The 134,675-nt window shown below is 47.9% G+C and overlaps 1 protein-coding gene across 1 annotated transcript; it reads left to right on the forward strand.

The window, feature by feature from the left end:
• The first annotated feature begins 28,138 nt into the window (after positions 1-28,138).
• Positions 28,139-120,894, forward strand: PDIA5 (protein disulfide isomerase family A member 5). Its single transcript, XM_068974376.1, has 17 exons — positions 28,139-28,265; positions 47,532-47,658; positions 50,775-50,862; positions 60,081-60,164; positions 60,648-60,693; positions 64,053-64,145; positions 67,908-67,968; positions 73,459-73,526; positions 80,824-80,915; positions 81,003-81,074; positions 87,342-87,478; positions 103,592-103,662; positions 104,190-104,350; positions 108,077-108,207; positions 114,196-114,266; positions 120,147-120,281; positions 120,683-120,894. The coding sequence occupies exons 1-17, from the start codon at positions 28,218-28,220 to the stop codon at positions 120,761-120,763; spliced, it is 1,566 nt and encodes a 521-aa protein (XP_068830477.1). The 5' UTR covers positions 28,139-28,217; the 3' UTR covers positions 120,764-120,894.
• The last annotated feature ends 13,781 nt before the right edge of the window (positions 120,895-134,675 follow it).

Below are 134,675 nucleotides of genomic sequence, written 5' to 3' on the forward strand. Positions count from 1 at the left end.
ACTGATCCTGATTGGGTGAATGGGGGAAGTCTTATCTTTGAATTAATATTAAAGTGCTAATAGAATTAACATTCTATTACCTAATTTAAGGTTGTCTTTGCATCTTAAAGTGATCAGAGGCTGTTTTATTATTTTAAAGTGAGTAAAATTTGTACATTCCATCACAGGAAGTAGATTTCCATCACTAAGGAAGTTTAATGAGACATGGGAAGCAGAAAAAAAATTGTTTCATCATTACAGCTGATGAATCCCGTTTGCTGATTGTGCCTTGTTTTCTAGCAGTGCTCAGCTAATGCTGTGGTTGACTGCATTTGCCTATCCTCTTTCCAGCCCCTTCCAGTAGCAGCACCCTGATTTCTCTGTGGGGACTGACTCCTTTCCCATGCTAAATTTTTAACAGACATGTTAATCAAGGTGCCCACTTCCTCTGCCTAAGAATGGAATGTATCCAAGCTAAGCCAATTGGACTTTCCAGATTCTTGGACCTTGAGAACAGACCTGCCATGCTGAAGTTAATTTATCCCAGCAACTGTGATTAGCTCCTCTATCCCGATCTCTGGAACTCCCCTTGATTCTATGAGCTTCCCCATGTCTGTCAAATAAATTCCTTTCCACATAAATTAGCCATTGCCAGTTTCCGCTGCTTGCAATGGAAAAAACCCTGAGTGTCAAATTGGAGGGAAACCACATGTGCCAGAACAGAGCTGGTGATGTGACAGGAGTCATCTTATGAAGGGTTCCCAAGTTCCTCTAATGAACGTGTCACAGAGCGTGTCTCAGCTGTGCTGGAATGTGGACAGTTATAAAAGGTGGCAGGCAGGTGGGTAGGTAGGTATGTAGATAGCCAGGCATATAAGTAGATATTGATAAACTTTTTATTGATGATTTTGTGTATCATATAGTCATCCTGTCTTTGCCCATTGTCTACTGACATGGCGAATGGATTTGAATGAGCCAGTGTGGTTGATGGAGTCAAGTGTTTTCTGAGAGGCTGCTTTAGCATTTCAAAATGAGACACAGAATTAGAAGGCTATACCAAATTAATGAAAAGTAATCAATTTGTCGTGAAGCTGTAGACCAATTTTGTGGCTTTTCCAAGGAACTCTTTTCAGAATTCTGTCTCTCTTGAGCAGTTTTATAGTGTTTCTGAAACCAGTTTATTGTGTAAGCCTTAGTGATCTCTCTCCCAGTAGGTGTCAGTGAATCAAATGTCCTGGGATTTAACAGATTAAAGCCAAGAAACGTGTGTTGACCCCTCTAGTAGGCAGTGTTGGTGTCCTGACCAATAGCCATCCCTTTACCTCCACTTTGGTTTAGATATCAGGCAGTCATGTATTTTAGGGATAGGTCACCTAACCCCAGCCCAGAGACAGCCTTAGTCATTCAGAATGATTCTGTGTATTTGCTAGTGTCTGACTCTGAAAAGGACACGTGACTGAATTTCTGTCCAGTGAGATGTTTGTATCTATTTGCTGAGTAGAATATTCCAAGAGAAATTTCTTAGTCTTACACAGAGGCACAAGAAAGAAGTTGCCCCTTTCTGCCTCCGAAGGGCAGTGTATAACGTTGTGATGCCTGGAGAGAGTGCAGCTATCTTGTAACCACGAGGAAAGATAACTAGTATACTTTAGGATAGCAGAAAGGAAAGATGGAATTTGGATCATCAATGATGTTAAGCCAAGTAACTGACCAACCCTGAAACTACCTTACCTCTAGCCTTCTTGTTAAACCTCTTATGTTTCAATCATTTTGAGTTGTTTTCTGTTTTTCAAAAGCTTCTTATTTGGGGAATTTGACATATCTTTTTTTAAATGTCACAGACTGGATCTTTTAAATATATGGCAAAGATTGCTCGCAAAGGTATTTTTCCTGACTGGTACCATTAAAAAATAGAATTCAACCATGTAAATTTTTTCTAATTTGCTTTATTCAGTGATTCATGAAGCAGGCAGCATCCCATCTAGCAAATAGAAAAAAAGTTCCAAAGAGCTACAGAAAAGGAAAAGTTTTTAATGTAAGAGAGGAGGTGGGACAAGGAAGTCATAAATTAAGAAAAGGATTATTTCAGGCAAAAAATTTTAATTGAATTTATACAAATAACTGTTGCCATGAAAAAAAATACTTCAAAGTTTTTGAATTTTGGAGAGATCACTAAGGGAAGAGTAGTAAATGTTTTATCATTATTCATAAAGATATAGCTTATCAAACTGCTGCTAAACTTAAAGAGCAAAAGGTTTCCTTAAATCTGGAAAAATAAAACTGAAAAAAATCAGCAATGTTTCAAGCAAAACTTGTGATCATTAAAAATTATGATCATCCCCCTCAGTTTATTCAATCCCATGGTATTAATTATTGTTCTGCTTGAATCCATTTTTCCCATCAGTTCTGGAAATTTCTACCCAGCTCTGTTTTATGATCTTAAATTTATCAGAAACTTGTACTTGTCAAAAGTCCTTTCCTTGAATTTCCATGAAGTACTTTTGAAGGAATGCGTTTGAAAAGGCATCAGACTAAAACAATAACTATCTGCAAATGACAAAAGGCTTTTAAAAATGTTCATTGTTAAAGATCTAATGAGAGCTTATTATAATGGAATTGATGAAATTTGATTGTTCCTCTAACACTTTAAGATGGTAACTGGACTTATGATGATAACATCATACCAGGTCATATCAGACTTTTGGAATTTTATATAATGTCGGGAACATCCATAACATATATCTACATACATACAACATAAAGAAGGCTTAGTATTACATCTTATTTGACAATACTTCCAATGTAATTTAACAGATTAAAAAAGCTCAATTCAAATTGTCGAATAAGTTTAGCATCTCCTTCCTTATAAGGAAAGAAACAAATCTTTTGAGATGTTTTGGGGCTCTCTGGGGTCTTCCCAGGTAGCACTGATGGTAAAGACTCTGCCTGCCAGTGCAGGAGATGTGAGAGTCTAGGGTTCAGTCCCTGGGTTGGGAAGATTTCCTGGAGGAGGGCATGGCAACCCACTCCAGTATTGGTGCCTGGAGAATCCCATGAAGAGAGGGGCCTGTCAGGCTACAGTCCAGAGAATCGTAAAGAATCAGACTTAGCACTCATGCACACTCTGGGGCCCTCTAGAAAACCCCTAAGTTAGTTGAGGTCAAAAAAGATTTCACTTAGAATTTGACTTGGGGAAGTTTGTCAAAAATATTGAAAGCTTTAAAATGCTTGGTCAAATAAGATCACAGGTCACTATGAGACAGTATTTAGTTATTCGTTTAATCATAGAGACAAAGACTTCAAAGGCAAATGCAGACAAATAGTTGTTGTTATTGTTTTGAAAAGAACAACTTAACTCTTTTAATTTAGACGACTCAGCTTTCTTTTCAAAGACCTGATGATAAAGACACAGGAACTTATTTTGACAAGACACAAAATCTTGTTTTCTAGGTAGATTACTTAGAAGATAGAGAAAAATCTTTTACAATCACTTTTTTAAGAGCACCCCAATAGTTTAAGAAAACTTTGTTTTTTTACAAGAGAGAAAATCAAATTTAACTTTGTACCAGCTTTCTTTTGATTTTAAGATTATTTAATTAAACTCATTTAATCTTACCCAGATTGACCAGATTAAAAATTTCTTTCCAAAGATTTCTTTCTCCACAAAGCTTTTATAATTTTGAATGATTGTGAACTCTTATACTAGCTTTCTGTGGATTGGAATACTTGTAAATACTTTCTATGATTTCTAAAATGCATGCTTTCTCATAGTAAATTTTTCAGTGTAGCACAAAACATGTTTATTAATAGAGCAAAATATGTCTTAGTTTCTCTGTAAAAGGGAGCAAAAAATGCATAAACTTGGTTCAGTAACAAATGTTTGAATATTTCATCTTATCTGGAAATTATCTAGGTATTGAATTATCATCTATCGTTTAATTTACCAAAATTTTAAGGTCTCAGGTTACCCAAATGATTAGGGAAACTGTTTAAAAATCCCACCTAAAAACTTTTTATACTACTTACACCTATTTAATTTAGTTGTTTTGAACGATTATGTTTCAACTACCCACCAAAAAGTTCATTAGATATTAGGACAATGTCAGTCATCATCCCAAGTCATTTTTCTTGCTGACAAATTTTGTAAGAGATAACATGAACTCAGTTGATCTTTGATAAGCCCAAGTAGAATAAAAGTATTATATTTAATGTCAATAACTCTAAAGATTGCCTTTTAAAAAAATTAAACTAAGAGGTGTCTGGCGTGCTGCAGTCCGTAGAGTTGCAGAGTCATGACTTAGTGACTGAAGGACAACCACAAACTTAAGCTTTAATATTTCCCAGATCACATAAACCTGAAATGGTTTCTATTTCTGAAAATTTAACTTACATAAGTTCTTAATTCTTTTAAGCCCTTAAATAGAGCTCTTTTACAAATTAATTTTGGCAATACCATTTAAAGCTAGAAAATACCATACATGCATTGGAGAAGGAAACGGCAGCCCACTCCAGTGTTCTTGCCTGGAGAATCCCAGGGATGGGGGAGCCTGGTGGGCTGCAGTCCATGGGGTCGCGAAGAGTTGGACACGACTGAGCGACTTCACTTTCACTTTTCACTTTCATGCACTGGAGAAGGAATGGCAACCCACTCCAGTGTTCTTGCCTGGAGAATCCCAGGGATGGGGGAGCCTGGTGGGCTGCCTTGCCTGGAGAATCCCAGGGATGGGGGAGCCTGGTGGGCTGCCGTCTGTGGGGTCGCACAGAGTCGGACACGACTGAAGCGACTTAGCAGCAGCAGCAGCAGCACAACACATACATATAGACACATATGAACATACAGTCTGATGCAAACAGAAACCGTATAGTTCTTATTTTATTAATTACAAAATAAGTTGTTAGTTACAATCTAAGTTGTTTGCCTGGTAGTGGAATAAGTTAAGGCTACCAGCTCAGATAACTAAAACTAAGTTTCAAATAACCACTCCCTTTTTAAAAATAAGAGTTACCTTCTGAAACGTGTGCTTTAATATTTACATCTCAGAGGTACAGGAAAGAGTGAAAGTTACAAGCCTTCAAAGATAAATAGGGGAGGTTGGGAACTGCTGACGAAGAACAGGTGAACTTTGGATTGCTTCTAGAGCTGTATTTCTATTTTGTAAATATTTGTAAGGTAACAACTGTTGCTTTCAATTCCTCCAGGATTTGTAACTTAAATGACATCATAAGAAGATCCATTCATAAATCTTTTTACAAGGGCTTTAAAAGGTTTTTCTTTTCCTATAAGTACATAGTTTCATTTTACCTTAGTGGAGGAGGCCTTTAAAAAAAAATCTTACCAGACTCTCAATATCAGCCTCTGACTACAGAGCTACTTAAAAATCTTTTAGATATCTTTTCAGTTTTCACCCGGGATAAACAGTAAGTATTTCTAGCAGTATTAAATAACCCCTTGGACTACCAAGGCATCCCCAAAGAGGGTGCAGAAGAGATTTTATTTTTCTCTTTATCAGTTATTTTCTTTAGCAGGTTGTGCAGACAGTGTTTCAGGAGAGCTGACTCTGTTCAGAATTCTTATCCTTAGCCAACTTCTGCCACTTCTTTCAGGATCCTATCTATACACTGGGAGTGGGGTTTAAGTGGAAAGTGCAGCTATGGTGTTCCTATGTGGATCTTGGGGGCAGAATTAAGGGCTGGGGTTTCTACTCAAAAACCCGGAAACTGTGGTCCAAAATAAAGGGAAGAGTATAGGCTTTGGGTACAACTGTCTACCAGCTCAAGCTGACCTATTCTGCAAAGGAAAACCAGTTAGATCAGGAGCTCAATGCAAAGAGTAGAGCTCAGACCCAAGAGGAACTTAACCCTGGCTCTCCGAAATGGCAGAAAAGACAGGGACCTCAAAAAGAAGCTCAAGGGCATCCTGCCTGTGTTTCTCCTTATTTCTAAATGCTGTCAGGTGTTCACTTTGCTGGTGCCAAATTTTGTTTAAAAAACTCAACGGAGTAAATTTTAAAATTTTAATTGTCTTTACTCTGTGATTCATGAATCAGCAGCAGCCCACCTGGAAATACAAAGGAGCTCCAAAAAGCTATAGAAAAGGAAAAGATTTTAAAGGTAGAGAGGGGGTGGGACAAGGAAGTCACAAACAAAAGAAGAACTATTTCAAGCAATGTCACGTTTCTCTAGGGACAGAAGGATCTGTTAGGTGCATTGCCTCACTGGTGCTGACGGGGAAATTCCAGGAAATTCCTGGGAAAGGGTGAAACTGTGATTAGATTAGGTATTGTCCTGATTTGGCGATGGGCTTCCTTTGTGGCTCAGCTGGTAAAGAATCTGCCTGCAATGCAGGGTAAGGAAGATCCCCCTGGAGAAGGGAAAGGCTACCCACTCCAGTATTCTGGCCTGGAGAATTCCATGGACTGTATAGTCCATGGGGTCACAAAGAGTCGGACATGACTGAGCGACCTTCACTGATTTCGTGACAAGGGCTTAGCCCAAGGGCCTCCATTTTGGACCTGTTTCTTTTCTTTTTTTTACAGTACTAACATCCTTCTGAAGCTTGATAAGCTTACTTGAGAACCACAGAACTCCCTAGGTAAGTAAAGCTATTTTATTACTAGATAATTATAAAATGCTCCCTGAGGTTATTGTCTGATATTTTTACTGACTTTCTACCCTTCCTGTCACCCTCTCCCCGCCCATGTTACTTCCCTGATCTGACCTATGGACCAGGGGGATGTTATGAATATGAAGTACTATTAAAAAATAAATGTCATCAGCAAGCTGCTCTAACTTGGAGGCACTATAGAGGATTTCTTCAGCCTTGTGACAATATTAAAGATATGGCTTTCATATTGCTTGTGCCTAAGAGTCTGTTGAAAGTCAAACATTAAAAAGAACTTGAGGAAATTGAGATCAGTGGCATATTTGGAGAAAAGTATCACCTGATGAAGAGGAGGATGATAATAGTGATGTTTTGAATAAATTGGTGTCTAAGCACTTCTGCACCATCTCTTGGCAATGGCGAAAGATAATCAATCTTCCTTCACATCCAATCACAGAGCTCCCACATGTGAGGAAGGCACTGTGGGTCCCAGTCTGACTGATGATGGTAGAAATGCAGAAATAACCGATACAGTTACCATGCTGCAGCAGGGTTAAAAGACACAATGGCCACAGTGAAGAAGAAAAAGCTATTTTAGAGGCCTGAGCAATTGCTGGGGAGAAGGCAGCTCTGACCTTTGATTTGCTAATTAATTTTGCAGAAAAACAACTTGCAGTATGTTGCCCCCAAGAGCAGGCTGGATACAACCTGCACCTAGCTAGGTTTATGAGAGAGAAACAAATAGCCGAAAAGCAAGCTGACTTTGTGGCCTTTCCAAGAGAGCACTCTGCAGGGCGTTTCCCGGGGTCAGTGACCATTCATCTCTATGGGCCATCCTGTCTGCCACAAATACCTCCTTGCAAACTGATGGCTGTGGTTTGGGAGGCTGACAAGAGATCGAGTGGCATGTAGGGATGCCCAGGCTTTGAAGGCATCCAGCTCCCACCACCCCTGCCTCCAGTCTCCACCTCTCCCTAGCTGTGTGGCCTTGGGCAAATTCCATATCTTTTATCAACATTAATTTTTTCACTTAAAAAGTACAGATAACAGGCTCATCCACCTTAAAGCTATTGGAAAGATTAATGGAAATAATGCAAATGTGCTTATTGTTTGTGGATCCTACTCCTTTATCTGGGGATCCCTGCAACTCCACCTAGAAAGTTTCCAGGGTAGTTATCCTATGGGTCTGAGACACACACCAACCAAACTGGACCAACTGGAGTCCTATCCCCAGGAGTTTAGGAACTGAATCAACCAAAGCAAGCAGGGCTATTTTCTTTCTGAAACTGAAGACCTATAAACTCGAAGATGAAAGCCCTGTTCTGCAGAGCAGAAAACGATGGTCATCAGTGAGAGAGAACAAGAAAGCAGAAGCCCAAAGATAAGCAGAGAGAAGAAGGAAATTTCCCTGGGCCTCCCGATCCCCCAGGGCTCCAGCTTAGTCTCAGTGATTGCCTAGTACCCAGACTCCAATTAGAGACCGCATAAATTCACCTGATCACTTCCATTTTTTTGCTGAGCTTAGCAAGAGTCATTTTCTGATACTTATGACCAATAGAGTTCCTCATAATATAGCATATTATACAGCAAGGGGTTCTTACTCATTCAACAAATATGTCTTGAGTGCGTGCTCTGGGCTAGGCATGTTCTACATGGTCTAGTGGGAAATACAGGCATTCACAAATAATCACCCCAAAAGTATATAATTCCTGGTTCCATTTCCTTGTGTTGTTAGAAAAAGGCTAAAGTATGTTCTGCACAGACAATTAAGAAGATGGAGAAGCATCTTAATGGAGTTAAAAGTCAATCCTGGCTCTTGGACAGTTAAATGTCAGTCATGTGGAAAATGTACTAATCCCAAGAGCGGATTCCCTCCTGCCACATGAGTCAAGCCTTGATGTGTATCCATGGGCCTCACGTTTCCCATCATCACCTTTATTGCTCTCTTTAAATCCTGGGGTTTCAATTTCCCTTCCCATCAGAAAGATTCTGCTTTTAACAACCCCAGACCTTTCCCCCTGTTATTCCGTAGCCCCAGGCTGGTGCATCCACATCATAGGAGAGGTGTCTCTTCCAAGCAGAGGGCTTCGCGACCCCAGGGAGCTGTGTTGTCGTGATTTATGGCTCTCTGTCCTTTGCCTGTTGAGGAAAATCACTTTATCAAGATGAAAAGTCAGGGGTGGGGGTGGAACAGGGCTTCCTGTTTGGCTCCACGAGCTCTCCTGTGTATTCCAGAGGCGCTTACATTTACAAGTCATCAGGGCTCCATGTGAACGATGTGGAGAAAAATCACCAAATACTGAAAAGCAGTGTGTGATTTGCCTTTCATTTATTCAGTTATGCTTTCAGGATTTTAATATGAGGCAGGGAAGGGGAGCAATTCTGCATGTGGAAACAAGGAACAAAGGCAGCCTGCCTGCAGACCTTTTAAGGAGATACTTTTCTACCTCTTAATCTGCCATTTAATGCTATTGAATGCACTTAGGGTTCATTAGCATTGTCTTAATGGTCATCAATATCATGATCATCACATTTCAGAACCGAAAGTTTCTGAGCATCCTTCTAGTTGAGTCTGTTGTTTCACAGATGAGGAAACTGAGCTTCAGAAAGGAGGAATGATGTGCTCAAGATCAAACTATGAAACTGGAGCAAGAGCTAAAAATAAGATCCTCTGATTTCTTTTCCACAATTATCATACTTTTGTGTTGGGTGAATCACTGGATGTTGGCCTCAGCATGGTAGGTGGAGTTTCAGACAGACATGAATAAATACATAAGGCAGAATTCTCTGGCTATTTGTTTCTGTCTAAGTAGCAATTGTTTCTGTCTAAGTAGCAATGTCTGAGAAGGCAATGGCAACCCACTCCAGTACTCTTGCCTGGAAAATCTCATGGATGAAGGAGCCTGGTAGGCTGCAGTCCATGGGGTCACTAAGAGTTGGGCAAGACTGAGTGACTCCACTTTCACTTTTCACTTTCATGCATTGGAGAAGAAAATGGCAACCCACTCCAGTGTTCTTGCCTGGAGAATCCCAGGGACGGTGGAGCCTGGTGGGCTGCCGTCTATGGGGTCACACGGAGTCGGACACTACTGAAGCGACTTAGCAGCAGCAGCAGCAGCAATGTAACCATACTGTAAAAACTTGGAAAGTAGGGAAAATTATTCCCATCATCCTAACGCAGTCTATGCTAACATTTTGTTCTTTTCTAATTTTTTCTTTTACATTTAGTTTTCTCTGCATGGGATCAAAGTGTATCCACACACTTATATCCTGTGTTTTCATTTAACATTACAGTACGAGCACTTTCCAAGTTACTGCTCTGTCTTCTTAGCCATAATTTTAATGATTATTTAATAGTCTAGCAGATAATTGTACCACAATTAACTTACCCATAACCGTACACTGGACATTTAGGTTTCTACAGTTTTCCATTAATATAAATAATGCGGCAATGAACATCTTATGCATATAGCTTCCCCCTATATTTATGTTATTTCTCTAGGATGGATTCCAAAAGTGGAATAAGTATGCCAATGATTTTTAACAGTTTTATGGTTTCTGATATGTATTGCCAAATTGCCTGCTGAAAGCTTCTTAACCAATTTACATAAGCAATTTTGAATGAATCAAAACAGTGATCAAAGGAAAACTTAGCAGGAAATGAAGAACCACTTCCTGTATACATCATAAATACATGCTGGATAAATGCATTCTAGGCTGATGGTGTGGGATAATCCTAATCTCACAGGGTTGAAACAAGAGGAAGAAAGTAAAGGCCCTCATGTTTGTTGTGCAGTGTTTATCTCCAGACTTCTGGGATGTAGTTTTTGTGGCTGCACAGTGGAATCACCCAAAACAGTTATCAAACTGAATGTCCTGGGCCAGTCCTCAGAGATTCTAGTTGAATTGACCTGGGGCGTGATTCAGCTCGGAGACTGTATTAGGTGATTCTAATAGGAGAGAGAACTTTCTTTCTTGGACCCAGAGATAGGCAGGGAGGCTGAAGAGGTCAACAGAGGCAATGACCCTGAGTGATGTCTCCAGACCTACTTCCTTCTCTGCTTCCTGTGCCCCCAGGGAGACCTCAACCCACGGGTGCCGATAAGTCTCTCACTGCTCCTCCCATCCTGCGGCCGGATATGCCTGGCTGCATTCGGCTTCCACAAGCCCTGACTTTGGAGGCCCAGGAATTCCAATGAGGAGGAAACTCAGAGGAGCACAATGTTAGGGACAATTGTAGAGTCTTCATCAGCCAACTTGAAGTACCTTAAATGGATGGGAATCCTGAATGTCTAACTTTAAGGGATCGGTAAACACATTGTATAGTGTGGAGTATCATGCAACCATTAAAGAGTATATTCATGCTAAATACAAAGATCTTCAAAATACTAAAGGAAAAAAGCCAGGTACAGAAGACATGTACTATATGTTCTGATTTGGAGATAAAAAGAACCCGTTGCCTGCATATTCACTTGCATGTGCCCCCAGGTGTCTAAGATACATAAGAAATGAATAGGAGTAGTGGTCGGAGCAGGGTGAGATTGGGGCCTTGTGGTAGGGAGAATGAGGGCAACTTGAACTATTTACCTTAGGCCCTTCTCTACTGCTTGTATTGTGTGCCTCAAGAATGTATTGTTTTTAATTTTATTTTTAAAAATATTATAAGGTTTTCCAATGGCAAAGAGGCACAAAAGAGAAACAATAATAGGAAGAATAATTATCTCGTACATTCCTCACAGCCCATGACACTTTTAAAAGTGCTACCACTATCCATTTTGGGATGAGTTGGGTCAGTATTATTCCCATTTTATAGAAAAGGAAACTGAAGCTCACCAAAGGAAAGAGATAGCCAAAGCATCAGGACCTGTCAAGAAGTGGACTGATGTCCAGGGCTCCGGACTGCAAGACTCTAACCCCAGTAACCTTTTTCCATTTCCACACTTCAGAATTAAATCCCGGAGGAGCAGGATTCTGATGTCCCAGAAACCACTAATTTCCCCTGGCCGTGGCTTCCCCTGCTCCCACCCTGTACGTAGTGGAGCCCAGAGTAGGGGCCTCAGTGCCCTGGAACCCAGCTCCCTGAGGAGACGGGAGATCAAGAAGAGCTGGCGAGCTCACGTGCCAGGAGACCAATGGCAGAGATGAGGCCAAAGAGGCGGCCAGGGTCCTCTCCTGGAGTCTCACTGTTACAGTTCTTCTGCCTCCCTGGGTGTGGGTTGAGCAGAGGAGACAGGCAGTCTAAGGGTGAACTTGCTGGAAGTGTTTGTGGGGAAAGAAGGAAATAGAGTCACTGAGAACTGAAAATGCGACATGCACCATGGAGCTTACAGGTAGCACTTTAGGGAGCCACAAGCAGTCCAAGTCCATCCAAGCACCAGCTGAGTCTGGGCCTTGATTCCAGGGGAATCAAGAGGGAGAGAGAGAGGGAGGGTGGTGGGGAGAGGATAGCTTACAAATTCCATCAGAGTTCCATAAACCACCACACCTAAGAGAGAATCTTGTAAAGGTCACTTGTGTGCCTGGCTTCTGCACTGTACCTGCTCACCTCTCCTACCCCATCTGCAGTGCTTGGGGTGGTGGGAGATGCGTTCCTCCCCTCTGTGTCCTCTGTAGTAACTTGCCAGCTGGTTGTATAAAAACTCCTCTATGAATATATATCAAAGTAAGACGGAACGGACACCAATAAAGATGGTGATGGTCAATATTTATTCCATTTTATTAATCAATTTATTAATTTTATACATCCTATAAATTAGATGGACCTTATATAATGTCATTATATTGCATCAATTTAGTAAATTTCCATAAATCATAGAAGAATTTGTAGAAATTCTATAAATTACAAAAGAAGCTAACCATTAATGACTCCATTTTACAGACAGAGACTCTGAGCCCAACAGAGATAAGGGGGCTTGTCTGAAGCTACACTGACGATGAGGGGAGCCAGGCCCCTTGGGCAGGGTGACTCAGAGTCCTCCAGCTCTGCCACGGCCTAGACCACTTTCCAAGGGCAGCACAGTTCTCCAGCAGAATATATCAAATCTTAGTTAGGCAGTAGGAGATTTCCTGCTGCAGGATGGAGTAGTTAGAGTGATGGTTTCAGGGATAGCTTTGGTAGGGAAGGATACAGGACTGTTATATGAAGAATCAATCGGTGAGATGTGCTCATCTGATGAACAATCAATCCAGCCACCCTTAGGATTTGTACACTTTTTGGTATGTAAGTTATGCCTCACTAAAACTTAAATTAAAACGAACGAGCCAGCAAACAGTCCCTGGAACTCCTGGTACTGTATTATACAAAAGAATGACTAGTTAATTCTTCTCCTCCCCCGTGGGGTGGGAGACGGCCTGTGTTGGTTTCGCAGCTCCTCAGCATCCTCCACACTGCCATAGAGCTGTCATCCTGAAAAAAGACTGGGGCAAGTCATCCTCTGTCTACAGTTCCTCATTAGCTCCCCATTCCTGCCAGAATAAACTCCAGACTCCTTGGCAAAACTAGCCATGTTCTGTGCCTAACTGACTTTCCAACCTAATCTTCCATAGGAGTCGCAACATAAGACCCTGAGCCCTCCCTTCTCCTGGCTATCTGACCTGGACAAGTGACTGAACCCTACCTGTAAGACAGAAGTGGTAGTGGGCTTCTCTGATGGTCCAGGGGTTGAGACTCGGCCTGCCAGTGCAGGGGACACGGGTTAAGTTCCTGGTCAGGGGAGATGCCACAGAGCAACTAAGCCAGTGTGCCACAACCACTGACGCCCGCTTGCCTAGAGCCTGTGCTCTGCAGCAGGAGGAACCACCACGATGAGAAGAAGCCCAAGCTCTGCCGTGAAGACTGGCCTGCACCCACTGAGCGAGAGGAAGTCTTAGAAACACGCAAACCAGCCAGAAGACAGGAGTGATGGTGATCTACCGAGAGCGTGGCGAAGACAGCAGAGGTTACGTCCTCGGAGTGCATAAAGCAACTGGGGTCCCAGTTACTACTCAGTAACTGTTTGATATCTCGTCTCTTTTTTCACTTGACTGCCCAGACACAGTAGGTTTCTTCCCCACTATTCTCTGATTTCTTCTTCCTCTCTCACCTTTACATTTTCTTCACTCATCCTAATTTTCCTCTCCTAAGAGGAGCTCAACTCTCACTCCTCCAGAGAGGCTCTTTTTGCTCTCCCCACCTCCATTCTGTTTCTAATGGGGGACTTCTCAGTCCTCCCTCACGTTCTCATGATGCCTTGTTTGTGCTCCCACTGGAGCACTTATTCTGTAGTACCTGCCATTAGTGCTTTTGTAGGGGACCTTCTCCCTTGCTCTAGTGTAAACATCTTCTTGCTCATCTCCAGGAATCTCCCAGTGACTGGCACTCTGCCCATTGGAGGGGACAACACCTGAGACCTGTGTCCAACAGGTGAGCCAATCTCCCAGCCCTTTCTCTGAGGCATGTCCATGATCACTTTGTGCAGTGTGACTCCTTGTCCCTGATGTCCCCTCCAGACACTACTGACAGCACTAGGTATAAGCTGCTGGCCCAAGCTGGGCTGATCAGAATGTTTGGTCCTGGGAGCTGGAAGCAGAGGGGACCTTTATGTTGGTCTGCCCCAGCATTGTCCCACCTCTGTTATGACTTGAATTATATGGGCTTCCCTGGTAGCTCAGCTGGTAAAGAATCTGCCTGCAATGCAGGAGATGCTGGTTCAATTCTTAGGTCAGGAAGATTCCCTGGAGAAGGGATAGACTACACACTCCAGTATTGCTGGGCTTCCCTGGTTGCTCAATCGGTAAAGAAACTGCCTGCAGTGCAGAAGGCCTAGGTTCGATCCCTGGGTTGGGAAGATCCCCTGGAGGAGGGCATGGCAATGCACCCCTGTATTCTTGCCTGGAGAATCCCTTGGACAGAGGAGCCTGGCGGGCTACAGTCCATGGGGGTCTCAAGAGTCAGACGTGACTGAGTGACTAAACCACCCTCATGTGTGTTCCCACTCCCCCGCCTACAAATAATGCTGACGTCCTAACCCCCAAGACCTGTGACTGTGACCTTACTTGAAAATAGAGTCTATGCAGATGATTCAGATGAGGTCACTGGCATGGGCCCCAAACTAAAACACGGGTGTCCTTATACGGGGAGGAAATGAAGCACAGAGACAGAGTCATACAGAGGAAAGACATGAAGACGCAAGAGAACCGACATCTACAAATCAAGGAATGTCTAAGGTTACCAATAGTGAGGAGGGAAGCCTGGAACAGATTCTCCATCCCAGCCCACGAAGGAACCACCCTGCCCACGTCTTGACTTCAGATTCTACACTCTAGGGCTGACACAATTAACTTCCATCCTAAGCTACCCAGTCTGCAGGACTTGGTTACAGCAGCCCTAGAAAATCAACACACACTCCTTTGGTTGAACTCCTCCTCCTGTCTCAAGCATACGGTTCAAGAAGAATGTGTCTCCTCTCATCCTCCCTTGAAGTGGTTGTTGTCATAATTATCACCATCATTATCATCATTGCTGACACTTAGAGTCTTACCATGTGGTAGGCATTACTCTAAGCACTCTGAATTTAATCTTAGCAGCAATCTATGAGATGGATCCTATTGTTATTCCTATTTTACAGACAAAGAAACTGAGGCACAGAGAGGTTAATTATGAAGAGTCACACAGCTAATAAGTAACAGAGCCAGGATTTAAACCCAGGCAGTCTTACTCCAAAGTCTGTGCTTTCTCCTCTACCCTTATCTAGTGCCCCTCTCACCCAACCCATGAATGGAGTCATGCCCCAAGCTGGATCAGTTCAAGTCCACTCTAAGAATTTTTCTTAAATTTGAATTTGTGGAAAAGAGCCAGTCTTCTCAGGTGGCAAGATTAAACAGGTGTCACTAGTGTCCTTTAACATGTGGATACCAGGTAGAGTAGATCTACCTCAAGAAAAGGACACTCGTGGGCAGAGTTGGGAAATAGAGAAATGACATTCAGTCTCTGTAACCTCCTATCCAGCAGGCCTCGCACAAGCCCACCCTTCCCAAAGCTTGTTTATCAAAGCCTATAAATGACATTTTTGCCGCGGTTAGTTATATTGGGTGTCCATCATTTGCAATCAGAAGATTTTTCACTAGCATACTTGCAAACTGGAAACTGGGACCAAAAGACTCCCTTCCCCTGGGGAGTGGTCTCTTGAGTGGTGTCAATAAGAAGAAACCTTGGTTCCTGTGAGGCAGGCATCTTCTGCAAGTGACTGAGCACCAGAGAGCTGGAGTCTGTAGGGGAGATGGAGGGGCAGATGCTAAAAAAGGCAGAGAAGGCATTGTCAGAAAACACCATGGAGTCCTGAGAGTTTTCTAGGTCTGAGGCTTGGCTGCATTCCTGCCCATGAGTTCTGTGAGATCCCACCCGTAGCTATGTCATCAAATCTCATTTTCAGTTTAAACTGGCACATGTTGGTTCCACTAGGTTTTATGCAAAGAATCATAAATAATTCACATGCAGTTGGGACTTGATACTGTTGACTATAATAGAAAGTTTCTAAGTGAAGCGATGGTAGGATAAGGACTGTTCCTGAGGAAATAGTGCCCTGGAGGCTGTATGTAGGAGAGATTACTTGGGGGAACATGGATGGGAAGCAGCGGGGATAATAAAGAGGGATGTTACTGCAAAAGCCCAGTCTGAGAGGTGTGTAGAGCCTGAGTGACTAGAGAGAGATGTGAGGGATGCCGAGGCAAAGGATGTGGTTGAACTCAGCAACTGAGAACATGGGGCAGTAAAGGAGACGGACCTGTCAAGGAGGACTGGGGATCGGAGACTGGTTTCCAGAAGGGAGGAGGATACCACAAATGGAAGGAGGCGGGCAGGAGAGGAGCTGAGTGGCTCTCACACATCAGCCCTGAGCCAATGTACCAGTGACAGAGCTAATTAGAGTAACTAAACAGAAAGAAACACGTCCTGGTGTTCGGGAGAGGAGCTGGCTGTAGAGCAGAGATGGCAAGGCGGCAGAAGGAGGGCAAGAGGAAGAAAAGGCAGTGGGTGCCTGACAGGAAGTGAGAGAATGAAAATAGGGAGAGAGCACTCAAGAGGGATAGGGCAGACACGCAGCATGGGCAAAGCTGAGGAAACTGACAGTTTCCAGAAAGGACAAGACCACAGGAATCATGTTGTAAGGGAGCCAGGAGTGGATAATGAGGGGAAAAGGCAGGCGGCAAGGCTTGCGGGAGAGGACAGGCTAGAAGCAATTTAGTGCCCCTGTGGTCTGCAGCTGCGTTTGCCTTCTCACGGGGTGGTGAGACTGATTTTGCAGCTAAGAAGATGTTTGGACAGCCTGCTTGAGTGAGGAAGTGAAAGCTCCCGGATGTACCTGGGTAGGCTGGTGACATGAGTAACCTGAGTCTGAACTACTCTGCTTGATAAAAGGGGAGGGTGTGAACCTGGGGCCGTGGGTCAGGGGTCAAGGAAGATGTACATAAGTAGTACCAGTCGAGGCTCTTGATTGTAAACAGAAACTGGATAATTTATGTAGAAAAAGAAACCATTGGAAGGCTTTTTGGTGGCTCACAGAATCCAGAAGTGTAATAGCTACTGATGCTTTGTAACAAATTATCCCATAAAACTAGAGGCTAAAAACCATGCACATTTATTATCTCCTAGTTTCTGTGGATCAGGCATTTGGGAGCAGTTCAGCTGGAAGGTTCAGGCTTGTTAGTCAAGACATCAAATGGGGCTTCCATCATCTGAAGTTTGACTGGGGCTGGGGAGCTGCTTTCAAGATGGCTTGCTTGTTTGGATATTGGCAGAAAAGCTCAGTACTTCATTAATTATTGATAGGAGGCTCTTATCCCCTGTACTGATATATGAGTTTTTTCCACGAGACTGTCTGAATGTCCTTATGGCATTGGAGCTGGCCTCCCCCACAGTGAGGGATCCAAACAAGAGTGTCAGGAGGAAGCTGCCGTGCCTTTCATGACCTAGTCTTGCAAGTCATACACTGTCACTTCCACCATATTCTGTTCATAAGAAGAGAGTCACTAAGTCTAGCCCATCCTCAGGGGCAGGGGGCAGTGAGCCCCAGCTCTTGGAGAGAGGAGTATCAAAACTCTGTGGATGTGTTTTTAAACAATAACCATTATAGGACAGTTAGAGGATCAGACTTGAAAATCAGGCTGGAAGCAAGATACTCAGCCAAGGTCACACCAAGGAACAACTGGTTAAGGGTGTGTGACCTGCTGCCCAAGCATGGGTCCTCCTCTTGTAAACATTCCCTGCGTTTATGTAGCATTTGCTCCAGAGACATAATCACTCTGGCCTAAGCAGCTGACGGGCTGATTTGGAACACCTGCCCATATTCTGCCTGCAACATGGCCTTTGGGGCTCCTCTAATATGAGGCAGAATCTTGACTCCCACCAAGACCTACATAGTTGTAGATCTTCCAAACACACACACCTCAGAAGACAATGCCCATCACAGAAGGACTCCTGTCTGATTCTCTAATGGGTATCCAATAATTCAGTTCTGACACCAACTCTCAGATTTAACATGAACCCCCATAGGTTAAAGGCTCACTCCCTTGCTCCACTTTGGATGTTAGCTAGAAATGGAGTCCCTGGGAGACCCACAATTCTGTCTGTCTGACTACATATTTGGGGGTTCCCACAATCACCCTCAGGCCTGATAATTCACTAGAATGACTCACAGGATGCAGGAAACACTGTACCTAAGTTTCAGTTCAGTTCAGTTCAGTTCAGTTCAGTCGCTCAGTCATGTCCAGCTCTTTGCAAACCCATGAGTCGCAGCACACCAGGCCTTCCTGTCCATCACCAACTCCCGGAGTTCACTCAGACTCACGTCCATCAAGTCAGTGATGCCATCCAGCCATCTCATCCTCTGTCGTCCCCTTCTCCTCCTGCCCCCAATCCCTCCCAGAATCAGAGTCTTTTCCAATGAGTCAACTCTTTGCATGAGGTGGCCAAAGTACTGGAGTTTCAGCTTTAGCATCAGTCCTTCCAAAGAAATCCCAGGGCTGATCTCCTTCAGAATGGACTGGTTGGATCTCCTTGCAGTCCAAGGGACTCTCAAGAGTCTTCTCCAACACCACAGTTCAAAAGCATCTATTCTTCAGCACTCAGCCTTCTTCTCAGTCCAACTCTCACATCCATACATGACTACTGGAAAAACCACAACCTTGACTAGACGGACCTTAGTTGGCAAAGTAATGTCTCTGCTTTTGACTATGCTATCTAGGTTGGTCATAACTTTTCTTCCAAGGAGTAAGCGTCTTTTAATTTCATGGCTGCAGTCACCATCTGCAGTGATTTTGGAGCCCCCCAAAATAAAGTCTGACACTGTTTCCACTGTTTCCCTATCTATTTCCCATGAAGTGATGGGACCAGATGCCATGATTTTCGTTTTCTGAATGTTGAGTTTAACCCAACTTTTTCACTCTCCTCTTTCACTTTCATCAAGAGGCTTTTTAGTCCCTCTTCACTTTCTGCCATAAGGGTGGTGTCATCTGCATATCTGAGGATTCCACTCTGTTACAGCCTAATGGGCAAAGTATTTGTGAGGGCACAGAGCTTCCATGCTCTTCTCCACGTGCATCATCCTCCCAGCACATCAATGTGTTCACCAACTTGGAAATCTTATTGTTAAAGAGTTTTTATATCTCAGTCTCCAGCTCACTCAGAGAAGGCAATGGCAACCCACTCCAGTACTCTTGCCTGGAAAATCCCATGGATGGAGGAGCCTGGTAGGCTGCAGTCCATGGGGTCGCTAGGAGCTGGACACGACTGAGCGACTTCACTTTCACTTTTCACTTTCATGCATTGGAGAAGGAAATGGCAACCCACTCCAGTGTTCTTGCCTGGAGAATCCCAGGGACGGGGGAGCCTGGTGGGCTGCCATCTATGGGGTCGCACAGAGTCGGACATGACTGAAGTGACTTAGCAGCAGCAGCAGCAGCTCCAGCTCACTACCTCTCCCTGGAGGTTTGGGTTAGGGGCTGTAATTTCCCACTCTGTAATCAGGTGTTTTGTCTTTCTACTGATGAAAGTGAAAGTGTTAGTTGCTCAGTCATGTCCAACTCTTTGTGACCCCATGGACTGCAGACTGCCAGGCTCTTTGTCCATGGGATTCTCCAGGCAATAATACTAGAGTGGATTGCCATTCCTTTCTCCAGGGGATCTTCCCGACCCAGGGATTGAACCCATGTCTCTTATGTCTCCTGTATTGGCAGGTGAGTTCTTTACCACTAGTGACACCTGGGAAGCCCTTTTACTGATGGGTTCTGTTCTATTTAGACGCTTTCTAGGGGGCCCACTCTGAGTCACTCATCAGCATAAACTCTTGTGGGGTCCACAGAGGCTCTTATGGATGACAAAAGGCACTTCTGTCACCACTCAGGGAATTCCAAGAGTTTCAGGAGCTCAGTGCCAGAAACCCAAGACAGGTGATGCACAGTGTGGGTGTGGGCAGGGGCTCTGAGAAGCCTTAGCCAGCAAGGAGCTCCTTGGGATGGAGTGTGCAGTGAGCTTTTATTATATATTCCATTTAGGTCATTTGCTGTTTGTGGTATTGCCTAGTAGTTGCATGATAATGTAATGCTCCTTCATAATCAATAAATCCTTCAATAAAACTCAGCTGTATCCTTGTGCTTGCCTTGGACAATCAAAGGCAAGGGTGGCTGCAGCATGTTTGTGTCAGCACCAGGTGGAGAGAACCAAAGTGAGTTTACATGCTTCAGTGGAAACCAGATACCAGAGCTCTCATCCTGGAAACCCATCCGGGATGGTTCTAGGGACTCTCCAGAGGTGTATGGTGGAGGAAGGTGTTGGGTTTCTTATCACATGTGGGCAAGGTGTTGATTCGTAAGTGTAACTATCAACAGAAGAATGAACCCACCAGATAGAGGATGTGAGGACATCCTGGCTTTTGACACTTGGCCTTAGATACAAGCTTGGTCTTTAGTAAGGTGAACGCTGTTGTTAAGGAAGAAAACGGATCATCTAAGGTCAACTCTGGATTTAGTTTTAGCAAGTCATTTTTTTTTTTAATGAGCTCAAGCCTGGGGCCCTGTAGTTGAAGCCAGTTAGAGAACTAAGTCCTGAGGAAAAAAAGAAGGTGAAAAACATACAGAGACATCAGGGACATGGTCTAGGAGACCTGACCAGTACAAAGAAGTGCAAAGCACAACATCAGGCTGCTGTGGTTTCACCCTGGGGTTCAGGCCAGGGGGACATGGCTGGGTACAGTGCTAGGGGCTTAGAGGGAACCCAGTCACACAGGGAAGATGACTGTTCTAAGTGAAGGCCGAGGGGTCGGCTTGGGGGGACCTCAGGTTTAAACATCCTGCTGGCTGGAGTCAGGACAGGGAGGAGGAAGGGGTTGGGGGTGAGACCGTGGGAAGAACTGAGGATCAATGCCAGAGAGGACAAGCAGGAAGTACTCTTACTAGCTTGAGGACTGGTCTTTCAACATGATACTTTTTTAAACGAAATGTCAGAGGGAGGCCCTGCAATGAGCCTATGTTCAATCAATATCCAATAATGAGTTACTAGTTATTATTCAATAGCTAAGGACACTCTTTCCAGGTCTGCCACAGAAACAAGGGGCAGACCCCTAAGCTGTCCCTTCTATACCCCGTTCAGAAGGACATACTCTAACCCAGATCTCTGAAGTTCTTTTAGGTCTTCTCCACATTCTTGATGACACTTGTTTTTTGAGGGTTTGCTTGTAACCCTTATGGCAGAAAGTGAAGAGGAACTAAAAAGCTTCTTGATGAAAGTGAAAGTGGAGAGTGAAAAAGTTGGCTTAAACCTCAACATTCAAAAAACTAAGATCATGGCATCTGGTCCCATCACTTCATGGGAAATAGATGGGGAAACAGTGGAAACAGTGTCAGACTTTATTTTGGGGGGCTCCAAAATCACTGTAGATGGTGACTGCAGCCATGAAATTAAAAGATGCTTACTCCTTGGAGGGAAAGTTATGACCAACCTAGATAGCATAGTCAAAAGCAGAGACATTACTTTGCCAACTAAGGTCCATCTAGTCAAGGTTATGGTTTTTCCAGTGGTCATGCATGGATGTGAGAGTTGGACTGTGAAGAAAGCCGAGCGCTGAAGATTTGATTCTTTTGAGCTGTGGTGTTGGAGAAGACTCTTGAGAGTCCCTTGGACTGCAAGGAGATCCAACCAGTCCATTCTACAGGAGATCAGCCCTGGGAATTCTCTGGAAGGACTGATGCTGAAGCTGAAACTCCAATACTTTGGCTACCTCATGCGAAGAGTTGACTCATTGGAAAAGACTGATTCTGGGAGGGATTGGGGGCAGGAGAAGGGGACAACAGAGGATGAGATGGCTGGATGGCATCACTGACTTGATGGTCGTGAGTCTGAGTGAACTCCAGGAGTTGGTGATGGACAGGGAGGCCTGGTGTGCTGCGGTTCATGGGTTTGCAAAGAGTTGGACACGACTGAGCGACTGAACTGAACTGAGCTGAATGGATGTGAGGTAGTAGCTCATTGTGGGTTTAGTTTGCATTTCCCTATTGGTAATGTTGAGCATCTTTTCATATGCTTGTTGGCCATTTGTATATCTTCTTTGGAGAACTATTGAAGCTCTTTGTCCATTCTTAAATCAGGTTGGTTTTTGTTGTTACTGTTGAGGTGAAGGAGTTTTTTATACATTCTGGATATCTACCCCTGTCAAAAAATATCCAGACAGCTTTACTGGATATGAATATTTTATTGAGCGAGAAATAAACTGTTAAAGAACAGAGAGACCTCAGAAGCTTGTTTTCACCAGTTGCAGCTCAGTTTGTGAAGCATGAATGAAGAATATCTTGTTTTCAGTTGTGACTGGTTCTTAGAAATTCACATTTCTTTTCATTGCATAAGCTTGCTTATTTGTAGGTAATTGGCTAGGAAGCCATAAGATCACATTGACATGAAGAATGCTTAAGCTTTGTTTAAGGTCAGGGTCAGTTTTTTGGGAAAATCAGGACATTTACATGTGACTATGAGCATTAGGTCTCTGGTTATATTCAAACTGTGGCCTCTGTTTTGGTTTACTTTAGTGCCTTTTATTTCAATATATGATTTGCAAAGATTCTTTCCCATTCTGTGGGTTTCCTTTTTACTCTGTTAATTGTGACCTTTGATGCATGGATGTTTTTAATTTTGATGTAGTCCAATTTACCTATTTTTACTTTTGTTGTTTGTGCTTTTGGTTTCATATCCAAGAAATCATTGCTAAATCCAAAGTCATGAAGCTTTCCACCTGTATTTTCTTCTAAAGCATTTTATAGTTTTGGCTCTTATGTTCAGGTCTGTGACCCATTTGAGTTAATTCTTGTATATGATTCAAGGTAAGGGTCCAACTTCAATCTTTTGTGTGTAGATGTCCATTTTCTCAACACCATTTGTTGAAAAATCTATCCTCCACTTTAAACCATTTTAAAGTCTACAATTCAATGCTATTAAGTGCATTCATATTGTAGAGCAACCACTATCCATCTCCAAAACATTTTCATCAGTCCACTGAAATTCTGGGCTTCCCTGGTGGCTCAGTGGTAAAGAAATCTGCCTGCCCATGCTGGAGATGTGGGTTTGATTCCTGGGTCAGGAAGATACCCTGGAGAAGGAAAAAGCAACTCACTCCAATATTTTTGCCTGGGAAATCTCATGGACAGAGGAGCCTGATGGGCTACAGTCCCTGAGGTTGCAAAGAGTTGGACTTGACTTAGTGATTGAGCACAGCACTGAAGTTCAGTAACTATTCAACACTAAGTGCTAGGTCCCCTCTCCTCTCATCTCCTGGAAGCTACTGTTGTACTTCCTGTCTCTGTAATGCATCCCAGTCCGTGTTCTTAAGGACCTCACTCCACATGGGAAATCGTGGGAGCACAGAGAAGGGACACAGGCCCCAGACTGCTGGGCGTGTTGGTGGGAGAATGATGAGTGTCAGGGGAAGCTCTTGGAGGAGGGGTTAGCCAAGATGGGTGGGTATCAGCCAAAATGGGGGGGGGGGGGGTTGCGGTGCAGGTGGAGTGACATCTCTCAATGAGCAGAGGCAAATGCTTGTGAGCATGGGGTGTTCTGCTAGGACTAGCTTCTCACCCAGGTGTAGGGATTACTAATGATCTCCCAGCTATCTCATCTTTAGACTTTCCCCCTCCTTCCACCATCCCTATGCAGTGCTGACTTCTTTTCCCCTCCATCTCATTTCTCCTCTTTTTTTTTTAACTTATGAACTTCTTATTCAAATATAACTTAAAGGATTGCATAACCTATGAACGTGTGTGATGAAGTTTTACAAAGTGCACATACTCAGGTACCCTGTACTCAGATGGAGTAACAGAACCCCAGAATCACCAGAGACGCCTTCCAGTGACTACCCACAACCTTCCCTCAAAGGTAACCACAATTCTGACTTATAACAAAACAGAACTTTTGCCTTTCTTGTAGCTCATATAAGTGGAATTATACAAAAGAATATACTCTTTTGTGTCTGGCTTCTTTGACTCAGCATTCCTTCTGTTTTGTTCTGGCCAATTCTCATCCATACTTAAATGGCATAAAATGGTCTTTGTGCTAGTCTTCATCTCAGCCCAGATGATGGAGAGGAACTGGCTACACAAATATCAGGTGGCGGCACAATTCACAATAAACCTCAGGACGAGAAGTTTCTCTGGCTGGCCCCGTGGGGCTGCTGCTGGAGAATGGATGGTTTCCATTGAGGGCTGTAATGGAGGAGGGACAGCACTTGCCCTGCGCTATTCTCCTAATATTTCAAGGAGAGCAAAGCTTAGCATTGTTAAACATTCCCAGAAGGGACATAAATCTCATTTTAGCGTGCTTCGATTGCAGGATGAAATGGCTTGTTTTCTCGGCAGTTTTTATTTTTCCCTCTCAGTCCCCTGCCCTCTGGTTCTCCGGCTCACAGGCGCGTGGCTTCCTTCCTTCCTTCCTCTCATGGACTCTTTCCCTTTTGGCAGTCACATCGCTACAGAGTTCAGCCCTCCTCTGGACCCAGGAGCTTTTAGCTAGTCTTGGACTCAGGAGATACAAGGGATTCTGAAGATTAGCTGATTCATTCTGCCCTTCGTTTTTTGAACTTTTAAAAAATCAAGATATGATTTACATATAGTAAAGTGTACAAGGGCTTTCCTGATAACTCAGCTAGTAAAGAATCTGCCTGTAAGGCTGGAGACACCAGTTAGATTCCTGGGTCAGGAAGTTTCTCTGGAGAACGGCTGGGTTACCCACTCCAATATTCCCTGGTGTCTCAGACGGTAAAGAATCTGCCTGCAATGTGGGAGACCTGGGTTCGATCCCTGGGTTGGGAAGATCCCCTGGAAGAGGGCATGGCAACACACTCTGGTATTCTTGCCTGGAGAATCCTCATGGACAGAGGAGCCTGGTGGGCTACAGTCCACAGGGTCGAAAAGAGTCAGACACTACTAAGCAACTAAGCACAGCACAACGTATGCAAATCTTAGCATATAGCTCAATTAATAAATTAGTCTTTACATATGTAGACTGCCACATAACAGTCATTTAATCAAAATATAGAACATTCCTAGCACCCAGAGGTTTGCTCATATTTTTTCCCAGTTGATCTCTCCTTCTCCCCTCCCTCCCCCGACCCTGGGAACCCTTAGTTTCCTTCTATCACCAGAGATTGTGCTTGCTTGTTCTTGAATTTCAGATAAATGGAATCATATAGTATGTGCTTTTTCATGCCTGGCTACTTTTGCTCAACATCAGGGTTTGGAGATTCATCTATGTTGCTGTGGATATCTGTACTTTGTTCTTTTGTTGTTGTTGCTGTTGCCGAATAGAGTATCATTTACTTATCTACTTTTCTTTTCAAGGAGGTTTGGGTAGTTTTCAGTTTGCCCCTATATTAGTTTGTTAGGGTTACTTTGTAACAAAGTAACACAGAGTGGTTTAGATAACAGAAATTTAGTTTCTCACAGTTCTGGAGGCTAGAAGTCCAAGGTCAAAGTATCATCAGGGTGGGTTTCACCTGAGGACCTCTCTCCTTGGCTTGTAGCTGGCCACCTTCCCTTTGTGTCTTCACACAATCTTTCCTTTCCTTTGTCTTTTCATAAGGACACCAGCCATGTTGGATTAGGGCTCACCCCAATGATTTCATTCAACTTTACTTCTTAAGGCCTTATCTCCAAATAGAGTTACATTCTAAGGTACTGGGCGTAGGACTTCAATATATGAACTTGGCGGGGTCGGGGAGGGGGGCAGTGGTGGAGAAAGAATAAAATTCAGTCCCCAACAAGCTGCTATGAATAAAGCTGCTATGAACATCTTAGTATGGTTTTGTACATGCACCATTGTCCAAAGTGATCAAACCAATTAATGCTCCCATCATCATTTGTAGATCATGAGCTTGAAGATGCAGAGCAGGCAGAGGAAGCCCTGTCCCAGCTTGCTTCAGGAATATCTGAAATTCTCCAACACGTTACTTCATTCAATCATTCAGTTACTCATCAAAAAGAGTTCCAAAAACCACCTGAGGCTCAGGTCCTAGGCTAGGCTCTGAAGTTAAGTGGTTAACAAGAGAGATGTGAAACTTATATCCCATTTGTAGCAACAGAAAATGAATATAGCAGCTAAAGAAGTAATTGCACGATGTGGCAAGTGCTAGCAAACAAACAATAGAAGCTGAGTTAGAGGATAAGGGGTTGGGGTGGAGAGGGTAAAATCTTTAAATGGGTTGCTCCAAGGGCCTTTCTCTTACATAGAGGCGAGCCCTGAAGGGATGAGAAGGTGGCAGCTGGACCAAGGGCCAGGGAAAGTGTTAAGGCAGGAAAAGTACTAGCCTTGAAGTAGGAACAGCTCTGATGGCCGGGAATGTGCAGGAAATAATGGTTTGTGTAACTGGAGCCAAGTAGACAACATAGAGGAGAGACAGTAGATGAAGTCTAGAGGTCAGGCCCAGACCATTCACGGCTCACAGCTCATGCGGAAGTGTTTGGATTTCATTTTATGGGCAATGGGAAACCATTGGAGGGTTTCAAGGAAATGGCAAACAAAATCCAACTGACATTAACAACTATACTGTAGGGGGTATAGGGAGGAAGGAGCAGGCAAGTGGAAGGAGCAGCCTTACCCTTGCATGGGGTGAAATGTCAGTAACTTAGACTTGGGAGGTGGCAGAAGAGAGATATTGAGTTGGCCAAGAAGTTTGTTTTGATTTTTTCTGTAACATCGTATAGAAAACTTGAACAGACTTTTTGGCCAATCCAATATTTTGGCAGTAGAGCTGACATGACATGGTGATGGGTTGAATGGACCTGTTGAGAAGTGAGGATGGATCAAGGACAACTTCTAGGCATTGAACTTGGGACCTCCAGACAGTATGAAAAGCTCTTTCAGCTATAACCTATCAGTCTTAGACTATACATCCTTGTCCATCTCAAGCCTCAGAATATAGTAGGTGTTTAATAAACATTCTTGAATGAATAACTGATGCCATGCATGAATGTTTTAGCACATGAATCGGTTCGATAAAGGTTTTTTTTATTGAGATAAAATTCACAAAACATAAAAAATAACCATTTTAAAGTGTACAATTCAGTGGCTTTTAGTACATTCACAGGGTTGTGCAACCATTGCTTATGTCTTGCTTCAAAACATCTTCATCACCTGCCAAGGAGATCCTGCACCCAGTGAAAAGTCACTCGCCAATCCCTCCTCCTCTCAGCCCCAGGAAACCACTAATCTACTTTCTGTGCCTCTGAATTTGCCTGTTTCTGGATGGTTCATAAAAATGTAATCATACAATATGCATACTTTTGTTTCTTCCTCAGCATAATAGTTTCGAGCTTCATCCACACTGTAGCATGCATCAGTAGCTCATTACTTTTAATGATGGAATAATATCCTGCTGTATGAATATATCCCATTTTGTTTACCCATTTATCTCTCAGTGGACACCTGGGTTGTTTCCACCTCTTGGTTATTGTGAACAACACTGCAGTGAGCATTTGTGTAAAAGTAGTTGTTTGGATGCCTGTTTTCAAGACTTTGGGGTACATGCCCGGGAATGTGGTTATTGGCTTATATGGTAATCTGTATCCAACTTTCTGAGGAAATGTCAAATTGTTTTCCAACAGGTCAATAAAAGTTTCTTGAATGCAGAAAGGGAACAGTAGGTGGGAGGCAGGGATGAGGGCTTTTCGGGCCTCCACAAGCAGAACTGGACTGTGCCATTTGCAGGCTGTGTAATCTGGGTCAAATGACTGAAGTTCTCTGGGCCACCTCTTCATCCTCAAAGTGGGGAAAATAAAATTTTTCTCTGTGAGCCTAAGGACATGCTTTTTCTAAAGTTCTAGGCACAGAGTAAGCCCCCCAAATTAACTAACTGCCTTCCCTTACTCTGACCTTGACCATACAGCACTAGGCTCTTGATTCTACCTGGCCAGGGGGCCAAGTTCAGCCGTGCTGCAAACTACAACTCCCAGCACGCACTTCTCCCGGGCAGGCTCTCCCAGCGTGGTGCGCATGCTTTGGCAGACGTGGCACCGGGAACTCGGAGGCGGGGAGCAATTGGGAAGTGGCGGCGGCGGTTGCACCCGGCGAAGCTGCGGTCGCGGGAGCCCGAGTGGGGACCGGAGCCGGCTGGGGGCAGCGGCAGCAGGGATGGCGCGGGTCGTGCCGGCGTGGCTGCTCCTGCCGCTGGCGGTCTGGGTGAGGCTGTGGCGCTGGGGTTCGGGCCGGGAAGGCACGTGCGCCCGGCGTGCAGGTCCAAGCTCCCTGCTCCCGGGGCTTGCGGGGAGATGATGCCTCCGGTCGCCTGGGTGGAGGCATGCGTGCTGGACAGGCGGGGACCCGGTGGCTGTGCAGGAGGCGGCGGGGCGGTCGCCGTGCCCTCCCTGCGGAGTGCTTCGGCGCTCAAAGGTCGAAAGGAGCCCGGGGTGGGGGAGCCCGGGGGCTCTGGGAGATCGCTGGCTGGGGGCTTGCGCGGTGGACACGACGTTCTGGGGGTGCAGGTCAGGGCGCGGCCATGGGCTAGGGCGGAAAGCCGGCGGCTTGCGGGGGCACTGCGCCCCAGACTCGGGGCCCTGCACCTGTGTGAGTTTGGGGTAGGAAGGGGATGTTTGGCACCTGCACTGCCGAAAACCTTGTTTTAGGACCACCTAGTTCTTGGTTTTGGCCCTGAGCAGCCGGGAAACTGCCGGCCACCACGTGGACTGCCCTCCCGAGCAGCCCCCGCTGGCCAGACTTGGCTGGGCCGGGTGGGGTCGCCGGGACGGGGAGTTCTGCTCCTTTACCCAGCCGAGGCTGGCTGGAACCTCAGCCACTTTCTGGCTTGTGATGCGGCCTATCATTTTAATGTAGGTGACTTAGTCTCCTCATCCGTGCAATGGGGACGCTTTAGATACCACTCTCCCTCCACCCCCCGCACGGTTGCCAGGATGATCGGATGACAAATTGGAGGAGGAAGCTCTAAATTTCGAAACCCTACAAGAGGGGAGGAGGGACGGGCCAGGGTTATGGGAGTGTGGGATCTCCGGAGCAATTTGCTACCCTTGGGGTTGAGGGTGGAGAGTGTACCTCAGGGCATCGCGGAGAGAGGTCGGAATGGGTGTGTCCACAGCCCCAAGGGCCCGGGGTTGGCCCTGGTGTTCCCGTGGGTGTGTGATACGGTCTCCTTCCATACCTCTCTCGTAGTTTCTGGTCTCCCTGATTATAGGACAGCTTTGGCTCCTTCTTTTCCTGAAGCTCCTGAAGAGAGACTCCTGCTGCTGGCACTCTTTCCAACCTGGATTTTCCAGTTTTGTTTTTTTTTTTCTTTTGGGTGTGGCAAGGATGCTGGACAACGCGTGAGGAGAGAAAATGGAGTGTGGATTGAGTTGTTTTAAACACTTCCAGCTCTCAATACTGTGCCCGTCTGGGATCACCAGTGAGGAGTGGCCCAGTAGTTTCTGGTTGTCTGAAAGTGGGCAGAAGAGGAAGCTGCGTCTGCCCCTCTAGATCTGTTTCTCCCTCGGAAGCGGGGCTGGAGGGGGCAGTGTCACTTGCCCAGGTTTGTTTAGGCTTGTCTGATGCTCTGTTTTCATTCTGTTCCCTCAGCCAGTTGGCCTGGGTGGTCTCTGGGCCAGGCAGGGCTGCTGGACTGTGCAGAGGGGGCCGTCTCCAGTGCCACCCCGGAAAGGTGTTTGAACTCAGTCTGTTTTAGGAGGTGTACTTTCTTCTTCCCCTTTCTTTTCCCTCTTGTGAAAATGAGACTTGGGACTCTGACCAGAAAGAAGTTTCATTCAGCAAACATTCATTTATTGGCTGGCACTGGGTTGGATTTGGGATGGAGGGCAAAATACACATTGTTCCTGCCCTCCCGTGTTGCCCTGAGTTGGGCAGGGAAGTCAGTCTTGTGGGCAAATAAAGACAGAGGAGTGAATACCCGCACTCGAAGGTCTGGGAGCACCACTGAAGGAGAGCTGTGCATTAATTTAGAGGGAAGGTCAGCCACGACTTTCCTGAGAGGTGCACTGAGCTGTCAGGAGCGAGTGTGGGAGTCATCCAGGCAGCTGAGATCTGCTGATGCCCTCCACGGGAGGTGTGGAGAGTGGGTAGGTTTGCTGAGAGCACTAGAACCTGGGAGTCATCAGCAAGGAACTGGCATTTTCTCCTTTCCCCAAGCCCAAGATTGGCTTAGCAGGTGTGAGACCGAGGTGTAGAGTCAGTGACAAGTGGTGAGTGGGCACCAGGGTGCCATGCTATGCTAAGTTGGTTCAAGTGTGTCCAAGTCTTTGCGACCCTATGGACTGTAGCCTGCCAGGCTCCTCTGTCCACGGGATTCTCCAGGCAAGATTACTGGAGCGGATTGCTGTGCCTTCCTCCAGGAGATCTTCCCAGTCCAGGGATCGAACCCATGTCTCCTGCGGCTCCCGCATTGTAGGCAGATTCTTTACCACTGAGCCACTGAGGAAGCCCGGACACCAGGATGGGCCTCTGTAAATATTAACTGTGTCCATGTGATAAGGGTTCCCCAGCTCCTGGGACTTGATTGAGTTTCTTTGTTCACTCAGTATTTACTGAGAGCTGATATGTGCAGGGCCCTGGGCTGTGACCCAAGAAATGCAAAGAAGTGTGAAGGAGTCTACAGAGATTCATGGACAGCGATGTACACACATCCTATTTTTTACAGTAGCAAAAATATGCAAGTGGCTTTCATGCTTAACAATAGCAACATGCTTAAATGACTTGTAGCCCTACCCATACCATGGAAAGTGATGTTTATAAAGGATGTATGTATTTGCTAGAATGCTGGACTTATTTTCAAAATATTTTATAATGCTTATGAGGACTGTCTAAGGACATGAAAAAGTACTTGTATATGATAATTAGGGGAAAAGCGGGATACAAAACAGAATCCCAGGGTGACTGAAGCTAGCTACAGAGGCGAGGGATTAGCCGAACATCCAAATGTCAACAGTGATTGCTCTGGAAGGTGGAGTTGTGGGTGACTTTTGCTTACTTCTTTGTTTATGCTTTTTTTTATATTTCCAAAGTTTTCTTAAATTTAATGAATGTGCATTAGCTTTTAATCAGAAGTTAGTAAAGGAACTTAAAAAAAAAATGTTTCTTTGGGGACTCCCAGTCTTCCAACACTGTGATGTGGAAAGAGGTGCAGTCAACACTTGGACAAGTTGGTCCTAGCCCTTCCAGGCTGGGTGTCTGTGCATGGGGCCTGCAGCTGGGGGGGCCAGGCTGTCCTGTCCCCCCACCCCTGCAGCTGCCTGGCCCTTCATGCTGTCCCATTTAGCTCCTCCCTGCAGTCAGCCCTTCCTCAGGCCGTCCATGCTGACTGTCCTATAGTCTCCATCCAGAACTTGGGAGAACGCAACCTCGCCCTGCCCAAGCATCTCAGTGTCAGGCTGAGGCCCGGAGTGGGCCTGTGATGACCTTTTCACAGGTTCATAGACAAATGGGAAAAATAACAACGGTGAATTTTTTCTTTTTTTTTTCATGATTCTGAGTATTTCCAGTTTAAAAACTTAATTTCTCTGGCATGGTATCCCTATTGAGACAGTGCTGGGGGAGTGGCTTAGAGTGTCCTTTTGGAAAAAAAGATGAAAGCAGTGATACTGTATTGTGATTTTTTAAAAAAAGCCTTCGATTGATAAAAATCTAAATTCAGATATGTATGTTATATACATAATATATTTTAAACATTTAAAAATATATATTTAAATTATATTTTAAAATATATCCTGCTACTCTGTGAGCTTCAGAAGTCTGAGAACTATTGACCTAATTCAAAATTCTCTGATTTTATAAGAGAAAAATGAGGCTTTGAGAGAGAAGGGACTCACCCACGTGAGGCCACCTAGTTTGTAAAGACAAGGCGGTGTGAGAGCCAGGCTCTTGAATTACAGATGGGCATTCTCCCCACTCCATCTATGTCATCCAGCTCCCACCTGCTTCCTTCCACCCACGCCACTGTCCAGGCCTCTGCCCCTGAGGGTGGCATGAAGCTCAGAACCTGGTGGGACAGGGGGCAGAGGTGCAGGGAGCAGCAGGTGTTTGCCCCGTCTCTCCTGCAGAGCTTTTAGTGTATACCTATTTAGGTTCTATACCATTATATATTTAATAGGCTCTTGTGGGCTGGCCTGGGGGCCTAATTGCCAATTATAATGCTGCTTGGAACCTGGAGTGCACTTTTCCCACAGAAATAAGCACTTTGCAGAGGAAGTGTTAAAACAGAACTGGCACCTGAGTTGGGGGGATGGCCAGGTGCCTTAGGAGCGGCAAACAGGGTGCTGTGGATCCTGTCCAGAGTCAGCCTCTGGGGCACCCAGCGACCAGAGAAGGGCCCTAGCTTATGCCTCACAAGGAGGGCAGACCCTGAGCTCTGTGACAGTGGGGATCCTCTGGGTGCTGGCACCTCGCCCAAAGCTGACATGCAGTCATCCCTGGTCCATATTTGCTGAAAGGATTCAGTGTTGCAGGCAGGGAATCCAAGACAGAATTGTAGGCAATGAGGAGCAATGGACAATGCTAGATGGACAGAAGGATTTGAGTCTGGGGCTGGGGAAATAAGACTAGAAAAGTGAATCCAGTGAAAAAGAACCTTAGATGCCTGGCAAAGCTTTCAGGACTCAAATCTGTAGACAGTGGCGAGACATGATGAAAGTTGCCTTTTTTAATAACAAGAACAGTGAGGCCACAGTGCAGGGTTGGGTTGGAGCAGGAGAGACTAGATTAATTTTCCCAAAACAACACTTTCTTCCTCTTACTTGCTTCTCTGTTATCTACAAGATGAAGTCCAGTGTGATGTTATGGAAAGAATATGAGCTTTTAGCCACACTCAGGAGCTGTGTGACCTTGGGCTCTGTCTGTTTTCTTGTTGTCAGCAGTGGTGATAATACCCATTGTGCAGAGTTGAAAGGATCAGAAATAATACAGGGAGCACCCAGCATCGTGCATGGCACATGGGCACGCCCAATAAATAGGAGCCGGCAGGCACCTCAGGTGGTTGGAGAACGGGTGCCTGGAAGCCAGTGAAGGGCCAGAGGGGCTGTGAGTGGAGGCTGTGAGCCGTGGGTAGGGGGCTGTACCATGATTCTTGGATTCTTGCATCATGGGTTGCTGGAGCCGAGGTCCTGATGGCTCCTTGCCCCTCTGCACTGGGCCCTTCAGAGACTCCTGATGGGTGGGAGGTGTGGGTGTGTGTACACAGAAGGGCTAAGAGTTTAAGTGATCTGCTTTTCCCCTTTTTTCTGAAAGTGGATCCTCTCTTGAGACTGGAGATACCAACCACACTGCCTCCCTGGAGGGTTTGCCCCAGCTTTGTGGTGTTGTTCTGTGAGGCTCTTGTGTTTCCCTTGGTGGTTGTAGTAGATTTGGGAGGCTGACAGTGGACCAGAGAGTGACCCCTGGGGTGTAGGAGAGCCTAAGTTCTCCTGCATCACCAGACTTTGGTGGTCTTCTTGCCCTCCTTTCGTTTCCTCCTGGCATCTTGGCAGGAGAGAGAAGGAGCACTGTGCCTTGCCCATCCTGCAGCACTGACCTGAGTCTGTGGCTTCCCATTTGACCTGTCGACGAGAATTATAAAACACCTGGTACACGGTAGAGGGCTTGCAAAGTATTTCGGTGTATCTCACGTCTGTGTAGTTCCGTGTCCCACACAAGCTGGGTAAGATAAGCTGGTTGAGTACTGTTACTTCAAGAGAGGGATGGGTAAGTTGAGAGAGAGTGGGGAGAGAGAGACCATTGATGGGCATGGCCTGGAAGGGGAGGGCATAGACAGATGAATGGGTCATCTGACTGAGCAGCCTCCTTGGCAGGTGCTGTTTTCTGAAATAGCAGCACCGGTCATTTACCTGGGGTGTCCGTGATCCTTGTTCTTTAGCTCCCTGATGGCCTGAATACAGGAGGCAGGGCTGCAGCCAGGCTCTCACTGACCACCCTCCTCGCCCTTCTCATCACCCTCCCTGCAGGGCTCTAGGTAACTGTCCCCGTGACTCCCTAGGTAACGTCCATCAGGGCCTCATTCCATTCACCAGTTTACAATCACTTCTAAATAATGAGCTTTGCAGTTATGTGGTGAGGGGTGGGGATGTGGGGTTGGAATAGCCTTTTTGCATCTTTTTATTCCCTGAGATCATACTGAGCCCCCAGCTTGGATGTGTGCTCTGTGCCCAGATGGCCTGGTCATGAGCCTGTGCCCGGCTTCAGGGTTTCCTGCTCCTCACAGCTGGCCGGGGCAGGAGTAGAGCATCCATCACTGCAAAGAATCCCACCATTCCTCTAACCCCTTGGCATGAGCAGATGTCTTTAATTTGTGAGCAGATCCTTTAATCCTTGCCTTGGAAGGTATTAATGGAGATCGAGGTCGAGGGCTTACGCTGGGGCTTAAACTAGCTTCTGAGCCAAGTCGTGGGCTTGGCTGGAAAGCTCTGCTCTAGGGCCAAGTAGGGCAGGCTCCCGAGGAACAAGCAGGTTTGCTCTCACCAAGGAGTCTGACCTGGCTGGGTCCTGGGCAGGGTGTTGTACATGCTCCTTATTTCAAAGGAACATGGACCACCGTTTGCATGTTGCATATATCATGTTCATTCATTCCACAGATCTTTTTTTGTTTTTAACAGATACCTCATGAGACTCTTTTATGAACCAGACATACTGTGCCAAGGCATTGGGGACAAACTGATAAAAAGGATGGATACCATCCCTTCCTCCCATTGCCTGGTGAGAGGCCACTAATTTATTATTTAATTCAAGTAGGAAGTGCTAGAAGGAGGGAGATAAAGTGGTTAGAGCGTGTGTAACAAGGGTCCCTACCCTGTTGCAGGGTGTCAGAAAAGGCCTCTCTGAAGACTTATGGACCCTTTCTCAAAAAAATGTTTTTAAATGTATAAAACAGTGTGCATAGGATTATAGAAGAAACCCGTGATATTGAAATAGTTATCAAAATATTTTAACAAATTGTGACAAAATAGTACGTATTTTTTTAATGCATCATGTAGGAAGACCTAGTGACAGAGTTGATAATTTCTGTAAATTATAAGTAGTGATGAGCGTAGATGTCTGCAGCAATCCTCTTGTGCTGAGAAGATGTGATTTCTAGTGGTGACAGAGTCACGGACATTGTCAGTGCTACTGTAATTGGTTACCTACATTCCTAATAAAGGGAAGACTAAATTTCAGTGAAATTAGTGAAAATAAAGATCTCATCCAAATTCACAGACCCCAGTGTAAGAAAAATTATCCTCAAACTTGGAAATTAAATAGGATTCCGTGACTTTCTAAGGTCACGCTGGAGCATTGTCTAGGAAGCCCACCTCAGGGGCATCCAGTGTTTTAGGGATTGTCACTGTGTTTTTTATTCCTTAGGACCCATACTCTGTAAACTTAGAAAGGATGCAGATGATTTCTGTTAGGTAGGAAAGAGAGATTCTTCAGGATATTAACTGGCTTGTTATCTCTTTTAGCAATCATATCATACTTTTTTTTCATCGATCACATTTAAGTTTCTTATAACATCTTTTTTTAAAGAATTTGGCTGTGGGCTTACAGGATCTTAGTTCCCCCAATAGTGAATGTTTAGAGTCCTAACCACTGGACCACCAGGGAATTCTCTATAATTTCTTAAAAAAAATATTTTTATTAACTTTTTTTTTTCTTTCTTACATCCTCTTTTGACCTAGCTTTGTCATTTTAGTGGGCCCCTTATTGAGTTGATAACACTTTGAAATATGTTCAATCTTTGTGTGAAAATTGGGCTTTTAAATTTGAAAATTATGCTGGATCCCTGTTGAAGAGCCATGGAGTGAGCAGGATGTGAGGTTGTGGCACTCAGAAGGGAGGTCTGGATGGGGATGTTAATGTAGGGGTGCGGCTCAGGTGGGGTACCCCAGGGGACGGCGTAGGGCAGGTAGAGAAGGTGGACTGAGTGAGCCCCCTGAGGAACTTCTGGATTTGCAGGGTGGTGGCAGTGGATTTACAAAGAAGACAGTAAGGGTTGTGGGAGAGGTGGAAGGGAGCCCAAGTGTGTTGTGCCGGGGCTGAGCAAAAGGAGAAGTGGAGGTGCCCGTCGGGTCAGCCACATGGAGGTCATTGCCAAACCTCCACCAGGAGCCTCTTTGGTGGTGGGGGCAGATCTGAGGATGCTAAGAACTGCTTAGACGGGGAGGAGGGAGGTGGAAAATTCTGGCTGTGAAGGAGTGGGGAGTGGTATGGGGTCCAGAGAGGAGGTTTTTGAAAAATGGGTTAGTGGCCTTCCAACCCAGCTGTGACTCCGACCACCTTAAAGAGGTATATGTAAAAATGGATTCTTGGGCTCTCCAGATCCACAAGATGATTTTCTTCAAGGATGAGGCCCAGGAAGCTATCTTTCCAGAAAGCTTTTACTTACTGCTGTTGTACAGCTACAAGAGACGTTTACAAGCTGACATTAATTTTACGTGGTGGACAGTATCTTGCCAGCCAGAGTTGCCTCTTTGGGCCGAGTGGCATGACACAGCTTCTTCCCATGATAAGAGCCACATACACCAGTGACATTGTGAGACTCACTCGGCAGGAGCGTGTGCCGTTTTTGCTTTTTTCTGTGGGCAATGAGGGAATTGTGCACAACAGGTAGCAGAGAAGAGATGGCTCCCGCAGTCCTTGAAGCTCTTTCCAGTTGGTTGTGCTCAGTAGCTAGATTGGAAGCGGAAGCCGACTTGCTGGCCTCTCGGGTCTTGTTTGGGTGGAGCTCTGGGGAGTGGAGAGAGCTTGAGGCACACCAGTGGGAAGTGTGTGCATTGACAGGCAAAGATAAGAGCTTGTGATCTGTGTCTAGAAGACCTCTGAGTCCCGGTTCTGCTGTTTTAGGCTTCACCTAAGTTGAGTGTCTTTACTTCTTTGAACCTCAGTTTTCACATCTCTAAAGTAGGGATAGTACACCTCCCACACCGATTGTTTACAGCAGGTTTTCAAACATTTTTACTGCAATTCCTGCAAGAACAGTTTTGCATTTTACATTTATAACCAAGTACATATATCTATATATGAACATAACAGATGCAGATTTCTCACTGAATTGGTCTTGCTACCAGTGTACACACTAATGGTTCCTTCTTACTGTTATTTAAAAAAATGCTGGTGGTAACCCACTGAAGCGATTTTATAACTCTGCTCTTGGGTTAAGGCCTGAGGGATAGAAAATACTGATTTCAACTCTCAGCTTTAGGGGATTGAATGAGATACTGTATATCAAAGCACAGATGTATCTCATGGGTCATGAGCCCTTGAATTGTTATTTTCTTTTCAATTAATGGAGCTTTGAGACAGGGTTGGGTTTCCGGAGTGGGAATTCACCTGCTCTTCCTCGGGCCCTGCTGCCTAATTCTCTGCTTCCTCCTCCAGCTCTTCCTCGTTAGCAGGCCTGGCACACCAGGCTGGCAGCAGCCCAGAGCCCTCTTGGCTCTTGAAGAGGTTTTCCACAACATTAAAAGCTTTAGGGACTTAAGTCCTGGTTAAATGCACTGCAGTTGCAATTTCAGGATTAAAAAAACCTGTTTTTATAAGCTCTTGGATCAGTCGTCCTGCCCCTGGATTGTTCCTTGTTGACAGCCACGTTTGTGCCATGGAAAATGGGTGGGAAAACTGTGGAGCCCACGTCAAAGGTGTGGTTTTTAAAGGAAGCAAAATATAAGACATACCCTGGCTTTGCATTCATGGGAGCAAGTGGTGAGATGTGTGTGGCTCTTGGTCTTCCCACTTCACCTTGGGTCCAAGTCAGAGCTCTTTTACCTACTTGCTGGGTAATGTTGAGCAAGTTTCTAACTCTTCATCTTGGCTTCCGTATCTATAGACTAGGTATATTGAAAGTACCTACTTAGTTCACTTATCGAGAGAATGAGCTGGGACAGTCATGTGAGCAGTTTTGCTGGCTCCTGGGCACACATGAACACTCTAAACTCACAGCTCTTGCAGTGATCATGGCCTCGTCCCCAGACCTTCGGTGTTGGGATTAAAGAGTCCTCTCAGGATTAAAGAGTCCTCTCTTGGGTTGGGTTCCATCCCAGCTGAGTGCTTTCCAGTTTCCCTCTCTTTCTTTAGCACATTTAGCTCCTCAGCTGCAGCTAGTCGGGGTCCACATTCCAAGGGGCAAGCTTCTGTCTCTGCCACACAAACACACACACACACACACGTGCCATCCAGGCAGTGTTCATTTTTATTTCAAAGGCTGCTGGGTGGTGGACTTTTGAACACTGGGAAATATCAGTGGTGAAATCTTTAAACTTGGTTTAAGGTCAGGCCTTAGCTCCTTGTGAAGAGGGTATTTAGCCATGGTGATTGGTAACAGATGCTTACAATTTATCCATTTAAGGAGCATAAATTACCTGTATTTAAAAATGAACATTTCTCTCTCTCTTTTTCTCTCTCGTCAGAGCCATTCTAGGTATGCGTTGCATGCAGAGTTCTCTGCAGATTCTGTAGAATAGTTCTTATTAAAAACTACACAGTGTCAGGTGAACAGAGGAGCCAGCAGTCAGTCCACTCAAAGTGAAGCGGGGAAGATAAGCACTGCTCTCGCTTGGGAAGGTGCCAGTGAACGCTGGATAGATGGTCGAGGGTATCAGGAGGCCTGTGAAAGAGGAGGGGCAGTATTTGGTTGTATTCTGGGCATCTCTCTCTTTTTCTTTTTTCTCTTATTTTAGGTGTTTTTTCCCTAACTCTAATTTTGAGATAGAGAAGAGCTGCAAGAAGAGTATAAAGGATTTCCATCTTCCTTTCACTCGATTCCACAAATATTAACATTTTATCACATTTATCATACTCTCCCTCTGCATATATAAAGTTTACAGACACGATTCTCCTTTGTCCCATAAACACTTTATTGTTTCTTAAGAGGCAAGGACATTCTCTTATATAACCAGAGAACAACAGTCAAAATCAGGAAGGTAGCTCTTGGCTTAGGACTTGATCCAGAATCACATGTTGGAATTTGAAGTTAATTGTCACGTCTCTTTAATCTCCTTTAATCTGGGCCACTCTCTCAGTCTTTGTCTTCGGGCACCTTGGCATTTGTGAAGAGTGTCCCTCAGTTTTGTTTTGGATGATGTCTCCCTTCCTTCAGTACCTTCTGTCAGGAAACATATGTTCATTTGACCCATTCCTGGTGGTGTTAACATTGGTCCCTTAGTTGAGGTTTCTGCCAGATTTCTCTAAAGTTGCATTTTCTTGTAGTGGAGAAATACTTGGAGATTGCTAATTGTTTCCATGATGGTAGCCAAATGATGGTAATTTTAAAAAAGTATTTGTATCAGGCATGCCTATTATGGTTAGAAAAATACACAAAGGAGAAGAATAAAATCTATTCAAGGGCAAAGCCTTACTTTGGTGAATTTCTTTTTCTTCCGGTCATTTTCTTAGCATAATTGGCTGTATAGTTGTAATCATACCATGTACATTTTAAATTCTGTTTTAAAAACTTAACATTAAAACAAATATCTTTTCACTGCACAATCTTTGAAAACATCACTTAAATTCCTGTTTCCTCCTGTCAAGTGGTTTATTCTAAGAAACGGTTCCCCCGATGTTGGATGTTCAAGTTGTTTACAATTTTTGACTCTTATGAGTAGGAATGAGTGAGTCACATATGTGTCAGAATCTCTGTGAATTTCCTTGAGACACATTCTCAAAAGTGGAATTACCACGTGGAGGAGCAGAAATGCTTTTAAGATACTTGATTAATTGTGCCAAATAGCTTTTCAAAAGAATCGTACTGGCTTAAGTCTTTGCCAGCACTATATGACAGTTGGGTGTCATATTTTAAGAGATTCACTAATGGTGTTTCTCAACTTTTTTTTTAAAACTGTGATCCAAAAATCAAAATTTGTGTTGAGATTAATTTCCTGTATTTTGAATTATGAAAGCATAGATATTTATTTCCAAAAGTAAATTATAGTGTAATATGGCACGTTACTCCCTTCAGGCTCTGCCACCCCACTCCTGGCCTTGGGATAGCTCTGGGAACTGGGAGCATGGGTGTGTCTAGGGCAGACCATTCAGGACATTGAGGGGCTTGGGGGCACATAAGGATTGGGGAATTTCACCTACAGAATCCTAAGAGTGAATGTGTTTGCTGTCTTCAGAGTGTGGTAGGCTGGCAGAATGGCTTGGGAGGGGGAGGGATTTGAACTTTCTAATGACTGGAGTCATCCAAGACGAAATGGTAGGACATGGACTTCTGTGCATTAACATGTTTAGTTTCCACAGCCTTCCGGACTCCAGCGTGCTGAGCAGCCTCAGGAGATTTTGAGTTCTTGGCTCTGGAGGCTGGAGATGGCATGGAGAAATGTCGAGAGGAGTCTTCTATCTGGAAACCAACCAGCCCAGCTCAACTCTGAGGGATGTCCTGGCCTGTTGGTCTCCTGCAGTGGTCTCTATTAATAGTAAAGGGCTGAGGTTGTGGGGAAACTGAAGAGTTATTGGTTTTTCTTTCATTTGTGGGTAGCCATCACCAGGTGACCAAGATAGTTGGGGTGGGAATAGGCACAGTGAAACTCGAGTAATTAGGAGGAACACAGTAAATCAAACCCTTGATGGTCTGTCTCCTTCCTTGTAGCAGTTGATCTAAAGCATAATGCATGACTTGATGCTTTAGATGCTTTGAAATATCCCAACTGGAATAGTTGTTAATATTTCTTTCTAGTTAAAGTTTCAGGAGGCACTCAAGATCTATTTGGATGTGTGCCAGAAAACCCAGAATGATAGTGCCTCAAAGAGACTCTTTATTCCACTCACACAGAAGTCTGGAAAGGGGTGTTCAAGGGCCAGCATATTCCTCTGTGGTATCATAGTCCCAGGTGCCTTCTATTTTGATAACTCTACATCTTTAGCAAGTCCTTCCACCTCATTGTCTCAAGGTGGCTGCTTGAGTTCCAGCCATCTTTCCAGATTCTAGGGAGCAGAAAGGAGGAAGGGACTAAGAAAACTCTTAGACTGTCTGTTAGGGACACTTCCTAAAAGTTGCTGCATAACACTTTGGTTTACATTCCTGGGGCTGGAATTTAGCCACAGGGCCATACTTGATGCAGGGAAGACTGAAAGGTTTGACTTTTAATGTGGGTGGCCTCATGCCCAAGGCAACTCAGCAGTTTCCTCTTGAGGTGTAATTACCTCACTGTACTTCTCTGGTGGTGGTCACTAGACGAGGTTTGCAGAATATCATAATTGTAAACGGCACCCCACTCCAGCACTCTTGCCTGGAAAATCCCGTGGATGGAGGAGCCTGGTGGGCTCCAGCCCATGGGGTCGCTAAGAGTCGGACACGACTGAGCAACTTCACTTTCACTTTTCACTTTCATGCATTGGAGAAGGAAATGGCAACCCACTCCAGTGTTCTTGCCTGGAGAATCCCAGGGATAGGGGAGCCTAGTGGGCTGCCGTCCATGGGGTCGCACAGAGTCGGACACGACTGAAGTGACTTAGCAGCAGCAGCAGCAGCATAATTGTAAAGGACTTTGGAAATCACTTTCAACCCCTTCATTTTACAGAGAAAGACACAGAGAAGGAGGCATGGCTTGTCCAAAGTCACACAGGCAGTAAATATCAAAACCAGCACAAAACTTGGGTCTCTGACTCTTTCTACCAAACCTCTAGCTCTCAAATACTGAGCCAGCTGGGGTTCTCTGACCTGGGGTTCAGGTCATCTGTTTTTAACCTTATTCCTGGATCCCTTTACCACCAGCTTTCTAAGAGTCTAGACTTAGATTCTGACATTTCAAAACTATTTTGAGTAAGATGTGGGCTACACTAAATTAAACCAGTTTCTTCACAGCTCCAAACATAAGAAGGCTATCTTTTTTCCAGGTGACAGAACAAAAAGAAGGTCAAGTCCCACCTCCACCCTTTTTCCTAAATGTTAAACTTCTGTCCTCAACTCTTCTTCCTTTAGCAAGTTGCTTTTACATAATTCAATACCTCTGGCTTCATGATCTGCATTGAATGGTGAATCTGTAATAACAGATAGCCTCCTGGGCTATAGAGAATGTGAGGGTGCTGGCATGTACCCCAGAGATCTGGAGCTTTTTAAAGCTGAGAGTGTAAGGCCTGATCCTGTTATCTTCCAGAATTGCATGACTCTGTGTCTAGTCTGGTGGGTGAGGTTAAGTGAAGAGAGCGGAAGTTGTGATGCGGTGTGTTAGAGAGAATGAGAGGAGGCAGAAGGGAGCCCAGATTCTGCACACACTTCTGATGAACCGCAGATCTGGGCTGACTGCCCTAGGGTCTTGAGAAGGGTGGCCGACAGCAGGTGTTCTGGGCTTGCAGGAAGTAGTAAATCCCTGCTGGGACCCTCCTTGCCCATTCTGGAAGATTTTGGCTTTTCCTGGCTGATTTGATTTCCCCCAACTGCGGGAAGGAGGTGCTTCTGGGAAGGGTCCACTTGAGGTGCTGTGAGTCTAGGGAGCTTGTGGGGTAGAGGTAAGCCACTACCTCTGGCCAGGACCTGGGAGGCCCGAGCTCTGTGACTTGACCTACTGTGTGACCTTGGTAAGTAAGTCAATCTCTCTGAGCTTCAGTTTCTTCATCTGTAGGATGAGGCTAGTGCCCACTTGTCCCAGAGGGGCAGATGGGCACAAAGCCAGGAAGGACCATCCTCCATGTGCTGTGTAGCCTGTGGGTCTGGTTCGCTGTGTAGACGGGTGGTTATTCTTGCTGCTGACGCTGGATCTGTGTACGTGCACGTTTCTTCCTGCTTGGATGTGCTGTCCTGCCTGATTGCAGGCAGGGCCCTGAAGAGGAAAAGGTGGTGCTGGGTCTCCGGTTGTCCTTGCTCTGCCTGTGATTTGTCTCACTAATAGTACTAATACAGATAATTACAAGGCTTGTGTGCTGTGTGCCAAGCATAACGTTAGGTTCTCTGTGTGGTTTAACCCCCTTGTTTGATCCTCAGCCAACACTGCAAGGCAGGTGTCAGTATTATCTTCTCCCCTTTATAGGTAGGGAAGTGACACTCGTAACCCCTCAGATCATCCTCCTGTAAATGACAGTGCCTGGATTTGAGCCCAGGTTTGTCTGACTCCAGACACAGTGCTCTTCCCATGTGTCTTGAGGGTGGTGAGACCACAGAGGGAGGAGAGCGAGCTTCTTGGCTGGAGGCCCCCGTGTCCGGCAGGCCCTGAAACGGGCAGACACCTATTCAGAAGGTGAGGGGAGAAGCCAATGTCTTCAACCCCATTGCCTCCCCCTGTAGTAGAGGGTGGGGGTGAGGGCCTCTGTGTCGGGCACCCTGAGTGTCTGCTGGGCTCTGCAAGGTGTTTTATACTCTGATTGGGGGAGGGGCTCGAGTGGAGGGGGCTGCTTCTCTGATGCTGGGGCCTGGTGTTCTGAGAAGGGTGCTGTGACAGGGGTTGGGAGCTCTGGGGACCAGTACACTGATGGGGGGCCCTGGCTCTCTGATGCAAGTGGGACCTGGTTTGGGGGCCTGTGTTCCCCAGCAGTAGAAGGGCATGTCCTTCCCAGGTGTGTTCTGCCCTGCATCCAGGGGAGGATTTATGGGTCTCAGCCCAGCCAGTGGAGTAGTTCAGCCCTGATGGAAATGCTGTGAAGGCTGGGGTTGGCGAGCAGAAAGAAAGCAATTATTGGGGGAAAGTCAGAAGGAGTTTGCACAGGCAACAGAAGGGGATTTTTTTCTCTTCTTCCTCCAAAGTGAAAGACTTAGGATGTAAAGAGCCTGCCTGCCTGCCAAACCCAGGAACAGCTCCATGGCTGGCTCGGAAGGTGGCTGGCTTCCTCCGCACACATTGCCCTGTCCCCCTCTGAGGGCTTGACAAAACAGAGTTTGTGCATCACTAACACTGTTATTTTCGCCTTAGTTATTGTTATCAAGGTTTGTGGGTGTGACTTATGAAGTCTGCAGGAAGGCTCTTGGCAGGGCTATCCAGGGCTCCCTGGAGCTGCATCTTAAAGCAGGGAAAGAGTGTGCATGCTGGAAAGGTTGGGATAGACTGAAGCGGAGGAGAAAGGAGAATGCTACGTGGCTGGAGGAGAGTCCCCTTGCATTTAGAGGAGGGAGGAAAGGGCCGTGCTCCCGCCTGTCCCTGTGGTTGCTTGCTAAGGTGAGGGTCTGTCTGAGGCCATATATAGGGGCCTCTTACCCTCCTCTCAGAGATACTACAGTGAGCATCTGAGCTCTTTGCACACCAAGTCCCCTGATTACCCCTGGATCTACCTATCCTGACTGTTTTCCTCTTGTTCCCTTTATTTCAAATCCTCTCCTGGCAAATCCTGCCTCTCCTGTGCCCACAAACGTCCATGCGGCTCCCCACCTTCGGTGGAGACAGCCCACCCTTCTCCCCACCCTGCGGCCGCCTGTGCTCCTCCGGCGTGTGTGTGCTTCTCTCTGCAGCCTGGCCTCCCACTGCACTTGGCCCGGCCTCTGCCTGTGTGTCTCCTCCCTGGTCTGCCTTGATGTGGAACTTCCTGCCTTCTTCCCGACCTTTCTCCTGGTCCCTCCTCCTCCTCCTTACTTCTCCCTCTGGACCCTGACCTCTGAGACTTCACTGAGTCTCACTCTCCAGTCTGGAGGACACCTCGGTGGGGTGTCTTGTCCACGTATCTGTGCCTAAGCTTACTGTCACCTTCCTCAATAGAGACAAAAGCCTCCTCTGCTTCTCCATTCTTGCACTTTTGGTTCTTGTTCCATTTGGGTCATTTTGGCTTCTACTCTTCCTCCCTTGCTTACAGATGAATAGTCATTGAGTTCTGTTGTTTTTATCTCGAGCCTCGTGGATTGAACCATTTCTTTTTACTTGGGTGGCCCCCCAGGGAGTCCCTTCACCTCCAGCCTTCTAGCGACTGCCCAGTCTGAGATCACAGCCAGATGGGGCTTTCGAGCCAGGCTTTCAAGGTCCCACCCCGCCCACCCTGGACTGGCCTCATCGGCCCTCTCCTACCACTCTCCAGCCCAGACCCTCCCTGACTGCCCTGGGTCTGTCTGGTTTCCATGCTCCCTCTGGGTCTCCCAGGAGCTGTCACAGACTCCCCTTGTAACATGCTTCCAGCGGAGGACCTCTGCAAAGGTCAAGAGTGTGGCAGTCATGTGTGTCATGTTTCTTGTGTTGGACAAACATATCCTAAGGGCTTTCAAGGGGCAGGTGCTCCTAGTTTAGGGAGTGGAGTAGGGATGGGGCAAGGTGAGGAGGAGGTGGACCCTCCATAAAGAGTTCTTAACCAGGCTGGCTGCAGACAGTGCTGCGTTTAAGCCCCAGCCTCAGTGTATTTCTGGTAGACCTGAAGCTGTCTGCTGTGTGAGGGTGAACGCTAGGGCAGAGGCTTTGGTGGTTTGTGTACTCTGAGAGTAGCTGTTGGTTAGAATGTAACCATTAGATGACCTGAGGGATTCACTGGGCTTTCTAGGAAGGAAGCGGTGGATAAGCCTTGAGACTTGGTGCTCTTGTGGTTTCTGCTGTGGACACTTTGTTGTCGCTTGGTCCAGCTGAATGCTGCTGTGCTGCCTGGGCAGGTGGGCACAGGGTCCGCCATCCCTTCTCCTTTCCTGACACCCCAGTCCAGAAATGCAGGTGCCTCTCAGGAGCGCTGATCTGTGGGTCAGAGTCCTGAGGCACTGGGCAAGGGCAGTTGTTTCTATTGACTACCCAGGTTATTTGAGGATTAAAAACAGCAGCATCAACGTTTTTCCAACAGATTCTTTTATTTTTTCCCTTTAACCATGTGCATTTTGTTATGGACCTTTCTGGAATAATATGTAATAATAAGGTGGAATGGACTTTTTGGTGCACTCTCAAAGCTGCTGTATGGAGGCGGGGGGGGTCCTCAGGCATTGCACACATCCTGCCAGGGCAGAATAAAGGAAAAATCATTCCTGGACAACTCCTTCTGATGGTTTTACTCTGTGGAGAAGGTTAAATTGCATCCAGTGGCAGATTATATTTAGGAACACTAGAGTATGGCACATTTCTGCCTTCCACGCTGCTGAGATGGAAATTTATATTATATATTACAGTAACTGATACTGTTAGAGTGCTGTATGATTTATAAGGCATGTTCGATAAGTTACCCTCCTTCATCCTCACAGCTGTCCCATGAGGGGAGGTATCATTATCTCTGGATCAGATGCGAAGCACTAAGTCTGTAGAAGGTTGAGTGATGTTGCCTGGGCATCTTAGCTATTGAGTAGAGCTCAGACTCAATGCAAGACTTCTGGCTACAAAGAGGCAGTGGCCTGAGAGGACCTGGGGTCATATAGAGAGACAGGGGTTCAGATGCTGGCCCTGCTTCTTATTAGCTATGCAACTTTGGTCAAACTAACTGATCTATAAGATCAAGTGCATTGGATAATCTGTAGTTGCCTCTTCTTACCACATTCCTCCATAACCCTCTTGCGGGGAGTAGGTTAGCAACATTCTGGAAGAGGGAGGGGAAGGTGCTGAGGGGGTAGAGGCCTAGAGAAGATGGGTGATCTCAAGGTTCAGTTTGTCTACACCCTGCCTGGTGTCTCCTGGCGGAGCGTTTCTTATTCCGTCGCTCCAGGTGTTAACCGCGGTATTCTTTGCTGGCTGTGCAGGGGCCTGTTGGCCGGCTGTGTGGGTGAGGGGCTCTGCTGTGTCACAGTTCAGTTCAGACATTTAACAGCCTCCCCTTCCCTGCTCCTACTTCCAGCCCACCTCTCATGCTGCAGCAGTGCCTGACACTTCCAGGGCCCAGGGTGTTCAGGGTTTTCTGCGGGAGCATTGGCTTGTTTCTTGTTGGCTGGTCTCCTTAGACATTGGCTAAGTGGGGGAAGTGGAGAACCCCTCACCCACCCATTCATTCCCATCCTGAATGGGATCACATTAAGAGGTGATCATACTTCTCTGTGGATTTGGGGCTTTGGTGCTTCTAGGCGGAATGGAGTTTTCACATTGCTCCACTGTGTGACGTTTGAGGGCAGGGTAGGGTCCAGACCGTGACCTCCCAGAGAGGTCTTGATTGAAAGGGTGGCGGGAACGTCCATGCAGCATGCTTATGCACTCATGCAGTCCATATGGCCTCATACAAAAAGTGCATGAAGAGGAAGGGTGAGCTGGTGACTGGGAGTGGGCTGGAAGAGTCCCTGTGGGAGGGGTGCTACTTGGAGAGTATGTGCGTGAGTGCTAAGTTGCTTTAGTTGTGTCCCATGCTTTGTGACCCTATGGACTGTGGTGCTCCAGGCTCCTCTTTCCATGGGATTCTCCAGGCAAGAATACTGGAGTGGCTTGCCATGCCCTCCTCCAGGGGATCTTCCTGACCCAGGGGTGGAACCCAGGTCTCCTGCATTGGCAGGCGGCTTCTTTACCACTAGTGCTGCCTGGGGTTTGGAGAGGGGGTGAGGCAAAAGGCAGGTGTCGGGTTGAGAGGAGGGGTGTACCTTATCCCTCCCCAGTCAGCTGTGCCTAGGGGCAACACATCTGGGGGTGCTTCTTGTCCTCGGGCCAGCTGGCACTCGGGACTCACGGTCCTTGGCTCCTTGGTCCCCAGGTGGTCCTGCCGACGTGGCTGTCCTCCGCAAAGTTCTCCTCACTCATCGAGAGAATCTCTGACCCCAAGGACTTGAAAAAACTTCTCAGGACCCGGAATAATGTACTGGTGCTTTACTCCAAATCTGGTGAGTGCCTCTCCTGGCCTTGGGGCCGTGGTCAGGGACGCAGTGGGATAGGAAGGAGAGGAGGCAGGGGTGGGAGGCAGAGACCCCAGTACTAAAAACTGCTCACCGAGGGTCCTGACAAAGAGGCATTAATGCTGCTGCTTTGGATCCCTAAGAGGTTATTTCCGTTCCCTTTTACCAGGGTTCTTAGGAAAAGCCCCCTGGAGTCCCTCAGAGCCTCAGGAGGGAGACAAAATGTGTGTGAAGGAGGCCAGAGGACAGTGACCACCCAGGATGGACTCTCTGGCTGCTGGACAGCAGGCCAGCCCCACCAGGGCCACACTTCACCGGAGCTGTGGATTAATTGACTGACTGGGCCAGCCTGTCTCCAGCCGAATTGCCCCAGGCATGGGGACACACACCCAGGCTGGCAGTCCTGGCCTTGCCTGGCCCCAGTCTGTCTCGCTCTGGGGTCAGAACAGGAGACTGAGTTTGGAGTGGGCTCCGTGCTCAGTGTGGGGTGGAAATAGCGGTTTGCTTCTTCTGACCTTGAGGCTGGAGAGGGCATCACAGACGGAGAGGTTTGCTCAGCTCTTGGCTGCGACTTCGAACATCTGACTTGATGCTGTTCCAGCAGAGTTAAGTGTTCTTGCTGCCCTCAAGGATGCCAAGTTTCCTGTGCCCCAGAGAAGCAGTAGCCAGTAGTCGGGGCCAGTTCCAGCACAGCTCTTTCAGCAGCTCATCCTCGACACCCAGCCCGGGGCAGGGGCAGGGAGGTGGTGATGCTGATGGATCTTCTGGATGCGTGTCCCTCCTGAGGCCTGTGTCCTCCACATACCCGGCATGTGCTGGCCCTTCTAAGGGCCTGGCACACACTCCCAGGGGTTGTTTTTCTGTTGGGAATAGGGGGAAACTGAGGCAGGGGACAGTAAGAGTCGCTCCTGAGGCCTGGGCTCCAGGGCCTTGAACAAGCGTGTCTCAACATCCTCGGGTGCCCCTGGAGCTGGGGGGTCGTCAGCCCACCCAGGAACATGCTCACTTTCTTCCCCGGGCACACCCCTTCACATAAGCTCACCTTCTTAGAAGGGCTCTGCAAGGAACTTCTGAGACACACTTATTTGCTGCCTTGCCGTGAGGGAGGCGGAGAAGGCAATGGCACCCCACTCCAGTACTCTTGTCTGGAAAATCCCAGGGATGGAGGAGCCTCGTGGGCTGCAGTCCATGGGGTCGCTGAGGGGAGGACACAACTGAGCAACTTCACTTTCACTTTTCACTTTCACGCATTGGAGAAGGAAATGGCAACCCACTCCAGTGTTCTTGCCTGGAGAATCCCAGGGACGGGGCAGCCTGGTGGGCTGCCGTCTGTGGGATCGCACAGAGTCGGACACGACTGAACTGACTTAGCAGCAGCAGCATGAGGAGGCAGTGCAGGTTGTCAGGTGATGTCCAGTTTACGAGTGAGGAAATTGGAGCTGCCTGGCCTGAGGTCCACCAGGTGGTGGACGCTAGGGCGGGTCCCTCTGTCCCCTTTTTTTGCCTGGCCTCCTCTGTCGGAGGCAGGAAGAATGTGCAAAGTCTGCAGTGACGGGAGGCTCAGCCACTAGGAAAGGATGCGGAGAGTAGAGAGTGGGAAGGTGAGGTATCTAGCCCAGGGCTTGAGGGGCTGGGAGCGCTCTTGTTTTCTCTTCTGCCCTGGCCCAACCTCTGTCCCTGCCTCTTGGCAGTGGAGCTCTCAGCAGCCCTGTGCACCTGGCTTCTCCCTGGTCTGGATCTCTGGGCTTGGACCCCAGTGGTCATTTTACCTTCTTGCCTCCGGCCCAGGCCTATCCTGACACTGGGGGCCTCCCATGGCTTCAGGAGCACTGGGTTCTCTCCCCTCCTCGTCCCAGCCAGTGCCTCCCTTTCCATGGCTGAAAGGCAGGCTTAGGGACGAGGCTTTATGTGCTCTACTCAAGTTTCCCTCCCCCGCCTCCTGATCCCAGTCTGAAGGGTGAGGACGACCTTTCCCACCTTGGCTGCGCCCCCGCCCACCTCCCCCCACCCCCACCCCGCCATTGGCCTGGGGGTTTCAGGGAGGGCCTCTGTGGGTGGCTCTGTGCAGGGCTCTTGAAGGATGTTTTCTGTTCACTGCATAAAAGGCTCAGCAGGCTTTGTGTTCACAAACAGCTTCCATTATCCACACTAGAAAAGGAGATCTGAGGAGGCAAATAATTCAGATATCATTTCTGCTTGGCTTTGGAGCAGATCATGCAGTTTCTGGCGGGTGAGGGCGGCAGCCTGCTGTCCCCACTGTGTCTGCATGGAGGCCCTTTCGAGGGAGATAGCTGACAGGGACAATGGGGAAGCGTGACAGCCCGGCCACAGCCACCAGGCAGTGGAGCCCCGCAGGCTGGTGGCATGGCGATCCTGGACACAGGGGCTCCATGTCTAAGAGCCTGCCCCCCTACCGTAGTTTCCAGGGACTCTGCCCCAACACCTCTTCCTTTCTCACGCTCACTCCGCCTGGCCCTGAGGCGTAGTCCGTGGTCCGCAGCTGACCCCCCGGGGTACTGCCAGGCTGGGGAAACAGGCTGTGAGAGTGAGTTGGGTACATTTAGTGTGGGTCCATCAGAGACCAGAGTCACAAGTAAACCTCACTTAATCACTGTGTTGTGCAGAGCCCCTAGGTGAGTGTGTGGTGCACAGGTGAAGGAAAGGGTCTGGTCCCTGCCCTTGTCAGTTCCCAGGTTGGGCACCAGGACAGGCAAGCGTGGAACCAGCAGACTCATTGCCTGCTTAGTTATAGAACTGTAATTGTTTGGTTATAGAATTTTCAAAATATGTCCCAGAAAGGTAATGAGTCAGAGATTCTACAGCGAGTTGAGGATCTATCTGAGAGACTTGGCAGAGTGAGGTGTGAGGCGTGGCTTGAAGGAGGGGTGACGGGTTCTGTGTCTGTGAGGGTGGCGGGAGCGGGGCTTTCTGAGAAGAGCTGGATGGTCCTCAGTTAGAATCATTGCCCACAGGGATGTATTCTAGCTGGTGCTAAGAACCTCGCCTCTAGGACTGGCCTCCGTCCTTCCTTGCCCGAGGCAAGATGGCAGGGGTGGGGACAGTGTGCTTGGGTGCAGGTGTTTATTTATTTATTTATTTTACAGAAGCTGCAGCTGAAAGTCACCTCAAGTTATTGTCTACTGTAGCCCAGGCAGTGAAAGGACAAGGCACCATCTGCTGGGTGGACTGTGGGTATGATCCTGGGGACCTGGGACATGGTGCCTGGAGGGCGAGGGGGGGGGCTCTGGTGGGTGGGGTGGGAATTGTTCCTGATTGATATTCTGGGAGAGGAGGTATGATGGAGAGACAACTGCTGAAGCACGCCCTCCCCCGAAACCCCCCAGTGACGCTGCAGGACCACCATGGGCTGGAGAAGGGTGGGTGTGGCTCCCCCTCCTGTCCTTCCCCACCCCTCTTCTTCCCTTTTACATAGTACTTTTACTTGTCACTCCGTTGTCACGCACTTGATTTTTGTCTTCTCAGAGGGTGGCAGAAGGAGCCTTGATGCCCGAAGAGGCAAGATGGTTTTCAGGGCCACTTGGTGGGCTTGCTTATGGGGGGAGTCTGCGTTGAGAACTGTGTGCCTTACCCACAGCCCAGGCCCTTCACGGGGGTCTCCAGGGCCCACAGGGCACAACTGGGGAGTCAGCTGGCAGGCCTGTCTGTTGCCCTGGCTTCCGAGGAGGCTCCGTCACACGGGTCAGTCCTGGAGAGGTGGCTGAGTCCTTCCAGCTCTTTCCTCTGGCCTGTGTCCCTATCCCAACCTGTCCCGATGACAAGGCTGTGAGCTTCTCCTCCTGCTGCCCCTGCCTCCTCCCAGAGACTCTGTGTCAGTGTCACGGGGGCAGAATCACACGCCAGCCCACAGGAGGCCCCTTCTGCGTGTGGCAAAGGGGGCGCTTTAAACTGCTCAGATCCTTCTCCGTTGGGGAGTTTTAAGTCCGTGGTGTTCTCGGCTTCCTTTCCTTCTCCTCATTAGGGATAATTGCCACATCTCTCCACATTCAGCACTTTTGCTGCTGGGATTTATATACACACACCTCTTGTCACATAATTAGTTCCCAATTGGGCATAGATTGGCAAAAACAGAGCAAAGACACATAGACAGTGAAACATACGGAAAAGGTCGGGAAGAATAGGTTTGTTGTTTGCACGTTTGTTGAGCACTGTCTGCCTGCAAGGCACTGCACTGGGTGGACACCAGCATTTACATGTCCTTCTGATCGAGGACAGGAGGTGTTCCCAGGGCCGCTGGGTCCTCACCTGGACTTGGGGTTTGTTGGGAACGTGAGTTTGGGAAGAGGATCACAGGTAGTACTACAGTTTTGTTAGTATGGGGACAAGGTGGGACTCTCCTGGGAAAGTGGCAGTTCTTTTCCTGCTTGGCCCATAAGGGTCTATGTAACCTTTAATATCTCTGTCCTTGCCTGAGTCACAAACCCTTTCCCACTCTGTGGGTTCCGTGAGCTGTTAGGGGCTCCACTCCAGTGCAGTCTTCTCCTTCTTCAACCTAAGTTCTCAGTGGCTGTTTTGCAAATAAACTTCTGGGACACAACTGTTTTATAAGTTGGTAGCCTCAAGCGGGTCCTGCCTGTTATTGGAGAGAATTGATAGAGAGTCATATTTTGACAAAGCACTGAACGAGACCAGAAGTCTTCGTCAAGCAGTGTTTGCTGTTGTGTGTGTGTGCGCGCGCCTGTCTGGCCTCCCAATTGATTCAAACACCAGTTTAATGGACCAGACGCCTCACTAAACAGTTGACGAGATTTCAGTTGTTGGTTACTTCTAGTTCAAAGTGGGTCTGGAAGTGTTCTTGTCTCCCAGGTGTGTCTCTGTCTCCTGTATTTTACCAGGACTGCTCTGTGTGACTGGCAAAGTGATAGAGCCCGTTAGAGGGGATAGGGTGCTCTGGAATGTCCATACCAAGCCAGTGGAGCCTCATCACAGGGAGTCCTTCCCAGGCTTGTAGGTGGCGGAAGTGGGCAGAAGAGCTTGGTTTAGGTGGATGGACCCCATCCACCTGGGTCCATTCATGTGAGCACTTATTCTGTGCTTTGAGGCACAGACCTGGCTAGTAGTGTCTTTGAGGATTGCAGTGTGCAAGGAGGCAGCAGACATCTAGCCAGGTGCTTACAGTCACTTCATTCATTCTGCCTAGAAAGGTTGAAGAAAACTTCACAGAGGAGGTTGAGTTCAGACTTGGGGCACACCTTCAGAGGACCAGGTCTTTCACGTGCCCTGGCCTTCGCTGCAGGCAGCTCCCTGTGGTGCGGCCCCGCAGGTTGTCTGGCCGATGGGTCTGGAGGTGACAGTCCTGCCTTGCTCCCTGGACAGGCAGGACTGTATGGGGCTGGGCTTAGTGTGTAAAGACAGACTAAGAAGTGAACTGGGGGCTCATTTGGAGACATAATGTCTGGAATCAATAAAAAGTGCCACTGGGAGAGAGAATCCTGTGACTTGATGCTCTAAGATGAAGATCTAGGGGGCAACTTTCGACTTTAAAGAGGTAACCTGAAGACAAAGGGTTGACTGTTCACATAATTGCTACTCAACTCATGCCTCTAAGAGGAGGCATAAGCTGAAATATTAAGTAGCTTTTAAAAGCTTAGATAAGTAGGTGGATTATGGAGCTATAATGGATGATGTTGGAAGCCAGAATATCAGAAGTAGGATACAACTAAATCTTCCCCAGAACAACCGCAGGGATAGAACTGGGAGCTCTGGTCCATGCGGGCCACCCTGGGTGGCAGGGCACGGATCACCATCACACAGGGAGATCCCCATGGATGTGAGCTGGAGAACCCCTTCTGCTCAGCTGCTCCTGCTCAGGGATTTCCGAACGTGCCCCATAAATCATTAGGGGAACCCAGTGTGTTCTTTCCAAGCCCTGTGATGACAGCTCTCAACCGTCGCCCTAACAGCACTCAGCTGTGCTCATGAGTCTGAATGAGATGCCCCTGGGGTGGGCAGATGGAAGGGCAGAAATGCTCTGGCAAGTGCTCTCCACTGCTCTGCAGGTGCGTGAGCCGGGGACCACAGGTGAACAGCTGGAGCACGGCTGCCCGTGCGTGGCCCTGCTGCGTGTGGTTCCCCACCTCTGTGTCCCACCTTGCCAGCGAAGGGATGGAGGCAGAATGGGGATGCCGGGACTTGGGGTGGGATGATGGCCCCTCTGCTTTCCTCCTTTAGAAGGCAGGTGAGGGGGCCAGGGGGCATCTGGGGAAGAGAAGACAGTGCTCCAGGGTAGGGAGTCTGTAGAGTGTGTGCAGTAATGACACAGCCCCTGGCTGAAGGGTCAGCTCAGCTGCTTACTACCTCAGTGACCCTGACCAGGTCGCTTACCCTGAATCTGTTTACTCATCTGTAAAATGGGACAGTAATACATACTCTGCTTTCTTTCTGGGTCCATGGTGAGGATCAGGTAAATGAAAGTTCTTTGTAGAATAGAATTTAAATCTGAGATCCCATTCTACTCTCCTTATTTTTCATCTGGGCCAGGTTGGTAGGGCATCAAGAAGCTGGAGGGGGGGAGATGATGTATTTGTCTTCAAGAGCTTTTCCTTGGGTGAGGATCCGTTGGTCATTGTGAGGATGCCTCTGAAGAAAGATGAGTCAGCTGCAGTGCATGGGCTGTTCTGTTTGGACCCTTAAGAACTGTGGGGTGCTGTGAGACTTGTAGGACTGCAGGTTTGAGCCCTGGCTTTGAGCCTAGGCTCTGACAGCGAATAGCTGTGTGACCTTTGGCAAGTCACTGCCCATCTCTGGGCTTCAGTCTTCTCTTGTATGAAACGTGGAGTTGAATCTTCCAAGCTGCTCTCATCCCTACATAGCCTGGTTGAGAACATTCTGGAAGCTACCAGGCTCTTATGTGCGTACACATAGGTGCCTGTATGTATGCACATGAAGGCCCGTGTATTCATGTAAGTGTGTGGGAGGCTTCTGGTCTTCATGTCTCTCCCCACCCTAGGTGTCTGCCTCTGACATCCCTCCTGTCCTTCCCTCTCAGCCTCTCTCCCCTCTCCTCCTTTGATGGTTTCTCTTGCCTCTTCCTGTCTCTGGTCCCTGCCCATTCTTTTGGTCTTTTTCCTCCTCTCTTCTCTATGTGGATATTTCTTCTCTTTTCCTTGCTTTTCAGGCTCTTTCCTCCCTACCCCTGCCTGCACACCCACAGCCACACACACCCTTCTCTGCCGGTTTTCTCCCAGGTCCCGGGCCCGTAACTTGTTGCTCTGAGGTGTCTGTAGGCTTTCTGGCCTCCGTCCAGGGACCTGTCAGCTCTCCCTTCCCCTCACTCTACCTCCTGGCTCAGATCTCGGCAGCCACACTCGGGTTGGCTGGTGGTACTTGTTCAGCTCTTAAGTGGGTTGTGTGTGAGGGAGTTGGTATTCCCTGCATGCTCTGCAGCCTGGCATCGGGCTCAGCCTTGGCTCGGAGTGCTGCTGTCTGGGCAGCGAAGCTGGAGCCAGCAGGCAGGACCTGTGCCCGGCGTGCTAATTCCAGGGGCTGATTCTCACTGGGCCGAGGCAGCCTTATGGGGTGCTTGCTGCTTTCTTCTCCCGAGGGTTAAGGTCATTATGTTACAGCATTTCCCTTCTTCCCCGCTCTCATTCTTCTATCTGCTGTCTTTCCCCAGGAGCAGCACTGGCTTCCCAGATCCGAGATGGGGGGCCTGCCAGGGCAGGCATGACATATTTTGAAGCCCATGTTTTCTTCCAGAAATTATTTGCTCCTTTACATGTAAGCATGTTGAATTACCATGGGATATAAAGTGGGCTTCCAGAAGAGGTTGTCGTGCTTTTGTTGTAGCTTCAGACACCTCCTGGCATGCTGCCATGCTCTCATGAGGGTGCTATATCCCCTCCAGAACTGCTGGGCTGGGGAAGCAGGTGGAGGATGGGATGACACACTCCTCTTTCTTGCATCCTGTCTCTCTTATGAGCTCTGCTGGGTGATTCATACTCGATCAGGTGCCTTCTTGAGGTCGTACCCAGGAGGACAGGCAGACCTGGGAGGATCCTGCTGTGGGAATCCTGTTGTCAGCAGGGCTAATGACCAGGCCCCCAGGTCCTGGCAAACTGGAGGCCCAGCTCTTCCAGGGCTGTTTTCTGCCTCCCAGCTTTGTCTGCCAACCCCTTCCTTCCATGTTGTCCTCCACAAGTCACTCTGATGCTGTTTCTTGCTCACTCACTCATCTCTCATTTTCTTCATGTCTCTGAAGGGAGGAACATGTCCCACCTTTCCTCTCCTTCCCACCCTCAGGGTCACAGGTACATCTGCTCAGAATCCTGCCATGTTAGACCCAGTGGATGGGGTCTCTTCTTTGGTAGGGAAACGGACCCCAGGAAGGCTGAGTGGGCCAAGGGCACACAGTGTCCAAGACAGGCTGGGGGTCCTTATAATCTGTTTTCTGCCTGCTGCAGGAGGCTGCCCAGGGTTTGAGTGGATGTAAGGTTGTTGCCTGGCCAAGCGAGGATCTGGTCGTGAGTTAGGAGAGAGATGATGGAGGTTCAGATCATTTTTTGAATCTCCACCATCTGTCCTGGCTTCTGGCTCCTGGTTTGTCCATCAGGATACAAGCAGCCTGCCTTGGTGTTTTAGTAATACTTGGTCCCGTAGAGGGATGGAAAGCTCTGTCCAGCTTGTGTGACAACTCTGCATTTTGCAGCTGGGGAACCAGGGTCCTACTGGAGGTCACAGGCTGGCTAGTGGCACAGCCAGACCTAGATGCCCAGTCGCTGCAGCTGCGGCCACTGCGGGAGGGTTTCCTACTTAGGCTGCGACTTCTGTAAGTCTGGTACCCACTTTCCGAGCCTCCAGCACCTTACTTCTCTCTCTTCCTGCTCTCACCCTCTCACCTTGTATCTCTGGTGGATCTCTTGAATGATCCTCATTGCACGTGCAGATTAGTAAGCACACCACTGTGTACCTGCAGCCACTCTCTGCACTGCTGGCCAGCGACCCACAACAAAGTTGAACAAAAACACTGGGCTGTCTGTCTGGGCTGGGGATGGGGAGGGAAGTGTGAAAAGGCCTCAGTGATCTTCCTCCACATTCTCTGTAGAGCAGAGTCCAGGGAGGCGGGAGAAGAGGGGATGTGGCAGGTCAAGGGGTGAGTAACCAGTAATCAGGCAGAAGACGGTGAGGCGCCAGCAGAGAAGGCTGGTTCCTGCAGGACAGTCTGGGGAATGACAGGTGAAGACCTTTGTAAGGCCAGCCACTTTCTGTGGTTGTCCCCTCCCTCTCATCCCAGCAAAGCAGCTCATTCCCTGCTGTCTGCCTTTGTCTCCTTCCCCGCCAGAGCATTAGTCATTGGCTAGGGAAGGGCGGCGCACAATTAACTGTGAAATCTATCAACCCAGATCCTTTTAAGTCCCTGAGCTTGGGTAATTTTCCCCTTTCTTGAACTCTTATGACTTTTAGTGTACTGCACAGTTAGTGCATATGTGCACACACACACACACACATACACACTCTGAGAGTCAGAATCGTAGGAAGTGGGGGAGCCGATATGAGAGCGCACTGTCAGGAATTGTCACCTGGCAGGATTCCTGGAGCTCAGTAGGCAGAGCCCAGAGAGCCAGCCATGAGCGCCTCATCCCAGCACGACAGCCAGCATCACTCACTCACTCGCTCAGGCTATTTATAGAGCGCCTGCTATGTGCCGGCAGCCGCTGTAACCCTGGGGAACCAGCCATGAACAAAACAAAGCCATCGGCTTGGTGGAGCAAAGCTTTCTGATGGGGGTGACAGTCAGTGGACGTATTGGGGGAAGGGCAGAGAGCCAGTGGGGAAGGGCGGCGGCAGTGCCAGATGAGGGGGGCTGAGGCACTGGGATCTGAGAACAGAGGTGCTCAGAGAGGTTTGGAAGCCGGCTCCCCACACACCGCCCTGGGTGCCTGCGCATGTGCGTGAGTGTGCGTGCGTGCGTGCGTGTGCTTGTGCGTGTGTGGTGGGGGGCCGGGGCGGGGCGGCGGTGGTGTGTGGAGCAGAGGAGAGGAGAGGGTTGCAGAGTCAGCCTGAGGGATCCTGTGGCCGAGATGGAGTTGTGGTTGCTGGACAGTCATCAGGTCATAGGCTGGCTGTGGGCGGGGCTGGGCATGCCTGTGAGGAACTCCCATGCCCACCCCCCAGCTCCACCCAGCTGCTTTGGGATACTCCTAAGCCTGGCCTGGGTTCCCCGGGACAGCAAGGCTTTTTTCCAAGGAGTAGGCTTTTTCTGCACAGCTGGCCGGGGTTGGGGTAGCAAAGACTAGGCCCCGTCTCTCCTTTCTCTGCTTCATAAAATCATAGGAAGAGGCTGCCAGCCAGGCTCCACGAGGAGAGTGCTGGTATGAGGCTGCCTTGCAGTCTGGGTGCCCCTGCTGGATGCCAGTGTAGCGCAAGGGTGCCATGGGCACCTGGACCTGGTTTCTGCCATAGCTGCTATTTGTTGTTATGTTTGAGTGGACAGTCGGTGGTCCCAGAAATCGTTGCATGAAGCAGAACAAAGCCAGACAGGGAAAGTGCCAAGGGAATGGTTGTAAACATCCCAGTTGAGCCCTCTCGTCTTCCTTGGGGCACAGAAAGGGCACCTCAGACTCAGCTGTCAAACAGACCCTGCTGCCTGTCCATGTGGCTTCACCACAGAGCATGTGTGGGACGGGCAGACTAGACGGTAATCACCACCGTCAGTGGGTGCGTGGCTTCGTGGCTGCACCTTACAGGGCCCCTGGATGCACTCTCTTGGCCCTTCTGGGTCCCCTCCGCACCAGCTTATCTGTCCTCTCTGGACTCCCTGTCTTAAAAGGTCCTCACCTCCCTGGGGGAGCAGCCATGGCCACGTCATTAGCCTTCCTTCCTGAGGTCAGTGTGCGTTTCTTGAGTTCTCTGTGTGCTGGAGCGGGGTTGTGGCTGGAAGCTGCAGGGGCTACAGTGATGGCTGCTACAAGTAGGACTGCATAGGGACGGATGGTCTGGAGGTTTAGGGGGGTCCCTGAGAGTGCCTGACACACCCTGTCCAACCCACGCACCTGGCCAGTAAGACATGCTTCTTGAATTGTGAATTGCATATTCACACTTGAAATGAGGTTCCATAGTGTTGCCTATCCGTTGTGAGTGTGGCTTTTAGAATTGAGCTGAATGGTGTAATTAGTCCATCTGCTCCAGGGCTGGTGCACAGCTGTGTGAAGCTGATGGCTGTCAAAGGTGAACAGGTGGGAGCTGACAGGACTTCCCTCAGGTGGTGGTCATACCAGGTAGAACAAAGTTTCTCATGCAGTGTAGTCAGCTGGGATTGGTGCAGGGTGGGGGTGCTGAGAGACCCTCACTGAGTCCACTGAGATGTGGGGAGAGGGTCCTGGCTGTATGAGTGGGGTAGCTGGTTGCCTCTGGTTGGAAGTTGGGAAGACTTGGCTGAGTGTGGTGAGGTCATAGGGAGGCTGCGAGAGCAGGTGAGGTCTATGAGGGGGCTGGTGCAAGGCACAGGGGAAACCAAGCCTCATGGGGGTGGGAGAGGGATTGGAGAGATGAGGGAGAGCCAGGCTGGGTGGCAGCAGGCATCAGATCACCTGTGAGCCTCCTTAAAACACGGTTGCATGAGGACCCGCTGGGTGTTTTGATTGAGTAGGTCTGGGAGGGGGCTGAGAATTTGCACTTCTGACAGGCTCCTGGGCTGTGCTGATACTGCTGGTCCAGGGACCACATTTTGAGATCAGAGGTCTAACAGAACGGGAAGCAAGATTAGAGGGGTCATGCATAAGCACTTGGGGAATAGTGGATGGCACCCGGCCGACGCTTCTCGTTAGAAGAGCTGCAGGAGTGTGATCCTGCAGATGCCAGCATCTCACTGAACCTTTCACCGTTCTCTCTCTGGCTTTCAATACCTGATCAGATTTTGTAACTCCTTCCACATCATAGAACATTTCTCTCCTACCCTGGTCTGGTGGTGGCACATGCCGCATGTCAGAGATTAAAAAACGAAAAACTCGCTGGGGCTACAGGTGGAGCTTCTGAGTCATGGTCTGCGAGAGGGTCAGGGAATCAGTATGTTTGCAAACTTCCCCCAGGTGATTCTAGTGAGCAGCCAGGATTGGGAACCACTCCCCTGAGCTGGTTTTTCTTACAATGTACCACCTGCCCACTAAGCTTTTAGGGAACTTACTTTGTCCGGATCCACCAGATGGCCCCTTACAGGCAGTGATATGTCTTCCCCATCTGCTTGCCTCTGTCTTTCCAGATCAGTCCCGATCCTGCTGGTTTCCCTCCTTCCTCCAGTTCTCTGAGAACTCATTTGTAGTGAGGGCCTCACTTGCTGTTGAGAATCCCAAGTTATCTGCTTTACTCTTAGGCCACCAGCAGATTTTCCTCTGTCAAAAACCTTCACGAGGACTTTAGGTAACAAGTGTCTTTTCCCCAACATTTGTGTCTTTCAGTGAAGCAGAAAGTAGAAAATTGTGCAAGAAGATGAAAGTTGACCTGAGTGCGAAGGACGAAAAGGTTGAATTATTCCATTACCAGTAAGTACACATAGACTTTTCCAATTTCCAAATAAATGCTGAAAGCTTTCATTGGTATTCTCTGAAAACCGCAGTTTTTAGTGAGATTAATTTTATTTCAGAATGATTTTTTTGTGTGTTTACAATTATTTCTTAAAAACAAACTTGAGCTGTGTTCAGCAGCTGAATCTTACTAAGATTCTGCAGGAAACCAAAAGGTTAAGTGTCTTCACGTGAGTGCGTGACAAGTCGTTTCAGTCGTATCTGACTTTTTTGTGATGCTATGGACCGTAGCCCACCAAGCTCCTCTGTCCATGGGATTCTCCAAGCAAGAATACTGGAGTGGGTTGCCATGTCCTCCTCCGGGGAATCTTCCATGCCCAGGGATCGAACCCAAGTCTCTCTGTCTCCTGCAGGCAGCTTCTTTACCACTAGCACCACCTGGGAAGCCCATGTCTTCATAACCAATCCTAAAGTTAACACCTTTTTCTCCTGTTTTCACAGAGATGGTGCATTTCATACTGCATATAACCGAGCTGTGACGTTTAAGGTAAATTTCCCTGCCTTGTTCTCAGCAGAGGAGGAAGGGCAGAGTGCACAAATGCCTTTCCGAATGATCTGAGGGAGTCTCATCTGTAGAGCATAGGTCAGCAGAATGCCTGGAGAAGTTTGTAGCTGTGAAACCAGTGGGGATGACCTGCCGCTTTGTAGACAGTTTGTGACTCTTTCAGTGAGAGACATCTGACATCACTCTGTCCAGTGAGACGTCTGACATCATCCCTCCTCTGCAGAGGCCAGAGTCTCCCTTCAACTGTGGTCCAGAGCCCTCCTTCACCTCTGCAGTCATGTCCCTGGGGGCTGCCCATAGGCCTGAGGGGGCCAGCGGTGCCCAGGTTAGCACAGCCTGCAGTTCCCGGGCAGGGCAGCAGCTTGGTCCAGATGAGATGCCCACGTCACTGAGCCATTCTCGGCTACAAATCCGATTCAAAAAGAGATAGACAAGCATCAGTGAAAACAAGAATGGAGATTCTCTGCCCTGCAGGTGCTGTCCTGTCTCCCCTGGCAGCTCTCCGGGGCCCAAGTCCTTCCACTGCCCTTGGTTCTCCTCCTCCGTGATCCCTTCCTCAGATCATTTTTCTCCTGCTCTGGTCCAGGCGGCCTCCCCTGCCCTGGCTAGGGCCATGTGTTCCTTCTGTCGCAGCATATGTTGAACCCACCCTCTCTGATTCTCCTGCTTAGACTGCATTAGAGCCTGGGCTCCTCTCTCTTTGTCTCTCTCTTTCCATCTGTTTCCTTCCATTCTTTTTTGTCTGTCCGTCTGTTTGTGTGGCTGTCCATGCCCTTCTCCCTCTGCCTCTCTCCCCCTACCTCCCTGGTCATTCTTTGTTTATCCATTAACTCTATTTTTTTTTTAAGTTGCCGTAGCTTTTACCTAATACAGACTCAGCCTGATTACTCATCATCTTAAACACCCACTTAGACACTTAGAGATAATTCTACCAACTAGAGTTGCTTAACCCCTCTTATTCTGTGTTAAGATGTCAGCGGAAGTGGTAACACGTGCTCCCCAGATGTGGAAGCTGGGTGGTGTGGGGGCATTGCTGATAGAGGTGGTGGGGCTTTTTGTTTTGTGTCTGGAGGTTGTGTTCAGTGTATTATTTAGCTGGCCCTCTGAGGAGTCTGTCCTGGGCTTGAGGAGCAGGGAATAGCAGCTTCTCAGAACTGCAGTGGCAGGAGAGACACCCAGGTAGGTGATCTGGACCTGCCTGGGTCGGGGAGGCTGAGTCCTGGCTTCTGTCCACCGTCTCACAAAGACTAAGTATATGGGATCTGCTCGCTCCCGTCCTGCCTGTGATCTTGGCATCAAGGAGCTGGAGAAGTGGCTGAGCATGGTACAGGGTCAAGGTCTTAGGTAGGGAGAGGGCATCCTTGGTCCCAGGGTCCCCAAAGCCCATGGGGCCATCAAGGACTGGGGAGGAGTCTCTGGCGTTCTCTAGAGTAGGCGTGTGTGATGGTGGAGCTCCCCATGGCTGCCCGAAAGCTCCAGCTTCTCAGGGGGAGCAGCCGTGAGCGAAGCCCTCCTTGGTCTCAGGTCCGTTTTCCCTTCAGGGTTTCTCCTGAGCTTCTATCTCTGGAAAGATGGAGGAGTCCCCCGGCAGGGTGGGTGCACAGTCTGGCTGTTGTTGCTGTCCCCTTGTACGGTTCAGAAGGGGCCTTGACGCCGAGGCAGGGGTGGGGTGCTAGTACTTTAACTCGGCTGGTGCTGGCACAGGCCAGGAGTGCCACCCGCCGCCCCAGGGCAGTAGTTCCTACCTACTTTGAGTTCCTATCCTACTGAGAATCTCCTGGAAGCTGTGGGCCTTATCCCTAGACACTGTGTGCATACATACATTGGAGGGAGCGTTTTCCCATGAGTCTCGGGCTGCACAGACTGTTGAGGTCCACGGTGCACCCTAAGTTGATAGCATCTGCACCAGGCTTTCTGGAACAGCAGGCGGGTGGGCTCCCATAAGCATCTTAATCACATGGCTCGTGGGCGTGCCTTGTGGCTGTGGGTGAGTGTGGCTTCAGGGCAGCCCTGCTGGCCTCACTTTGGCTGTTATCATCCCAGTGAAGCTTTGACAAGGTGCTGAGAGAAGGCTGATCCGCCTTTGCCTGGTAGGAACAGCCATCTTTTCTTGCCAGCAGGCGTTTCATAGCTCTGTTTGGACAGACAGGGAACATTATCTGAATGAAATTCTGTGAAGTCCTGGCTGTCTCCCACTCTCCCATAGAGCTCTTTCCAAAAAGGAATTTCTAAGAAATAGCAAGCCTCCCAGGTCCTCTGTGTGCGACCGGTTGGGGGCTGGATGCACAGCCTCACTCAGGGGTTTTTCCATCCTCACCACGGACCTCCCTCCCTCCCTCCCCAGCACACACGTGGCACACCCAGCTCATCATCTGCTCACAGGAGCATGCTCAAAGCAGGCAGATGTCACGGAATCTTGCATCCAGTTGCAGAACACTGAGGGCTCGTCTGATGACAAGGAGGCCACCTCTCCAGGGTTGGAGGGATAGAGGCTCAGCTGGTTTCTGGTACCTGGTCCTGGCTGTCACAGGCTTTGAGCGGCATTTCTCAGATGACTGTTTGAAAGCCAAGGGAATGCAGCTTCCGTCGTGTGGCTGGTGGGGAGGGGAGCGGAGGGATTTGTCCCCCTGACCCCCCCACATTCCTGCTCCATGTGTGTCCTGCTCAAGGGGAGCAGAGAGCTGAATCAGTTGTCCACAAGACAAAGGCTAGTTAAGCCCTTTATCCTGAAGGTCTTGGTCCGTCTAGAAAAATGTCTCTAAGGAGAGAAGTCCAGCAACCAGGGGGCCACAGTTATGAGCACCCTGCCTTGGGGGGCTTCCCACCTGCATCCCAGAGAGGATGATGAGGATTTAATGCACTCCCAAACCAGTTTAGATCATGAAATACCAAGCAGGTTACAAGCAGGCGTGATTGACTTGCTTATGCCATTGACGGTTTTAATGGCTGTGTGAATGTGTAAGTATCTTACATTGCCTGGGACTGGAGACCTTTATTCAAACTGATCAGGGAGACTTTCTGGAAGAGAATTTATTAGAAGCATGTGCCTCTGTTTTGAATAAGCCAGCTAGTTGTCTCGAACTTCCTCTCTCTTGTCCCTGAAGAAGTATGGTAGGTGTCAGTGGACCAGAGTGAGTGTCATGTGGGGTGCGTTTTTAGGGTGCTTAGCAGTGCTGCCAGTGGGTGATGGCATGGCGCACCCCAGTCATTTGCCCACAGGCTGCGTGCTTCCACTTTCAGGCACTATAGTCTCCAGGTAGGGGATGGGGCAGGTTCCTGATCCCCTCACTTCCTCTTATCCTGGCTAAAATGAGTTTTCCCTTCTCTGTCCTTTTCCTCAGTCAATAGTGGCCTTTCTGAAGGATCCGAAAGGTCCCCCACTGTGGGAGGAAGATCCTGGAGCCAAAGATGTTGTCCACATTGACAATGAAAAGGTAATTTTTCCATGTCAATTCTGATGGGCTTTGGAAGCTTCCCCTCAACCAGGGTCCTCCAGCAGAGATGACTGAGGAACTGAGAAGTAGGGATACTGTGGAACCTGCAAGGGGCCAGGCCTTGACATTTGGTTTCCCTTCCGAGCTCCGAGATGGAAACAACAGGAGATTAGCTGCCTGGGGCTTCTTCTGTTCTCCACTGCCTTATATAATGTATTTTAACATGTGTGCATTTTCCTTATAGGGACATTTAAATGTTTCTTTCTCATTATGTAATGTGGTTGTTGCCTTTTTGTTTTTTTGGCATTATTTCTAAGGTGGATTTTGTGTTTGCTTTTTTACTTGTTGTTGTTTAAAAATATTTGGGAGGTTTGGGTTGGATTTTCAGAGACTTGAGTCAGGTCTTTACAATTCTGGGTCACTGTGTTAATTTTGAACAAGTTCAGTTTCTGGGTTTGGCTGGGGTGGGGGGTGGAAGGGTGGCTCTGAAGTCTAGTCTGCATACAACCCTGAACCTCTTCCCTTCGAAGCCTGCCCCACAAGACCTAAAGGTGCCTCTTTGTCCATGGGTGCCTGTGTTTTCATCATACACACACATGACCTAAAGGTGCCTTTTTGTCCATGGGTACCTATGTTTTTATCATGTGCACGTGTGACCTAAAGGTGCCTTTTTGTCCATGGGTGCCTGTGTTTTCATCATGTGCACATGTGACCTAAAGGTGCCTCTTTGTCCATGGGTGCCTGTGTTTTTATCATGTGCACATGTGACCTAAAGGTGCCTGTTTGTCCATGGATGCCTGTGTTTTTATCATGTGCACATGTGACCTAAAGGTGCCTCTGTCCACGGGTACCTATGTTTTTATCATGTGCACACGTGACCTAAAGGTGCCTCTTTGTCCATGGGTGCCTGTGTTTTTATCATGTGCACCCATGACCTAAAGGTGCCTTTTTGTCCATGGGTACCTATGTTTTTGGACTTCCCTGGTGGCTCAGATGGTAAAGCGTCTGTCTACAATGTGGGAGACCTGGGTTCGATCCCTGGGTTGGGAAGATACCCTGGAGAAGGAAATGGCAATCCACTCCAGGACTATTGCCTGGAAAATCCCATGGACAGAGGAGCCTGGTAGGCTACAGTCCATGGGGTCGCAAAGAGTCGGACACGACTGAGCGATTTCACTCACTCACTCACTCACCTATGTTTTTATCATGTGCATACATGACCTAAAGGTGCCTCTTTGTCCCTGAGTGCCTGTGTTTTTATCATGCACACACATGATCTAAAGGTGCCTTTTTGTCCATGGACACCTATGTTTTTATCATGTGCACATGTGACCTAAAGTTGCCTCTGTCCACAGGTACCTATGTTTTTATCATGTGCACACGTGACCTAAAGGTGCCTCTGTCCACGGGTGCCTATGTTTTTATCATGTGCGCATGTATGCCTTACTTGGTTGACTGCGCCTTCCCACTGGGATGGGCAAGAACTTCTTTGTCACATTTCAAATGGCCTGTGCAGCAAGCAGTGATTTTTTGTAGATGGAGGGAGAATGTTCGTTTTATCTTGAGAAGATAAAACGTACCTTTTATCTTCCTCTGACTCCCTTCCCTTTTCATTTAAAATCATTGACTCTTGATGCTTGTTATTAGCTCAGAAGGAAATGATGCCATTTATACTTTCTGGAGGAGGGATCATGTGTGATCATCATGAGATAACCAAGTGGGCCTTTCGGATGAAGGGTGTTTTGAATTAAGGTGCTGGGTGTCAACATTTTTGGGATAGAAAGTGCCAGTGTCATCAGCTGGAAGAAGGAGGAGGAGGGGAGGAGGGCCCAGTGTCCGGAGGTGGTGGCTCCTGTGCCCATAGCCATGAAAAGACAGACAGCCTGAACCGATGGTTTCTCCCAGGTGGATTTTATGATAATATGTGTTTTTAAAGCCTCTCAGACAAGCGATTGCCTGCTGCCTCCTTCCCCCAAAATGTTCATGTCCTGAAACTCCTAAAATTGCGCTTCTGTAACTAGAAATATTAAGCAGAGATATCTTTTCCATGCCTGTAGGCAGTCCTCTTATTATACTGTGTACTATTTTCTCTCATGTAGAAATATTAACTGCTTTTGTGCTAATAAAATCCACACATAAAATAACTGAAGTTCCAAATTCAAGTTTGAATTGCTGACTTCTGTTTGTAAACTTAAGAGTTCCACACTTATTTGAAGGTAATTAAGCATCTTTGAATGTAATATGATATTTGTTACTGTTCAGGGTATGAAACCAAATTGCTGCAGGCTCAGGAAAACCTTTTCTTCTCAGATCTTTTTAACAGTTTTAGCTCCGGGCATTCCAGATCATTTTCAAAGCATCCTCCACTCCTCGTCAGGGTCAAAGATCTTGGTTACTGATTCTCTTCAAATGGGTGCCTCTACCCTCTAGCTATATAAATAAGAGTTAACATTATCAGAATTGATTATGTAATGTTTTAAATTCTCATAAAATATTTTAATCTTTTTTCTCTTACTGAAAAATTATAACTAATATACGTTCATTGTTGAAAATTTTAAAAAAACAGCTTAAGCATAAAAGAAAAAAAAAATCACCCCATCCCTGTCTACTGAGAGATACTCACTGCCAGTATTTTCTGTAGCCTTCAGGCTTTCAGTGTAATACACACATAAACATTACATTTTATATGCTGCTTTGTCACTTGCTTTCCCCCCTTACTTAATGTGACATGCGCATCTTATTGTGACATTAAATATTCCTCTACATTGTTTCTAATGCTGTGGTAGTATTCCATTGTGTAGGATGTACCGTCATCTATTTACCTAATGCCTTGTTGCTGCCAGGAAGCCTGCATTTTGAAATTTCCTCTTATTTTCTTCATTATTCAAGAGAGAAAAACCTCTAATTTTCTTCCATGGAAACTGGTTAGAGGAGCTTATTTTAATCAAAATGTGCTCTGTCATGGTGCTACTCCACAGTCCTTGATAGATTTGCTTTTTCCCGAGCATCATTGACTGGTTGGAAGAAAAGTCTCCTGCCCTGCTTTGCGCTGAAGTCTCTCCATTAGCATTGTTGTGACCATTTGTCTTTCTACATTTATTATATTCATTTAACAAATGATTATATATTGCCTGATAACGAGCCAGGCACCGTTCTAAGGGTTTTACAAATACAAATGATCCACTTAGCTTGTAGCCTCCTGGGGATGGGTGCATCTCATCCGGATGCTCCTGTGTGCGCCATGGTCTTCTGGGCCCTGGATGGTTGGTGGCATGACAGGGCTGGGCTGGGGAAGGTTCATGGGGCTGGGTGAGCCCGGGTTGTGTGACGAGCAGATCCCCGCCTGGCCAAGTTGAGCCTCCATGAAAACAAGCACCCACCATAGCAGAGCCATAGATCATAGAACAAGAGATAGCCTCGTGGGGCCCAGTTGGCTCCTTGCAGTGTTTTCATTGTTGAGTGGGAGCTGAAAGTAAGGCTGGTAACCTGGTCCCAACTACCTCGTCCCGCCAGGTGGCCTTGGGAAAGCCATTTGTCCCCTCGGGCCCCCAGTTTCTCTGTCTGTAACCTGTGAGGTAGCTAGAATAGATGGTCTCTGAGGGCCTTTCAGCCCCTGACGTGCTAGGATCTGTACTGCACTCCATCCCCTGAGTCAGACCGTGGGATTTCAGAAGGGCTTGCCGCACTCCACCCACAAGGGTCCCCAGGGTTGTTGCCTCTGTCCTGTGTTGTCTCTGACTTGTGATGTTCTGTGTGCCTCAGGACTTCCGTCGGCTCCTGAAGAAGGAAGAGAAGCCGATCCTGATGATGTTTTATGCTCCATGTGAGTGCCTTTCTCCTCTGCACTCAAGTTGGATGGTCAGACTCTGGGCGGGGCTGCTGTGGCTGTGAGGGGGACGGAACACTAGCCCCCGGCCTCCCTTTGGAACACCTAGGCCTGCCTAGTTGCTGTGCTCACCCCGTCTCTCTGTCTGCACCTCTCTTCTTTGTCTGTGCCTTTTCGTCTGGCCCTGCCCCTCCATCCACACATTTTTCTCTCACCGCCATTGGCATCCTTCTGTCCCCTTCCCCTGGCATCTGCTCCAGGTACCTCCGCCTTCCCTGCCCTCTGCCTCCTGTGGCCTGAAGCCCTTGGCTGGCAGCTGTGCAGCATGCTCTCTGTGGTTACTGCTGCTGACCATCCAGAGCCTGGCCGGCCTCGGGGCAGCCACACATCCAGCCGGGAGGGCTGAGGGATCAGGACCAGGGAGAAAGGGGCCCACTATTGGGGTTCAGTCTCTGTATGAGGCTAGAGGTCGTGAGAACAGCAGAAGGATCACTGAGCTGGTGAGCAGAAGACCTGGGTTCTAATTCCAACTGTGTCATCAGTGCCCTAGGTGACCTTGGTCAAGTCCTCACCGCTCTGTGCCTTAGTTTCCATTTCTGAGAGGGCAGAAAGGGGCTGGATCCGAGCTGTGGCTTTCACACTTTTGGACTGTATTTGTTGTATTAAGCATATTTTATACTGCAGCCCTGTACACTGTAAGTATATAAACTATATAGAAGCTGCAAAATTTCACTAAACCAGACTTACCCTTCCTTACTGCTTGCCATCCACTCTACCAGATGTGGAAGACCTGATATTTTCTTTTTTATTGTTTTTTCCTACTGTTTCATAACCCTCTAATAAAGGGTCAGCAAATCATGGCCTGTGGACTGGCTGCCTTTTCTGTAGATTAATTTTTGTTGGAACTCAGCCACATCGCTTCATGTGGCTCTTCACAGCATGTTGTCTGTGGCTGCCTTCTAGCTGCAGCTGTGGAATGGAGCAGTTGTCCTCCAAGCCACAGATACTCCCCCATCTGGGCCACCTCTGAAGTCTGACTTGTCCCTACCCATGGATTGAAAAGCAAAGACCTAAAGGCCCGAGCAAGAGAGGTGTGTGTGATGGGAGGTGGGTGTGTCCAGACATGTCTGTAGCTTGAGTGGGTGGCATAGGGTTCTGTTTACTTTTTTTAACTACAACAGGAAGTGGGATATATATATATATTGTGTGTGTGTGTATATGTATATTTGAAATTTGTTTATTTTAATTGGAGGATAATTACTTTACAATACTGTGGTGGTTTTTGCCATACATCAGTATGGCACAGCCTTAGGTATACATGTGTCCCCTCCATCCTGAACCCCCTCCCACCTCCCTCCCTACCCTATCTCCTGGATTGCTCGGCCCCCCACCTCACCCCAGGACTGTGCCTGCCAGTGGGAAGAGGCCCTGGAGTCGCATTTCCTGTTGGATCTGGCTCTGCCCGGGTGGCCTGCACTGTAATCCCTGAGCTTTCTCTCTATTAACGCTCTCTGCTCGGTGTCACCCCTTTTTGTTTCTCCTTGTGTGCATGGGCTCCTTCTGCTGCTGCCAAGTCGCTTCAGTTGTGTCCGACTCTGTGCGACCCCACAGACGGCAGCCCACCAGGCTCCCCCATCCCTGGGATTCTCCAGGCAAGAACACTGGAGTGGGGTGCCATTACCTACTCCAGGGGATCTTCCTGACCCAGGTATCAAACCCAGGTCTCTTAGGTCTCCTGCATTGACAGGCAGGTTCTTTACCACTAGCGCCACCTGGGAAGGCCTTTGTTTCTCCGTGAAAGTGAAAGTTGCTCAGTTGTGTCTGACTCTTTGCAACCCCATGGTCTGTCCATGGAATTCTCCAGGCTAGAATACTGGAGTGGATAGCCTTTCCCTTCTCCAGGGGATCTTAGGTCTCCTGCATTGTGGGCGGATTCTTTACCAGCTGAGCCACAAGGGAAGCCCAAGAATACTGGAGTGGGTAGCCTATCCCTTCTCCAGAGGATCTTCCCGAACCAGGAATCGAACCTGGGTCTCCTGCATTGCAGGCAGATTCTTTACCAACTAAGCTATGAGGCCTGCCCAACTGTGAATTGCTTCAGGAATTATCCTGCTCGCACAGTTCCTGAGGATGGGCCTCCTTTGGTTCATCTTAGAACGCTTCCAGTCTCAACACATTGGCTAAATGAGACTAAAACAGTGACGTCAGTATGCAGTCCACGCCATGAGGCAGGTTCACGGTACAACTGGGCAGGCTTTAGTGTAGTGATCTACACTACAGATTGCCAGAGAGAGGTCCCCTGGCAATGTGCCCCTAAGTGCATGTGCCATCCTCTCCCCCTGACAGCACCTCCCCAGGCTGTCTGGCGGGGCAACCATCCTCATCACAGGAGGCAGGACTATGAGCAGATTTATCTTCCTAGAGTAGAAGGCTAGGACAGAAGAAGCTAGGTTTCTTGTAGGTGTTACGGAATGATTAGTAGTGAGGAGGGAGGGAGGAAACTTGGAGCTGTTTACACTTGTGAGGGCCAGACTGGATGGCTTTCTGGGTCCCAGGTACCCCCAGATTCTGTGGGTGCTGTTGTGCTCTTGTACTGATCCTGTCAAGCCCTTGTGGCCTTATAATTCAGCTTATTCCTGACAGTCACCAGATCCCTCACTGGGAAGTCCTTCAGGACTCTGTTCCTTTGATCACAACTAGGGTGATTAGTCCATCCTAAAGGAGATCAGTCCTGGGCCTTCATTGGAAGGACTGATGCTAAAGCTGAAACTCCAGTACTTTGGCCACCTCATGCGAGGAGTTGACTCATTGGGGAGGGATGCTGGGAGGGATTGGGGGCAGGAGGAGAAGGGGGCGACAGAGGATGAGATGGCTGGATGGCATCACCGACTCAATGGACATGAGTCTGAGTGAACTCTGGGAGTTGGTGATGGACAGGGAGGCCTGGCGTGCTGCGATTCATGGGGTCTCAAAGAGTCGGATACAACTGAGCGACTGAACTGAACTGAAGGGTGAATGAACCCAGATCCAGTGGGAACTTTTAGTTGTGACAAGAAATCTGTGTCTCCAGGAGCTACTGAAGTTATTCAGTAAATGCTTGTTGACTGAACTGATGGGAAAATGAACGGGCTGGTGCTCTAAGCTTTGGGGTTTGAGAGTGGTCATTAGTCTTCTTTCCCTGCCTCCCAGTCATGTCAGCTGAAAGGTAAACTCAAATAAGGACCACCATACCTGCTCTATTTCTGGTAAAGTTCAAGTGGCAGCTGACCTGGCCCAGAGCTTCCTGTTACTCTTCCATTATCTCTCCCCTGCCAATAACCTCTTCACCTGGTACTGCTGATTTCCACCCCGGGGACAGCTGGCCGACTTACCATTCGTTTAGAGGTCACGGGGGATAATGTGATTTGAGGTCACAGACAGGCAGAGCTGGGGGAGAGAGGCCACAGCTCTGAGGACAGGCAGTAAGTTCTAGACTGCAGAATGTGCCCTAGTGAGTGTCTGATCGCCCCCCGCCCCTTCCCATCTCATCAAGTCACTGGCTAAAGAGAGGGTGAAGGGCTCAAGTGTGCCCCCATCATCCTCCTTCCTGGGAAGTCGACTGACATCCCTGTTCCCGGTGGAAGTGTCTCCCCACCACGAACTGAGAGGCGGGCTCTTGGGCCCTGTGTTGGCAGAGCCTCCCCTCCTGGTGCCGGTCCTTCCCCCTGACCCCCCAACCCCGCCCCCAGGTGTTGGCTCTGCCCTCTGCCTTACAGATGGGGAAGCTGAGGTTCAGACTGCTCTCACCGCTAGCCCCAGGTCACCCAGCAGCAGTCTAGGGGAGACGCAGACCTGGGTCTCAGCCCCCCTGGAGCCGAGCTCCTTCCTCTGCTGCATGACCTCCCATCCCTACCATGTGCATCCACCTCGTGGAGCTTGGACATCCCAGGGAGCGGCACTGCCTCCTCGGTTTCCGTTCTCCTCCCTGAATCCCCACAGTGGGAACAAAGCCCCCTGACAGGTGTCACATGCCTCCCTTCCCAGTGCTGGTGGGGACCACGCTGTGGTGGCAGCTGCTGGGGAGAGGGGCCGCTTGTCCTCTGTGGGCAGACACTGAGGGACCATGCTGTAGGCTGAGCTCGTTGCAGCTCCCATGTCCCCCTGAGTCTGAGCCTGAACTAATGGCATAAACTTGACCCCAGATGTGTTGGCATGTCTGCGTGTCTGTCTGTCTGCTGGGCAGGAACGTCACAGAGGGGCTGTGGGCATTTTGAGAGTTTCACGTCAGAATATCCTGCACTGCGTCTCATCTGGTAGATGCGGTGCTGGGGAGATTCGAGTGGTCCCCGGGGAGTTCTGAGCTGTTCACGGTCTCCAGTGTTTGTATCTGGCCCAGTGGGTGTGTGCTCGTCTCTGAGCCGTGTTGCTCTGCCCACGGCCTGCTGAGGCCTTAGCTAAACGTAGATCAGAGCTTGTCAGCCTGCTGCTGCGTGGCCCTGTCCCCACTGTGCTGTGTCGAGCTGACGTCCAGACTGACGTGGGCTTCCAGGTAGCTTTGGTGTCTGTGGCCTTCAGAAGCATCTCAGAGCCTGTTTTGCAGCAGAGCAGCTGTCAGGAAGAGTAACGGGCTTGTGTGTCAGAATTCCTCCTGACTGAGGAAACTGGGGCTCATGTTCTGTGGGGTCAGTGCCTGTATGTGGCTTGTTCTCGTTGAAGGGGAGGGGCGGATTTAAATCAGAGTCTCTCTGAGGTAGTACTGGATATTGGGGGCCCTGAGTCCCCCAGGTTTGGGGGCTTCACCACCCAGGAGAGGAGTGTGACCGTTAATGGACCAGAGGGGGTAGAGCCAGAGACATCAGAGGGAATGAACGCCAGTGTCAGTGCTGGAAGGGGCCTGAGGCCGTCTGCTCCAAGCTCCCTCGTTTGCCGGGAGGGGCAGTAGAGAGAGGAGGTGGCCTGTCAGGGTCATCGGGCAGGTCAACGGAAGAGGAGAATGGAGCGTTGGATCCTGGCCAGCGCTCAGCTGCCTCCTGTCATGGCATGATTACCTGTTAAGGAAGGAAAAGAGGCAAGAAATCCCCAAAGCCACTGTGTGTGTGGTTGCACGTTTTCCCTCCTAATAGTTCCAGGTTCATCTGCAGCCCCTGGCTGGGTAGCGAGGGGAGGCTTTCAGCTGTGCCTGAAGCAGGCGCTCCCCTGGCTCTCTGGATTCCTGTTGACCTCTTCACCTGCTCTCCATTACTCAGTGCTTTGCTCTCCCCCAGCTGCGTCAGCTTTGACAGTCCCGCACCTGTTGAGGGCCTGCTCGGCTGGGAGTTTCATGCCGTGGAGTTGGTCCGCTCTGGGGACTGGGGCCTTTGCCTCTGAGCCTATGTGTTCCCAGAGCCTGGGCGGTCCTGGCTTCTGGAAGTGGGATAAATGCTTGTTGGTAGAGGTGGGCCTGAAGGGAGAGAGGGCTGAGCATGGGGCCCACTGTAACCGTTTCATTTCTCTCCTGCTGGTGACCAGGGTGCAGCGTGTGCAAGAGGATAATGCCACACTTCCAGAAGGCTGCGACCCAGCTGCGGGGCCAGTTCGTAAGTGAGGTGCCAGGGGCCAGGCAGGGCTGGCTGCTGGCTCTTGACTTCTCCCTCTCACTTGGGGAGACGGCAGGGGGAGGGGAGAGGGCACGTTTTAAAATCATGAGAAGGACTTATTATTGCTGCCCCTGGCGTGTGGTTCAGAGACCTATCCTCAGTGGATGTTGAAGACTCCCCAGATTTCTGGGACCAGGAGAATTTGGGGCCTGTCGAAGGCCAGTGATGAAATAGCCAGGACAGTAGCAGAAAGCCCTGCGGTGTGCAGAGGCCAGGGGCTGACTGTAGACCATCAGGGTCTACAATGCTGGGGGCTGGGCTCCAGGGCAGGCAGAGGCTCCGGATGCTGGGCAGCCTAGTGGCAAAGAAAGAGGCACAGCGACCCTGGTGGTGGGCCCAGAGCACACGCGGGCCCACGAGGCAGCCTCCTGCCCAGGCATGTAGGGCTCTATGGTTCCGGAGGGACCAGGAGGGCCATCGTCTGTGGGGCAGGAGGGATGTCGGGACTGCAGTGGAGCAAGGTGGTGGGGAGCTGGAGACCCAAACACACCAGCTCTCTGAAGGAGTGTACAGGGGGAGTGGACAGGAGACAAGGTCATCTCAGGGTCACCCACCTTTGGAAGACAGGAAGGGGAAGGCGAGCCACAGAGGAAACGGGCCTTCAGAGAAGTAGGAGTGACCAGGATGGTCAGTGAGGAAGGAGGGCAGGCCAGGGCGGCCAGACCTCACCCAGGGCTGAGCATCAGTCACTGACCCTGCTCGTCTCTGTGTTTCTCCTGCCGCCTTGCCAGGCTTACCTCCTCTGTGCCATAGGTCTGTCCATTTTCACACTTACCCCCAGCCACAGATGTTTTGAGGTTTTTGTTTGGTTAGTTTTGGGTGTTTTGCTTGTTTTTATTTTGCTTTTTGGTGGCAACAGAAAAATAACTGCTGGCTCCTCTGGGAGCATGGAAAAGTCCATATGCCTTTCCTGAAAGGTAGTCGGGAGGTGCCATCTCAGTGGGGCAGGCCAGAGTCCTGCTACAGGAGTTCTGAGATCTTAAAACTCATCCTGATCTTTATGCATCAAATTGGTGATTTTCAGAGTCAATTTAAAAAGTTTAAATGGTGGCCTCTGCTAGCCAGCCCCGGGATTGGGTTGCAAAGAGCCATGTGCTCTCTTTTCTGACCTCATTTCTGGGGTGACACCAGGGTCCTGCTTGTTCCTCGCTAATGAATTTTTAGCAAGCTGCCTGGAGACGTTTGGCCCTGCGGCACACATACATCACTCTGGGGAAGTTTCACTGCACATTTTGGGGCCTCAATAGATACCATATTTTAAGATGATTTTACCTGAAGGAAAGACTTAATTACCCACAAGTTCTCACCCGCATAGTCTTCCCTTGTGGCTCAAATGATAAAGAATCTGCCTGCAATGCCAGAGACCTCAGTTCAATCCCTGATGAGGAAGATCCCCTGGAGAAGGGCATAGCAACCCACTCCAGTATTCTTGCCTGGAGACTCATGGACGGAGGAGTCTGGTGGGCTACAGTCTATGGAGTTGCAGAGAGTCATACACAACTAAGTGACTTTCACTTTCTTACCCACATACACTTAGACAACTGCTCAGCTCACCCTCCAAACTCTGGTCCAGCCCCAGTCAGATCACAAATTAGCTAGCCAGTCCCATCAGAGCAGGTAAGGAATTGGTGCCAATTTCTAGCACCTTCTGGAAGATTCTAGCCCATGCTGCATCTCCCTGCCAAAAGCATTTTTCCTGGCTCCTCCCGTGGTCCCCAAGAGCCTGTCCTTGCGTTGCATGGTCTTGTCTGCTCATCTTTGCTTATGTTCTGAGTCACTTTATCCGCAGTTGATACTAATTATGAGGAGGTTTTCTAACTGAGAGATGAGTTTCTTAAGCATCTCTTCAGTACAGAGTATGGGCCAAGCTCAGAGTAGAAGCCCAACATGTCCTAATGAATGAAAGAATGGGCATATGGCTTACCGCTCCTGAGTACATTTTGTTTTAAGCTGTATGTTTACATTAAAAGTGATGTTCTCCTTTTTAAAAGAAGTCAGAGCATCAGTTCCCAGGGACAGAGGCAAAGGAGGAAGGATGTTTGTGGAACAAGGGTCTTCTTTTCTGGCCCTGAGTTCATGCTAGGTTCACACTAGTCTCTACAATGTTTGCCCTGCACATTACTTGTTAAGGGTACCTGCTTCCAAAAAAGGAAAGAAAGAACAAAACAAAACAAAATAAAACAGTGCTCGCTGCTCCTGTTTGGGCCCAGGTCAGAGGGTCTGGCCGACTGACCCCAGCTTTGACCAGGTGTTAGTTGCCTCTGTGTTATGTGAACTCATCCATTTCTTTGCTTCTGTATTTTCTTACTTGGGGCTTGTTTTGTTCTTCTTTCCCCTTGGTTTCTTAGGAAAGTATCTTTTGAAAAGTTTTCACCTTTCCTAGCTCCATTAGGGGAAGGGTCCTCGCCACTATGAACATCACCTACTTCAGGAAGTCCTTCGAGGCGAGGGCTCATGGTTGCAGCCATAGCCTCCCAAGAACAGGGCAGCCAGAGGGGTGGATTCCTTTTTGTCCTCAAACCTGGGGCAGAGATGGACTGCTTGTTCCCTGAAATCGAAAGCTCACCCCCTCGACACTGCTGAAATCCACTGGTTAGCACCTCCTATCTTCTCTTCATCTCTGTCATCTTTGAGCCCTCTTTGGCTGGCCCTGTCTGTGGCAGGGGTTAGAAACCTTCCTCCTCAACAGATTTCTTGGGAGGCATCCAATCTGATGATGTCATTAAGGTGGAAGCCAGGCTGGGTCAGGGATGCACAGCCTTTGCCATTTTCCAAACTCAGATCCTCCTCTTCTTTTCTGCTGAGTCATCGCATTTGTCCCATCTAGTCCCGCTGATTGACACCCTTAGCAGCCAGCACAGCTGCCAGAACAAGCCCACGCCTGCCCACCTCCTCTTCCCAGCCTTGCCAGTTATCGACGTCCACGCCAAGTCTTTTGTTAACCTTGGCCATGATGGGCCATCTGGGTGTAAATGGTGAAATGGGTTGGTCTTGGCAACAGGTTTGTGCAGAGCAGACTTTGCTGATGGCTGTTACTAACTGGCTGGGAGATCTTGGGCAAGTAGCCCTGGAGGCTTCATTTCCCCGTTGTTAAAATGGGGATGATAACACCAGCCCTGCCTGCCTCCCCGGGCTGTTGGAAGAGTGAACGGGCTGGTGCACGGGGACAGCTCTGTAGCCTGCAGACACTTCACAGGTACAGGGATGGGCACCCCCCAGCCCGCTGCTCTGTGCTTGCTGTTCTTCCACTCACTGCATGGAGTGCTCCGAGGGTTCTGCTTTCCACTCTCTTTTCTTTCTTAGTAATGCACTGGAATGAGGGCCTGACACTGTGCTCTCCTTGTCTTCTGCGGACTGTCCCTCAGTGGTTTTTATCTGTGTCGATAGCTCATAAGAGGTAGCTCCGTGGAGACGGAGTCTCTAAGCTCGAGTACCATGTGTCGGACTGCTTGCTTGACATCTTGGTCTGGATTTCTCTCGCTGGGTCCCAGAGGCAGGGAGTCTAAAATATTTACTAAAATTCAGTGTCTTTCCATCTGGCAGGCGGCCAGCTTTCCTCCATGCCGCCTCCTGAGCACTGCAGGCTCCTCTGCCAGGCTGTCACCATCCGTCTCCCCCTCGATACATCCTCTATCCGAGAAGAGACCTGCCCACCAGCCTGGGTCAGACCCCACTGAACCCACCCAGCGTGGCTGCTGTGACTGCTCTCTTATCTCCCTGACCCCACAGCTTTCCCCTTACAACCCCCAGGAGCTCTCCAGCACCTCCTGAATGAAGTCTTGGTTTCTTAGACACTAAAGGCTGGCCCACAGCCTCAGTGAACCTGCCTGCCTTCTCTCACTGCCTTCTCTTGTGTCCTGCAGTTAAACCAACGTGGTCCCCAGTTCTTGAGCCGCATCTTGGTTTGTTTTACCTCTGTTTTCTCTTTCTGGAATGTCTGTGGAAATCTTACCCTTCTTGACTACTTGCTCACATGCTCCTGCTTTATGGAGTTTCTATGATTCTTCTGTGATTGTCCCCACAACCATGGGACGTGGGCTGGACAGGAGGAAGGCCATGTTGGTGCCAGCTGACCGACCCCCAGCACACACGTTTCCGTGTCAGGCAGCCCTCACTTCTCTGCAGGCTGAGGTCAGTTTTGCCTCATTTGGAATCACAAACTCCAAAAAGTGCTTGTCAGTAGTTGGTCAAAAAATAATTACCTCGTTAACTAATGAATGCCCCCAAAGTAGTCAGAACTGCTGCAAAAACCCAGAGAATTAAGACTTCATTACAAGCAAAGGTGGTTGACAAAGGCCACCTTCTGGGTGGGATTTGCTTTGCCTTAAGAGATGGATCGGAGAAGGCAATGGCACCCCACTCCCGTACACTTGCCTGGAAAATCCCATGGACTGAGGAGCCTGGTGGGCTGCAGTCCATGGGGTCGCTAAAAGTCAGACACAACTGAGCGACTTCACTTTCACTTTTCACTTTCATGCATTGGAGAAGGAAATGGCAACCCACTCCAGTGTTCTTGCCTGGAGAATCCCAGGGACGGGGGAGCCAGGTGGGCTGCCGTCTATGGGGTCACACAGAGTCGGACATGATTGAAGCGACTTAGCAGCAAGAGATGGATGCGTCTTCTGTGGTGGCCAAGAGATGGGGTGTGGGCAACCTGAGCACAGGGCTAGAAGACTCAGGAGTCGGTGCCAAGAAGGCACAGTGTGGGCTCTGGGAACGTAAGCAGATTTGCAGAGCTTCCTAGTGGTATTCATGTTTGTGGTGACAGCTAACAGATTCTGAGTGTTGCAGATACTTTGCTCGCACTGTCTCATTTAGTCTTCACAGAAGACGGGGCTGCAGATGAGGAAACTGAGGTGCAGACGCAACTGTGACTTGTTCAAGGAGAACATCTGCCGAGAGGGGAGTTAGGCTTTAGACCTGGCATCCTGACCCCCGAGCCCACACTGTGGTACATTTCTATCTTCAAGGTGCCCGAGACAGCCAAGAGTCCAGCTGCCTCCCTGAGCAGAGATCTCAGACCGTGTCATTCCTGGGAGAATAAAAAGTCTAGAGCCTAGCAGATGTACAATTAAGGGTTTTGTAGGAAAGAAGAATTAAAAAATGAGATAGGGACCATATGATCTTTGAGTGTGGAGTTAGACGTTGGCCTCCATTCAGTGGAACTGAAGGGTTTTGTGCAGGGAAGTGATGTAATGAAAGAGGAGAATGTGGAAGATTAATCTTGTGGTGAATGTGCACCGACAATGAGGAGATCAATTAGACATAAAAAAAGAACTTTAAAGTAGACAGTTATTACTGGAACTGGCTGCTGAATCAGTCTGGGGAAATGAGCAGAAGGGCTCTTAGAGGGTTCCAGAGCTTCTAGTAAATCTATCTCAGGTTATTTTCCCTGTATTCCTTGTAGCACCCCAAAATGGGATGGGAGGAAAAAAATCAGATTAGCAAGCATTTATTGTGTGTCTCGGAGAAGGCAGTGGCACCCGACCCCAGTACTCTTGCCTGGGAAATCCATGGATGGAGGAGCCTGGTGGGCTGCAGTCCATGGGGTCGCTAAGAGTCGGACACGACTGTGCGACTTCACTTTCACTTTTCTCTTTCATGCATTGGAGAGGGAAATGGCAACCCACTCCAGTATTCTTGCCTGGAGAATCCCAGGGATGGCGGAGCCTGGTGGACTGCCGTCTATGGGGTCGCACAGAGTCGGACACGACTGAAGCGACTTAGCAGCAGCAGCAGCATTGTTGTCTGCTTTATGCCAGAAACTGTGCTGGGTATTTAAAATGGTTGGTATGTTTAGATGCCTTGCGGGATGGAGCTGCCAGAGGCCCAGGTGATTCCCACCACTGAGAATTTGGTAGGAAATAATGAATCTGAGCAGCAGTTTTGTGCTAAGTTGCTCAGTTGTGTTCAATTCTTTGTGGCCCCATGTGACCCGCCAGACTCCTCTGTTTGTGGGATTCTCCAGGCAAGAATAGTGGAGTGGGTAGCCACTTCCTTCGCCAGGGGTCTTCCTGATCCAGGGATTGAACCCAGGTCTCTGGTGTTGCAGGCGATTCTTTACTATCTGAGCCACCAGGGAAGCCCTCTGACTTGGGTCATCTCCTTCAGTTCTCTTAAGAACCCTATGATCTTCTCCTGAACCACATCTTCCAAACAAGGAACCTCAGGGAGGGTGACTTGCCCAAGGTCACACGACTGCCAAGTGGAAGCAGTCTTCTGAGTCAAGTTCACTGTCCACTGAGACTGCTCTTCCTCGTTTTCTCTCCATATGCCTCCTTATGTATTGTTCAGCAAAATTCTACTTCCTGGTTTCTCCTCTCTGCTTCTCTAACCACTCCTGGTTTTTTTGAACTACTTCTTCCCTCCCCTCTATGCTACCTGGCTTTGTGGGGGTCTTCCTGCATCTGGTCGTGCTTTGTTCTCTTGTGATGACAGAGCCAAAGTCCTCTTTCCGGGCACCTGATCCTGCCCTACAGGAAAAAGTTGCTGCTTTGGGAAAGGAGCTCCTGGGGACTCATTCTGGGTTGCTCTTAGCATACAGTCTTGTCGGTAACACAGCTACTGAAGTTCCTTTTCCATTCGGGGTGTTGGCATATGTGGACCCCAGGACTCAGAGTGTGTTCAGACTTCAGAAATGATGGTCAGGTCAGGCCATAGGTGATGGTCACCCACAGGTCACCTAACAGGGTCTGGAGGGAGCAGAGTCAGGCAGGTGGGTTGTCCTGAGAACTACACACCCTCTTTGGCCACATGAGCTGTGTAATCTGAGAATGTGGTGTGTGAAGCCGGGGTGGACAGACTGAGGTGTCCCCGTGGAGTGACTGAGTGAAGAGTCCACCCTTAGTTGACATGGGCAGAGAAGAGGCATAGTATGAACTTGGGAGGCAGTGGCCCTACTCTCGGACCTGGTTGACCTTGGTAATGAGGCCAGGTTTCCTCTTCAGTCCTCAAAACTGTGTTTTGCTCTGGGATGATCCTCCCTGCAGGGCAGGCAGGTGGGAATGCCTGTCCGGGGGGCAACCCTCGGCCCAGATGCCTGTCTTTCCAGAGCGCTCGGGCATTGTTCCCAGCTGGCTTGGCGTGCCTTGCTCCGCTCTGCACTGCACGCAGCAGTCTCTGAGGCTCAGTCCCCATCATCTGTTTCTGGTGGGACAGCTGAACGAGCCGTGTGTGGCTGAAGTGAAGGGCATCTGCGGGCAGCGAGTGGACGGGTCTCTTCTCCCTTTGCTCCCAGGTGCTGGCCGGGATGAATGTCTACCCCTCGGAATTTGAAAACATCAAGGAGGAGTACAGCGTGCGTGGCTACCCCACCATCTGCTATTTCGAGTAAGTCCCCTGCCTCCCTGTGGACGCTGCTCCCCCCACGGTGTCTGCCCCCTGGCTGAGCCCATGGTTTCTCCCCACATTTCACAGGAAAGGACGGTTTCTGTTCCAGTATGACAGCTACGGGTCCACAGCTGAGGACATTGTGGAGTGGCTGAAGAAGTAAGTTGGCATTTGCCTTGGTGGGGTTACCCAGAGGGAGGGGCATCTGCCGGGCCCCAGTATTTCCCTGGTCACAGGGCTCTGCCTGGCGGTTGGAGAATGAATGAGGAAGGAAAGGACCATTTCTTGCTGCCCACACAGCTGATTGTGGGCGGCATCTAGGTGAGGGATCTTTGAGTGCAGGATGTGAAAGTTGGGAGAATTTCATGTGACTTGCTGTGATGACTGCATTTCAGATAGGTCTTTTCCCCCTCTTACTGTCTACCTGATGGATAGAAGCATTTCTCACTCAGGATGGCAGGTTTGAGAGAGGTTCCGCTGCAGGTCTCTCTGAAAATAGAGTTGTCAGTCGAATGCTTATTTTAAACATAACACTTTGTATTAGATGCTGTGAAGCTAAGAAGTGTCCTAATGCCTTAGATTTGCAGACTGCTTTGCGGTTCACCATGCATCCCTGCAGAGCTGCTTCATAGCACCCTGTGATTCTGTTTGTAATGTGATTAGATCCTTACAACCCAAACCACCCCCGCCCCGCCCCCCCCACCATGCTAGGCGTGTGACTTTTGTGTGATGCTTGGACCCTGACCAGTGTGTTGGATGGGGAGTCTGTCTCCCCCACCCACCTTCTTCATGGCTGGAGTTCTGACCACCCTGATCCGCCCCAAGCGCTCACCTGCTCTGGGCTCTGCCAGTCATTGCCCATGTGCAGCTATTTGTGCACAGTCCTTGGAATAATAGCAGTATTTTGGGGGCTCCACTTTGTGCCTGACTTTGTTCTAAGCACTTTCTGTGGATTTTATGGAATCCTCAGAACAGATACTATTATCCTTATTTCATGATTTCATGAATGAGGTAACTAAGCAGAGTGATGGAGTGGCTCGTCCAAGCTCCTGCAGCTGACAGGGGCAGGGCCAGGCTTGGCCCCGGGCAGCAGCTCCCCTGAGTTCTGGCTGGAGCCCTCCCCTTTTTACCCAGATGCCAGCATGGTGGATATTTATTGGTATTATTACTGCATGGGCACAGGGTTAAAGAATTAGTTATCCAAAGACATGGAGCTTGAAAATGTGTGTTTTCAGAATGAGAAAGGAGGATAAATTTTGTACAAAAAAAACAAAAACGCCAGAATCCACAGGAAACAAACGGTTTGATTCTGAAGGCTGAAACTCTCAATCTTCTGTTCCATGGGTTCCCAGGGGCCCAGGAGATAAAATACCACAGCCAAACCATGTTTGCCTGTTGTCTTTTATTTCTTAGAAGCGTTTCCACATCTCTGTCTCCATCTCTTACTTCAATTCCAGCCCATGCCCAGGAAGGCAGCTCCCCATTATTCTGTACTCATTGTCTTAACCTGGGCTTTCACACCCCTGTTTTCCTTTTCATTTGATAATAAGCATGTCCTCTCCTCCAGCCAGACATATCTCACTCTGCTTTGGGAGAAGGTTTCAACAAATGGCAATCTCATTTGTCACCAGAGCATAAAATCTGTCTGCTTCCCTCCTCCTTCTCTAACCTTTTCTTGTTTCAAAATGCACTCACTTTTCTGGTTTCAGAATGCATAAGGTTTATTATTTATTTTTTCAGAAAATGTTCAGAACTGCTTGCTCTCCTAGACCAGGGGAGCATGTCAGTGGGGGCTCTGAGACAGGTTATTTTCTCCCCTTGGGAACCCACCACTCTGTCCCCACCCCACACACAGCCCCAGCCTGGTGCCTCCACCTTGTCCTGGGCTGGCACCTCCCCACTTCCCACCTCTCCTCTCCTTGCCCCTCATGGAAAGGAGACCTTGTTAGCAGCTTTTGGTTCACCCTGGGTGTGCAGTCTCCACGCTGAGGTTGATGGGGTAACTCTGGGGAAGGGAAGGCAGCCTCTGGGTACCTCTGGGCAGCAGCTCCTCCAAACGCAGGGCCATAGCCCACTCTCCCAGCATGGTGGGGGCAGAGAGGCGCTTCCTGAAGGATCCCTCATGGACTGCCTCATCTCATGCCCCAACAAGATCTAGGAGTGCCATTGTGCTTCCAGGTAGCTAATTGTTTTTTTCAAAGTCTTTTCTGATTTTAAGGTTATTCAGTGAGGTATATTATTACTGGAAAACTCAAATATTTAGTTAAAGGGGAAAGTGGCCCCCTTACCCTACTACCCAAGAATAATGCATTGTGGCATTTGACATTTTCTTACAGATTCCCCCCAACAGATAGCTCGCTCTGTGTGTGTTTTTCCCTGATATCAGGTGTTTTAAGTCTTTACCAGGTTTTCCCCCACATCCTGGTTTGTGGGTTGAAGTGATCCCATCTTTCCTGCTGCCCTGCACTTCTTCCCTGGGCCTCTCCGTTGGCTGCTCATGGCTTATGGCAGCTAAATGCAGAACGATGAGGAGGATGGTCCAGCCTTCCTAGTTCTCCAGATGACTCTCAGAAGCCCAGGAGAGAAGGGCCAAATCCTGCCCTGTGACATGTGACTCTGGCGAGTGGGCAGAGCAGGGCATCCCTGTGTTGGAGCGGCCGGGGGCTCTGGGGTGGTTGCAGTGATCCTGGTGGTTGTGCCCTCTGTGCTCCCAGCAGCTGCATTTCTCATTCTGCTCTCGGCAGATTTCATGCCGCTGAGTTGGGCTTGGCGGTAGAGTGTTCACAAGTGGCAATCAGTGTTGGCCTGGCTACCCAGTTCTGCCTGTGTATTTTTATACGAAGCAGAAGTGGATTGGAAACAAACACAAAGTGTTCTTGACTTGTCATGCTTTAAGTTGCCTCTTCTCGTCTCTGGCATGTGCACCTCCCTCAGGCAAGGACCTGCTTTGTGTGCATTTCGCGGTCCTGGAGAGTCCGGGAATTAGGGTCACAGGATGGTAAGGGAATGTGAATGTCAGTGAACCTGCCCCCAGCAGTTCCCTTTCAGTGTTGCTTTATCTCTAGGACAGGTGGAGTTACTGATCATGCTTGAACACCTTGGAGAACAGGCCCTCGGTGTTACCGAGTCCAAGCTCGCTCTGCTTCCCTCATGACAGGCCAGTGATTCCGAGAGATGAGGTGTTGAGGCGAAGAAGAAACTTTAATCTGGGAGCCAACTGACCGAGAAGATGGCAGACTAGCGCTTCAAAATAACCATCTTGACAGGGCCTGGCTGCCAGGTTCTTTTATGGATCAGAGATGAGGGGGAGGAGAGGAAATAAAGTAATAAGACTGTTCAATCCTTGCAAATGTCCCTTAGAGTGGCAAGCCTCAGGCAGGGAGGGGACTGTGTTAGTTTCACTTCCTTACAGTCCTTCACAGGAGGCAGGCCATTATAACAAAAAAGGGTTAAAGTCCCTGAAGCAGATCCTGTGTAAATTTAAAATTAACCCTTTGCAGTTACATCGACTCATTTTGAGGGCCCACTCATGTTTGAGTGATTCTTATGATTTAGGTTATGAGTGATGTCTAGGGATACCTGGGTAGTACTTTATACATTTACAAAGTATCTCAAGGCCATTGTCTGTCTAGATATACCTGCAGGGCAGATGAAGAAGGGCCTGCACGTATGTTGATAGATGTTTTAAGTCGGACTGGTTGCCTCAGCCCCTAGAGCTGAAAGGTGGAGGAAACGACTCAGAGCCAGGTATTCTGACTCCTAGTCTGGCTCTTTCTCTCTTATCTGCATAGATAGGAGGTTCTTAGTTCTGTTGAGCTGAAGTTTCTTTCTCTAGAGCGTCCATCTGGTGTTGGTTCTCCTTTATGGGGCTGTAGAAAATTAATCTTACTTCCTCTTCCCGCTAATGTGTGAAATGTTTGAAGAAAACTATTATGTTCCCCTGTCTCTTCTTTCTCCTGGTTAGACACCTCCAGTTCCTTCAACCATTCTTCTCTCATTCCCGCATTGATTCAAAGAGTGTTTATTGGGTACCCGCTTTGTGGGAGGCACAGGAAGTAGAGAGATGATCTAGAGGGAGCCCCTGTCTTTAAGGGGAGACACAGTAAAGGGCACGATTCAGTCATTGTGCCCTCTTACCGCTGTGCCTAGGTCTGCAGGCCCCTCCAGAAAGCAAACTTCCTACTGTCCACTGGGTGGGAGAGGGGCTGCTGGAGATCCCAAGATCTCCCATTTCCAGCGCTGCGCCCCAGCCCCACTTCAAGAGGAGCCTCTGGTTCTCTGGAGCCTTTGCATATTGGGGTAGTTCTTGGGTCCCTGCCCTCTCTGAGCACCCAGCACCTCTGGTTTCTGTCTTCTAAGAAAAGCAAAAATCTTTTCGCCAAGTCAGTTTTCTAGTTTCTAAATTTGCACTGACCTCTTTTTCTGTCTTTGCTTTTGCTCCTGTGAGTTCATTACCTTTTTCTTTTTTAGCTCTTGTGATGTTATTTTAGTGGCTTTGGAGTGCGTCCTCCTCTAGGTTTAACTAGAAATACAGTCACCTTCATTTACTTGCGCTGCCACTAAGGCATGGGTTCTCCATTCTATGTGTGTACTCTTGCCGGATTTTTAAAAATTATTTTAATTTTAGAATAGATTCCATTCACATAATTTAAATAATTTTTTTAAAAATACTTAAAAATTATGCATTGACATCTTCCTTTTACCTGTTTCCTCCATCCTATTTTCCCTCCCACCCCCTAGAGGTAGAAACTTTAATTAGTTTCCTTATGCAGACGCATGCAAATATGAATAAGTATTTTTTTATCTCTCTCTATTTTATGCAAAAGTTAGCATATTATGGCCTGTTGGGTCTGACCCTGCTGTCTACATCAGAGTGTAGGGAGCTTCCTTGTCCCCCTGCACCATACTCAGCCCTCTGGGGTCCTGATGGACTGCAATTTACCTAAGCAATTCGTATGCCAGTGGGTACTGGGTTCTTCCAGTCTTTGCTATAACAAATCATCTCTAATAAATACCTTGGAATATGTATAATTCTGACCATGTCCAGGTATATTGAAAAGATAAATTCCCTGAAGTGGAATTGGTGATGCTTTCAGGAATTGGTATCTTGAGTCTGTGTATGGGAGCCTAGGTTTCCTGGTGTTGGGAATGCTGAATGGCTGGTGGTGACTCATTCTAAAGCTTGACTTTGCCATCAGCCCCATCTAATGTCAGATGTACATGGGCTCAGAGTGGTTTGACCCTGTCCCGGCTACTTCCCATTGCTGAGACCACCAGTGGGGCTTAGTCAAGAGCACCAGAGAGGGTTTCTGAAGGTGCTGTCAGACCCAGGCTCTGCCATGGGGTGGGGGTGGCAGGTTCCACCACGTCAGCCACACGAGAGGACAGCCAGCTTCCATTGTTTGGGCCACATTGCTCTTATGACTTGTCAGTCCTGACCGCTGGAAATTTGCACTTTTTCTTTTTTACTGTAGGCTCTCAAAGGCAGGAAGCAATGGTTGTCTTTTCACATTTGTCATCCTAAAGGGTATTTTTTCAAAGTAATGATTAAGGTGGCTCTGGCAAAGGTGTTCATACAGCATCAGGGAGTTTGTGTCACTGGCAGGCTTACCCTTGGCTTTGACGCGAGAGAGGGCAGCTGTGAGCCTCCCCCACTGTAACAGCTGGTGATGTAAATGTCAGCACACAATTGTCCCAGGTGGGGCAGGCTCCAGGGAGGTGGGCCACAGCCCGAGGTTTTGCAGCTCATGGTGGGAACAGGGATTTGACCTGACCTCTGAGACTGGCCTTTTCTGCTTGAGCATTCCGCCTCTGGAGAACTAGGGAACTTTGTTCCTGGTCTTGAGGAAGGGTTCCTACGGTAGTGTGTGTTCTCATGGTTAGGGAGCCCCCAGCCTTGTTCCCCTGGGCCCCACTCTTTCTCATTACGACCCTCCTCCCACGCTGGTTCGTGAACACCTCTCAGCCCCCAGTCCACCCCCAGTGCTTCTCAAGACACCTGGCCTCTCTCTCTCCCCGCTTATTCCCTCTGCTTCTCACCCCTCACCCTGTGGGCAGCACTCAGCACAACAGTTAGCTTTGTCAGAGGTCACTCTTTGTTGCCATGGTTTATATTCTTGCCAGTTGGCTAAAGTTTTAGATGCTAATGAATCCCCCCACCCCACCCTGATCACAGGGAGGAAGGGAGGTTTCCTGCCCTGCCTAGAGAGCCACAGCTGGGAGCCACTGTTTGCCAGCGGATATCAGCTGAGCACCTCTGGGCTCTTGAGGGGATGCTGGAGGTGGGCAGGGCCGAGGAGTCCCCCACCCCCTGCTCCCCCCGGGGGGTCGCGGGGAGCCCTGAAGCAGGCTGTGTGAGCCAGTGGGGGTGAGGGCTTCACTGGCCCCGGAGTGTGCTCTGAGCTCTGCCTGTTTTTGGTCTTCCAGTCCGCAGCCGCCACAGCCCCAGGTCCCCGAGACTCCCTGGGCAGATGAGGGCGGCTCCGTTTATCACCTGAGCGATGAAGACTTTGACCAGTTTGTGAAGGAACACTCCTCTGTGCTCGTCATGTTCCACGCCCCATGTGAGTGGAACCTTGCTCCTCCCTGCCACAGCCTCTCTCCCTCGGCTCAGAGTGGACACCTCTCTGAGCCTTTAGCTGTTTACCTAGAGCAGCAGTCATCCCTTAGCTTGCAGGTGGGGACACTGAGGCCCTGAGAGAGCCTGTATCTTGTCCAGTAGTTGAAAGGGCACAGTGAAGCCAGGGCTGGAGCCTCAGTCCCCACAGCACCTAGAACCCCTCCTTTCTGTTTCACCTGGTATCTGTCACGGCCTGCAGTGGCCGTCGTGGATCAAGGGAAGAAAAACGTGAATCCTGTAAAGTGTTTGCAGTATTGACTGACAGCCCTGTAGCTCAGGATTTTTCTAGGTCAGTGTCCTTCCCATTCCCATGAAGGATAGAAATGGATTGTAATTCCTTTCTAAGAGGGAGAAGGCTGCTCCTGGAAAGGTGAACAAGGGATGACAATCCCTGGGCAGAGTTCCTGGGAGCAGCTTCTGGGAAAGGCGGGCCCATCCGAATGGGTGACGAAGCTGGGTCCCCAGCACCCTGGGACAGGGTACAGGTGTGGGGTGCCCTTCTCTTATAGCTTCTTGCCAGCTCTTTGGCCCAGCGATGGTGGGTAAGGGATTGTGAAAGAGGAGAAGAAGCAAAAATAACTTCTTCACAGATCAGTGTCATAATTGCTAGTCCACAGAAGCATCTTTAGTGAGAGATTACTTTATTAATTCTCTTAGTCATAGAGATCTTTCTGCTGTTGATTGTGATTTGCTCTGTGGTGACAAAGTGGCTGCCCACAGGGCCATCTCCTTCTGTCTCACCCACAGTGCTGCAAAGCAAATATGATTAACTCCACTTTACAGACCAGTAGACAGTTGTGTGGAGAAATGGCACTCACTGCTCTTTGAGTCCTATACCGCTGAGCCCTGGCCTTGCCACACTCAGCTTCCCTGCAGTATCACAGGGGTTTGGTTAATTAGCAATTGTTCATAAGTAGACCACTCCTGGGGATTTCCCCAAGTCCGTTTTATAAGTGCCAAATTCTGAAGAGAATCCAAAGGAAAATTATTGGCCTTTCTCCTGAAAAATGACCCCCAAAAAACCCTTAAAAAACCCAAATTTCACAGGGCTTCTGACTAAGGGCAGTGACAGAGAGGGCCCTAGGAGCATGTCACCCCAGCCCTGCCAAGGCTCAGTCCCTGTGGCTGGAGGAACCCTGATGAATGAACATCCGCCAGGTAGCACGGCAGCCCTCTCCCTGCTGAGATACACTCTCCTGGCCAGTCTCAGATTTGCTATTGAAAGCAAGTCTTACGGGAAGTCAGGCTGCATCCAGAGCTGAACTCACCCTGCCCCAGTTCCTGCCCCAGTGGTAGAGGCAGAGCCCGGGCTCACTGTTTTCAGTTCCTTCCTGGGAACTGCGTGTTGGTGCTTCTACTCTGTGCCAGAGAGAGCCCTCTGGCTCCTGGAATATTACAGAGTGGTTTGAACAGTGCCTTATGCATCACAGCATGAAGAGTATGTGTCCCCTTTGATGAATCCTAACAACATGAACCTGATAGATTGGAATTGTTTAATAATTGTTTATTAGTTGTTGTTTAGTTCGTAAATCATGTCCAACTCTTTGCAACCCCCTGGATTGCAGCCCACCAGGTTTCCTCTATCCATGGAATTTTTCAGGCATGAATACTGGAGTGGGTTGCCATTTCCTCCTCCGGGGCATCTTCCCAACCCAGGGATCGAACCCACATCTCCTGCACTGGCAGGCAGATTCTTTACTGCTGGGCCACTAGGGAAACCCAATTGTTTATTAAGCCCTTTTTTAAAAAAAAAAAAAAAAAAATAGAACCCTGGTTGCAAACTGGGAAAATTTTTGTCTGTATTCTTTCTCGTACTCTTAGGTTGCAAGGAATTCATTGTAGTAGCAGATGCTGGCAGGGTCTGGGCCCCGGAGCTTGGTTGTCGAGTTCTTCCCTGCCCTCTCCCCTTGCAATGCACCCACCTGGCTCCCTGAACCAGAGTGATCATCACTTCCCCATCTAAGTCATCTGTGGGCATAGAGTAAGGGCTTAATGAATGAGAAAACGAACAAATGAGGTTGTTGAGAGCTAAATTAGAAAATGAGAACTAGAAACCAGATGGCAGCCTTTTGTTTCCCCATTAGTCATTGTGAATGAGTATTATGAATACCAGCCCTGTTGAGGCTGTTCCAGCTTCAGACTTAACAAATGAATAGAGCTGAGATTTCGCTTGTTCAGTTCAGTCGCTCAGTCGTGTCCGACTCTTTGCAACCCCATGGACTGCAGCACCTCAGGTCTCCCTGTCCATCACTAATTCCTGGAGTTCATTCAAACCCATGTCCATTGAGTCAGTGATGCCATCCAACCATGTCATCCTCTGTCGTCCCCTTCTTCTTCTGCCTTCAATCTTTCCTGGCATCAGATCTTTTCAAATGAGTCAGCTCTTCACATCAGATGGCCAAAGAATTGGAGTTTCGCTTGTTAGGTGTCTGCAGATCACAGACCCTACATTCTCTAACAAGGTGTTTGCCTGTCCCCTGCGCACGTGCACACGTGTGTGTGTGTGTGTGTGTGTGTGTGTGTGTGTGTGTGTGTGTTTCTGCTGGACTATCAGAGTGACAGGACCAGGGCAGAAGCCCGAGGTGAAGCTCCCTGAGGAACTGCCTGTTTAAATTACATCTGATGCGTGTGGCTTCACATTAAATAATCTCTCTACAGAGTTCTCCTTCTCTATCTAGGTGCCTGGGCTTTAGAAGGGATGGAATGCACATGGTTTTGAGAGGAATCTGAGCCCAGGAGATTAACAGACAGCAGGGTCCCCTAGCTGCCTAGCTGTGTGTATCTTCTGCTGGAGTGCTCCCGAGAACCCACCCTGATCAGGAGACCGCTTCTGTGATATTCGAGGGACCTAGAGAAAAGGACAAATGTCAGGAGGCCAGAGATTGCACTGCTGCCTCAGAGTTCCCAAGCAAATACTAAATAAAACATGAGTTCTGGAAATCACAGTGTTACAGGTGCCAATCCCAGACCATATAGGGAGTGGTTAAGAAACAGACCATTTTGGAGACCTAGGAACACTAGTTGGGATCTATCAACATAGAAGACCATGGATTCTACTCAGGATTGTCATATAAGCTTGGTTTGTTTCTTGGTATAGGATTGCCAGGTTGATGGATTAGTGTGTCTTTCTTTTATCAAAGGTGAGTTGCTATTTTCCCAAGTGCAACTGGGAGAACTGGGCGGGGTGGGGCCACCCCGAGGGGACCACCTCCCCTTGGTGCTATGTGACTGTGAGTCTGGCCTGGTTCTGTCTAGAGGGTGCTACTTGTTTTTTAATCAGCAGTTTTGTTGAAATTATTAAAAAAGCAAACTTTCAAATCTACGAGGGTTAGAATTAGGGAAAGGAAGGCTAGTTAAAATACTGAGCAACTGCATGAAGATTTTAAAAGATCCCCACAGACTGAAATACTGGAAGTCAAATTATAAGGCTGAATTTATCTTTATGATTTTCTGCTAATTAAAAAGGGAGTGCATATATGCTTTATAAAGGGATAACAGAGGAAAGTACAGAGAAGAAGATTAACCTTGATCCTGGTACAGATTCCCAAGAAGAGCCGTGGTCCCTCTTTGTTGTGTTATTTCTGTACAGAGGAAGTGCTCAATGTTAGTTTCTGTCAGAGTCCCACTTGCCTGGAACCTTCATCAAGTCCCTGTAGAACTGCACTCCTGGGTTCTTGGCAGGAGAGGCGCCTGGGATTATCAAACACCTCCATGGACCCCCTGCTTCTTTACCCTCTTTTCCAGCTTTCCTGCCATGCAATTCCCATCTCAGCCTTTTCCTCCATCTCCCTCCCAGCTGGAGTCCTGGAGAAATCCCACACAGATCTTTCTGCAGCTTCTACTCCCGATGCCTGAGTTGTCATTGAACAAATAAACTCAGCCTGGCCACAGCGAGGGAACAGTCACAACAAGGGGACAGGGGGTACAGAGATTCACAAGCAGGTGTGCCCCCAGAGCTCACTGTCCAGGTCCTGGGCCACCTCCAAGGAACAGTGTGTTGCGAGCAGTGGGTTCCTAGAGGGGTCGTGCCCCATGCGGGGCAAGGACAGAGCCCAGTCCCCTCTGCGGTCCATATGGCCCTTGACACGGGGCTCTGAGTGGCTGGGGGGAGGTCACAGCCCCAGGCCCAGTCCCCTGGTCTGCAGAGCAGTAAATAGTATCTGAAGAGGGCGAGGTAGCAGGACCCCCGCAGCCAGCGCTCCGTGGTGCTTTGTGTTTCTTCCTGCTGCATTCTGAATGAGAAAAGTCACTGCCCGTTGTCACTCATCTCTCTTCACCGTTTGCTTTGCCGCTGTGATGTCTACCAGCTCCCTCTCCGTGTGCCTGCAGCCCTGCTAACGCAGGGAAGGACATGCTGCTGTAATGCCCCCCACCCCCCACCCCCCACAGTGACTGTCACTCACATGGGGAGATAGAAGGAACAAAGTGGGGCTCCAAGGAGAGGGCCTGAGGAGCAGCCTGTCTCTCCCATGGGTGTCCTGGGGCCTAAGGAGAAGCTGCTGGGGAATCAGAGCACCCTTGCCGCTCCTTCCCCAGGGCAGTGGCAGCCTGCCCACAGCTCTGCCCCATTTCTTGGCAGCAGGCCACCCAGGATGAGAGGTTTTCTTTGCCATTACTCCCAGTAGCAGGTGTGTGCCAGAGATTCTGGGCCCGGCCTGCCTTCAGGAGCTGGGCTGCCTGTCTGGATTCAGCATCAGACCCCTGTCAGACTCCAGAATTTCTGCTTCTTTCTTCATTTATGTCTACTCCAAGTAATATGTGATCCCTGGGACAGTACAGAGAAATATAAACAAGGAAAAAAACTATGTATAATCCCATTATTCAGAAGCAGCCACTTTGTTCTTTTTGTCATCATTCTTTCTAGTTGCTTTTTCTTTTTTATTTTTCCCTTGTTTTCAACTTAAAAAAAAATTAACATACAGTTAAATTGACTTTTTTTCCTAATATATGTAGATTTGTGTAACCATCTTGCTATAAAACTCCTTTGTGCGATCACTCTTATTTTTTAAGGGCACAAATAATTTAAGAACAATGTTAACATTCTTGTTATTGGGGGCACAGAGTTCAAGGGATACATAGAATATAGTGTAAGCAGTGACAGTCCCCTCCCCACCGGGCCCCCCTTCTCAGGGTTGACCAGTGCTGACTGTTGGCTGTCCTTTTTCCTCCAGTGCTTCTCCCTGAACAGCGGGGATTGTTTCTTACCCATTTTCCTGTGATTTGCATTTTTTTCACATATCAGTATATAGGTCTTGAATATATTTTTGTGTAAATGTAAGATGTTAGCATATAAATCTACCACAATCTTTTAAACTAATAAATAGTATTTTATAATTTACATATGCTATGGACTTTAAACCATCCCATCATAGACATCTATCTCCAGGATTTGTCCAGACAATGCAGTAAACCTTTATAAACAAATGTATTAGGGAACACGTCTAAATGTGGAGATGTGTTAGACTCCAGGAAGGGAGAGTGCTAGGCCCTGTGGTAAGTGTGCTTGAGGCTTGATGGATGCCACCTACTTCTCTCCAGGAAGGGCTAATCACACCCGGTGAGCAGTGCGTGACAGAGCTTGCATCCTCGCCAGCCCTGAATACTGTCAGCCATTTACATTCCTGCTAGATGGGGCAAGGGGACAACCTGTCCACAGCTCCCAGGCCTCCAGGGAAGTGAGCATCCCTTCATGCGGCAATCAGCCTTTCGTATTTCTTCTGTGAACCAACTGTTCATTCCCTTTGCCCGTTGTTCTGTGGGTTGTCTTTTTCTTCTTGACCTAGAGCTCCATACTTAGGGTTATTCATTTTTATCTGTTTTCTGTGTTCCAGATGTTCCCTGTTGGTCTGTTGCTTACTTTTGTCTATGCTGCGTTTTCATTGTACAACAGCATTACATTTTTATAGTCACATACAAGCTAGAATGTTTATTGAGCACTTGGTGTGGATCAAGCATTGTTCTAAGCACTTGCCATATATGAACTCATTTAATCTTCACAACAAGTCCTGTAAAGTGGGTATCATGATTATCTCCATTTTACAGGGAGGCACCAAAAGGTTGAGAAGTTTGCCAGAGGTCACATTAGCCAGAAAGGTAGGGCCAGGGAAAAACCCAGGTCCTAGGGGCCACAGCCTGCAAGGACCAAGCCCTCTGAGAACCCGCCTTTTCCCTCTTGACCTCTGGGATATCCATCCCCGGGGTATAAAAATAGTGTCCTAAGACTTCTGGGTGGTGCTGATGGTAAAGAATCCAGCTGCCAGTGCAGGAGACAAAAGATGCGGGTTCGATCCCTGTGTTGGGAAGATCCCCTGGAGGAGGGCATGGCAACCCACTCCAGTATTCCCTGGAGAATCCCATGGACAGAGAAGCCTGGCAGGCTACAGTCCATAGTGTCTCAAAGATTCAGACAAGACTGAAGCAACTTAGCACGCATCTATTTTGTGATATTTTTGTTTATCTCATTTTGTTTTTTTAATTCATCTGGATTTTTCATTTGTTTTGCCAGGGGGGAGGAAGGGATTTCATTTTAAGTTCTTTTTCCCATGCTTTTTCATTTATATTTTTCTTAACATAAGATAATACAAGATAATGTTATTAAAAATGCTTATTTGTTCACGCTTTTGTGGTCACATAATATTCCATTATATAATAGCACCATAAATTACCTAACCAGCCCCATAATATTGGAGGTTTGAGTTGTTTACTGTATTTCCCCTTATAAATCATGCTGCAGAGGGCAATTTTCATGTATAAATATTTGTCCACATGTCAGATTATTTCCTTAGGATAGAAGCCTGGAAGAAAAAATTTTACAGCTTGTTATTTACATTTTGTAATAATGTAAAGAAAGGGGAAAAAAAAAAAACCCATGCTTTCTCTTTAAATGAGAAAGATGAGCCATTCATCAGGATGTGTCTGCCCCAGAGTGTCTGTGTGTCTACAGTTAGCTTTGGTGCAGGTACAGCTGGAAGCCTCGAAAGAGCCCTGAGGTCTCTCTGGGGTTGGAAGGGGGTGGGCTGTAACAATGTTAAAGCATTAGTGTTTCTGCTAGCATCTTTAGGAGCCCCACCTCCCTGGCTTGTCCAAGCCAAGGTCCAGGCAAGGCAGCAGGAATGTGGGTAGGAAAATCCAGGCTCCTATCGAGTGCCAGGTACTAGGGAGCTTTCTAGAATAATCTGGTCCCCTGGAAGATTCTGGTTACAAGAGCCAGGAAAGTCTCCATTGCTGGTCTGTAATAAAATCCTAGGTGTAACTGAAGTTAATGAAATCCAGAGGAATGCGAAGGCCTGAGGTTGACAGGAGGCCAGCATTCCTACAGCCAGAAAAGAGTGTGGTCGCGGAGCTGCTGGGCAGCCTCTTTGCCAGGTCGTGAAAATCAGTGTAAGTGTACTTACACAGCTGATAAAAACCCAACAAGGAAGTTTGGCAGTAAAACTTAATAGCCCATCAAATCACAGTCAGGACAGTAAAATGCAGCGGGCCGGAGTTCTCACTGTCCCATCCACATAGCCGTCCTGGAGGCTGGGGTCCAGGCAGTCACCACTCACACCCTCAGCTCCCCAGGGCAGGCGCTGCCAGCGAGGGAGACTTTTGCTCAACCAGACAGCTCTCCTCCCAGGGGCCTGGCTGGTTTCCTCAACCCAAACTGTTTACAGAAGGTTATTGCTTAGCCTTTGTATCTTGTTCAGGGAGCAGAGGGAATAGCGGCTAGTAGTGAAAACCAGTAATGCTATCAGGAGAACTCTTGGAAATGAATGGGAAACTTCAGGACAACATCTAGAGATATTCAAGATTTCCAAAGATGTTTTCCAGACCTAGTAAGGAGCACGGAAGTGTATAAATTTGGGGGGCGGGGGGTGAGGCTGTGCACATTGTAAATGACGTAGCTGCTGGTTTTACTAAATAGAGGTTTAGTCAACCTAGTAACTGGTGTGGCTTTTGCCCCCAAAAGAAAGCGGGTGCTCTCCTGACCATCCCCTCCTCAGCCAGGCATGAATGATTCAGTTCAACCTTGTATGCACTGCTCTAAACCTGAACAACACAGCCATTCATTCACAAAGTGTGTGTGGGATGCCATCTTCAGTACCAGAGATGTGGTGGGGAGTGAGACTAAGTGAGATCAGTCTGTACAGAGCTTCATCCCAGTTGGGGGATTGGAGGGTTCAAGTAAGCAGATTACTCCAGCTATTTGGAGAACAGTCGAGAAAATAAACAGGCTGTTGGAAGTGAATATGATGGGTTGAGGCTCCCTGGGGTTAGGTGGTCAGGGAATTTCTCTGTAGAAGTGAAATGTGAGCCAAAGCCTGCGTGATGTGAAGCGGTCAGCCATACGAAGACCTGGGGGAAGATCGTGTTCCAGGCAATAGCTCGTTAAGAGCTGTGAGGGTAGAAATGAGCTTGCTGAGATAGGAAAACAGAAAGCGGTCACAGGGTTGCAGTGTAGAGGACAGAGGGACACTCCCTGAGTTGAGGTTGGAGGCAGGAAGGTCTGATTATGTGGAGCTTGTGGCTGTGCGAGGGAGTTGGGATTTCAGTCTACTTGTGAGGGAAGCCATTGGAAAGTTTTGACCAAGGGAATTTGATAAGATTTATGATTTGAAAAGACGCCCTGGTCACCCCCTAAATATCAGGAGACAGCAATCTAATGGTCACAGGGCATTGCAAAATGAACTACCATAGGAGTATATGAATAAGCCGTCTTTTAAGAGTAGAAGAGAAATAGGTGGTCTAGTGGAGCTGAAGTGAACTGGAGAGTCAAAGGCTGGGCCAGAGCTGGGGTGGACTCTTGGTCTGCAGAGGCCTTGTTCATCAGGGCTGAGGCTCTGATGGAGTGAGCTGGGGGCTGTGGACAGAACTTCGGGAAAAAGACTGGCTTGTGTGGTCGCAGTGTGCTCCAGCCAGAAGCCTTCTAATCCTACTTTGTAATCCCATCTTGTTTGTCTGTGGCCCCAGGAACCCACCCCCAGTTTATCACTTCATCTCCCAGAGCTGTCATTTCTGATGATAGGATCTCTATCCTGTGTCTCGTGAGGCTGCTGAGACAGTGTGTGGAGGGCCAGTGCAGAGAAAGTGAGCCCTTCTATTACTTGGTAGAGTCCTACAGACGGGGCTGGAGGTTCAGGAGAGCCGTGTGTGCACGCCACAGTCTGTCACCTCCGCGTGTCCTCCAGCCACCCCCGCCCCCCCGCCCTTGTCTAGAGCAGGCCTCACGGGTCGATCACAGCTTCTCTTCCCTGTGAGCTAGTTTTCCATCTCAGGAGTCCACCTCCAGCCTGCCGCTGATAGAGGCTGGCAGGCGATGTGGAGTCTGTGTGCTTCCCCAGGGAGCAGTAGCATCAAAGGACTGAGTCTGTCAAAAGTATGAGGGTGAACTCGCTGATCTTCAGGGGTCCTGCCTCATTGACTGGTACATTTTGGAAAGAAACAATGGTTTTCTGTGAGTGACTTTGTCTTTTTTGTCTTCTCTGCTCTCACTCTCACATAGTTCCACAGCCCACCTTGAGCATGGGCCCTGCTAGCACTTGCCTGACATCACATTCTTATCCTGGTGGAGGAGGGGGTGGTCAGGGGAGCATCCCCTTCCTGCCCCTCCTGCCTGCCGTGGAGGCCTCTTGCAGCCGGAAGCCCAAGTCTCCTGAGGCTTGTCCAGGCCTCGTTCCTTCTGCTCTTCTGGGTAAAGGCAGAGAACTCTTGGGTGTCAGACCCCACAGCAGGGGGAGAGCCTGTGAGCTTCTTTTTCTCGATGTCTCTTCATGCAAGGTGAGCCCCCTCCACCCCAGGGGAAGTCAGCTTGGGAGTTGCGGGTAGTGGCGGGGAGGGGGTGGTCACCTCGGGGCAGGGTGCAGGGAGTTCTCAGCCTGGAGGCAGGCCTGTGGATTTCTCTAAGAGTTGTAGACCCTCCTGACTGTAAACCCCAGAGAGAGATTTATTCCTTTTATTTTAGTCAGATCAAAAAAATTTTTTTTAAGTCAATATAATTCATGTTAAGTCAGTAGAATCCTCCTTAGAATATCTGATTTACTCTAGACATGGGGATCCACATGGAAGGGAACCTTAGTCTAACACTTATGTAGACAGCTCCTTGTTCTACCCCTACCACTACGGGAAAGTGACTGCCTCGGAGTCAGCCCTTCCCTGTCTTGGCCTCTTGTAAGACCAGGGGTCTGTGAACCAGTCAGGACATTCAGAGCCCTCTGAAGTTATTCATAAATATAGACTATATGTGCATCAATATGGGAGAGGTGAAAGAGAAGTTTTCATTAAATTCTCAAGAATGTTAGTGACCCCAAAAAGCCCAGAGTCCACCCAGACCAGAGGAGGATGCTCTCTGTTTGCCTGTTGTTGGCGGCTGCTGCCTGCAGAGAGAGGCCCGTGGGGGAGTCCCAAGCTGGACTGTGGACTGCATGCTTTAAACAGAAATAATGCTGTGCTCTACATGCTTCAGGAACATCCTGTTAAATGGGCTTTTGTAGTCTTTCTTGAGGCTCTACATAGAATCTGTGTAGAAGATTGTTTCTGTGGGGAAATCACATTTTCAGTTCCAAACAAAGTTTACCAAAACAAAATGAAAGTTTACCAAAGTTTACCAATTGTTTATAAAGTGCAAATGGGTTCTGATCATACTAAATGTTCAGCTCTGGGGAATAATGTTCTTATATTTTAATATTGTGATGAATTTGATACCTCTGTGGTTCACTGGGGTCCCAAGTGGACTCTAGTCAGACCATGAACCCACAGGTGTCCCTCTTCCTCGGGCTCGTTTGAGAAGCACCAACATGTTAGTGCAGCTGAGAATTGTGGCCACTCCCTGGGCTGGATTCCATCAGTGAATTTTGTCCATTGAGTCATCTCATGGCTTCCCCAGAGTGCACTCTCCAGAGGAGGGCTTGACAACACTGGCCCACATTTTCTGTTATATGTGTGTGTATGTATTTATATTTGGGGGGTTGCAGCTAGGGTAGACACTGTGGGGCCCCTGTATTTTCTGTTATATATATGTGTGTGTGTGTGTATTTGGGGGGTTGCAGCTAGGGTAGACACTGTAGGGCCCCTGTATTTTCTGTTATATATGTGTGTGTGTATTTGTATTTGGGGGTTTCAGCCAGGGTAGACACTGTAGGGCCCCTGTATTTTCTGCTATATATATGTGTGTGTGTGTGTGTGTGTGTGCATTTGTATTTGGGGGGTTGCAGCTAGGGTAGACACTGTAGGGCCCCTGTACTTTCTGTTATATGTGTGTGTGTGTGTGTATTTGTATTTCGGGGGTTGCAGTTAGGGTAGACACTGTGGGGCCCCTGTATTGTCCATCATATATATATATATGTGTGTGTGTGTGTGTATTTGTATTTGGGGGGTTGCAGCTAGGACAGACACTGTAGGGCCCCTGTATTTTCTGTTATATGTGTGTGTGTGTGTATTTGTATTTGGGGGGTTGCAGCTAGGGTAGACACTGTAGGGCCCCTGCATTTTCTGCTATATATATGTGTGTGTGTGCATTTGTATTTGGGGGGTTGCAGCTAGGGTAGACACTGTGGGGCCTCCGTCACTGGGAGGAACAAAGTGTGCGTAGACTGAGGAAGCTGAAACAGACAGAAATCGAACGTGTGTCTCAAGGCCACGTGGAGCTGAGCTCTGCAGGAATGACCTTGAAGGAAAGAGGAACTTTTGTCCTAGCCAAAGTGCTCAGATGGAGGCAGGAAAGCTGTGTACGTGGCCCAGTGGCTTCTGGGCAGGAGGGGTGTGTGTGAGAGGGCTCCTCTGATAATACTGGCGTGTGTCTTCTTCCTTTCTTTTTTTGTCCCAGTTCTTTCTCTTTTTTTAAATTAAAGTGTAGTTGATTTACAGTGTTATATTAGTTTGAGGTATGCAACATAGTGATTCAATGTTTTTATAGACTGTACTCCATTTAAAGCTTTTACAAAGCAATAGCCATACTTCCCTGTGCCCTGTCCTTGTTGCTTATTTTATACATGGTAGTTTGTAACTTTGCATCCCATAGCCTTATCTTGCCCCTTTTCCCTTTCCTCTCCCCACTGGTAACCTCTGGTTTGTGCTATCTGTGTGTCTGCTTCTGTTCTGTTATAAACATTTGCTTCTTTTATTGTTTAGATTCCGCATATAACTGATTAACATAGAGTATTCGTCTTTCTCTGTCTGACTTCACTAAGCATAGTACCCTCTATGTCTATACACATTGTTACAAATGGCAGAATTTTATTACTTTTATGGTGGGATAATATACCATTGTATACATGTACTACCTCTTCTTTATCCATTTATCTGTTCAAGGACACTTCAGTTCAGTTCAATCGCTCAGTCGTGTCTGACTCTTTGCGACCCCATGAATCGCAGCACGCCAGGCCTCCCTGTCCATCACCAACTCCCAGAGTTCACTCAAACTCACGTCCATCGAGTCGGTGATGCCATCCAGCCATCTCATCCTCTGTCGTCCCCTTCTCCTCCTGCCCCCAATCCCTCCCAGCATCAGAGTCTTTTCCAATGAGTCAACTCTTCGCATGAGGTGGCCAAGTTGCCTCCATATCCTGGCAGTTGTAAATAAGGCTGCTATGGGCATTGGGGTGCATATATCCTTTCAAATTAGTGGGGTTTTTTTGTTTTTCTTTCAAAATATATACCCAGAAGTGGACTTTCTGGGCCATTTGACGGTTCTATTTTTAGTTTTTTTGAGAACCTCCATACTGTTTTCCATAGTGAATGCACCAATTTATATTCTCAATGGTGTACCAAGGTTCCCTTTTCTCTACTTCTTGCCAACTTTCATTGTTTGTTGATGAGAGCCATTCTGAAAGCTGTGAGGTGGTATCTCATTGTGGTTTTGATTTGCATTTCTCTAATGATTAGCAATGTCTTTGGGAAAATGTCTGTTCAAGTCTTTTGCCCATTTTTAACAGATTGTTTGTTTTTGATTTTGAGTGATATGAGCTGTTTATGTTTTGTATATTAACCCCTTATCAGTCATATCATTTATAAATATTTTCTTCCATTCAGTAGGTTGTCTTTTCATTTTGTCAGTGGTTTACTTTGCTACACAAAGCTTTTATGTTTAATTAGGTCCCATTTGATTATTTTTGCTTTTGTTTCTTTTGCCTCAAGAGACAAATCCAAACAAATTTTACTACAATTTGTCAGTGTTCCACTTGTATTCTAGAAGTTTTATATTTAGGTCTTGACTCTGGGTTTTTTTTTCATATATGGTGTAATAAAATGTTTTAACTTTATTCTTTAACATTCAGCTGTTCAGTTTTCCCTGTACCGCTTATTGAAGAGACTGTCATTTTTTCTTTGTATAAACTTGCCTCCTTTGTCATAGATGAGATTAATTGATCCTAAGTGGGTTTATTTCTGGGATCTCTATTCGGTTCCATTGATCTCGGGTTTTGTTTCACTACCATAGTGTTTTGATTACTGGAGTTTTGTAGTGTTGTCTGAAGTCAGGGAATGTGGTATCTCCAGCTGCTTTGTTCTTTTTTCTCAAGATGACCTTGGCAATTCAGGGTCTCTTGTGGTTCCATATAAATTTTAGGATTATTTATTCTAACTCTGTGAAAAATGTCATAGGCATTTTGATAGGGATTATATTAAACCTGTAGATTGCTTTGGGTAGTATGGACATTATAATAATTAAGTAATTAATTCTTCTAATCCACAAACCCAGGTCATCTTTCCATCTCTGTGTACCACCTTCAGTTTGTCATCATTGTTTTATAGTTTCAGAATATAGGTCTTTCATCTCCTTAAGATTATTCCTAGATACTTTGTTCTTTTCGGTACAGTTTTTAAACAGGATTGTTTTCCTGCTTTTTCTTTCTGATAGTTTGTTATTCGTATAAAGACAACGACATATTTCTGTGTATTAAGTTTATATCTACAACTTTACTGAACTCATTTATTAGTTGTAACAGGTTTTTGGTAGAGACATTAGGGTTTTCTAAATGTAGTTTCATGTCATATGTAAATAGTGATGATTTTATTTCCTTTCCAGTTTGAATGCTTTTTATTTCTTTTACTGTGTGATTGCTATGGCTAGGACTGTGTTGAATAAAAGTGGTGCAAGACATCTTTGTCTTGTTCCTGGTTTTAGAGGAAAGGCTTTCAGCATTTCACCACTGAGTGTGATGTTAGCCGTGAGTTTGTCATGAATGGTGTTTATTTTGTTGAGCTGTGTTGCCTCTGTGCCAACTTTGATGAGAGTTTTTATCAAGAATGTACACTGAATTTTGTCAAAAGCTTTTTCAGCATCTATTGACATGATCTCTTTGTCAATATGTTGTATCGCATTGATTTATTTGCAGATATTAAACCATCCTTTCATCCCTGTAATAATCCCACTTGATCATGCTGTATCATTCTTTATGTATATTGTTGAATTTGGTTTGCTAATATTTTGTAGAGAGTATATTACATCTATATTCATCAGAAAATCAGTTTGTAGTTTGTTTGCAGTGCTTTTACCTGGTCTCAGTATCAGGGTGATGGTGGCTTTGTAGAATGAATTTGGGAGTGTTCCATTCTCTTCCATTTTGAGGAGCTAGTTTGAGAATAGATATTAGCTCTTCTCTACATGTTTGGTAGAATTACCCTGTGGAGCCATCTGGTCCTGGACTTCTGTTTGCTGAAAGTTTTTGTTTGTTTGTTTGTTTTATAAATTCAACTTCACTAGTGTGATCAATGTGTTCAGATTGCCTATTTCTTCCTGATTCAGTCTCCAAAGATTATGTTTGTAGAAATTTGTTCATTTTTTTCTAGGTTTTGGTGTATAACCATAGTAGATTTTTTCATATCTCTGATAATTGGTTGTTATTTCTCTTCTTTCATTTATTTGAGTCCTCTTTTTTTTCTTAGTGAGCCTGGCTAAGGTTTATTAATTTTGTTTATCTTTTTAAAAAAGCCAACTCTTGGTTTCATTGATCTTTTGTATCGTTTTCTTGGTCTTTGTCTTATTTATTTCCTCTCTGATCTTTGTTATTTCCTTCATTCAACTGACCTTTAAGTTTGCTTGTTCTTCTTTTTCTAATTCCTTTAGATGATAGATTAGGTTGTTTATTTGAGATGTTTCTTGAAGTTCCCCTTTATCATTATAAACTTATGTCTTAGAACTGCTTTTCTGCATCTCAAGCAGTAGCACATACCACAAGAAGGCCAGGTCACATCCCTGTATCCAATTAGCCTTGTCTGTGTGTACCCACCCCAGCCAGCTTTCCCTTGAAAGTGGTCTCCAGCCTGAACCAGTCTGGTCCTACTGGCCTCGTAGCCCCTTTTGCCGAGATGCTAGAAAATTCTCTTTCTGCTAAAATGAAAGCAATTTAAAAGTGTCCTGTTATCACCTACAGAAAGTAGTTGATGCTTCATTTTAATGTATCAAATGTTATTATTTGTAACATTATTGCATTCAAGTGGTTGTAAGGAGAAGAGGGCAAAGCAAAGCAATCTATCCCAAGAAAAATGGTTTGTTTGGAAATGACAAGTGCTTGTCAGATTATACCACCTCCCTTGTGGGGACAGTCAGAACTTGATTTTTTTCCCCATTCTCTTGCTTTTGTGAATTCTTATTCTCAGTTCAGGGCCCAGCTCACTTCTGCCTGCATGGTGCTAGGAAGCACACGCTGCTGGTGTCCGTGGCCTCCAGCTACACTGCTTGGGCTTTCAGCCCAGCTCTGTGACCTGTGGCTGTGTATGTAACCTTGAGCAGTCATCCACCCTCTCAGTGCCTCAGTTTTCTCATCTGTAAAATGGAGATAACATAGTTCAGACCTTGTAGGGCTGTCATACAGATAGTCACCTAGAGCAGTGCCTGGCACATGGGACCTATATACATATCACCAGTATTGTTGATGTAGTTGATTCATTTTTGCCTCTGTGCCCCTCCCACCCCCAATGGATCAGGTGAAAGCTTGCTTTTCTCTGAGCTGGTACTGTTATTCTTTTCTCCTGGGTACCCCTGATATCTAGTACTAGGACGCAGCCGTTTTCCGGAGGCAGGGGACATCCTTGGAGCCTCCATGCCATGGGGATGGTTTCTCTTGATTTCTTCCCACAGGGTGTGGACACTGTAAGAAAATGAAGCCAGAGTTTGAGAATGCAGCAGAAGTCCTCCACGGAGAAGGAGATGTAAGCTTTCTTTCCTTAACCTCCCCCGTTGCTCTCTACTAAATTCGTATCATTCAGTAATACGAACCATTAGGACAGCTTTCCCCTGCAAGCTCTGTAGCAGCTCGCCAGCTCCATGGAGCCCTGCAGGACGTCTCTGTCCCCGAGTAGATGTGTCTTAGTCAAGCAGGTGGGGCTCCTACCAGGGGTGGAGCATGCTCAGACTATGGGGTCTGGTTCAGAGGAATGTACTGGAGGTACCCATCCAGGTGGCCTCTGCCAAGGCCCTGGGCTCTGGGATGAAGCCCCATGGCTCTTTTTCTGTGGGACCTTGCCTCCTGGGAACAGCCGCAGTCTACTCCACCTGGTTGATGGGGGTGATAAAAAGGCTTCATCTCAGGCCGCAGATGAGACGGGTGGACGTGTGGAGTTCCCGCCCCGTGAGGTTCTGACAGGCCCGGGGTGGGCTGGGGCCGGCATCTGGGCTCCTCTTCTGCCAGCACCGCATCTGAGGGTGTCACGCATGGTTGGCCTCTCCCCCGTCCCAGAGCTCTGGTGTCCTTGCAGCTGTCGATGCCACCGTCAACAAGGCCCTGGCAGAACGATTCCACATCTCCGAGTTTCCTACACTCAAATATTTTAAGAATGGAGAGAAGCATGCCGTGCCTGCGCTCAGAACAAAGAAGAGCTTCATTGAGTGGATGCGAAAGTGAGTCTGATGGTCTCGATAGCACATGCTGGTCCCTGGCTGTCGGTCACTGGACAGGGCCTTGAGGAGATGAAGTAAACTTAGGAGCCACTGACCTTGGCTCAGGGCCTGGGAGCCAAGACAGATAGGGCTTCCCAATCCTTAGGGGACCTTGGGTGTGCTGACCCCATGTCTGCATCCAGCAGGTCACAGTAACCTTTCTAGGTGTGGTGGCATCAGCTGCAGGAAGCCATGTGTTTCTCTGTTAGGACAGCCTTCCCCAGTGTGCTAGCCCCAGGTTTCATCATATACACTTTATTGCAGTCCTTGTGAGTGGACAAAGGAAACCCAGCTCTTCACATCCAGAGCTGGACTCCAGGGGCCCAATTCTGGGCCTTCAGTAGTGTCCATGGGGTGGCCCGTGGTGGTTTTGGGTTGAAAAGAAAGGGTTGAAGAGCTCCCTGTGTCTGGGTATTAGTTTGTGAGGGCTGCCACTGCCAGGACCACAGGCTGGGTGGCTTACTGGCAGGAGTTAATTTTTTTCTTTTCTTTTCTTTTTTTTTTTTTTTTACAATTCTAGAGAGCAGATAAGATGTCGGCGGGGGCGGGGGAGGGGGTGCTTTCCCTGAGGCTTCTCTGTGGCCATCTCCCTGTGTTCTCACATGGTCTTCCACCAGCTGTGCCCTAATCTCCTCATCTTTAAAGGACACCCGTGAGATCAGATGAGAGTCTACCTGAATGACGTCATTTTAACTTACCTCTCTAAAGACCCTCTCTCCACATACAGTCCCGTTCTAGGGTATTTGGGATTAGGACTTCAGCATAAGAATTTGGGGTAGGGGACATAGTTTACTCCATGGCAGCCTGCAAGTCCAAAAAAACATCTTGAGGAGCCTTGCAATTATTCATTCGAGGACTTTGGAACCTGCAGTTAGTAGCCTCTCCCCCCGCCACCACACAAGTGCTTTCTCCTGTCCTCACCCCTCCCCCGAGACACACACCCATATATAACTTGAATATTTGAGAATACCGCCCCATTTCTGCACTGACGGAAAGGTAAAGTCAAAGAAGACACTCTCCAGCCTTTGCAGAGGCCCCTGGTGTGTGGCATAATCATGCCTGCGTGAGAACCAAGACTTGAGAGTCACCCAGTGACGCGAGAACTGTGCGAAATAGCAGCATCCAGGGGCAGTTACTTTGTCAGAACACTGGTCCTCAAACTTGGATGTGTGTAAACATTACCTGGTGTTGGGATGCTTATTGAAGTGCAGATTCTGAACCCTTGATTCGGAAAATGTGAATGAAAGAAATCAGTGATGGGGTTTTGAGAAACACCAGCTTATGGAACAGGAGCAAAGTTACCACTCAGTTCAGGAGAGGCTCCTGGCAAGAGGTGAGTGGACAGGTCAGGTCCTGGTCTCAGCCCCTCCAGTCTCCTGCTGATCGCTAGGGGTAGATGCTCAGAGTAGCCAGGCCTTGTCTTAGGACCAGAGGGAGCAGGGGTTCATCTCCAAGAGGAACGAGATGCTCTCTCTGCCGGTCCTCTGGTGCAGGAGGCAGGTTGCTCTTCACACCTACCTCTCTGGCCTCGCTCTGCTGCCAGGGCTGGTTCCCTGGGAAGGTCTGAGCAGGGCAGGGGCTCAGGTGAGGTCCCTGGTGCTTGCACTGTGATTAGAGGGCTGGGGGAACCAGAGGATTGATTATTGCCAATCCTTGGTCCAGATGACTGGACACAGATAGTGAGCATGGAGGGTCTCTGTCCTTCCTGTCCTAGTCACCACCTGAAAAAGCACTAGGGTAAGAGCATGGGCTTCAGAGTCTGAGAACCCTGTACTCAGATCATGACCCTGGGCCATTTACTTGACCCTGCTAAGCCCCAGCTTCCCATCTGTAAAGTGGAGACAATACTTTTCCCATAGACTTGTTCAGAGAATTAAATTGGATTATTGTGCATGGTGTGTGGAAATACTCAGAGGAAGCTGTGTTTGTTATTGATGCCAGTTCTCATGTGGTGCAGTAACTGATGGTGCTACCACCTAAGTGCTGGAACCTCCCAGCCTTGGCAGCATGCTTGTATAACTGTTGCCGCATTTTATACTCAGATCCAACCGAAGCCTATCCCTATTTCCTTGGTTCAGAGAGGTGAAGTGCCTTTCCTCGGGACAAACTGTGGTTCTTTGGAAGCTCAAAAGGAATCCACCAGGCAGAGCATCATTTAACAGCAGATGCTTTGAGATGATGAGGAGCTGAGGCCACCAGCAGGAGGGCGAGCAGATGGTGTCGGGTTAGGTTGATGGTGCCTGCAGGCTTGTGCACGAGTGACCCAATCAGGTGACTAAGATGTGCCCACGAGCAGACCAGCCCAGGGAAGCAGGATCCTGGGACAGAGCAGAGGGTTGGTGGGTGGTGTCAGCTGAGGAACCCAGGGTATATGAGGGGATCTGGAGGGCAAAGAACAGGGCAAGACAGGAAGGCTGGGAGGGGCCAGTCTTGGTCACAAGAGCAGGGGTGCCATTAACCAAATGAAGAAGGTGGGGAAGAAAACTGTTTTGGGAGGTGTGGAAGAAGGGGAACAGTTCTAAATCTTGTTGGGATTGGACCTCCAGGTGGAAATACTGGGAAAACACCTGGAAATGGGCTTGGATGAGAGGTCAGGGCTCGAGTCATCCTCAGCTTAGGGGGTTATGGAAGCCACACAGATGGATGAAACCTTTTGAGAATTGCAGGAGCATGGAGATGGAACCAGAAGAAGAGAACGGGCTTTGGGGAAGGTGGGTGGGGTCTCTGCAGGTGCCTGGAAGGAGGGCTTCTGAAAGGTGAGTGTGAACTTGGGGCAGCTGGCACTGCGCTATGCTGCCCTCGCTGGGTATGAGGCCTGAGGTCCGGCGGGCAGGAGCTGTGTGGCACCGCGAGAAGAGGGGAGTGCAGGCAGGGAGTGGATGTGGCAGCATGGGTTCTGGACCACTCCCCAGAGCCACTTCTCAGAGAAGGGAGAGAGAGGCACGATTGTAGGAAGGGGGTCAAGGGCAGCAGGGGCTTTAAAAGACCCTGGAGATCTATACTTCTGTGGGGCAGAGTGGAGGGAACCAGTGGACAGAAGTAGACTGAAAAATTGTGAACCTTTCTCGAATGCCTGTCCTTTATGAGCGCTTACAGGCTCGTAGTGACTGTTAGTTGCTTGACCGACTAGGTGCTTTACATACTCTGTCTCTGCTCTTCTTAAGGACCCCAGGAAGTAGGTATCGTTGTACTCATTTAACAGAAAGGAAAATGGAAGCTCAGAAGGGTTTGGTAACCTAACCTAAGGTCACACAGGTGATCGGTAATCTGGATTTGAACGCAGACCCTACCTCACTCTGTGGCTCATGCTCTCTCCACCAGAACAAAGGCCCGGGAGCAGAGGACCATGGAGTGCTTAGGGTACCAGAAGAGGCAGGAGGGAGGGAAAGAGGGCGCCCAGGTGCTGGAGTTCTCCCCAGGGCGAGGAGACGACTGGAGAGACTCCTTGTCCCCAGAACAGGCTCAGGTCCTTCACACCTTCACACAATGGCTTCTTAAGAGGCTCCTTGGAGGGAATCTTGGCAGACAGTTCACTTTTCTTTCTGTTTAAACTGAGGATTTGAACTCAGTTTTGGAAAGGACGCAAAGTGATTTTCTCTTATGTGGCCCCCTGAGTGGTTGGGGGTTGGGGCAGTGGTGGAAGCACTTCTCCCAGTGACTGTCTCCCCTCCATTCCAATTCCTTTAGCCCCGAGTCCCCGCCACCCCCAGACCCCGCCTGGGAAGAGCAGCAAACCAGCGTGTTGCATCTGGCTGGGGACACCTTCCGGGAGAGCCTGAAGCGGAAGAAGCACACCTTGGTCATGTTCTACGCCCCATGTAAGTCGCTGGGGCGCTCACCGAGGGGTGAAGGATGGGGTGAGAGATCTCCTAGGGACCTGGGCAGCCGCACGCCAACTCTGGGCCGTTTTTGCTGTGAGCAGGGCTCTAGTTTCATTCCTGGCTGAGGTCCTTCAGAATCCAGGGCCAGCTCGGTTGGGTTCTGTTCTCACAATAGTCCTAAAGCCCTCTGCTTCTGCCTGTGCCTGGGGCCTGCCTTGTATTAATGATTACTCAGCCACCTCACGTCCCTGGACTCTCTCCCCTCTGGCTCCCTCCATCCCCCCAGCCATTGACTTCACCTTTGAACCCTGGCACTTCTTAGCTGGGAATTCAGCCCGCCTCATTAGGCCTCTGTGTCCCTGTCTTCCTGAGCGCCGCCAGCGCAGCCTCCTCTCCCTGACCTTCCTGAGTGGCTCGGAAGCCGTGGGGCTGAAGCTGTCGTGGAAGTTCAGTCACGTTCGCTCAGAGCTCCCCACCAGGACCCCCATTTTAATCAAAGCTTACGTTGAGGGGATGACGTGTCTGCTGATGTAGGTGTTTGTGATCTCATTGTGTGTGTTCCCATTTTAAAGTTGCTCACTGATTCATAAGGGAAAGGCTCTTGAATTTCTTGCTCTGCCCTTTCTCCCCCATGTTACAGCTTAGTGTAATGGAATGGGGATAACAAAGCTGCGCTCCCCAGAGAAGCAGGCGGCTCAGTCTAGTCCTAGCCTCCCGTCCCTTCCTCTCCAGTGAGGAAGGTCTGCTCAGCTCTCGCTGTCCAGGCAGGGCACCTCCTGGCCTAGCCTTCGACCCCGCCCTCCTGTGGCTGACGCTTGCTCTGGTTGTGCCTTTTCTTCTGCAGGTGGGCCTTGCGCTCTTTCAGTTCCTTGCAGAGCTTCCTCCTGTCCTCCTCTGTCCTGAGAGTAAGTCCAGAAGACTGTAGATCTTAAGAAGCTGTCTTCCTTCCAGGCAGAGTTGGGGGTGCAGCACTGAGACCAGGAGATGCCTGACTTGCCTGAGGCTTGGCAGCAAGTTAGTGATGATGGAGACCTTCCCGCGGCCTGGGCTGATACCCTGCCTTAGTCACAGTCCTGATTCAGATGGTAGTTACTTCCCAGCACCTGGTGAGAACCTGGTTGGAGAAAGAGTCTTTGACCAGCCATGGGGTGGACTTGAGAGAGTACTACAGACTGAATACTTTCCCCAAATTATCTCCCCTTGCCCCCAGACCTCAGTGGGGACACCTACCCTGCTGGGGTGCTAATGACCTCCTTAAAGTAACAGTTTGTGCTTCATGTCTGGGACCCAAGATACCTGGGAAAGAGGCCTGGTCCCTGCCCACCTCAAAAGTCTCACAGTCCTTCCCAATGAGAAATAACTAAATGTGATCCATGCAGGGCCTGTTGCTGAGCGACTCAGCTGCTGGCAGAGGGCTTGGTGTCTGGAGTCTCCCATCTCCCCTTGCTGCCATGTCCTGCCCCGAGCTCTGCTCCAGGCTCTGAGATGTGTGTTCATCACTGGACAGAGGCAGGGGGGAGGGGACTACCTAATGGAAAAAAATCTTTAAACTGTTTTCAGCAATAAAATCAGTTCAGTTCAGTCAGTCAGTCATGTCCGACTCTTTGCAACCAAATGGACTGTATAGCACGCCAGGCTTCCCTGTCCATCACCAGCTCCTGGACCTTCTCAAACTTGTGTCCATCAAATTGGTGATGCCATCCAACCATCTCATACTCTTTCGTCCCCTTCGCCTCCTGCCTTCAATCTTTCCCTGCATCAGGATCTTTTCCAAGGAGTCAGTTCTTCTCATCAGGTGGCCAAAGTATTGGACTTTCAGCTTCAGCATCAGTCTTTCCAATGAATATTCAGAACTGATTTGATTTAGGATGGACTGGTTTGATCTCCTTGCAGTCCAAGGGACCCTCAAGAGTCTTCTCCAACACCACAGTACAAAAGCATCAATTCTTCAGCACTCAGCTTTCTTTATAGTCCAACTCTCACATCCATACATGACTACTGGAAAAACCATAACTTTGACTAGACGGACCTTTGTTGGCAAAGTAATGTCCCTGCTTTTTAATATGCTGTCTAGGTTGGTCATAGCTTTTCTTCCAAGGAGCAAGCGTCTTAATTTCATGGCTGCAGTCACCATCTGCAGTGATTTTGGAGCCCAAGAAAATAAAGTCTGTCATTGTTTCCACTGTTTCCCCATCTATATGCCATGAAGTGATGGGACTAGATGCCATGATCTTCATTTTTTGAATGTTGAGTTTTAAGCCAGCTTTTTCACTCTCCTCTTTCACTTTCATCAAGAAGCTCTCTAGTTCTTCTTTGCTCTCTGCCATAAGGGTAGTGTCATCTGCATATCTGTGGTTATTGATATTTCTTCCGGCAGTCTTGATTCCAGCTTGTGCTTCCTCCAGCTTGGCATTTCTCATGATGTACTCTGCATATAAGTTAAATAAGCAGAGCAACAAAATACAGCTTTGACATACTTCTTTCCTGATTTGGAACCAGTCTGTTGTTCCATGTCCAGTTCTAACTGTTACTTCTTGATCTGCATATTGATTTCTTAGGATGCAGGTCAGGTGGTCTGGTATTCCCATCTCTTTCAGAATTTTCCACAGTTTGTTGTGATCCACACAGTCAAAGGCTTTGGGATAATCAATAAAGCAGAAGTAGACGTTTTTCTGGAACTCTCTTGCTTTTTTGATGATCCAATAGATGTTTGCAATTTGATCTCTGGTTCCTCTGCCTTTTCTAAATCCAGCTTGAACATCTGGAAGTTCATGGTTCAGGAAATGTTGAAGCCTGGCTTGGAGAATTTTGAGTATTACTTTGCTAGTGTGTGAGATGAGTGCAGTTGTGCAGTAGTTTGAACATTCTTTGTCTTTGCCTTTCTTTGGGACTGGAATGAAAACTGACCTTTTCCAGTCCTGTGGCCACTGCTGAGTTTTCCAGATTTGCTGGCATATTGAGTGCAGCACTTTCATAGCATCATCTTTCAGGATTCAAATTAGCTCAGCTGGAATTCATCACCTCCACTAGCTTTGTTTGTAGTGATGCTTCCTAAGGCCTGCATTCCAGGATGTCTGGTTCTAGGTGAGTGGTCACATCATCGTGGTTATCTGGGTTGTGAAGATCTTTTGTGTACAGTTCTTCTGTGTATTCTTGCCACCTCTTCTTAATATCTTCTGCTTCTATTAGGTCTATACCATTTCTGTCCTTTATTGAGCCCATCTTTGCATGAAATGTTCCCTTGGTATCTCTAATTTTCTTGAAGAGATCTCTAGTGTTTCCCACTGTATTGTTTTCCTCTCTTTCTTTGGACTGATCACTGAGGAAGGCTTTCTTATCTCTCCTTGCTATTCTTTGGAACTCTGCATTCGAATGGGCATATCTTTCCTTTTCTCCTTTGCCTTTGGCGTCTATTCTTTTCTCAGCTATTTGTAAGGCCTTCTCAGACAACCATTTTGCCTTTTTTGCATTTCTTTTTCTTGGCAATAAAATAATATATTCTTATTTATCCTATAGGTAGTGTATAGCGAAGTGAAGTAAAAGGGTAGTCACTCAGTCGTGTCTGACTCTTTGCTACCCCATGGACTGCAACATATACTTAATTTGTATATAAAGAATCTAAATACTGCAGAAAGGTCACATACCTGATAAAGGTAGGTGTAAAGTAAAAAGCAGGCGCCCATTTGCCCTGTCCCCCAATCCCACCTCCCCTCACATCCTCCCTCCATAGTCTCTACACAGCTCTTTCTCCTGCTGTTTGGTTGTTCTCTCCTGTTCCAAGCCCCTCTGTTGGCTCTGAATGGTCTGGTCGTGGTGACCGCCCCTCTTAAGCCAGCTTGGCTGAGTTGAAATTGGAATTTTCTGTCCTGTCCTTGGTCTTTGTTTCTCTCTCCCAACTCTGGGAGGCTGCTTTAGTTTCCTGCGACACAGAGGTGGTGCCTTTTTAAAGAGCCCATATTAAAAAATCATGCCTCTTCTGGCCCACCTGACATGTCTGGGGAACATCTTCATGCCCTTTCTAAAACCACCGCCCCTCTAGTTATTCATCTGCCATGCTCTTTCTTTTGGATAATGAGAAAATGAGATGTAGCAGAAGGCCATTAATCTGAGACCTGGATGCTTTAAATTGATGGTAGCAGGAATTTGCACTAAACTGACAGTGACCTTTATGCTTTCAGTAAGCAGAGAAGTTAAAAAGGAGAAATTAGTAGTGATACCAGATTTGGGGGAAGGGAGTAGCTTATTTCCAGCCAGCCTGATGTCTTAGTGGGCATTCACGTGCCACTCACAGGGGACCTCTAGGTACTGCAGGGCACACTTTGATGAACTCTCGACCAGTATATTTTGCTCTTTGAATGTTTTGAAAGCTCTATACCATCATTCCTTTGTAGTATTGATATTTGCATGAATTTGAGCCATTCTTCTCTCTATTGGGTCAAATTAGTACCATGTTCTTATAATTGCCATTGGCATCTGCCATGAGTTAGGCTGTGCTCAGTACTTTGTCTCAGTTGTGGTGTAACTATTACCAGCCCAGCTCGCTTCTCCACTCCTGTGATGGACGTTGGGAAAATCCTCCCATCACCGCCATCCATGCTGCTCTGGGGCCAGCTGGCCACTCCACTAGCCAGGCCATATGGGTGGTCCCGCCCATCTCAGAAACCAGCTCAGGTGCTAAATTCAGATCAAAGTTGTAGCTCTGCCTTAATTTGGTTTCACAAAACCCTTTGAAATGTCAGTCATTATTACCTTATTTTAAAAAGAGAGAGAGCAGATGAGCCAGGCTGTCTCTGTTCTCTGCCTTGGCTTCCCCAAGGCCGTGGGAGGGCCCGAAGGCCTGGTCCGATTGTTGGTTAAGAAGTTGGCTGGAGCCCGGGCTCCCCAGGGGGCATTTGGCCTCTCCCACCTGTGATTTGATCAGAATTAATTACCACAGTCAGGGAACTCCTTCCCTCAAAGCAGTTCTCTTCTTTTGGCAGTTGGGTTCAGTGTCTGGAGAGCGGTAGGGAGAGGTGGGTTTGGGTTTTAATGGACCAAAGCTGAGGGGAAGGCCGGGAAAGCAGGTTTGGGCCAGAGCAGCCTGCAGTTTCTTGGGCTTCTTTCCTGGAGGACGGTGTCCTGGGCTTGCTGAGACAGAAGAAAGAGGCTGCACGCAGGTGGGCCCCATGCCGGGGACCTGTCACTGGAACCGGAGGGGCTCGGGGCAGCACACCTGCCACTGTCCCATTCAGGGCCTCTGGAGCTGTGGTCCTCGTCCCCAAGTCGGGAACCCAGGCCCTGAGAAGCAGCAGGGATCCAGCAGCTTGTCCTCCTCTTAGCCTGACCTCGATGCTCCCGTTCCTGGATCCAGAGTTCAGGCGGACTCTAGGGCAGGAGTGGAAGGACAGCATGACAACCAGGGGTCCTCGGTCCGGGGGTGAGGGCTGGGGGGAATGTGGGGCTCGACAGCAGTGCATGAGCTGCCCGAGTCAGGCAGAGTGCTTCCTCCCGCCCTCCACTTTCCCACATGCACCTTTTCAGTCATGAAGTGGCGAGCTCTGCCATTGTCACTGGGGCACAAGAAGGAGCTTCATAACAGGCTCCGAAGAGCCAGAGCACGTGTCCTTCTCTTCGAAGCCTGAAGCTCCCGCTGCACCCTGGATCAGGCTCTTCTGAACCCTGAGGGCAGCCCTCCATGCAAGAAGCTTGCAGAGCAAGACCACAGTGTCTGTGTCCCCCACCCCCAGCCTTGGGGGTGGGTATGGGGTGGGAGGTCCCAGGCCAGTGTGAATCTCACACTGGCACAGGCCTCCTGCAGAGACCTCGTGTGGACAGCAGACGCACCATGGAGAATTCGAGTGGTGGGGTTGATACCTGAACCCTGACAGTGGGTGTGCAGATGGTGGGAGTCAGATAAACCCTGAAGTCTGCTGGGAGGAGAGGAACTCCTGGAAAGGCCTCTCGGGAAGTTCCATGTGCAAGGCTCTCTCCTTCCCTCTCACACAGGGTGCCCGCACTGTAAGAAAGCCATTCCACACTTCACTGCCACTGCTGATGCCTTCAAAGATGACCGTAAGGTAAGGACACCCTTCCTCTTCGTCTCTTGTCCCGCCTCCAGCTTCCCACTCCAGTGCCCACACCTTCCTCCCTTCTGTTCATATTGCCCTCCCCAAGCAGCTTCTGCTGAGACAGAGGGATTTCTGGCAACCAGGACATCCTTTTTAGAAGGCAGGATAGAGCTGGCTGCATTTATGCTGCAAAATCGACTGAAAGGGATACACTGAACCGTTACAGCCTTTCCTTGAAGGAGGGGGTGGTAAAGGGGTCATTTGTTCATTCTTTTTTAATGCTCACATCTTTTTACGGTAGGATTTGTAGTCATGCACTACTTGTGTAATTAAAAGTACAAATAAAAATATCCCACAAAAGTCAACTGGAGGCGGCCAAGGTGGAGGAGAGCAAGGCCATGGGAACGGAGCCTCATCCTGCCTAAGTGAAAGGCTCCTGCAGCTGCTGACTGATGAAGCAGAAAATTAACAAGCTAGAGCTGCAGATCGGCTTAGAGCACAGGGAAGGGGCCCCAGGCACTCCCCCAGGCAGCTCCAGCAGACCAGGCAGACTCTGAGGCTGCGGGGGCATAAGGCAGCGAGAAGACCCTGGAACTCAGGCTGGTGCATCTGGGCTGCTGCTAAGCTGCGTGAGCTGTAAGACTGTCCAGGTCTCAACGTTTCCTTCTTCTAAAGTCACAGCGCTTAGATGGTCTCAAAGACTCTTCCCAGCCTGGGACTCCATCGTAGGAACCTGTCCCCTGAAATGCTCCCCAAACACACTCACACACACCCAAATCCAAAGTCCAATACATCTCTGCCTTATTTTTCCAGGTTGAATTGTCAGGCGCAGCTGGGGCAGGTGGGATACAGATGCTGAGATCTCCTTGCATTGGCCCCAGGATGGCAGTGATGGGGTGGTGAGAGCTGTATAGAAACAGTGAGTCAGAGGAAGCCAGGCACATGTGGAAGACTCAGGCTCCAGACACCATCCCTGAATCAGGAAGTCCCATGGTCACCTGCGAGCCCTGCCTGTGCCCTTGAGACACCCTTCACCATCAAGTGGGAATATAAGGACCAGGAACACTTCTGTCCTCTCCCTGCCACTTGGCTTGCATTGAGAGGGGCACGGCAGGGAGGTGCTTCCTGTCTTCTGTCTCCCTCACCCCTCCACCTGCTTCTGCCACCCTCGACCTGAGCAGGGTGGCTGCTCCCAGTCTGGCCACTCCAGCTCAGCCCAGGCTGCTCATCCTTGCAGGGCTGGGCGTGGGTTGGTTCAGGGAGGCCTTTACTCCCCAGAACCAGAGCTGGAATGGCAGTCTCTCCAACACAGCTCCCATCATTCTTTACCCAGAACACTTGGTGCCCTGGGCACACAGGAGGGTGACCGGAGTGGGGGCACCCTGCCCCTTGGCTGCTCAGGTCTCCAGGGCCCGTGAGGGGATCACACCAGTCCTCATGAGACCAGGCTGGCTGTGCCCGCCATTGGCAGCTGAGGGCTGTTCCTTCTCTTCTCCATCCCCCCTGCTGATGCACAGGGGTCTCGTTTCCATGGTGAACCCCTCCTTCTCTGAGATACTGATATGCCTTTGCTTAATTATCTTAACTTGGGCCAGTAACATTGCTGACCTTTTCCTAGAGTTATTCCCCCTGTTATTCCTTGTCTCTCCTTCCAAGCCAGGCATCGCCCTCACTCATTTTCAGGAACACACTTAGCTCTCTGTCCCAGGCAGCTGGCAGGCCAGCGTTCCTGGAGACGGCTCTCAGTAGCAGCAGGAAACATCCTGTTTTCAGCCAGGGGCACTGGTGCCGTGATGGCTGGGTGCCATCCTAGAACTATCAGATCAGAGCCTCGGGGGATGGCTCCAGGAATTTGTGCTGACCACAGGCTGGTGTTTAGGGACTGCTGGGCTGTCCAGCCCTCTCCTCCTCCTGAGGGATGAAGGCCCAGAAAAGAGGAGCTGTGTCTCTTGCCCAGGGACACCCTGTGTGTCACTGACAGCCCAAAGTGGGTCTCCTGACTCCCAATTCTTCCTGACACCCCATGCTGCCACCTGTGAGGCAGAATTGCATTTTTTTTCCCACCCAGAAGCTTGTCCCTGTTCCTTCCCCAATCAATATGCAGTTGGTTGTTCACTTCCATTTTCATAGCTAAAGTCAATATTAGCTCCTGCAGAGATTTATTTTACTGAATCAATAAAGCCACATGAGGCAGCTCATATTTTAACTGGGGAGCCTCCCCCTCCCAGGAGGTTACTGGGGACTTTAGCAGTTGACGTGCTGGGGGGAGAAAGGGCCGCACACTGTTAGTGTTGGAACAGGAGGCGTTCTGGAGGTGGCCGTGAGGACAAGGATCTCAAGTGGAAGGCTGACCACTGGCCTGGCAAAGTGGGGCCTGTCTCTCACGGCTCAGCAAAGTGTCCCAGCCTGGGGGTGAGGGGTTAGCAGTTCAGCACAGCTCCCGGCCAGGTGCAGGGTCATCCCAGGAGCAGGCCCTGGAGCAGCGGGAGCCCCTCTGTGATTGGCTGGCGAAGCTAGGTTAGCTCTGGCTGTGTGTTGTGTGTTGTGTATCGTCCCTCGAGTTCATAGAAGGGAGATCTCCCTGAGGACAGAGACCTCATTTGCCCCTGAATCCCCCCAGCCTCGACGCCTGACATCTCTGTAGATGTTGACTGGATGAAGGACCTGGGTAGCACGTTTGATAATTCCTAAGTGCTCCTCCTCTTCTGCTGATACTGCTTCTAAAGCCTTTTGTTACGTTGTCCTCACAGTAGTTTAGTCACCTCGGTAATATTACTCTCTCATTTTACAGATGAGGAGATTGAGTCTCAGCGAGGTTAAGTGACTAGCCCAAAGCTACCAGATGGAAAGGGGCAGCGTCAGAACCGAACGTATAGGCATTGTCAGAGGTCTCCCAGAAGTGGACTCGAGGCCTGGACTCCTGCGCAGGGGCTTTCTGGGGAGGTGGTCTTGGGGAGCGGTGGAGGGGACGGAGGAAGGGAAGCCAGAGCAGGTGTGTTAATGAGCAAATCACTGCATGGCTAACTAGGCTCAGTCCCTGGAGACCTCAGCAGGGACAGAGTCGCCCCCTTTGGAGGTCGAGGAAGCCAGGCGAGGTGCCCTCAAGCCCCTCCATCGCTGGCCTCGTTTCTAGCTCCCTTCAGCCAAGAGTTGCAGGTGCCATTGGCAAGTGCTGGACGGAGAGGACGTTGCAGGACACTGACAGCCACCTGCCGTGGAACAAATCTAGAAGTTAGTGTGCGTTCAGTGCTGTGGGTGAGTGGGTGCCCACACTAGAGGGGGTATAAGGGGGGCAGCACTGAGGTGAAATTGGGATAGATGTGGAGAGGTTTATTTGCTGCCTTCTTTCCAGAGAGTCTAAGCCACTTCCTGTAGAGGGCTCATGTTTGTCTCCCCTTCTGCTATAGAGACTGAGAGCTGAGGAGCCTTTGCAGCTGGAAGAAGCACTTCGGATATGTAACTGGCAGCTATATTAGGGGATTCAGAATAAGTACCCATTTTTTATTTAGTCAATTTATAAAACCATACACTACATTTCCCACAGCTCCAGGGAATGTATACAAATTAAATTCATAATTTAAAGCGGATGCAGGGAGAGCAGCGGCCTGGAGCAAAGCTCATTAAACACTTTCACAGCCTAGCAGGGGGGCGACGGCCCCTAGACGAGGGCTGCCCGGGTGCACGGTTCCCACCGGGCCCGCCGCTCAGCTCCTGCCCGGAGACACGGAGCCCTGAAGATGGCCAGAGGAGCCTCTGCCTCACATTCCTAAATAAGTCAGGAAGGGCTTTAGGGGATGAGCTGGAATTCTCAGAAGCCTGCTGGTACGTGTGGACACAGACAGGCAGCAAGCTGACCCTGCCTCAAGGAGACAGCTACCCCACTTTCCTAGCCACATATTGCCTATGGGAATACAGGGCAAGTGCCCTTGGATTTGGCTTTTAAAGAAAATCTGGAAAGCCAAACTTTATATAAAAATCTTTGGGCTCTTTTTCTAGGTTGGCGACTAAGTCAGATTCTTTTTTTTTTTTTTTTTTTTCTGTGGGCCAAACAGAAGAGGACTGAGAGTCAAATAGCGATTGTGGGCAGTTTGCAGAGTCTGCTCTAAGAGGTCTCATCGTATAGAATGCTGTGTAGCCGAGGAGGTAGAAGGGGGGGGCTTGAGGGTGGGTAAGTGGGGGATGAGTGACTGGTAACCAGAATGCAAGGCTCACTCTTCGCTGTCTGTCAGCCCTGCTCACCTGGGCACAGGTAAATAAGCATGACTGTTGGTGCCCTTCAGGGCTCTCCTGCCTGGAAAGGGGGCCTCCATCCAAATGTGAAGAACCAGCAGCCAGAGAACCCTGTGAGTGACGGCTGTTCAGCAGTTTTAAACCTCCAGCACAGTCATAGTTCTGCGTGGGCTCCTGAGTGTGTTCTGGCCCTCAAGGCGCCGCGCCCTTTCCTCTCCTGGGTCCTGGCATGGGCTGGTCCTAGCTGGGTGCTCTTCCCTCGGGCCTTCGTGCCGCTGGCTGCCTTATCACTGGTGGCTCAGATCAAATGTTAGCTCCTTGGAGAGGCCTCCCGGGCCATCCTGGTGAAGGCAGCCCCTCTGGCCGTTGTCTATCCAAGCACCCTCTTAGTTCCTTCAGGGCATCCTTTGGACTCCACAGTGATCTCTCTAGTTATGTGTCTGTGCTGCCTTCCTGTAGTAAGAATGTCAGTTGCTCGATGGCTGACTTTGTCAAGGTCACCACTGTGCTCATAGCATCCAGAGCAGGCTTGGCTTCATCAATCCCACCCTTCTTCTGTAATGCTTGTGGATTGCTCTTGCCATTAATCAGCCTTCCCCTCTCCCCCGCTGCTCTGTGACCCTCAACAGGAGGAAAGTTCCCCATGTCTGCTTTGTACCCTCTTATAGGGAAAGAGCAATAAATAAGGAAAAACTGCCCAGCATGTGAAATTTGTTAAATGGGCAAGAAGAAGGCAGTGGCCAATTTAGGAATCTCTTTCTGGCCAAAACCTGTTTGCTTTAGTCATGTTGAACTCTGTCCCAGGTTCTGGAATGTGTTCCCCAGGATGGAATCTGCTTTTCCCCCTCCATCAGTCCTCTGCCAAGGGGGCAAACTTTGCAGAGTGCTTCTGAACCCCTTTGCAGGCCATCCTGGCACCGTGGAGCACCTCCACACACCTTCTGCCATGCCTTGGATTTGCCTCTTTACCCAGCTCCCTGACCAGGTTCTGAGCTCCTGTTGGGGACAGAGCCAGTGTCCTGGGCCAGTAGGAGTGCCTCTAACAGCAGCTAGTGTGTACTGACCTCTGACCACGTGCCCTTCACCTCCCCTGACTTATCTCACTCAGTCTTCAGGGTATCCTGATAGCTGGGGTATTGGTACTATCTCCATTTTACAGATGAGGGTGTTGAGGCATGAAGATGCTAAGTGACTTCCTGTAAGTGTTAATATGCAGCCAAGCCAAGACTTACACATGGAAAACTTGACTTCGAAGTTCTTATTCTTGACCTTGGTGCTACACTGCCTCCCCAAAAAGATGTCCAGGAAATATTAGCTGATGAATGAATAAGTGTCACAGTGCCTCACAGAAAGTATCACAAACTTGTAGTGTTTACAGATGCTTTCAAGTCCTAATTTCCTTTACATTGTACTCTTGATTTTAAAGGGTAGTCTGAGGGCATTCCTCACCTGTCTGCCTGGAAAATTAAAAGCCAAGTGCTGTTGGCCTCAGTGGAGCATGGGCTGGGGGTGCTTTGGTTCATTGTGTCCCTGCTGTTGGGGAGGAGCTCAGAAATCACAGGATCTGGGCCTCGGGTGCAACCTTCACACAGAGGGTCCAGGCCTCAGCTCTCAGACTGGAGACCCCCATGGTGAGCCTCGCATTCTTGCTCCCTGCAGATTGCCTGTGCCGCTATTGACTGCGTCAAAGAGAAGAACAAGGACTTGTGTCAGCAGGAGGCTGTCAAGGCCTACCCCACTTTCCACTACTACCACTATGGGAAGTTTGTGGAGAAGTATGACACCAATCCGACGGTGAGTCATGGTGGGGGCACTGCCCCGAGCTCTGTCTGCTGAGGGGCAGGGAGACAGCCACTGAGGGGCTTCCCAGATAGCACAGTCAGCTGCAACGCTCAGAGCCAAGAAGGCGAGGCTCCAGCCCAGCTGGAAGGGTATCCCAAGAGGTTCTCGTACAAGTCCTGGCCCAAGAGCAGGATAGGGGCAGAGGAGAATTCCAGGGTTCCAGGGTCGGGGAGAATTTCCTCTCCCACTTTTCAGGGCTTCTCCATAGTCAAGCCGATGCTGCCCACATGGCCCCGGCCACCCCCTCAGGCACCTCTATGTGTGCAGAAGTGTGAGCACACGGAGGGTCAGGGAAGGGGCGGGAGGGGAGGGCCTTACAGGAGTTACAGGTCCTCATCTCTCCTCCCTTACAGGAGCTGGGATTTACCAGTTTTATCCGAACGCTCCGGGAGGGAGACCATGAGAGACTCGGAAAGAAGAAGGAAGAGTTGTAATTTCTGCCTCAGAGAAAGCTTTTCCATTACACTGTGAACGATACCTGTTTTGTTGTTCTTTCTGAATTTCCACGTGTTCTGAAGACGAAGTTTTTTATAGCCGCGTATGGCCGTTTTGTACAATTTTGAAATAAAACTAAACCGATTGTTTGGTGGTGTGGGTTATTTCCGCGGAGCCCAAAGGTGGATGCTGTTTCCTCTCTCCTTCTTTGTCCTCTCCTGGGGGACAGGGAGACCCACTCCTCAGTCACGTCTGTCCAGGAGAGACCCTGCAGCAGGCGGGTAAGGAGGGAGGCAGGGATACTGGCCCCAGTCAGCCACTGGAGAGCGGAACAGGGGAGTCGGATCACGAGATAGCCTGTTGGACAATGACTGATTTGGGGGGTGGGGGGAGGGAAATGCATTAGGATGGTCAGGAAAATGGGATTGTGAAGCTTATGGGAACCAAGCATTAGCTTTTTCTGGATCATTGTGGTTTTAGTTTGGGTGTGTTTTCCTGGAATGTATTTGCATATTTCTCTTTCTCTGGCTATTACTGTCTTCCTCTCTCCATCCCCTCCCAGCTCTCCCATTAAAGAAGACTAAGTCTCCACTCCAGGGGATGGTGCAATGGTCAAGCCCAGGCTGGAAGGGCATCTAGAGTGGACTGGGGAGTGTCCGGCATGGGCCGGGGGCCGCTTTGTGCAGCAGCTTGCTCCTCACCCTGGCTGGAAGGGATGGTGTGTGGGATGTGGGGGCTTAGTCTCAGTGTGCAGATGCTGGTCTGTAAACCAGCTTCCTTTGCCTCACGACAGTAACCTCCAAATCTTTGCAAGCATGCTTCTCATGGACGGGCACCATCCAGGCCTCACTCTGACACTCTCATATCTCTCTCCTGACTGTCTTTCCCACTAGGCCTGCTCTCTGTATCCCTGCATGAGTAGCAACAGCCCTGAGCTTAGCACTTCTGCCAGAGCCATGGTCCTTCTCCACAGGAAGCAGAGCAGCCTCACTCCGCTATCTGGACTTCAGTGTTCTGCAGCGGTCTTGCACTCCTCGGGGTGGTTCAGAGGTGGCGTCCCCAGAGCTGCAACACTGGGCAGCACACTTTGGTGGCCTTATGGGGGAGTTAGCCTGTGGGCACAGTCCTATTTCCTGGACCAGACCCTCCCTTGCAGCCCCTGCTTTCCTGCTGATGGGTTCCCCAGTAAGGGGTGGGAGCCTTGACGAGCTGCCACTGCACATAGTGCTATTAAGTGAGCCCGAAGGCTTTGAAAACCCTTGTTCTGGGGCAGTGTCCCAACTTCCCAGTCCACCCACTGCCAGGTCACCTTTTATTTTATTTAAGCACCCACTTTTTAAAGTGGCCCCTGGTCTCCCTCCAGGTGAGCGGATATGAAAGAAGCACATGTTTATCTTTACTGATCTCCCCTGGTGCCATACACTATCAGACAAGGAGCCATTTAATCCTGATGCTGAATGTCATATACCCTCTCCTGCAAGGGGCTTGTGAGAGTGTGTGCGCGTATGGGCATGCTTAACAGTTGTTTGGAGTATTCATGGGAGAAACGTATTTGTGTCTCCAAAAATGTTTTTAACTGCATTTTTAATACCTGAGAAAAGCCACTCCCTGGCTGACGGCCACTGGTGCTCACATTCAGAGCACAAGGCTTTCTTTCATTCTTATTCCACAGTCTGGGTTGGCGTCTGTGTGAGAACTTGAAAGCATCAGGAAATGGCATTCTTTTCACTCTTTATTTGCAGAATTTGTTAGTTATGGAGCCCTTGTCAGAGTGTCTAGTGTTTGCTATGACTTTGGGCATGACTGGAGCAAGTTCAGCCCAGCTCTGGGCAGCTGCGTCTGCAGACAGAGCTCCCTTCCTCCACTCTCCCACCCCCTGCCTCTCCCCCCATGCCCCAGTTCTTGAGCTCTGTGTAGATTGGTTAGAGCATGGCCCCTGGTTAGTCGCATTCCCAGTGGTTGGTTCATTCCCATGCTTGGCTCATTGGGGGTTCAATGGTCTTCAGTACAGTGTGCGTGCGTGCTCAGTAGCTTCAGTCATGTCCAACTCTTTGCAACCTCATGGACCGTAGCCCGCCAGGCCCCTCTGTCTGTGGGATTCTCCAGGCAAGGATACTGGAGTGGGTTTCCATGCCCTCCTCCAGGGGATCTTCCCAAGCCAAGAATCAAACCCAGGTCTTCAGGTTCTTTATCCATTGAACCACCTGGGAAACCCAATCTTCAGCCCAGACCACTCCCTAACCCTCACTCAAGGACCTGCCATTATCCCCTCAGTTTCCCTAGATCTTACCTTTGCTGGATGATTTCTCTGCAAAAAACAAGGGTATGAGCTAGGAAAAAATGGATTTCCAGTCTTCATTCTGGTGGCTTTGGCATGACCTTCACCTCAGTTTCTCTCCTTTGGGTCATTCCTTCCAGTCCATTCCCTCCTGGTCTGCCTTACCCTGTGGCCCCCTGTGCCTCTCGCCATAGGTGATTGCCCATCAGCACTAACCAGGGCTGGCCCCCCAGCCCTTCCCATCTCCCCATGTGGCACCCTCCCTTTCTAGAGATGTTTGGCTTCCAGAAACTCTTCTATGCCAGGCACAGGCAGGTGGTGCTCTGGGGTCAGGAACAGATTTGCTTCTCCAAGGTAAAAAGATGTGTAATCTCATCTAGAAAGCACCAGGAGGTGAAGCCTGGGGCTCACATGGCTTGCCCAAATCACACAGAATGGAGGAGGGGCCAGTCCTGTTCCCAAGAGGCTCCCAGGTACAGTGACTGGACATTGCTGGTTAGAACTGAGCTCCCTGCAGGTATGTTTTTGCTGTTTACTCAAAGCAGTCAATCCTAAAGGAAATCAACCTTGAATATCCATTGGAGGGACTGATGCAAAAGCTGTTGCTCCAATACTTTGGCCACTTGATGCAAAGAGCTGACCCATTGGAAAAGACTCTGATGCTGGGAAAGCCTGAAGGCAGGAGAAGGGAACAGCATAGGATGATGGTTGGATGGCACCACCGACGCAATGGACATGAGTTTGAGCAAGCTCCAGGAGATGGTGAAGTTACAGGGAAGCCTGGCGTGCTGCAGTGCATGGAGTCACAAAGAATTAGACGTGACTTAGCAACTGAACAACAATTATTTTATTATTTTAAGGCTGGAAAAATGGAACTGATATCCTTGAGCTAAATGTGAAAACCAAATTACTGTTATGTTCCTACCAAATATATGCCTGCCCCCAAATCCTTTTTTAGGCTGAGAATGTCCAACATAGTGGCTATTAGCCACATATGGCTATTGAGTATTGGGAATGTGGTTACTGCAACTGAGAAGTGTGTGTGTGAGTGCCTTTTTTGTTATGAAATATATATAACATAAAATTTACCCTTTTCAAGTTTATACAGTTCAGTGACACTAAGTATATTCACATTGTTGTGTGGACTCATATCATTGTATCATTAATATCCGACTCCAGAACGTTTCCATCACAACAACCTGAAACTCCATATTCATTAAACAAGAACTTCCCATATCCCCCTCCTCCCTGCCCCTAGTAACCACCGTTCTACTCTCTGTCTCTATAAATTTCCCTATTCTAGGTACCTCATATAAGCTGGAGCATATATTTGTCCTTCTGTGTCTGGTTTATTTCACTAAGCATGATGTTTTCAAGGTTCATCATGTTATAGCATATGTCAGAATTTCCTTCCTTTTAAGGCAGGCTAATATTCCATCATATGAATACACCAAATTTCATCTATCCTCTCACCTGTCAATGGACATTTATGCTATCTGTGCCTTATGGCTATTTCAAATAATGCTGTTGTGAACAAAATTGTGCAAATCATCTGTCTGAGGGTCCCTGCTTTCAGTCGTCTTGAAAGTAGAATTGCTGGATCATGGTAATTATGTCTAGTGTTTTGAGGAGTCACAGTACTATTTTCAGTAGTGGCTGCACCATTTTAAATTTCTACCAGCAATGCACATAGGTTCTAATTTCTCCACATCCTTGCCAAAAGTTATTTTCTGGGGTTGTGTGTGTGTGTTGATAATAGCCATCAAAAATTGAGGTCCAGAGGAGAAGGGGGCAACAGAAGATGAGATGGTTGGATGGCATCACTGACTCAATGGATGTGTTTGAGCGAACGCCAGGAGATAGTGAAGGACAGGGAAGCCTGGCGTGCTGCAGTCCATGGGGTCACACAGAGTCAGACACGACTTAGCAACGGAATAACAACAATGGCTGAAAAGTGGTATCTCATTGTGGTTTTGATTTGTATTTCCTTAATGATTAGTGATGCGGAGCATATTTCATTTGCTTTTTGGCCATTTGTGTATCTTCTTTGGAGAACTGTCTATTAAGTCCTTTGCCCATTTTTGAAATGGATTGTTTGTGGAGTTTTGTTATTGTTGTTTCCATGTAGGAGTTCTTTATACATTATGGATATTAATCCTGTATCAGATATGTGATATGCAAATATTTTCTTCCATTCAGTGGATCGTCTTTCTTTTTGCTTTTCTTAATAGTGTCTTTGAGTGCACACAAGTTTTTAATTTTGGCGAAGTCTGATTTATTTTTTCTTTTGTTGTCTGTGCTTTTTCTAGGAAATCATTGCTGAGTTTGAAGCTTTTCTCCTATGTTTTCTACTGAGAGTTTTATGTCTCACCTTTGTGACTTTGACCCAGTTTGAGTCAAGTGTAAGGTATGAGTCCAGGCTTATTGTTTTGCACGTGAATATCTGGTTTCCCCAACACCATCTGTAGAAAAAACTATCTTTTCCTCATTGAACAGTCTTGGAACCCTAACCAAAAATCATTTGACCCTGTATGTGAGAATTTAACCTCTGAGCTTTGTATTCTATCCCGTTGGTCTGTGTGAATCCTGCCTTTATGCTGCGGTCACACTCTCTTGCTTGCCGTAGATTTGTAGTAAGTTTTGCAGTCAGGAAGTGTGAGTCCTCCACATTTGTTCGTCAAGATTGTTTTGGCTGTTAAGGTCCCTTGAAATTCCTTATGTCTATGCCGTCTATCATATGTGTAGATTTGCCTCACCAGGACTGCAATCAAAATGCAGAACTGCTCCACTAAAATTCTCTCTTACATCGCTTTATGGTCACACATTTTCTCCCTTTCCCTCTCACCACTAAAGCCTGGTACCCGCTAACTTGTTTTCCCTGTCTGTACTTTTGCCACTTGGGAATGTTATAAAAATGGGACCATACAACATATAATCTCTCGAGATTAGCTTTTCTCATTCTGTGTAATCCTCTTGAGGGCTATCCAAGTTGTTGCATGTACTAATATTTTCTTCCTGTTTAGTGCTGAGCAGGATACCGTGGTATGGATGTACCACAGTTTGTTTAACCTTTTACCTATTAAGGAACATTTTGGTTGTTTCCAATTTTGGACCATTACAATAGAGCTGCTTTATGTATAGATGTAAATTTTTATTTCTCTGGGGTAATTACTCAGGAGTATGATTGCTGGGCCATGTGTGTGTTTGATTTTAAGGAAACTGCCATACTTTTCCACAGTGACTGTATCATTTACTTTGTCACCAGTAATTTTGAGAGATCCAGTTTCTCCACATCCTCACCAACATTTGGTATTATTGTTGTTGTTGTTGTTGCTGTTACTTTAGTTTTAGCGGTTCTAACTAGTGTGTAGTAGTATCTCATTATGGTCTTGCTGCTGCTGCTGCTAAGTCACTTCAGTCGTGTCCGACTCTGTGCGACCCCATGGACGGCAGCCCACCAGGCTCCCCCGTCCCTGGGATTCTCCAGGCAAGAACACTGGAGTGGGTTGCCATTCCCTTCTCCAATGCACAAAAGTGAAAAGTCAAAGTGAAGTCGCTCAGTCGGGTCCGACCCTCAGCAACCCCATGGACTGCAGCCCACCAGGCTCCTCTGTCCATGGGATTTTCCAGGCAAGAGTACTGGCGTGGGGTGCCATTGCCTTCTCCCATTATGGTCTTACTATACATTTATTTCCCTAAAGATGTGATGCTGGATATTCTTTCATCTCTTTGTCATCTGTGTATCGTATTCAGTGAAATCTCTATCTGTGTCTTTTGCCCATTTTCTAATTGGATTGTTTTCTTTTAACTGTTGAGTTTTGAGAGGTTGTGTGTGTGTGTGTGTGTGTGTGTGTGTGTATTCTAGATACTAGTCCTTGTAAATATTTTCCCCTAGTTTATATCTTTTTTTTTTTTTCATCTTAACAGGGTCTTTCAGTTTTAAATTTTGATGAAGTCCAATATATCAATTTGTTTTCTTTCAGGGATCATGTTTTTGGTGTCATATCGAAGAACTCATCATCAAGCTCTAGTTCCCCAAGATTGTCTTCTATGTTTTTCCCCAAGGTTTTACATTTAAATATGTGATCTATTTTGAGTTAATTTTTATATGAGATGTAAGACTCAGGACTTCCCTGGTGGTCCAGGGGCTAAAACTCCATGCAGGGGGTTCAGGTTCAATTCCTGATTGGGGAACTAGATGTCACATACCACAACTAAGAACCCAGATGTTGCAATGAAGATCAAAGATCCTGTGTGCTGCAACCAAGACCTGGTGCAGCCAAATAAATAGATTAAATAAATATTTTTCAGAAAAGATGTGAGACTCAAGTCAGGATCCATTTCTGACCTACCTATGTCCAGTTGTTCCAGCACTGTTTGTTGAAGACCACCTTTCCTCCACTGCATTGCTTTTACATTTTTGTAAAAAGTCAGTTAACAGAGTTCTATTTCTGGGTTCTCTGTTTCATTGATCTATGTCTATCAACACCATACAGTCTTATTTACTGGTATCGATATAGTAAGCCTTGAAATCAAGTAGACTGATTTCTCCCACTACCTTTCTTTTTCAACATTGTTTTACCTTTTCATATAAAATTTAGAATAATCTTATCTATATGTGAATTTTTCTTAGATTTTTAATATTTCAAATTACTCAGAAAAAAATAAATATGTGCAAACAAACACAGATAAGGCTAAAGAGACAAAAGGTAAATAACTGGTGAATCTAGGTAAAGGGTATAATGTAACTTACAATTTTAAAAGTTTGAAATTACATCAAACATGTCTCATAATTTAGTGACCCAGATTAACAACTAGGGCCTGAGTTTAACTCTCTCTAGGCAGCCCTGTTTCCTTTATGGCTGAGACCAATTTCTCCTGTGTCCCCAACTGAGGGGTATAGAAGTGGGCTAAGAGTCTGGCTGATGCTCTTGCCAGAGAATGTCACCTCAGTGAGATTTACAGACTGAGCTCAGGGGTCCACAGCACCAGCAGGAACGAGGTGGTGCTCAGGAAGGACTGGAAAAGGAAGGAAGGTGCATGAGCCAAAGCTTCAGGAGCAGATAGCGACAGAATACCTCAGAGCAGGACCCCGTGCCCCTCAGCAGCCACCATGCCAGGTGCAGCCTAGACCAGCAGGGGGCGCCAGGACCCGCAGGACCTGGTGTGGATCTCGGTCCCTCTGCCTGGTTTTCACTTTGTCCATGCCTCACGAAGAAGGGGGCCTCTGAAAGACTGAATATTTATCTAAGGAGTCACCCTAGAGCTACCTAAGGAGAAGTTTCAGTTTATTGGATCAGACGGAGATCGCCAGTTCTACTAAATCAATCAATAGAAACACACACACACACACACACACAATTTCCCTCTATAAATAGGCAGTGTAAATATACATCTTCTACATTCCCGACAAAATGTGATACCTGGACCTGAACATAAGAGTCCAGGTGAGACCTGGCCAGCACAGTGGTGAGAGGACCATGAATCCCTTATTCCAGATCTTATAGGATATATCTTCATTAATCTAGTCTGAGATTGCAGACTCACTGTCAGCAAACACCATCAAAACTTTTTCACATTGCTCACAGAAAAGACCTTGATAGTTAATTTTCATTGAATAGTTTTCTTTATTTTCAAGATATTACATGTATTATAAGAAACTTTGAAAATGAAGAAAAGCATGCAAAAGAAAATTTAAATCATTCATAGCCCTGCCCATCAGTTACTACTGATTAGTTTGATTACATCTTCCATTTTTTAAAATCACACACAAATGCAGTCTCTTAGTATTTTATAACTGAAAATATTTAGAAGATGTTTAAACATTTTCCTGTACCATCAGATATTCTTTCTCCTCATTATTTTTTAAGACCATATACCAGAGTTTCTCAACACTATTTTTCAACATTATTGACATTTTGGAACATATAATTCTTTATTGTGGGGAAATTTTCTATACATTGTAGAATTTTTACTAATACCTTTTATCTCTACCCACTAAATACCAGGAACATCTCCCCTTCCCCACAGGTTGTGACAACCAAAAATATCTCCAGGCTTTGCCAAATGTCCCCTGGGGGAAAAATTATCCCCAGTGGAGAATCACTGCTTTATAGTACTTTATCCTATGTAAATACTATCCTTTATTTATATAGTCATACCATTAGATACATCAATGTGTGCTATACATAGCTATTCTCTATCATAAATAATGCTGGGATGGACATTTCTCTTTTTGTTATTTTATATATTTTACACATTTTCAAAAGCGACTTTTTGAGTCTAAGAATATACTTGTTTTAAAAGTCTGTTTTTTAAAGGCCAGTGATATACATTGTTAATTTTCTTTTAGTAGCATACTTCTTTACACTCTTACCAAGAGTTTTTGAAGTAATCTGTTTTCCCAACACTTGCTAGCTCTGGGATTTATATATATTTTTAAAGATCTTTGCACATTTTATTTTTGATATACAGTTGACCCTTTGATAACACTAATTTGAACTTCACAGGCCCACTTATACTTGGATTTTTTTCAATAATAAATACTATAGTGCTACATGGTTGATCCACATGGTTCCTGAATCCACGGGTGCAGAATCACAGATTTGGAGGATTGGAGGATGTGGAGGGCCAACTGTAAGCGACAATCTTGTAATGCTATTTTTGACTCCCCAAAGGATCAGTGCCCTTAATCCCCAAGGTGTTTAAAGTTCGAGTGTAATTGTAAAGCACAGTCGTCCTAGTTACATTCCATCTTGAAAATTCTTTGTTTTAGCCTATGAGGACATTTTATATTCTGTTTCTGTCTCTGACAAGTTTTCTCTCTTTAACTTCATGTCACTTCCAGCTTTGATGAGAATTAAAACACTATAAAAGATAGTGAATGTATCCTAGACTCCTGCATCAGGCCAACAGAAATTTCCCATCAATCCAATAGTTCAGCTTCTTCAGGTACAGCCATCCAGCACTCACTTGTCCCAGCCCCCAGCTCATATTTTCCAACCTTTCCTAAAAGATACAGTGGAAGATACTGTCAGATGTTTTGTTGAGGTCTGGGTATGCTGTGTCTACCACATTCCTCTGATGAAACAGTCTAATAATCCTTTACCTGTGGCTAGTCCCTTACATATGGGAAGCGTTTTTAGAACCATTTCATACAACATTCACACAACTCCATGATATTGTAATGAGGAGGCTGAGGCTCAGGAAGTTTAGGTAATGTATAAAGGCTGACAGAGGTGGTAAGTAGCACAGCTCAGATAGGACACAGGGTTCCTTACTTTCTGCCGTGATCAACAAAATTTTTAGTGGTGATCCTTGCTTCCAGCAATTATGGCTTCCTTTCTAAGTCCCATTAGTCAGTATCAAACTCCCCAGCATAATGCCTGCTCAGTAAGTCTTCCCTTTCCTGGATCATCATTTAGCCATGTCCCCCATTCTTTGGACTTCCCTGGTGGCTCAGATGGTAAAGTGTCTGCCCGCAATGCGGGAGACTTGGGTTCAGTCTCTGGATTGGGAAGATTCCCTGGAGAAGGAAATGACAACCCACTCCAGTACTCTTGCCTGGAAAATTCTATAGACAGAGGAGCCTTGTATGCTACAGTCCATGGGGTCGCAAAGAGCTGGACATGACTGAGTGACTTCACTCACCCATTCCTTCAAGAACCTGGGGGCAAATGTGTCTGGGCCAAAAAAATCAGAAATTATTTAGAGAAAGCAACTGCTTTCCCTCAAACTCTTGACCAATGTTGATTTTTTTACAATTTTAAAAATTCTATACTTCTCTGTAAAACTAGATCAACTAATACCTAAATACATATTAAATATATTATATTATAGATAAAATATGTATTTAGTTATGAACTTAGTGTATCTGTGTCTACCTATATGTCTCCCTCTCTCTATATATATATTTTGTGTGTGTGTGTGTGTATATATATATATTACACATACATAGAAAAAGAATAGAGAGAGAAGAGAAACTGTTTCACTTTATTGACTTCTGGTTTCATGCCCCCAAAATAACAACTGTTAACTATAATATGTATCTTGCCAAGCATTTTCTTAGGGGATTTTTTTTTTTTTTGTTCATAAACAGACATGTAGCGTGCTTTTTATGTGTGTATGTATATGTATGTAAGTATGTGTATACAGATACATGTGTGTGCGTGTATTCATTCACTGAGTTGTGTCTAACTCTTTGCAACCCCACGGACTATAGCCCACCAAGCTCTTTTGTCCATGGGGTTCTCCAGGGAAGAATACTGGAGTGGGTTGTCGTGCCCTTCTCCAGGGGCTCTTCCTGGATCAGAAATCAAACCTGTTCTATACATCTGTGTCTCTTTTTCTGTCTCACATACAGGGTTATTGTTACCATCTTTCTAAATTCCATATATATGCGTTAGTATACTGTATTGGTGTTTTTCTTTCTGGATTACTTCACTCTGTATAATAGGCTCCAAAGGGATGGTATGTGGAGGGAGGTGGGAGGGGGGTTCAGGATGGGGAACACGTGTACACCCATGGGGGATTCATGTTGATGTATGGCAAAACCAATACAATATTGTAAAGTAATTAGCCTCCGACTAAAATAAATAAATTTATATTTTTAAAAATAAAGTATTACTTAGACTTCTAAAAAAAATAAAGAAAAGCAAATATTAAACGAGACAGCTAAAAACAACAACAACAACAAAAAAGAAATCAAACCTGTGTCTCCTACATTGGCAGGCAGATTCTTTACTGCTGAGCCACCAGGGTAGTCCCCATATAGTTATATAGATTCAGAAAATTCTTTTCTTCTCCAAGATCATCATTTTTACTTTTGCTTTTCTGGTATCTAAAAATACATCTCAAATTCAAGTTTATTTTAACATAAAGAATGAAGTAGGAATCCAGCTTTTTGTTTTTCAGAATGACTAGCCACTTGCCCTGACATCGTTTTGATTAATTTACCATTTACCCACTGAAATGCCACTTTTATCATATGGTAAATTTCAAAATGTGTTCAGATGCCTTACTTTTCTGCCAGATTCCACCAATCCATTTATTCCTGTTTTATTTTATTTTTAAAATTCCATTTTAATTACTTTCTTTTTGAATAGAAATTTCCTAGCTACTTAGACTGTTTTTTTCAGTTAAACTTTCTATCTTTGATCTCAGTTCTTTCTAACCCAAAGTCAGCCTAGCCTTTTCAGTACAGTGATTACCTCCTTTAATGGAATAAACAGGAATAAAAAGTTGTGGAGTTTCACTTTCTTTTCTCATCCATCAACATTATGAAGTAGTCTCCAAGTAATGAGCCCAGATCAGATCTCCCTCCTGGAACCTCTTACTCTGAACTTAACTGAAGCCGCCCTTTCTGTCGTTGTAGCTTTTCGCTGCAAGCCTCAGTAGCTAGACTTCCAGGAACTCTTCTCAGGATCACTTTCGTGCTTCCTCCTTGCTCCCTGTGCTTTGTGACCTGAGTCCTCCTCCCAGTGAAATGCGCCCCCTCCCAACCCCCTACCCCCGCCCCGCTGCCCGGATTCTTTTATGGAGACCTTCCTTTTCTTATCACGGCATCACTTTTAACAGTAAAGCCTTGGTCTGTGCCTTCTTCTTCTCTTTTAATTTAAATTTAATTTTTAACTCCCCAAACATTTTGTATTGGTGTATAGCCAATCCACTTTGTTGTGATAGTTATGATAGTTTCAGGTCCCTGTCTTCTTACTCTGAGTATTTTGCTTAGAAGGAGGGCATGTTTTCTATGACAGTCAACTTCACAGCCTGAGCTGAGTGTTGTGCCCCATGGACCCCAGATACCCTCCTACCTCAAACCCTAAGTATGTCATGATGAGGAAAAGGAAGAAAGAGATGACATCAGCACGCTGTCATTGGAAGCTGGTAACCCCTGAGGCTAAGTTCTCTGCAATCACCTGGATTTTCTGCTATTTCATTTCTTGGGAAAAAGATAGATCACCATTCATGCCATCTTATCCCAGGTTCTATGATTCTCAATCCTGAACACTTGATTAACAACTTGGGGGAGCTTGGAAAGCTATCAGAGCCAGGGCGCCACCCCAAAGCAACTGAACTGGAGTCTCTGGGGATGGAGTCCTGTCATTGATAGGTTGCAGAGAGCTCCAGATTGTTCTAAAGTGCAGCTGGAGTTCAGAAATGAGCTGAGTATTACAGGCTTCAGCAGTGTGGTGTTTATTTTTTATATGAATGGAAACAAGCCTGGGAAAATGGAAAAATCAAGGGAAAGACATTTTTCAAACAATATTATTCTCCAAAATGTTGGTCATTTTTCATTTTGATTAAGTAATCAAGTTGCTTGTCATCTATTACTACTTTTAACTCTCCTGAAAATTGTTTCTAAAAAACATTCTCTAGGGAGCTATATATGTAAATCCATCCACATTATCACTGCAATACAGGATCCGTGTAGCTAATATAACGGTGGCTCTAATATTCAAAGGCAGCAAAGTAAGTGACAGTAATAACACCACCACTCTATTTTTCCAGACCGTAGAATAAGCATCACACGCAGAGCATGTTTCAAAGGCTGCTGTATCACTTGAGAGTTCCATGTGGCATCCAGACTGGGAGTCTGCCAAGTAAATGTCTCCTCTAACAGGATGTTAAAACCTCGGCAGACTCAGACTTTAATTCCTGTCATCATCTGATGCTTTCAAATCTTCTGCTTTCTGTGGCATGGAAGAAAATTGGTCTGGGTTTCAAAATTCTTCTGTCAAGAAATAAACTAACACATGAAGGCATAGAGGGTCTTATCTGAATGCAAGCAGACACTGGGTTTTCAGAAGACTTTGATGTGTTGAAAAAAAAAATACAGAGGTGTCTGAGGAAGGTGAATTGCTGATAGCAATAGCTCGGAGAATGAACTGAGTAAACTAAGCTCCGTCAGCTGGGGTGATGCAGGAGGTGGCTGTAACTTTTTGCTGTATGTGTATATTCAACCCGTCCTTTTGTTTTCAGCATCACTTTCAGATATACTTGTGGCCCCAAATCTTTTTATTTTGTCCACACCCCTACAGTTTGCAAGATCTTAGTTCTTTGACCAGGGATCGAACCTGGACTACAGCAGTGAAAGCCCGGAATCCTAATCACTGCACTGCCAGGGAATTCCCAGTCCAGATCTTAAACCTGCCCAGAATTATGTAATGTGAATCTGCTTCTGGGCTTTTCTACTGCCAGTTGGGCTTAGTCTGCTAAGTCAGTGACCACCCACCAATATGACAGTCTAAGGACTGATGCCCAACCCCATTCTCCCTTAAAAAGTTATGTCTGCCAGCCTCCCTCATAGAGAGCACTGCCAGCCACAGATCTGCGATTTGTGAGCACAGGTGCCTATACAATTTAGGGGTCCTCTTTAAGAAAAAGAATACAAAATTGGGATAAAGGCAGATATTTTTTTAGAATGTAAAGGAAAAATCTCAAGTTAAATAATTAAAAAGCTTAAGTACACCACAAATAACACAAAAATCTAGAATAATAATAATTTATAGTTGTTCTATCGCTAAGTCATGTCCAACTCTTTGTGACCCTGTGGACTGCAGCACACCAGGCTTCCCTGTCCTTCACTATCTCCCAGAGTTTGCTCACGTTCATGTTGATTGAGTCAGTGATGC

This window comes from Capricornis sumatraensis, chromosome 1 (genome assembly GCF_032405125.1).
Source record: "Capricornis sumatraensis isolate serow.1 chromosome 1, serow.2, whole genome shotgun sequence".
In the NCBI taxonomy this organism is placed as follows: domain Eukaryota; kingdom Metazoa; phylum Chordata; class Mammalia; order Artiodactyla; family Bovidae; genus Capricornis; species Capricornis sumatraensis.

Bases quoted from the DNA above. Each gene is read 5' to 3' on its own strand.
- PDIA5 (XM_068974376.1), top strand. From the start codon at position 28,218: ATGGCGCGGGTCGTGCCGGCGTGGCTGCTCCTGCCGCTGGCGGTCTGG. The intron at 73,527-80,823 runs GTAAGTGAGGTG...CTTTGCTCCCAG, and splicing joins CCCAGCTGCGGGGCCAGTTC to GTGCTGGCCGGGATGAATGT. The intron at 108,208-114,195 runs GTAAGTCGCTGG...CCTCTCACACAG, and splicing joins GGTCATGTTCTACGCCCCAT to GGTGCCCGCACTGTAAGAAA.